We start from the raw sequence: 144,179 nt of genomic DNA on the forward strand, positions 1-144,179 counted from the left end.
GCGCTTGGTTTTGTTCAATAATCCAAAGATTTTGTGGATTTTGGGCAACAGATCAGAAAGAGTCGGAGGTTTCAGGTGTCAGATCCGAAAAAGTTGGAGTTTTCGGTGATAAATCAGAATAATCTGTATGATTCGGATTTTTCCACGGTTTTATTGAGTTTTTTCCCCCACAAGAAATTTTCAGAAAATGTTATTGATAAATAGGGGGGGGGGAGTCTGTGTGGATTTGGTCGGAGTAGTTTTCAGAAACTAGTGAGAACTTTTTTGGATTTTGATAATTAACCCTCTAGATCTTAAATCTGCTAAAAATCATTTAAGCATTAATTAAATTCAACAGGATTGTTTTGCCTCAAATAAGGATGAATTATTTATTAGGAGCAGTCGCAGTTGTTCTGTATAGTCATGAGGACTGAGAGAATTAACAAATAGCTGCACCACATAGGGGCAGATGTATCAAGGGTCGAATATCGAGGGTTAATTAACCCTCGATATTCGACTGCCGAATTAAAATCCTTCGACTTCGAATATCGAAGTCGAAGGATTTTGCGCAATTCGTTCGATCGAACGATACAAAGGATTTTGATCCATCGATCGAAGGAATATCCTTCGATCAGAAAATTGTTAGCAAGCCTATGGGGACCTTCCCCATAGGCTAACATTGGCCTCGGTAGGTTTTAGGTGGCGAACTAGGGGGTCGAAGAAATTTTTAAAGAGACAGTGCTTCGATTATCGAATGGTCGAATATTCGAACGATTTTTAGTTCGAATCGTTCGATTTGAAGGTCGTAGCCGAAGGTCGAAGTAGCCAATTCGATGGTCAAAGTAGCCAAAAAAAACATTCGAAATTCAAACTATTTTTCCTCTATTCCTTCACTCGAACTTAGTGAATGGGCCCCATAGTGTACTATACAATAGAGCTATGATTTACTTAAAAACATGCAACCTGCACAGGTCCTTCAAGTTTTGGCCCAACTCACACATCTGTATTACTAAGGTCTGTAACAAGGTAACTGTTATATTGCTGGCTGTCATTTATCTGCTGCTGCTGGGAGATGTAACAATGATTAACACCTTTGAAATTTGCCAGCAACACTAAAATTAGTATTCAGTATTGTTTTCAAACTTTCCCTCACTCATCTTGAACCCATGCTTACTGAAAGCTGTACCCATAGACAGGCAATACTAATCATATTAGCAATACTTTATTAGCATATGGAATATCATGATTTCTTTGTTGTAAAGGGGTGTGCCAGATACCAAACAGATATGCTTTATCTATAGTTCACACCATCTGCCTTTTTCCAGACCAAATACATATGTTCATACAGTATATGGTACAGTTATGAGATCTGCTATCCAGAATGTACAAGTCTTACATTTAATATGTAAGGGAATCCCTAATTTCAAGTGACATGACAAAAAAAAAAAACACTATAACACATTTGACCATTAAAATAACCGAATACATAATTTTTAGTTAAAATCATTTCCAGGATATTGTATTACTATAAGAGAGGAACTGAAATAATGAAAAAAACTATTCAACTAGTAATATTAAAGGAATTCTATCATGATTTTTATGGTGTAGTTTTTATTTCTAAATTACACTGTTTACACTGCAAATAATTCACTCTACCATGTAAAATGTAATTCCTAACCCAACAAGTGTATTTTTTTTAGTTGTATTATTAGTGTGCAGGCAGCCAATCTCAGGTCATTTGCTTTCAGAAAGAGCCAGTGCTGCACTATGGAACTGCTTTTTGACAGGCTATTGTTTCTTCTACTCAATGTAACTGAAGAAGTCGCAGTGGGACATGTTTACTAGTGAGTGCTGCTCTTATATATACCAGACAGCTTTTATCTGGTTACCTTCCCATTGTTTTGCTGATGAGCAGCTGGGGGAAAGGAAGGGGGTGAAATCATTCCAACTTGCAGTGCAGCAGTAAAGAGTGACTAAAGTTTAGTTTTCGGAGCACAATTCACATGGCTGGGGCACCTGGGAAACTGACAAGATGTCTAGCCCCATATCCGATTAAATATTAAAATTAAATATTAAAAAATTAATTTTCTCTTTTGAAAAACAAATTTCAGTGCAGACGTCTGCTGGATCAGTACTATTAACTGATGCATTTTGGAAAAAAAACATGTTTTACCATCACAGTAATAAAGTGAATGCATTGCCTGTTTACAGAGCTTTCTGCATATATGATTTCCAGATTACAGATGCCAGCCTCTGTATTTAAAAATATCTGATCTGATCTGTCCTTGGAAAAAAAGATATACAGTCCAGCTGTTCACAGTCTAAAGTTGCTTACTTCCTGGGTGCACGGTCAATATAAATTATATGCATATTGGAAAGGACCAGCACTCCAGTATTCTTCAAATAAAGTGATTTATTTCAACATGCTGTATCCAACGTTTCTATCCTCATCCAAGGTTGGATGCAGCATGTTGAAATAAATCACTTTATTTGAAAAGTACTGGAGTGCTGGTCCTTTCCAATATATATATATACACACACACACACACACACACACATTATATACTTTTCTTTGCTTGTCTTGTTAGCGTTAATTAAAATGCATTTAACAGATCAGCAAAGGGAACATTGTTCTACACATAAGCAGGGCAGCCATCAGGGGGGAGAGTTGTAGGGGACCCAAAGGGTAAGGGGGGCCCGGCCAGGCCGCACTATCTTGATTAGCCAGGCCCCCCTGCTTTCTGAGAGCTGATGACATTGGGAAGGCAGGGCGAGAGCACAAGGGGAGGTATCTTCTGTCCATTACTTCCCCTTATTGGTCACTGAGTTTAAGTCCCAGTTGAGCTGCTCAGGGATTGGATAGCTGAGGTTTGAACTTCCTCTCCAGCTCATCCAATTACCATGCAGCTTTACCAGGACTTGAAATTCTGTGACCAATAAGGGAAGAAAATGCTGTCATTGGAAGAAGATGCCGCCACCTGTGCTCCCCTCCTCCATTCTGTAGTTGGCAGCTCACTGACAGGAGGTGGGCCACACTAATGAAGTAAGTACAGCATGGCAGGACCCCCTAAAGGTAATCCTTTGTGGTCCCTGTTGTGTGGTGGGGCCCTGGGCACCAGTTTTTTTTTTAAACTTCTGGGGGGGGCAGCAATATTTTTTAATGGGGGGCCCTGACCACAAATGTTTTTTTTAATGGGGGGGCCCTGGCCACAAATGTTTTTTTCAATGGGGGGGCCCTGACCACCAATATTTTTTTATTAACATGTGGGAACCATAGCCACCAATGTTTTTTTTTTTAGTGTGTGGTGGGGGGTGGACCTGTGGGGTGGGGAGGGCGGACCTGTAGGTGGGGCTTGTGGTGGGCGCAGCCCAGGGGCCCAGGAAATTTTTTCGTATGGGGCCCTGCAATTTCTGATGGTGGCCCTGCACATAAGCATAGAGATATATCATGGATGAAGGCTTAAAAACATTTATTAAAAAATCTACGGAACATTTCTGTTAGAAAACGTATGCTTGTTACAGAGGACAAATAACATTCAGTTACAAACTGACTCCAGTTCTTTCCCAGCAGGTACAATGGATGTTCTGGATTCTATTTTTTTCTTGTATCTTTGGATTCATCTTTGGAGCATGGAAGAGATCAGCTTAACCTTTGGAATTCTATTCAGAAAAACACTTTCTACAGTGGCAGATTTTAATTACTATCACAGAGCAATAGTGGAAGAGGTGAATGGAAGTACTTTCAGCACAAATCAGACATTTCGTAGAACTTTATTGCTGTTTTTTAACACAAAGGAACTGGAGGTCAGAATACTGAAGCAGATATATAATTAAATTTTGGGCCCCTCTTTGTCCATTTCAACAAATTGGGCAATATATGTAAGTTTTGGGCTAATATAAAATACCAAGCATTCATTCTTAATGCAGTGTACCCTTCCATGTGCAGCATTCATTGATGCAATTATCTATTTTTGCTCGTATAATGCCATCCACAGATCATAATAAACATAACTCTCAACTCTGTAATAATCTAAAGCTGTTATTAAAGTGGCATTAGATAGCAGATATGCCAAGAGGTTTTCTTTATTTATAGTTATAGATTTATAGAATGAGGACTTTCATTTCAAAGCTCATTCCAGAAATATATTTAAAAAAAAATAAGGTTCTCTTATTTGTAAATGATAAATAGTGAAGCATAGCTGCAGGCAGAGACTTTACCCTAAAACCTGCAGAAAGTGTGAATTTGCTGTAGTGTTGGACACAACCCTGAACATTGTAGAGTTGATAAGACAGGGTTCCAGTTACTAGTATTAGGAACTTCATTGACTTCTACACCAACAGTGACTTATCTGCAGGTATTATAACTTTAAGTTATATTTCCAAATACTTTCATAGCAATTTTGACAATTAATGTATACTGTTGATGGGAATGTCACATGAGACTATAATGGCAGATGCTGAGTTCACATGACATTAACCTAACTTAACTATGTAACTTAACTATGTAACTATCCAGTGTTTGCATTTATTCTTATATCACGTGTCCATCTAGGCTAGTGAGTGTATGGTAATTGTTCAAGGTTTTCAGCTATATAACATTTTAAGGAACATTTTTAAATTACATTATTTTACCTTAATATTAATCCATTATTCCCCCCAACCTTCATAAAGAGGTCTAATACAGGCAAATATTTTGTTCCAGAAATTCAAGGCCATGTTTAATCCTAGTGAAGGAAATCACAGGCGGTCATTGCTGTTTCAATGTCAGTTGCCAGTTCCTGATAACACATACTGCAATTATAAAAAAAAAAAAAGGTAGCGAATGAGAATGACAGACAAAATAGAAATGTCACACACATACAACACAATGTCATTATTGCTATTTTCCTGTAGGTGTTCATCAAAGCACTTTCACACACAAAGGTAATACTTGTGAGATGGCACAATTGCCTTAAAACAGCGTCTACGCTATAGGTATTAATTATTCAAACAATATGCTGGTTTAGTGATTCCTTTTAAGATTTTATGATTGATTTGACATTAAAAATGTTAATTGAAATCTCATGCTTCCACTTAGCTTTCATGTTGTTAACTCCAAGGGCAGTACATAATTGTGTCTAATTCTATCCATGGTTCCTCAACTCATTATCTGCAAGCAGACACACTCTACATGAAGAACTGGAAATACACACTCTAGTGGAAGACTGGAAATACACATCTTCCCACTTTTACTGCTCTTGTAACCAAAGTATTTTTACATTCCTGTTCCATTTGTTGTTGATCTTTTTTCTTGTCTTGCTTTTGTTAAAAGACATTTATGGAAGAAACATTTATAGGAATAGAATATGATTTGTCAAGGCCAGGAAGAGGTTTCTGCAGCTCATATCATATTGTTAGTTGTGGTATGTTGACATTTCATAAACAAAGTTTCTTTTAGGCTCATTCAATGGACACAAGGTGCAAAGAGCAACATAAAGGAACAGAACAGAACAACATGTCTTGCAAAAAATGCATTTTATGTCCTTGGATTTGTACTTTGTGCTTTGAACAACAATTATTTGGCCCTTAGAATGCAGAAAATACCTCAAGGTCAGAACCAGGTTCTTCAGGTGTGTATTGATGCATCATTATTTGTTTGTGGGAGTTGTAAGGTTTCTTTTCTTTGATTACTAGGATTCTGTCATGACTTTTATGGTGTAGTTTTTATATCTAAATTACAATGTTTGCACTGCAAATAATTCATGCTACCATGTTATAGAAATGAAAAGAAGTAAAACCCCTCTCTATTCAATTGACCACCAATTAAAGAAAATTCAAATATTAGTGCAGCAGTGTCAGAGTTTATTAACAGTTTCGTTAACGGTTACTAACCCAGTGTTGCTTCAATTATTGGGCAGCCATTGCTGGGTTACCCAATAAAGTGCTATGTGCTAGGTGCTATTCAATTGAATAGAGAGGGGTTTTACTTCTTTTCATTTCTATAACACATTATTTTGGTAATCACACCTCTTTCGTTCGGAAAACGTATTGCTTCTTTAGGAAGGTACACTGAACAATTCTTTCTTTATAAATTCATGCTACCATGTAAAATGTATTTCCTAACCCAAGTGTATTTTTTTTAGTTGTAGTAATTTTGGTGTGTAGGCAGCAGGTCATTTGCATGCCTGGTCATGCGCTTTCAGAAAGAGCCAGTGCAGAACTATGGAACTGCTTTCTCCTACTCCGTGTAACTGAAGGAGTCGCAATGCAGTCCCAGGACTAGTTACCCTAAGAATAACACTTCAACTCTGCAAACACTTGTCTGCCTGTAGTTTTAATTTAGGGAGAATTTGCTGCTTGGGACAGGGTGCCTGGGGACCTGAAAACGAAGACAGCAGAATGTTCTAGGTGCTGTGCAGCAATGAGAATGGGGTGGTGGCAGAGAGACAAATTGCAAAATAAGTGTGAGAGACATGGGACGAAAGAAGATATGAGGGTAGTTTTTTGTTTTGGGGCCAACAATAACAAGTTATTATCAGAAAGGAATAGTGTCAATACTGCATATAGAATAAATAATTGTCACGTACGGCTCCCTAAATTCAGAACAAGTGCTAAGCTCCCTGGTCATGGCTCATTCTTCTGACTATATGCAGCCGCCTTTGGCCTTTGGAGGAGCCCTCAGCTACTCATGCCCCCAGATCTTAACTTGAGAGCAGCAAAGCAGATGTTCTGAACGAGCAAAGGGACATGTGCGTTTCCATGGTTTTGGATGGAAGGCAATAGTTCAAGGAGTAGATGAAAAGAGTAGTCAGGCAGGCCGGGGGTCGGTAGAGGCAGCATTCAAAGAATAGTCAGGCAGGCAAGGGTCAGGATTGGCAGAGTTCAGAATAGTCAGGCAGGGAAGGATCAAAACTGGAATCAAACAAGACAGAAATCGCACCCAGAATACTAACAAGTTAGACCTAACAATGGCCAATGATCACAAGGCCAAAGCCCCTTTAAATAGTTTTTAATTTCGCTCCATCATCACGCCAGCAAGTAAATTGCGGAAATGCACTCCGCACACGCCTTAGGAACTCTGGCACCAGGATAGGAGGCAGCACCACACGGCAGGTGTCCCTGCCCATTAGACCACCAGGGTGAGACATTACAATACTGCACTCTCCGCAAAATACTGAATAAATATTAACTGGAATTGATAAGCAAAATGCATTTTCTTGCTAAATTAATAAAACTTATATTTAGAAATGTTTCTTCAACATATAACATATTTAAATACTTAATTATAATGCTAAACATGATATCATGTCAATAATGAATATCAATAATGGTAAAAAAAAATCAATGTTACTTTACCTTTAATCACATTCTGTCTGTGCAAAATGTAATCCATCTACTATCCCTTGTTTATATGGATTAAAGCTAGGATTGGCTAGGTATAGCAATGACTTGTTTTATTTTATCTATAAAGCATTAGTCCTGCTGATATGTAGCACCCTGCCTCCATCCATTCTGTGCAGCCCCATATTGTACTTATGAGCTCATTATGCTGGTAAAATGAATAATTAAATAAATAAAATTAATTTGTATGAGAAAGCAAAACCAATCGTGAGTCTCCATCCAACTCTTGCAGGCCTCATTAGGAGTGACTATTGACGTAGAAGCAGGGATGGCTTGAAACCAGACTGCATAACCTGTTGCTACTGGTGTATAATCATGGGGAGGCTTGATTATCAACTGGCTTGAATACTGAAGGTACACTTCCTACTGACTTCTGCATGTTGTAGGTAAGTAATTTTGATCCTTCAAGAAAAAATACATTTGAATTTTCAGTCATGCTTTTGAGATAAAACCCTATATTTATTGTTGAAAGATTTACCACTTATTCTTAGGAATTCTTTATTTCAAGGTACACCGTTAAAAAAGAGAATATTTGTGGTTTGAGTTGTACATACCATAGTTTTCAAGCTTGCTCAAAAAGTCTTTTTTAAAAGAACCCTTAGAAAAGGTGTCTGAACAGACTGGATTAGTAACGTAGGGTTTAGAAGAGATTCAAACCGTGTTTCACTGCAAAATATTACACATTGCTTAATAATCAGCAGCAAGCATTTATTTTTGCTACCCATTATCAAAACAGTAAATATTAAAACCTTATGCAACACTGCTAATTTTGTTTGTGTTCTATACAAATTTTTATGCCCACTGATGGACATAACATGCCTTGCATACTCAATATTTTATTGACAGAGAATCTTCCTTTATATAACCAGAAGGTACTTTCAGCACAGAAGTTAGCAGGACAGATGCAGGTAAGCCTGGGAGCCTTAAAGGATACTGATACTAAAAATATGACTATGAAGTTTTTCTTTCATCCAGGACATGGTACAGTATATCTAATATATGTAATTTAAAAAGTAACTGGACTTGCTGAGTAATTATTGAAGACGTTTCACTACTCATCCGAGCAGCTTCTTCAGTTCAAATGACTGGTGTGGGAAGTTCTCTGCATATAGACTCTTCCACTAATCCAATCACAATGGCACATTGTAACGCTTCAGAGAGGTGTTGATTCTGTGTTGTTACTGTGATAGTAACTCCTAGAAACAGGTGTTAATTCTGAGAGTTGCATGAATGGATGTGTGAAGTTTTCTGAAACTGCTGGGGTACAGATGTTAGAACAGCATTGTATGTAGCAGACAGGTGGCGTCGAAGGCCCCTGCTTCTGTTCAGGGAGGGATACTCCACCTTGACATGAATCGCCTCTTTCACGCCTTTCAAACCAGCGGCCTTCTTTATCAAAGATTTGGACATTGCTATCTTCAAAGGATTGTCCCTTGTCTTTAAGGTGTAGAAAGACAGCTGAGTTTTGCCCTGTAGAGTTCGCCCTGCTATGCTGAGCCATTCGCTTGGTGAGCAGTTGTCTCCCCAATGTATAGATCAGTGCACTCCTCGCTACACTGGACTGCGTATACCACATTGCTTTGTTTTTCTTTAGGCGTTGGATCCTTTGGGTGTACCCGTTTTTTTCTCAGTGTGTGACACTAAAAATTTTCTTTTCAAAATATTAATCTACATTAAAAATTTAGTTCATGTGTGCTTCAAAAGCGGAACAAGCTCTTTGCAGCCCCAGGTGCAAGCTGTACCCCCTGCCAAGGCAAACTTACATGAATCCAATGAAAACAGCAGCACTCCGGTATTATTGAAAAAAGTGAAGAACGTTACTTAAAATGCCTAAAGCATTCACTTTTTTCAATAATACCGGAGTGCTGCTGTTTTCATTGGAATTTTTAAGTAATTGCTACTTGAAGTTCCTAAACCTGACTGTTTTGCCAACCTGACTTATTCTTCTCAGCCTGTCAGTTAAAGTTTCTAATGGACTATTGCTGCACAAATATGGCGGCCCCCCTCCTAGAGGAACATGGTGGTAAGAAAGTTAATGTAAAAGCATCAGGCAAATATTTTATGGTAAACTTCGAACCTTCACTTTCGACCTTTGATAAATCTGCCACATTGTGTGAAAAACAAGAATCTGCCAGTATACTCTCAAACACAGAAGGAAAGTATTTAAGGTTGATATCTTGAAAATTTCTTCAAAAACCCTAAACGTCTCACCCCTCCTTTCCCAGGCTGTGCAGGGGAGCCGTCAGCACTCAAAACACTGGACAGGTCTAATAGGCAACTGAAGCCTTGTGTGATTGCAGGGCTGTGATTGCCTATCTTCTATTCTACTGTGCTTCTGACAGGGACCATTATGACATGCCCAGCCCCAATTTGAAACACGGAGCACCAATCAAGTCGCCATTTTGAAAGATAATATTAATTTGGGGCCAAAGGGAAACCAGCACTAAATACCATTCATTAGTGCCTAAAAGATTGGCGATTTTCTTATTTATGCCATTTGTCTCCTTTAACACATTGCACAAAAAAAGTATTAATAATAAATGAGCCCTTTAATCTTATTATTAGGTAATTCTTTAGTGCTAAAATCAGGAAACTATCTTGCATTTATCAACCTTTGTTATATCTAGCCCTTAAGGGCTTTTGTTCTCCAGAAAACTGTCTTTGAATGTAAACTGTTATATGCTTGCTTGGGTCCCACTAATGAGACAAGAAATTTTAGAAATAATAATTACAACAAAAATTCTCCCAATTAAATTGTTTTGCAGCTAGAGAACTTTTTACATTTTAGACAGGATTGTAATTAGAAAAACGGGTAAGTAATTCAAATAATACGTTGCTTTTAATAGCTTGCTAACCAAGCTTCATTTAAACATTGCTTTTACTTCCTTGGCTTTATCTACTGTCTACAGTCTCAAAAAAATACCACAGGATTATTCCAGGTCTTAAGGAAATCTACCTTTAGTTCCTTGCAAATTACACAGGTGCTGTAACCAGCCTTATAAGATGTATGGTACATAGGACACACCTCTGGGCCTGGTTAAAACGTTTATCACACTATGTGCAGCTGATGTTTTTATCCCTCTTTACTTTTTCCAAAGGTTGAGAGGTATGCATAGGGAGAACCTGTGGCTTTTCTGGAAGAAACAGCTGGGTCCTATCAATAACATTAGCATCAAAAATATTTTTTTGTGCTACTTTTGCTGTAGAGTTAATGATTGTTGCATGTGAAAGAATTTAATTGCCAGACTCTTTACAAGCTTTTTAATGATTATATTCAGATGGCCTGAAAAATTCAGAACACAGTTCAACTTGTGCCATGTCCATGTTTCTGGTGAAATTCTTGGGTCTTCACCTTGTAGGCAAGTTCACTTTTTAGGCAGAGTGACTGAAGGTTAAGTTGGCTCTTAACTGTTCCTCCTTGAACAGGATAGACTGCCAAAGTGCATGGAAAGTTTTGGAAGTACACAAGCTCTTTAAAGATGATCTTAAAGAAGATAGAAGAAGAACATGCCGTTTGCCTATTGTTTTAATCTTCATTAATCTGTTAATCTGACAGCATGGGATCCTTAAAGCAACTCTCAAAAGATCTGAAAACAAAGATTGTTCAGTATCATGGTTTAGGGGAAAGCTACAAAAAAACAATATCATAGGTTTAAACTGTCAGTTTCAACTGTAAGGAATGTAATCAGGAAATGGAAGGCCACAGGCACAGTTGCTGTAAACCCCAGGCCTGGCAGTCCAAGAAAAATACAAGAGCAGCACATGCGGAGGATTGTGAGAATGGTCGGATGAATTCAATATCAACAAATTCTTCAGGACAATGTTCAAGCATGAGTCACAAAGTTGAAGTTACACAGGGGTTGGATATTCCAACAAGACAATGACCCTAAATACACTTCAAAATCTGCAAAGGCATTAATGCAGAGGGAGAAGTACAATATTCTGGAATGGCCGTCACAATCCCCCGATTTAAATATAATTGAAAATCTATGGGATGATTTGAAGCAGGCTGTCCAGGCTCGGCAGCCATCAAATTTAACTGAACTGGAGAGATTTTGTATTGAATGGTCAAAAATACCACCATCCAGAATCCAGAAACTCATCAAAGGCTATAGAAGGCATCAAGAGTCTATTACCTTTGCAAAAGGAGGCTCATAGATATATAGATAGATATATATAGATATATAGATAGATAATGTATAGTATTAAAGTACATGTGTTGAGACACACCATAGGGGTGATTTATCAGTGGTCAAATTCAAATATTTTGCCACAATTCAAATAATTTTGTACAAAAACTCACAAATTCAAATTATATTTTCAAAAACTCAAATGTTTAGCAGGTATTAAGCTAGAAAAACTCAAATGTAAAATGTCTGCAACTAAATGCTTGCAAGTTCATGTACAGTAGAAGTCAATGGGAGTTGTCCTAGACAAAACGCTTTTTTTTCAAATTCGAGATTTTCACGTTTTATAAGCTTGTAAACTCAGAAATGTACGTTTTTTCACAATTTTATTCAATCGAGGTTTATATATTCAAATTTTTTTGTAAGCAAACTGTGAGTTTAATGGAAGTAGAAAAAAAACTTAAACCTCAAAAATTCGATTCTTTAAAAAAAAAAAAGATCACTCTGACAAGTTATTCCGTCAACAGGAAAACCATCAATGCTTTGTGTTAGCCACAAGTAATGTAAATGAATGGTAATATATAAACAATTAGCTACAGATCCAACTCACCTTCTTTGAACTGGTTCTAATGTTTTCAATTGCCAATTCTCATTCTCAGCCATGTATTACAATTATTTTCCTTCTGTGCTGCATTAGTCTGTCAATTATTATTGTTCATCAAAGAAATATTTGGCACTCTTGCAGTTAAATGACTTGAACTAAGTGGTGCATTTTGTTTAAATGGTTGATTTATATTCCCTCACTGAGAGAATTAACTTAAAGTGCCTCAAATGATAGATTATTTTTGGCATGGCATGCTAATGTATTCTTGTGCACTCAATCTTTGGTTTATTATAAATGAATCACTACACTATAGCCTTGCACTGTTTCTAGTTTAAATTAAGAGACCAGTGCTGTCCTTCAGGAAAGTATCATATACTGTATGAGAAGCATTTTTCAGCACTAAAGTATAATACATAACGATAAATGCATTTAATGGTCGTAAGTAAATATGTAGGTGGTCTGAATTCATTCTGCGAGTCATGTCAAATACACAATACTGAAGTATTAAACTCAGAAAGGATGTTATAATAATGATACAAGGGCAAATTTTATACTTGCCATCAGCAAGTTCAACAACAATTGGATAATTGATCAAGAAGAAGGTTAAATACTGTAGGTGTGATAAAGTAAAAAAAAAACTAGGAGTCAATATGCCTTGGGGTTAACATTAAAGGGAGCACATACAGGGATAAACAAAAGCCAACTAGCCTATTACATTTAGAGCCTGTAATGAGTTAATACATTTTCAACTAGAAATATAATAACAAAGGCATGAGAATGTATATACTTCATAATAATTTACTATATGTAGTTTTTAGACATTCTGTCAAATACGGGGGAGCGGATGTCATATATTTCTCTATTTCTAAATCAATAGCTGGTTACAGGTGGTTGGTAAAGGATCAAATGAAAACAACAGTTACAAATGCCACACAGGAGGCTCAGCAGAGTACCATCATTTGCCATCACTGCCAAAACAGAGCCATCAAAGGCTTCTTGATTTGAGTTTTGCTTTTCCAAAACCTTCCTCCGGACATGTTCAAAGTATGATCCTGGAAGATGTTGCTACATGCCTGCTAAAAAGCCTGGAAACATAAACTACTGCACAGAGAGGATATCCAGGAGAAGAATGTGAGCGTGCAATGGACTGAAGTTTAAATGCTTTAAGATATGACATTCTGCTAAAGTCCCTTTTTCAGACTGAGTAAATTACTCTTGAGAGAGAGAGAGAGAGAGATAAAGAGGCATTGGATGCAATATGGAATATAGCTAGCAAGAAATTAAAAACTATAGCAAAAGCAGCAATTTCCTGTATAAAGTTGTTTCAGCTGTATTTCAGTACAAGTGTGCCTCAGGGAATAAATGTTTTTGTTGCCCAATACCATCTTAACAGCTAAACTAGACTGAAAGGTCAGTGCAGTGGGAGGAAGATGCTTGCTTACAAAAGACAATGCAGCACTTGATCAACGATGGAGATAAACTCATTCTCTATGCTGCAGTCTGCTGAGAATCTTGGCTTTGTCAGATGTGTATCTGGATAACCATAAAAGCAAACTTGTTCTTTTATAATGGAAAAAAACAACAGCCATGTCTCAGTTTGTTGAAAACCTTACCATGTAATCATGGAGCCTTTCCTGAAAAGAGATAGCGTTCTGATTACAATGTTACCATGGTAATGCCAATGGCTGTCAAAATGTTACAAAACAGAATATTGTTCCCAATTGAGGTTTGCAGTACCACTTCCAAAGAAACTCATTTGTGTGATCCAAATCATGGTTCAGAAAAGTATTTTATGACTTGCCTAATAAGTTTTAATTTGCTGTGTCAAAAAAAAAACTCAATTACATGCTTCATGCTCCATTGAACACTCCTGATATTTTCAGTTTCTTCCATTCCACTGTTAATTGTAAATTGTGGGGGTTATTTATTAAAATACAAAAAATTCTCACTATTTTCTTAAACTCCCATCCACATCATGTCCACATTTATCAATAAATGTACTTGAAAAAATCTGGTGGGAGGAAAAGATTTGATAAAATTGTGTAAAAAAATCATAATTTTTGCGGATTTGACACCAAATATTATCACATGAAAAGCTAAATTAATCAGATTATTGTACGAAACCCCGCACACATCATGATATCTTCTAATTGCAATTGGAACATTTTTCATTGACTTCTACAGGACCTCGGCAGGTTTGAGAAGTAGTATTTTTTTACCAGAACTTTTAGCAGCATTGGGGTTTAATAAATAACAAAAAAAAAATTCCTCCGAAAAAATTGAGTTTTCCCCTTTAAAGCTCTGACCAGAAGAAAATCAGACTTTAATAATTAACCCCCTAGAGTCATTCAAATGTCTGATGTATACAAAGGGAAGTCTTTCACATTAGCATTTTAGCTGCCTTTTTGTAATACATTATTTACTGCATTTGCAACTATAAATTTCCTTTTGGTAATTACAAATTACCCTGGGCTTTGGTAGCATTTTTTCCTGCATAGAAAGCAATCTACATTACAGAGCTATAGATCAGTACTTTAGGAATAGGTTGGTTTATTGAAAAGATTTTGTGTGCAATTTTATCAAATATTTACACCGTGCCAATTGTAATTGATGTAAAGCATATTTTGTATATAATGAGTCTTCTGGGCAATAGGACAAGAGATGAAAAAAGTCAGAGAAAGATGATTTCACCACAACACAAAGGAAATGCTTTCATGTGGGAACAATATTTACACAGTTTAAGGCATCCTAGAGTAAATTAGGACAATTCAGAAAATCCTTATAAAAATTAGGATAGTTGCACAAATACAGCTGTGCTTGAAAGTTTGTGAATCCTTTAACATTTTCTATATTTTTATATGAATGTGACCTAAAACATAATTTGATTTTCAAACAAGTCCTAAAAGTAGATGAAGAAAACAGTTAAACAAATGAAACACAAATTATTATACTGTATTTGTCTTGTATTTATTGAAAAAATAATGATCCAATAACATATCTAGGTTTGGCAACATTTAATCAGTATTCACTTACTTTCACTCAGTATTTGGTGTGACCCCCCCCCCCCCCGTTGATCAATCCTGCACATTGACGATGAATTTAAGCACATTCCTTCATACAGATCATCTTAAGAGCGTGAAAGTGGGTGGGTTTCCTCACATGAAATGCCCACAAAACTTCAGTTGGATTAAGGTCAAGACTTGCCCATTCTAGAACATTCACTTTATTCTTCTTTACCAATTCTTTGGTAGAACAACTTGTGTGTTTAGGATCGTTGTCTTGCTGCATGACCCACAGTCTCTTGAGATTCAGTTCACAGACAGATGTCTTGACATTTTCCTTTAGATTTCTCTGGTATAGTTCAGAATTAATTGTTCCATTTATGATGGCAAGATGTCCAGGCTCAGATGCAGCAAAACAGGCCCGAACCAGGACACTCCCAACACCATGTTTCACATATGTCACCAATATTTTGGACGAGAGTAGTGGCTTTATCCTTGCTACCCTGACAAACTCAGCATTACTGTTCAGTGTTCCCCTGATGGTGCACTCAATATCAGGAGAACACCAACATTCAACAATGTGAGTCAGGCCTTCAGTTGCTTTGACGTTACCCTGGGTTCCTTTGTAACCTCTGGGACTATTAGATGACTTGCTGTTGGAGTTATCTTTGATGGTCAACAACTTCTGAATGGGGTAACAATGGAATTTCCTCCATTTGTACACAATCTGTCTGACTGTTGGTTTGTGGCATCAAACTTTTTAGAGATAATCTTGTAACCTTTTCCAGGTTTATGGGCATCAACAACTCTATTTCTGAGGTCCTCAGACACCACCTTTGTTGAGCCATGATACACATCCATAAAACGTGTTGTATATGTGATCAGGCTTTGCTGGATCCCCTTCTTGAAATAAAACAGGGTCTCTCACTTACACCTGCTTGTTATTCCATTAACAGAAAACACCTGATTCTGATTTCGTCTTTAAATTATATGATAATCCTATGGATTCACTTACTTTTGCCACATACAGATATGTTATTGGATAATTTTTTCTTCAATAAATACATGACCAAATACTGTATAATAATGTTTGTTGCATTTGTTTAACTAAATTTTTTATAAATACAGTATAGGCAAACCATGGAAAAATAAATAGCAATTTGATTGTCCGTAAATGGACCCCATAATCTCTCTGCTGCTAAGGTTAAATATATTTATGGTTAAGTACGCCTAAAAGGAAGAGCCTTAATACAATATTCTTGCCTCTCAGCTTGCACACAATGGCTGAAGCCAGAGTAAAAACAAAGAACATATTATACATCATATATTAAAGAAATAATATTAAAAAAATATTACAAAATGGGCATGTAAGAAAAACAATGTATGCCAACATGCCTAATTCATCTTACATAAACACTGATATTTGGTAAATGAAATCACAACAGGTTGATACTTCCCAAGCGTATAAGAAACTAGTGCTACATTTATTTTTATCTATGTATAAATATATATCATACTGATAAATGCACAGACTGGATGTGATAAACAAGTTGCTTTTAACACATTTAATTACACGTGTTTTCAGAAAATCAGTACAACACAGTAAATCATCACGGAGCTTTCAGCTACTGCTGGGTAACATCTGTTACCCGCCAATTAAATAATTAGACAGTTCATTGTACCATGGGATCCTAAAGCCCAACCAACTGGTTGTAAACTACATGCAATGAAAAAGTTGCAGCTGTAAATGTCCTGAGAGAATAGGAAAAGAAACAAATGCACATCTGGTGTGCTTAACTTTCTGCTATAAGCAAATGCCTTATCAGCTGCCCCATATGTTAGGAGAATACCTTTATTTACCAGGTAAGCTAAACAGGTTTGCATATTGTTTGTTTTGTGTTAATAAAATAGCTTTTTTTTCCTTCACTTATTGTTAAGTGTTTTGTGTGGGTACAGCTGCTTTAACTTTGTAAAGAGGTCTTTCATACATTATTGGCTTTGTTCCTTGTACACTGCAATTATAAGCTTATTTCAGCATACTGTTGCTGCTGACAGACCTGCCTTCTGTTAATATCCTTCCCTACCACAAGTGTTATTGCACCATTCACTTTGCCTAAGGGCAGTACAAGGTTTTCATGACTTCCTGAACCTCCTGCTTCAATGAAAGGTTATCCTCCTGCAGGTGCAGCAAGTGCCACTTGTGTTTGTCTATTGAAGCTGAAATCAGGGACATGATGAGAGAATTGTGTATTTGCTTCATATGTGTTCCAGGGAGACTCTGTAGTGTTCTTTGAGATCTGCTGGAAAGGCTCTCTTAATATATAAAGGACTTGTTAATAGATTATGTGGTCATTCATCCAACCATGTCTCTTTTTTCTTTCTTGTATTAAAGCAGCAAGCATGTTGATGTAAGGAGGTGTGGTGATATGGCGAAAGCACAGCTGAGGACTCCCCTTGCTAGAAAATAAATCCCTGTCTGTATGTTTTCTTCAAATATAACAGAATATATACTTTTTACTGTTGAATCTGTGATAGGATACAAGAAAATTAGATACTGTGTCACCTCAGCTGTCCTACCAAAATGGCCTTTTTATGTATCACAAAAAATCAATCATACCAATGTTTTAAACACTTAAAAGGGGTACTGTCATGGGAAATGCATCTGTTAATAGTGCTGCTCCAGCAGAATTCTGCACTGAAATCCGTTTCTCAAAAGAGCAAACAGATTTTTTTATATTCAATTTTGAAATCTGTCATGGGGCTAGACATATTGTCAGTTTCCCAGCTGCCCCCAGTCATGTGACTTATGCTCTCATAAACTTCAATCACTCTTTACTGCTGTACTGCAAGTTTGAGTGATATCACCCCCCCTCCCTTTCACCACCAGCAGCCAAACAACAGAACAATGCGAAGGTAACCAGATAACAGCTTCCTGATACAAGATAACAGTTGCCTGGTAGATCTAATAACAGTACTACTGCAACACATCCAATTACATTGAGTAGGAGAAACAACAGCTTGCCAGAAAGCAGTTCCATCCTAAAGTGCTGGCTCTTTCTGAAAGCACATGACCAGGCAAAATGACACACCAATATTACAACTAAAAAAAATACTCTTGTTGGTTCAGGAATTAAATTTTATATTGTAGAGTGAATTGTTTGCATTGAAAACAGTGTAATTTAGAAATAAAAACGACATAATAAAAATCACTACTTAATAATCCCAGCTTTGCCCATTTTAAACTTTTTAGGTACTTTACCCAAACAATAAAAAAGGGTCAAACCAAGGCCATTCTGTTGTGCACTCCATAAGCTGATGACACGTGTCTTGGATGTGCAAACTTCGATTTGAGCTATGTATTGCCTTTCCAAGGTGTTGGGATGCAATGTCATTAATCACCAGGGTCATTTCATTGCAGCTACTATTTTTATTGCCAAACACTTGTCAAATAAAAATTCTGCAATCATTTGGCATGTCAGGGAAGCATTAAAAGCAATAACACATTCAAAATTATGTTTATGCAAATCAACAGAAAGAATGTATGAAATAAAAGTGGTATTCACATGGCCCAAAGGCAAAATGAGCCATACATGCAAATTATATTCAATGTAAGTCTTACAAACAGATACATACATTTGCTAAACATTGCATTGCTTAAAAAAAGGACAAACATATATTTGACTTGTTTAAATGTTTACTGGTGGTTTCCTTGTCCTAGCCAATCTTCAGTACTTATATAAAAGCCATAACAAACACTTAAGAAATGTGAGGATTAATTCCCAGTAGAGTACAAACTTATTTCATTTTTAGGAATGTGAATAATGGGAAAAAACATAAGCAATGTGAGCAAAAGAACATACATAAAAGAAATTACAGTATCACGTCTACACCTTCATCGCATTTGTTTCAAATACATACCATACACAGCTGCAGCATTTGCATTCTCAATGGCACATTAAAACAAAGGCTTCAATATATATGTAATTTTGCACCATTTCTAAACTGGCATCTATGGAGAAAGAAAAGAGCAACTCTGCATGTCACTGCAACTCCGTAGCTCTGAATTACAGGAAGACCATGTCTTACAGATTACTCTTTAAACAAATAAGTCTTATTTTTCAAAATCATTATTTTTTTTATTAATTTTCTTTTGATCATGAAACTGTACCTTGTACTTGATTTTTAGCTGAAGAGTCACAAGTTACCCCTCCAAAGCTTTATGAACTGCACCCGTTATTAAGCTGGGTAATTATGAACACTTAGCAATAAAGATGTATTATTATACTGTAAGTGCAACATAAACATAAGATTGTTAATACATCAGTTGCACTCAGCTTGACATTTGGATGCACATTGGATGTCTTACAGTATCATTTAGACATTAAGAGGTCTTATCATACTTATTATCATTGCTGTGATCTTTGTTATCACACTGAGTGCACAGTCACGTACAATGTCAGCAAAACGTTGTAATGATTCTTACAACCAACTTCCAGGGTTCTGCCAAGTTAAATTTGTAAAGCCCCCATTGTCAAGTACCGTACTAGATCACAATGTGTTACCATGCAGTGGTTCGAATTGAAGTGTTTGCAACTTTTTTTTTAATCTCTGTGTTTACAGATATACAGAGGTGCAGAATATGCAATTCAAAAATGAAAGGAAAAAAAACACGAGTCTGTCATTTAAGTAAGATTAACACCCCAGAAGAATATTTATTTTAGAACTTTTTTCTGCAGAAAATATGCTTTTTGGGTACTCAAGCACAGAGAAGATACAGCTTATTTTATACACAAATAAAATAAAGTAATAGATAACAAAAACAAAAAAACAATAAAAGGCACAAAAATATTTACAGACACAAATGTTAAAATTTAACCTATAGAGTATATGCCTTATTTTAAGAGAAGAGTTGACACTGAGATAAAAGAGTAGTTGGGTAAAGCTAGGAATAACTTATTTAGAGCTAATAGTGGTAGTAACCCAATAATCTTGAGGCCATCATTATACACAATAAGGTTTTGCAGACTGTAAACTGTAACTCACTTACATGCCCAGCTTGCAAACATTTTCATTTGGTCTCTCTTCAGTAATATGACATGAAAAATGAATATTTTCTTAGATTTTATTGTAAAGATTCAAAAATACTGTGCGACTTACGCGCTGAACCTGCTCTACAAATGAACAGGACACAGAAACTTCAAATTTGAACCTCCAGTATCTGCACAAAGAAAAGTCTATTGCCCTTAGATACAGGGAGGACAATTTTGCATTATGAATGCAGTGCTTTTACAAGGATCCTAAGTACAGCACAGTCATCCGCACAGGTAGTCACTTTGGAATGTTATTTGTACTTCTTTGCACTTAAGTTCAGTGTATCTCCTTTACTTCTGGTGTGAAACTTTAGAAGAAGGTGTTCCCTGCAGTACTGCACTGATAAGGTACCACCCACCATATGCTGAGCGTGAGGCAGGTTACAATGGTACATGAAAGAGGCTGAACTGCATGTAATGAAACACATTCCTGAGGTCCTGGGCTGGCTGTGAATGTTATCAGGTGCTCTGTAAGTGTTGGGGAGGGGAAACACCAAGAAATGCAGAACACCAAGGGCAGTGTATAGATGCAAAGATATTTCTTTGATGAACGACTGATTTTAGTGCAATCCAACCAATCCGTCAATTGTCATGAGGTTAGTGGGAATCGAACGATCGTGCATCTAACAGTGAAATCTATTGTCCAATTGTTTGCAGGGCCAAGCAGGCAGCTACCCTCAATTTTCCTGGACAACATCGCTGGTCAAAATGGTCTTTTTAGTTGATGGTCAAATCGTACATGCTTGACAAAGGGGTTTACCCTGAAACGTTGCACCTTGCAAATAAACTCAACAAGGGTTTGTCCCTGCTGGATTTTTGACCTGAGTGCTGGTTGAATTTATTATACTTACGATTTGTGGAGGATCCCGAAGCCTTCTTTGCCGGCACCGACTTTCACGACATGGAGAGCCAGGCTGTGCAAGCTGGTAACATTATACTATTCTACAGCTTTAGGAAAAGCCAATATGAACAGCGAGCGAGATAAGGAAGGCAAAAGGAAGGTATGGGACAGAAAAGAAAATAAGTAATGAGAAGTAGAATGAAGGTAAAAAGTAAAGAGGAGCAAAGGGTTAAATTAAAGGGGTTGTTAACCTTCCAAATACTTTTTTTAGTTTAGTGGTTTTCAGATTGTTCTCCATAAACAAAGACTTGCTTTCCACCTTTTCTTTTTTACCATTTTCCCAAAATGTAAGTTTAAAGTTCTTGTCTCTTGTGTGCCAGTTTGGCAGCTCAGTGATCCAGAAGCAGATTCTGAACTGTTACAGTGTGTTACATTTAGAGGCTACATTAGTTGTTATATTTCTCAGCAGCATCTGTGGAATATTAGCAACTATTGTATCAATTGTAACAGCCGTCTATAATGAAACTCATTGATTCTGCTTAGTAGGGACAAAATTATTTTGCAAAATTAGCAAAATACGAATTGGCGAATTTGAATTGACGCCAGTGACAATTCTGACGCCAGCACCAATTCCGATGCACAATAAAGTCAGTGGGTGGCTAATAATTGTCACCAGCATAGGAACTGTCACTGGCGTCAAAAAATTTTGATGCCAGCGAATTTTCACGGCGATTTTGCGAATAAATTTGCCCATCACTAGTGCTGGTTTTCCAACCATGTAAAAGGGGCTGTCGATTTGTAAATCAGGACTGTTATTTTGGTACAGCGACAAAGTAGCCATGGACGAGAAAAAATTCAAGGCACTCTCACCCCTGGGGTGAGGTTTACTGGTGGGCCCCAGGTACCCCAGTCTGACACTGATTCCATCCTATCTATAATATTTCCATAGGTTCTAATCAGAAAGCTTTTTCAAATGCAAAGCCATGGCAGATGAATTGTAAGCAAGGCAGCAACAAAATATGCCATTAAGGATTCTGCCCATTAATGCAACATACCTGAACTCCAGAGAAACATTAACATGGCTCCTGATTTCTTAGCACTTGTATGTATCATATACAGTATTCAAATTCACAAATTCATCATTTAAGTACAAAATTGTAGTGTTTCGGAGATGAATGTATCACAGCAACAAATAATCTACTGTGCCCAATAATAATATATGAAAAATATTAAAATATTAAAAATACTGAATGTAAATCTCTTCTAACCAGCCCAACATGATGCATCCTAAGAGCCACATACAAAACACTATCCCGCTTGATCTCCTACATGATGTTGTTAAACACACTGACCACTGGAGACAAAACCTAGATAGCGATTGATGTTGAACTTTTGGGGATGAGAGAAAAATATAAAAGGTTTGCAATTTTTCTACTGTAGTATCCTTAATTCTAGCCCCCTCTCTAAAGGAATATGAATGAAATGGGATGGTGTTCATATTTATCCCCTTATACAAGTTCCAATTTTTCTTGAAAGTCCATTGTTAGCATGGCAGTTGTCAAACTTCATAATGCAGTCCATATGCTCTTCTTAGGTACTCAGTGCCATAGATTTGTGTGCCCACTGCGTTTTCCTTTGTGAAATAAAACAATAAAAAAATCATTAATCTTGAAAATGACAGAAATTGTCTCCAGTTTCTTAAAAAAAAGAAACCTCAACAAAATATTATTTTTAAAATAAGCAACTAAATACTTATGTGCTGACAGTTAAGATAACCAACAAAAGGGTTATATTAGGCTGCAAGTGAAATTAGCAAAGTGCAGTTTTGAGAGGTTTTTCCATGTTTTTCCCAGAATTTCCGCGTTGTTGAGGTCACCTGGAAGACATCAGGGGCATGATTTTCAGAATTTTTTGAGCCCTCTCTTCCTTCAGTGCAGCTGAGCTTGGCCGCTATGGGAATCCTGGAACTACCACTTGGTTCGGAGGTATGGCGGTGGTAGCTCCAGGGTGCCCCTGTGTCATTAGGTGCAACTGGTCTTAATACAGAACAGTAATGAGAAAGGACTGAGCAGCACAAAGTGACTACTGAAAAAATTAACCAACTGCAACTATGCAGTCATAAATTACCCCAATAGATTTTATTACCTGTACTACTTTTAATAAGTTGCAGAATAGCTTTGAACATGAAAACTCACACACTCTTTTTACTTTATTGGTACTAGTGCACCTCAGTAAAGTGCATGCATCTAAGACAGAATAATCACCATCTGTGTCCATACAGACAGTTGCGGTGCCCTGATAGTGCTAACCAGAAGATAATCAGAAAAACACTTTGATTTGGTTTGGTATCCCCATTATTTCAATAATCTTTCTGCCTAATCCATTTGCTTCCATTCTTTGGATCTGAATTTCCACCTCATTTTTCTTTTTCTCTTATTTGTCAGACTTTTACTCCCATCATTTTGCTTTTGCGCTACATCTTCTGCTTGTCAATATGGACAAATTACTACCCATTCTGCAGTAGGAATGAAGCTTTTGCTTGACACAAGCTCATTCCCTGACCCCCTCCCCCCACACCCCATAAATAGGGACTTTGCCCATGTGCTTATTATTAGCTTTGTATAAAGTAACCCCTCCTTTCTCCAAACTGTAGCCTTTGATAAGCTTTGATATACATAACAGCTCATAATACAGAGCCCTTATTTGTGTGCTGTTTGTAGCTTCTGCTTATACAGTGGAGCTCATTTATCAATAGTCCAGATGCATGTGGCCAATATTGAGAAATGAGCCCTAGCGATTCAATATATTGTTTGTTTGCTCATGGGCATTCTTAAAGGGGTTGTTCACCTTCCAAACACTTTTTTTAAATTCAGTTGTTTTTAGACAACTGAATTGACATTGTTTTTAGACATTGCATTATTTATTTGTTACTGTTTTTCCAAAATCTAAGTTTAAAGTTGAACGTCCCTGTCTTTGGTGTTTGAGTCTGACAGCTCAGTAATTCAGGTGCAGACTCTAAACTGTTACAATTTTGCAACATTTAGTTGTTACATTTCTCAGCAGCATCTCTGGAGTATTAGCAACTATTGTATCAATTCTAACAGCTGCCTGTAATGAAACCCAGAGATTCTGCTCAGCAGGGACAAAGATAAAAAATGTATCTAATGGAAACCCAAACACACCAGTGATTCCTTTCTATAATAATACACATTTTTATCCCTGGATTAACACAGAGGTCTGACCTAAATCAGTACTTGTTAATTTTCAAATTAGAAAGAAGGAGAAAAAGTACCCCGCTTAATCGCTCAAATATCCTGGCTAAGGGAACCTGGTGGTTTATAATTGGTTCCAGCTTGGGCATAAGCATCAATTTTTGCCTTTTAAAATCAAATCACTGAATGAAATATATTGCACTGCACTATTTTAATTTATCAAGAATCAACTTCAGTAACTGTTTATTAATTGGATTAAATGCAATTATAGCACTGCACTTTATAATTTAATCTTTATTTATAAGGTAATTGAATAAGGCTACAGGGTAGCCTAGTTTGTCACTGCTGTTATTTCAGCGATTAAGCGGGGTACTTTTTCTCCTTCTTTCTAAGAAATGGATCTACTAAATGGATCCATTAAGAACAGTTTACAGGGTCGGCGACCCCCCCTCCCAGAGCTGCTTCAGAAGGTGAAACATGACTATTTACACTTCAATATTAGAAAAACGGTGACACATAGAAAATAGAAAGTCGTTGGGAAAGGTTGTTATTTCTGGTGATCTATCTGAAAACAACCAGTTGTTTGAAGGTGAACCACCCCTTTAACTGGTGTCTGATCTTTATGCTAATATTGTACAGGTGATCATGTAATTTATCAAACTAAGTAGACAGCTGCCAAAAGGTTTAGTGAACATTGGGTACACAAATGGGTTCAGTTTCACATGTTTGGCTTCATTCATTACCCTAGCACTGTCAGCACGTACATTTATTACATTAGCATATATAAATATGGCACAAAGTCATATACTGTAATTGAAGTCGGCTGGAAGCATTATTAAGAATGCATATGCTCTTTATCAGAACATATCCATTCATTATCACACCATCAAAAAATGCTTTTTTTAAAAAATATGTGGGAGGAATTTACATTTTTAAGACACATCACCAAGATTAGAATCAACACTGTTAAGTGGGTTAAGATAGCTAGAACAAACATAAAAATACACACACAAGCATGCCAACCCGTTTAGCTGGTTAACCTTTTAGTTAAAAAATCTGTTAATAGCTAATGCAGATATAAGAGAACAGTTAGTTCCTTTTTTAAAAAAACAAAGGTTAGTTTGTTAAACAGGAATCGACAAAGCAGTAAAAAGATGATGATCCAAGCTAGGCTAGTTGTAGATAAGCAGCTTTACAGCAGAAGTTATACACTATATCAGCAGTTAGTAGTTCAATTACTAACAAGTAACAAAAAATGGCTACCATTTACGAGCCGGGCTGCATTTCTTCTTTTCAGATATTGTGTATTCTTCTCCTCTGATGGAAATATAGAGACAAGTCAAACTAGAAACAGACCACTGCTGCCAAATTAAACTTTCATTCGAATATTCCCCGCTTGGCTGATTTTACTGTTTGATCCTTTAGCTTCCACTATGAACATTCAAGTGTGCCACAAGATTCTCCAGGGTTCATGTTCCGAGTTAAAGACAACTAGGACAGCACTGCAATTATTGAATTACTAATTATTTGTATGGTGCATGCTGCTTCTCCTAGTTTTAAAATACAACTTATTTGCTTTGAAATTATACTTTTTAGAAGTGCATTTTACAGAACAGTATTATGAAACACAAAATAAAACACTGACGAAACGTACCAGTAGTAGTGCTTGGGATGTCACTGATATAGCCTTCAATCGGGTCACCCTGGTTGCTCTCGGTGGCACTGACTCGTTCACTGCCAAAGCTGGTCTGGCTGCCTGATAAGCCTCTAGGGTTTTTCATATGACTAACAACTGGTGTCATAGAAGGCTCAGTGCTCGAACCTAGAAGGGACATTAAAAACGTTCCAGCTGGATACAAAAGGTACTTGACAAAAGTAATAGTAGCCTTATTTAAATATGTCATTTCAGTCTGTTAAAGGGGACATATAGCTTCATTATTCCCGTAGCCTTATACATGCTAAAAAAAATTAAAGTAGTACAGTATATAGCATATCTTTTGGAAACAGTAGGTCCTTATCTAAAACCATTTTCATGCACCCCTGCACTTCTATTGCACTTAACGCTGCTCAGTCCTTCCTGTTGCTGCATTAAGGGAACCCTGGAGCTACTGTCATTTCCTGACCAGGCAGTAGGTTCAGGGTTCCCTTTTTTGGCCACACTTGTGCTTAAACAACTAGACCAAGACAACCTTCCAGGTACTGTCACACAGTGCTCTACCTCCTGTTCTTCCAAAACTGTACATAAATGATATGCTGCCCAAAGAATATGCCAAAGAAAAGATGCATATTTTTGGAATTAGGTTGTGATTTCTACTGAATATACCAATTTGTGCATATTTCATTTGTCACTGTTGATAGCTTTGGGCAAAAATCATCTCCAATGCAGCAATGGTGATCTCACACACAAAAACAGTTGTTCATCAATCTACACAATTCAATTTCATAGGAGAAAATGCTGCTGATGGAGCTGCTGTTAAAAAGAAAAGCTTGAAATACTGCAGCAAAAACACAATTTAGGCATATTCAGCAATGAATGTCTTATTATTTCATAACAAAAACACTCATATTATTATGCCAGCAAAAATTCTAAATATATCCACATGTTTTTATATCTGAGAAGGACAACTGTAGTGCTCCTCTACAAAAGCTCAAAGCATCACTGTCATTAGTGTAGAGGATATTTCTGTGCTTTGTCTCACACTGACATTGTATGGACATGTGGGTTGAAAATAATTATAATAGAAGACATGGGTCATCAGAGTTCAGTTTATGCCAGATGTCTTTGTGGTCAATCCACATAAAAGCAAATAAAACAGTTGACAAATAATGGACTTGGTTCCTAAAATGGCTATGGTTTTCTCCTTTGCGTTATATCTAAATGCCCTTTTTATAATAACATTGTGGATTACTCTGCTTTTACGAGATTCCAATGATACAATGATAGATGTAAGCGCTGTATTTCTACCTGGATCTGAACTAAGGGTTTCAATGGTTAACGTAAACAAGGCCAAAAACTTACTGGAGTGCTTTCTATTTGTGATTCCTTTAGGGCCCACCATTTTAGAGTCCAAACTGGAGGAGCTGTATTCCGAGTCACTTTCACTGTCACTGGAGACTACTAAAAGAAAAAAAATAATCAAACATTTAACACATAGCACATATTAATGTTCAACTTGTAAGCATTTTTCCGGTGCATCAGAAATGTGGATTATCTGCTTAGACACAGTGATGCAAACTCTCAAAAGGACAGGTTTAGAATGTTATTTAATAGACGTAGAAGTGTAGATGTTACGATCAATGTGCAGAAATTATCCAAATGGTTTTAATAGTATGCAGCTGTGCGTATATCGCAAAAGAAAATTTAACACAGTAATGGAAAGACGGTTGATTTTCCCTTTAAATCACATGTCTAGATTGAAACAATAGTAACTGATTGCCTCAGCTGTGAGGATAATACCCTGTTTTATCCATAAAGCGACTGACCATAGTCATATGTGAGGAAATTCCCACCAAAAAATGGAACCTGGGTCAACAAAGATTTATATTTTTTAATGTGGGAACAAGACATTACTGTAAGATAGTCTAAAGGTATAAACACCCAACCTCCCCCATCCCCCGCTGAGGAGTAAACAATGTACAATGGCATGCTAAATGATATCTTCAGGCTTTTATAGGACTGACTTCATGAGAAATGCTAAATATAAAGCCCGCATAAGACTAGGGTAATAATCAGATTATCTTGTAAATTCCTATACACAGATATAGTGATCATCAGATACCCTGGCCATATGTATTCATGATAAGTATGTTTACTCAGTATTGGATCTGTTGCATAATGGCTCATATTCCAACCTGCTGAAATCAACAGAATATAATAAATCCCCACTTTTTTTTATTCTCAAACACATAGAGGATAAAAATCTGGCGCGTCTAAAAAAAATATCGATGTGCGTCAAAATTGACACGCGTATAAAAATTGTCGCGTGTGTCAAAATTCTAAAATGTTTTGGCGAAGTGAAACGGCACAGATTCGCTCATCACTATGTATAACCTATATGCACAAAGTAGGATTGCTCTTAAATTATAGTAAATTAAATGGACAGCAGCCCAGAACCAGTCATCTGTTTGCCCTGAACCATTGGCTGATACTGATATGATCTCATTATAAAGCAACCAAAAAGAAACTGGAAGCAGATTAAACACTTACTTGTATGAATAGGCCATTTAGAGCTGTCTGCTGGGAAGTACAAACACTGAATATATTTTACAAAACTAATGGAGCCTCAAAACAGAGAAGTGCAAGCATTCTGAAGAACTAGTAGATCATGCATCTATGAAATTGACCTTATTTGAAAATGGAACAATTTATTTTCAATCTCTGTTTTATTAACAGGGCACAGGAAAGTCAATTTCCACATGTATGCAGAGCACTAAATGGCATTTCTCTGGCACTAATGCATAATATTTGGCCAGCAGGAACACTTGGCCTCCAGTTTTGTGATAGACAGCAAGCAAGTGTTAGAAAAGAGAAGTTAAATAAATTACTTAGGGTGTGATTTATCAAAGTCCAAATTTATCTCGATATGTTCTGCTACAAACTTCAATCAAATCCGCTCTAGTATTTTCCGCTTATTTACTACTACATTTTCCAGAAAATTTGCTTTGCGGGGAAAAAAACTGATTTTAACGATTTTTTTCTGATTTTTTCCATCCGATTTTCACGAATTTCCCAATTTTTTCGGAATTTTCACCAGAAAACTTCGGGCTATTGCACGAAACCCAGCACACATCAAAAAATCTTTGGGACTTCTCCCATTGACTTATATGCAACCTCGACAGGTCTGAGATGCTGGATTTTCAGATTCAAACTTTTTCATCCTCAGGGTTTAATAAATTCCGAAAAATGTCATATTTTAAAATTCTGATTTTATAAAAAAAAAAAATCACAAGTTTTTTGTGATTTTTGCATTTCGGAGTTTAGTAAATAACCCCCTTGATGTTGTGTATGTAGTGCATTGACCTGTACTCATTCATAGTTTAAATGTATCCACAAGAAATGCTAGTTTTGTTGTTAAAGGTTATATAATTAATTTGGGTTGACACTCAAGTTCTACTATCCACACAGTCAGAATACCAACGCTGTCCCATACTGCTTGACTCTCTCTTTTTCTCTGCCTCCCTCTGCCTGGCTCCTGTAAAAGAAAAATCCAAGAGGGCCATGTGTTCCAACAGTGAAAGGCACAGTCATCTTCCTTTTTTTTTTTTCCTGAGGAGCAGGGAGATAAAACAAAGTGGACTTGTTTTTTTATTATGTACAACATTTTGTTGGTATATTCAATGCATTGAGAAGAAACAAAGACAATAAGGGCAACACTGGCCATTTAAACATCAATCCGGGCCACTGGGCTGTGCACTGAAAATCTGGACTGTCCTGTGAAAAACAGGACAGTTGGGAGGTATGCAGATGTAGCACCACAAATAAAAAATATAAAAACGATATTGACACTGGGGCTTATATATAAATGGAGTGCAGTATGTAATACTGTACCACCACACAGCTGTCTCCCTTTGTTTGACTCAACGAGAAAGGTTATCCACAACATTAAGGGGCCCATTTACTTAGTTCAAGTGAAGGAATAGAAGGAAAAAAACTTCGAATTTCGAATGTTTTGTTTGGCTACTTCGACCATCCAATGGGCTACCTCGACCTTCGACTACGACATCGAACTAAAAATCGTTCGACTATTCGACCATTCGATAGTCGAAGTACTGTCTCTTTAAGAAAAACCTTCGACCCCCCTAGTTCGCCACCTAAAAGCTACCGAAGTCAATGTTAGCCTATGGGGAAGGTCCCCATAGGCTTCCTAAGTATTTTTTGGTCGAAGAAAAATCGTTTGATCGATGGATTAAAATCCTTTGAATCGAACGATTCGAAGGATTTAATCATTTGATCGAACGATTTTTCATTTGATCGTGCGATCGAACCAATATCGCTAAATCCTTCGACTTTGATATTCGAAGTCGAAGGATTTAACTTCGACAGTCAAATATCGAGGTTTAATTAACCCTCGATATTCGACCTTAAGTAAATTTGCCCCCACGTGTTTTCAAAAAATCTATAACTTCTGCATCATTAAAGTCTTACCTTATAGATCTTTTGTGGTTAACTTTTTTTCCCTATGAAGCTGAAATTACGGTACTGTCAGTACATTCAATGCATTGACTCACTAATACTAAACTGCATATTCCTTTCTTGTAAAAGTCAGAAATAATTCTCTCAATATTAAAACCGCTATTTGATGTTTGTAAATGCTACTTAATAGAGATGTCGCGAACTGTTCGCCGGCGAACTTGTTCGCGCGAACATCGGGTGTTCGCGCTCGCCGGAAGTTCGCGAACGTCGCGCGACGTTCGCCATTTTGGGTTCGCCATTGTTGGCGCTTTTTTTTGCCCTCTCACCCCAGACCAGCAGGTACATGGCAGCCAATCAGGAAGCTCTCCCCTGGACCACTCCCCTTCCCTATAAAAACCGAAGCCCTGCAGCGTTTTTTCACTCTGCCTGTGTGTGCTGAAGAGATAGTGTAGGGAGAGAGCTGCTGCCTGTTAGTGATTTCAGGGACAGTTGAAAGTTTGCTGGCTAGTAATCGTTTTGATACTGCTCTGTTATTGGAGGGACAGAAGTCTGCAGGGGTTTGAGGGACATTTAAGCTTAGGTAGCTTTGCTGGCTAGTAATCTACCTTCTACTGCAGTGCTCTGTATGTAGCTGCAGTGGGCAGCTGTCCTGCTTCTGATCTCATCTGCTGACTGCTGCAATAACAGTAGTCCTTGTAAGGACTGCTTTTATTTATTTTTTTGTTGTTTTACTACTACTACTACTACTACTACTACTATAAGAGCCCAGTGCTATTAGTCTAGCAGTGTTGGGGAGTGGGACTGGTGTGCTAATCTGCTGCTCCTAGTAGTTCAGCAGCACCAACTTTAATTTTTTTTTTTAATATTCATTTTTTTTTTATTTTACTTTTTTTAATTTTACTACCGCTGTAGTAGTGTATAAGTTGACCTTTTAGGCATTATTTGCCCTGTAGGCATTATTTGCACACTGTTTTCTTCAACCCGCCATCTAGCTGTGTGACCTTGTTCACATTCTGTCTAAATATCCATAATATTACCGTCTCCAGAAAAAACACCGGAGTGACTTTTTTCAAGCAGCCATAATATATTTTACGTAATCCGTATCCACCGCTGTAGTAGTGTATACGTTGACCTTGTAGGCATTATTTGCACAGTGTTTTCTTCAACCCGCCATCTAGCTGTGTGACCTTGTTCACATTTTGTCTAAATATTGATAATATTATCGTCTCTAGAAAAACCACTTGAGTTACTTTTTTTCAAGCAGCATTCATATATTTTACGTAATCCGTATCCACCGCTGTAGTAGTGTATACGTTGACCTTGTAGGCATTATTTGCACAGTGTTTTCTTCAACCCGCCATCTAGCTGTGTGACCTTGTTCACATTTTGTCTAAATATTGATAATATTATCGTCTCTAGAAAAACCACTTGAGTTACTTTTTTTCAAGCAGCATTCATATATTTTACGTAATCCGTATCCACTGCTGTAGTAGTGTATACGTTGACCTTGTAGGCATTATTTGCACAGTGTTTTCTTCAACCCGCCATCTAGCTGTGTGACCTTGTTCACATTTTGTCTAAATATTGATAATATTATCGTCTCTAGAAAAACCACTTGAGTTACTTTTTTTCAAGCAGCATTCATATATTTTACGTAATCCGTATCCACCGCTGTAGTAGTGTATACGTTGACCTTGTAGGCATTATTTGCACACTGTTTTCTTCAACCCGCCATCTAGCTGTGTGACCTTGTTCACATTCTGTCTAAATATCCATAATATTACCGTCTCCAGAAAAAACACCGGAGTGACTTTTTTCAAGCAGCCATAATATATTTTACGTAATCCGTATCCACCGCTGTAGTAGTGTATACGTTGACCTTGTAGGCATTGTTTGCCCAGTTTTTTTGGCCGCAGCCACTGAAGCACAGAGGCCAGAAAAAATATGCCATATAAATGCTGAAAATAGTCATTTTTTGCCATACGTTGACTCAACGTATATGGCAAAAAATTACTATTTTCAGCATTTATATGGCATATTTTTTCTGGCAACTGTGCTTCAGTGGCTGCGACCAAAAAAACTGGGCAAACAATGCCTACAAGGTCAACGTATGGCAAAAAATGACTATTTTCAGCATTTATATGGCATATTTTTTCTGGCAACTGTGCTTCAGTGGCTGCAACCAAAAAAACTGGGCAAACAATGTCTACAAGGTCAACGTATGGCGAAAAATTACTATTTTCAGCATTTATATGGCATATTTTTTATGGCAACTGTGCTTCAGTGGCTGCGTCCAAAAAAACTGGGCAAACAATGCCTACAAGGTCAACGTATGGCAGTTGTTTAAAGAGAACAGTAGATTACTAGCCAGCAAAGCTACTTAAGCTAAAATGTCCCTCAAATCCCTGCAGACTTCTGTCCCTCCAATACAGAGCAGTATCAAGCAGATTACTAGCCAGCAAACTTACTATCATCTGTCCCTGAAATCACTAACAGCTCTCCCCCTACACTATCTCTTCCAAGCACACACAGGCAGATTTTTCAGATACATTTTTGCCCTTGATCCCCCTCTGGCATGCCACTGTCCAGGTCGTTGCACCCTTTAAACAACTTTAAAATCATTTTTCTGGCCAGAAATGTCTTTTCTAGATGTTAAAGTTCGCCTTCCCATTGAAGTCTATGGGGTTCGCGAACCGTTCGCGAACCGCTCGCATTTTTGCGCAAGTTCGCGAATATGTTCGCGAACTTTTTTTCCGACGTTCGCTACATCCCTACTACTTAAACATGTGATTCATAATTCCCCATAACTGGATGGATATGTGTATATCAGAAAAGAAACCTACTCATATTTGCTAGGAAAATAAAAAAAAAAATTCCCTGTGTTGCAGCTCAAGGTAATAAAATATTAGGATCTTTGGCAGATCTTCTACTAAACACTCTTGGAGGTAACCTATATCAGGGATTTCCTTTTCTTTTCAGCTAAGAAATCTCGGATTGATGACCATGAAATAACAATAAAACAAACTGCTTTGAACAATTTATTAAATCTGTTTTGCCTTATGTTCGTGTAAAAAAGGACATTTTGCTTCCAAGTAATTACACAGGTGCACGTGAGTTGTGTGACACAACAATGAATTTAACTATGTGATACACACAAGCTTCTGCTTTATATTGTCTCATGTTGCTCCACTGTATAGCTTGTCACACACATAATATACAGCACAGCTTGTTTGGCTTCAGTGAGCCCCCACCATTAATATAAGCTGTCCCTTTCAGTAGAAGGCTATTGGACTTGACCTCATCAGCAGCAAGATACTAAACTCTAGTGACAGGCTTTATCATAATGACTCCGTAGAGCTGCATTTCAGGTTGTCACACAATTTTCACCCTCACATCAGCTTATTCTACCAGCATCATCCTTTATTGTATTTGTGATTCATTTGAGTCATCAAGACTACAGAATGCCATTTTAACATTTACCTGCTAGCCTCAAATTTCAATTTTCTAATCTTATCAAATCTGCCTAGGTGACAAGTGCAATCTATTTGCTACCTTGAACCAAAATTATATTACAAATGAGAATTATACATCATTGCCAGCAATGTTAATTCAAAAACCTTTAGAAGAGACTGACCGATAAGCAAAGCACTGTTGATTATTCCATCCAAACAGCCTTCTCTGCTCTGAATACAGTTAATAACTTCTGCCATTTTCATAATCATTTGTACCTTTACACTTTTTTTGTTACAAAATCATTTGCATTGTGTGCTTAGACTATTATATGACATAGGTAAACGTGATAATTAATTTGTATTGTCAAGCACTTTACAGCTTTAAAACGCTCTCTGTATAGTCTACTAACTTCCCTGGTTAAAGCAGCTAATTTGGCATATTTTGCCCAGCAACCTATTTTGGCCTCAACTCACACTATCTAAATTATCTGGTAGTGTTTTGCTTGCAACAAAGTGATAAAAGCATATTGGGTTTCATCTTGTATAATAACCTTTTGTATACTTGGACCAAAGGAGAGTAGCACTCATTCTGGTATATACAGTAAATGATGTTCAATTCCCTGCAAATATGTTATTTTAAAATCAGATGCAGAAACATTGGGGAATGTTTATCAAAGAGTGAAGTTAGAGATCGCCACAGTCCGCTCTCACCATTCATTTCTATGGGATTTTTTAAGGCATATATATCAAAGGATGAACTTTCACTTTCACCCATTGATAAGTACTCTTTTAAAAGTCCAATAGAAATTAATGGAGAGTGGCGGAATTTCCCTTAAGCGATGTGGCGATCTCTAACTTCACTTTGATAAATATACTCCCATTGTGTTATTGAAGATTGATTTAAAATATGATAAAATATATTATACATATTCAGCGACCTGCTTCAGAGCTGCTTTGGGGAGACCTATGGCACAATCCTATACAAGCAAAACAGGATCCTCTAAAGCTGGCCATAGATTTTTAAAAGATCCGGTCATCATCGTGAGACCATGATTATCTCGGTACGATCGTACGAATTGTCCATCAACTAAAAAGACCAATTTGCCAGGAAAACAAAGAGTATCTGCCTGCTTGGCCCTGCAAACATAGATAGATTGCACTAGGACTGATAACGATTTTTTTAACCTGGCCGATCAATTTCCTAACAGATGTTGGGGGGGGGGAAATTGTAAGATGTTCGATCGATCGAATCCCACTAACCGTACGATAATTTCAAAGGATTGGCCAGACTTCGTTCGTTTGGCAAGAGAAATCTTTGCGTCTATGGGGATCTTTAGCCACCACTCTGTACAACGCTATAGCATCCAATGAGTACTGCCACATGATGACAGGTGTGGTTCACCTTTACATTAACTTTTATTATGTTGTAGAATGGCCAGTTCTTAGCAAGTTTTCAACTTTATTTTCATGTTTATACTTTTTGAATTATTTGCTTTCTCTTCTGAGAGTGTGGCACTATCCATAGAATTGATTGCGCACCTTAAGATTTGTAAAGTATAGAATAATATGTATAGGATGACAAGAAAGTTTGAGTAACAGTTCATATGATTGTTGCAGTTACATTAAAACTGTAAGCAATGACACAGTGAAGACAAGGCAAATCAATCCGCAATAATCTTTGATGAGTCTGCTGCAGGTAGAATACTGAAAACAGAAAAACTACAGAATGCATGGGGTGTATTTTTTTTCTGGATATTTCTGTAACAAGATAACAGCTCCCTGACAACTCTGCTAATGGATTCAGCTGCCTGAACTGCTAGGAGCTCTATGTTTCTCTGGGCTAATAGCACGTGCTGGTAATGTTCTGAATTTTAGCGAGTGGATAAATATGCAAAGCTGCCTATAGATTGCCTAGCAATATAGAGTGGAAAAACTGCTCCATGGGCCATTACCATCTATTATGGGCTAATTGAGGCTAAAGTTGTTGTACCGTGTTAGCCAGGGCAAAAAAATAAGGTAATGCCTTTATTGGCTAGCTAAGATAAGCTTTCAGAACATGTTAGTTCCCTTTTCAAGCTGAATCAAGGAACTAAATGTTCTGAAACTGGCTATGATTATATTAGTTAGCCAATAGAGGTATCACCTTTATACCACTTTTTGTTATTTTTTTGCCCCATAATAGATTAAATATAGTGAGAGGCAGTGGGAGTATTAGCCTCAAATACATTATATACAATAAGAGCCAATGATTTCTGACACCCCACACCCCTTATTTTTGTAAAAAAAAAATATTTCTGGAAGGCTGGGGACGATTTCAGCATTGTATAAATCAAAATGAATTTGAAAACATTTTCATTGCTGAATATTCTCCCATACCTAGTGGCAGACAAGACAATAGCAACCAAAAAGAAGAAAGACACGTAGAGCATTACTACTTTGCCACTTGGTAAAGTACATTGAGTAGGAGAAACAACAGTCAACAATAAAGTGAAAGCATTTCTATTGTGTAGTTCTGGCTCCTTCTGAAAACTCAGGATCAGGCCCAATAAACTGAGTTGGCTGCCTACATAACACACCAACATTACAGCTAAAGAAAAATAATTTTCTTGGTAAAAGCAGGGCCGGCCTTAGGCCTATTAGACCAATTGGGCCCAATAGGGCCCCGCACCTCTGGGGGCCCCGCACCACAGGGCAGCACAGATAATATTTCCCTCAGCACATGATGCTGCCTGGCCTGCCCCCAACTTTGAGAGTCCAGCCCATCCCCAAATCCATAGGTCCAGCCCACCCCCAATTCTGATAAGCCAGCCTATCCCCCAACTCCATAGGTCTAGCCTGCCCCCAACTCTCATAGGCTCAGCTTTCCTTCAACCTTGATAGGCCCTGCCTGCCCCCAATCCAACCAAGCCTGCTCCCAAGCTGAATCGGCCCAGCCTGCCCCAAACTAATTGGCCCAGTCCACTCTCCTATTTCCTCCCTCTTTCTCTTACCCTGTGTGCCCCTATTATGTGCCCCTATTTCATCCCTCTCACTCTCTTACCTTGTCTGCCCCATTCCTTTCTATTTTGTGCCTGTATGCCCTTATTTTCCTAAATACTTGGTGTGTCAGTAGCCAGCAACACTTTGTCTAGGGGCCCCGCCAACATGGTCCCAATTGGGCCCCACATTTGATAGGATCAGCCCTGGGTAAAAGAATAACATTTTAAAGGGAAGAATGAATTATATGCAATGTAATTGCATTGTAATTTAGTAATAAAAACTACACCATAAAAACCATGACAAACCTTTAAGCTATGATAAAATCTGAAGTGAGACAAGGGTGTGAGATCAGCGGTTCTTTCAGTATTACCTTATTTTGTGTTTTTCACATGTTAGTGCCAAAATATCTTTAAGTCTCAGGTACATACAACATGTATTGATAAAATGCAGACTCAACAGTAGATGAATCACTTCACCATGAATTTGTTCCTTTAATTATTCCTGATGATCAAGACCTTAGCAGGCTAATGACATTTGTGTTAATGAATTCATTTAATCAATGGTAATCAGCATTGGCAATTAAAGTAAAAATGTCATAATGTCAGAATTTGATGTTTTAGGAAAACAACAACTGCCAATTAAAGTCCATTATTAGATATAAAATGTCAGCTCTGCTGTTGGAATATTGCAGGGCTGTATCTAAGTCCATTGCTTCTCTTCCTGAGCACTCATCCTGCTGTAAGTCACAGAACATCCAGATACCCGCTGTTGCTCTCAATACTTACAGATTTAGCCAGCAGCAGGATTTTTTGTGTGTTTTTTAATTTTATATATATATACTAAGTTCTCAGGTAGTAGTAAATTTGAACCCATGGAGGTGGGATCCCATTATGGTACTTGCACTGTTTTATGTATGCATTGATATGTTTTCTTTTCCAGATCAACCATTGTTCCCTGGTAGGCCTTGGGGGAGGCTACTGAAGCAGATTTTGAATCTGATGTATAATGAAAGATTTATATGCTTCTACTAATCTCGAGTGATGGATTCGAAGTAAAAAAACTTAGAATTTCGAAGTATTTTCTTTGGGTACTTCGACCATCGAATAGGCTACTACCTTCAACTATGACTTCGATTCGAACTAAAAATCGTTCGACTATTCGACCATTCTATAGTCGAAGTACTGTCTCATTAAAAAAAAACTTCGACTACATACTTCGGCAGTTTAAAACTGCCGAGGTACAATGTTAGCCTATGGGGACCTTCCCCATCAGTTTTCTAAGATTTTTTTCGAGTTTGAAATATTTATTTGGGTAAGGTTTTTTGATCGAAGAAAAAGTGTTTGATCGATCGATTAAAATCCTTTGAATCGTTCGATTTTTCCTTCGATCGATCGTAGGATTTGCAGTAAATCCTTCGAATTCGATATTTGAATTCGTAGGATTTTACTTCGAGGGTCGAATTCGAGGGTTGATTAACCCTCGATATTCGACCCTTAGTAAATGTGCCCCTAATTGTTCCTTGCTGGGACTGAAGGAATTCACCAGGGGGAGAATGTAGGGGGCTGATAAATGTATTCCCTATTTTATTGCATAGAATATATTCTATATTCTATTCTGTATCTGAATGTGTATGGATAAAGTTTTGTGAAGTGGCATGTGGGAAGTTTAGAGATGCAATTAAGAATGTGCATATTGATAAAGTTGTAAACTTCAATACAATAAAGAGTGGATATTTTGAAGACACATCTGAAGAAGTCATGTCAGTGAGTGCTGTACTTCATGGGACTATTACATTATTTGCAAGCACCCAGGCAGATGATATATCAGTGCTCCTCCTTTGGGACGGTTGATGGTTTTTGTTTTCTTTTATTCAATAATTAGTGGCTGTGCCACTTAATATTTTTTAAACTTTGAAATTCAAATAGCACAGAGAACAGCGTGTTGATGTAGCCAAACTAGTCAAGGGTCTTAATACATTTGCGAATGTTAGCCTACTAAGGTTGTAGTCTATAAACTATTAACCACATGCAGAGTTTTCAAGGCTGTTTCTGGATTGATGGATTAAAATGAGCTACTTTCATAAAGTGCGCTTTTATCAACACCTCTACAAAAATGATATGTAAAATACATCTGCTGTTATACTCTTCTTTGCAAAGGGTCATGCTGGCCAGGATATTTTTGAACACGTCATAAATTATCTGCTTTAATTTTAGTATCATTAGAAACCATTAATAGAGAAATATTTTGCAGCTTTGCCATTTTTGCAAGACAAAGAACACAATTTTATCTCCAACAATACTACAGAGTATACTTAATGTCTTTCTCAGCAGATACCCAGAATACTATCCTTAATCTAGATAATAGATCTCATTATTATATATATACCGACATAAGAATTTCACACAAGAATTAGGTACAGGTCAGTAAAAACATAAGTCATTTCTTAACTCTCAGTACTATAATAACTATGTGTCACATACACAGAACAGCCAAGGTTCTGGTCATGGCTCATGCTTCTGCCTTTAACAGCCACCTTTCAGCTTCTATAGGAGCCCTCCACTACTCAGATGCCACCAGGTCTTAAAGTGAGAGAACCAGGGCAAGAGTTCTGGGCAGGAAAGAGAACCATCACATGCAAGAGGAAGAAAGGGAGTAGGGCAAAGCATAGTCGTAGAACCAGTGCCGGGCCAAGTCAGGCAGGCGCCCTAGGCAACCCAGGCTGACTACGTTGCCCCCCACTGGTTGCGCATGCGCAGAAGCACCTAGATATCGTGAGCGTGCATGTGCAGAAGCACTGAGATATAGCAAGTGCACATGCGCGGAAGAGCGCACACTCGGTTACTGAAGAAACTGCTGCCAAAGCTCCTGGACACAACGGTCCAAACTAGGGGGAGGCGTCAGAAGAGGTACTGTACGTGCCTAGCGCCCCTCTACCGTTGCGCCCTAGGCACAAGGTCGATTCAGGCAGCAAGACAGGAGTAGTCAAGAACAAGCAGGGGTCAAGGAACAGAGAAACGAACAAGAAGTGCACATAGGAACTATCAGAAATAAGACCTACGTTGGGTAATGAGTAATTAGCTGTGGCCCCTTTAAATATTAGAATTTTGCACAAACTATGACATCACCTGCAGCACGCCAAATATAAAAGGAAGCATGCATGCATCAAACCTGGAAGAGGCAGAGGAGGCAACGGCTGCGGGGTCCCCGCAACCCAACAAGACCACTAGGTACCATTACACTATGTTTATGCTAATAAAAGCAATGATTTTAGAAGAACATTTACTTTATCTGGCATCATAAAGTAATACAATTAGGAATAGAAGAAATTTTTATCATGATATTTTATTAAATATACAATTATGTTTTCATCACCACTACTGTTCCTTTAAGCTCTCCAGCCTAATATGTTTTGACTGCAAGAATAAGGTTACTGGTGGGTAATGTAAGGTGTAAAGTCTCCTATGAGTCTAGAAGTCAATAAACAGGTAGCATTTACTGGTTCAGTTTTTCTCCCTAATATCTGTGTATAGAGAAAGAGTAAATGCAATAACACATTTAGGGGCCGATTCACTAAGCTCGAGTGAAGGATTCGAATGAAAAATACTTCGAATTTTGAAGTATTTTTTGGGTACTTCGACCATCGAATGGGCTACTTCGACCTTCGACTACGACCTTCGACTTCGATTCGAACGAAAAATCGTTCGACTATTCGACCATTCGATAGTCGAAGTACTTTCCCTTTAAAAAAAACTTCGACCCCCTACTTCGGCAGATAAAACCTACCGAAGTCAATGTTAGCCTATGGGGAAGGTCCCCATAGGCTTGCTAAACTTTTTTTGATCGAAGGATTTTCCTTCGATCGTTGGATTAAAATCCTTCGATCGATCGAACGAACGTTTAGCGCTAAATCCTTCGACTTCGATATTCAAAGTCGAAGGATTTCAATTCGAGGGTCGAATTTCGAAGTATTTTTTACTTCGAAATTAGACCCTTAGTGAATCTGCCCCTTACAGTACAGGTATGGGATCCGTTATCCGGAAACCCATTATCCAGAAAGCTCCTTATTATGGAAAAGCCGTCTCCCATAGACTCCATTTTATCCAATTTTTTTTAAATTATTGGCTTTTTCGCTGTAATAATAAAACAGTAGCTTGTACTTGATCCCAACTAAGATATAATTATTCCATATAGGAAGCAAAACCAGCCTATTGGGTTTTTTTAATGTTTAAATGATTTTCTAGTAGACTTAAGGTATGAAGATCCAAATAATGGAAAGATCCATTATCCGGAAAACCACAGGTCCTGAGCATTCTGGATAACAGGCCCCATACATGTATTAAGTAAATTACATGTATGAATCCATTATTTGGAAAGCTGTTATCCAGAAATACGTAATGGCCAATTATTTTAGACTCCATTTTATCCATATAATCCAAATGGTAAAAAAATTATTTACTTTTTCTCTGTAATAATAAAACAGTACTTTGTACTTGATCCCAACTAAGATATAATTAATCAGCCTATTGGGTTTAATTCATGTTTACATGATTTTCTAGCAGACTTAAGTTATGGAGATCCAAATTACAGAAAGATCCATTATCCGGAAAACCCTGGGTCCCGAGCATTGTGGATAACAGGTCACATAGCTGTATTTGTAAATATTTAAAGGGGTGGTTCACCTTTAAGTAAACTTTTAGTATGTTATTCAACAGCCTGTTTTAAGCAACTGTTCAATTGGTCTTCATTATTTATTTTGTATAGTTTTTAATTATTTGCCTTTTTCTTCTTTTTCCAGATTTCAAATGGGGATCTGACCCCATCTAAAAAAAATGCTCTGTAAGGCTACACATATTATTGCTGCTTTTTATTACTCATCTTTCTATTCTGGCCCTCTCCTATTCATATTCCAGTCTCTTATTCAAATCAATGCATGGTTGCTAGGGGAATTTGGACCCAACAACACGTTTGCTGAAATTACAAACTTGAGAGCTGCTGAATAAAAACCACAAACATCAAAAAATGAACATTTGTGATACTTTTTCAGTGTAAATACACTTGAATTCTGTATTTTTTTCCATTAAATAGATCTCACAATTTGGAATGCTTGAACGTAACCTCACATTATTGCATTAAACGTAAAATTTAAATCACATTAATATATTTTATCACTTTTTTAACTTGTGTATTATTATCCATTCTTGATCAATATACAAGCTAAACTGTAAAATGTTTTCGACAATGAGCATACATACATACACTGAATGACAGTTTTGTCCTTGAAAGGTCTGCATTTTCTAAGCAAGATGACAGGACCAGAAAGGATAAAGGACAATAATGAAAGCTCACAAATACATTTTCTGTGTGAACAATGCATTTAGGTTTTGGCCGCATTCAATTGCCTGTAGCAGTTTCCATAAAGAAATAACATTTCATGCCTTTTTACTGGCCTGCATTAAGAGTAGTAGCAGATATAAAAATACAAGATTTAACATTTACAGACATACAGCTAAAGTCCAACATAAAAAAATGTATAGAATACATATAACAACTACATATAACAACATAGTATAAAGGGACATATTTATCAAAAAGTAGGCAGAAAATCCACACTATGGGGCAGATTTATCAAGGGTCTATGGGCAAAACTGTCATATTCGACTAGGGAATTGTTAAAATTTGATTCAAGTTTTTTTTTTAAATTTAAATCTGATTTTCGAGATTTATCATACTCAAACTCGACTATTCACCACCTAAAACCTGCCGAATTGCTGTTTTAGTCAATAGGAGACATCCTGGGATCAATTTGGAGTTGTTTGAACCCTTCCTGACATTCAAGTTTTTTTCGGAGAAAAAACTCGAATAGGGTTTTAAAAAACTCAAATTGAATTTTCGGGTCCATCCTATTCACCCGAGTTTTAGAAATTAGATTTTATTTAATACATTTCTATTGATAGAATTTCGAGTTCATGGGAGTTTATGGGAGTTTTTAAAAACTCACATGAATTCGAAATTCGACCTTTGATAAATGTGCCTCTATATGTACTAAAAATGGACTGCTATGTCCTAAGTAACAAACAGACCTATAGTAAGCTTTGAATTAATTAATTAAAGGTTAACTCCACTGTATGTTCCTTTAGTTCGCACTACATTATTAATTTTGAACAAGTGGAAATAAGATCAACGAACATTTTCTAAATATGGTCTATTTGACCTTCAAGTAAGTATAAGTATATAAAGTTTTGGACAAGCACTTCCAAATTGTATTCTCTAAGCTCCAGATCGGTATCTTGATTGTGATGGATGAACTGTCTTACAAAGCACAGACAGTAACAAAAAAGTAAATACTTTCTGAGTACAAACAAATCGAGGTTTCATATATTACTTTAAAGAGAAAATGCAGATGCCCCACAAAGTTTAGGCAATCTATTAAAATCTCTTAAAAGAAGCAACTTTATAAAAGTTTTTCTTTTTTCCCCTACCATTATCTAGATAAAAGTTCCGGTTCCCTGAGCCTGCATCTCAAGCCTGCTCTTCGCTCCTGTTAAAATTAATGAAGTCAGAGGGTCATGCTCTGCAATGGGAGACAAACTACAACAAACAAACCTGTTTCACTCTTTTAAAGCGGACCTGTCGTTTACATATAAAAATTTGCATAATGAAAGTCCTTTGCAAATGAAACACAAATTCTTTTTCTCATTAAAACATCCATACCTGTTATAAAGGTGTTTAAATATCTGAGCTGTCAATCAAATATTATCTGACCGGCCTCAATGCCTGAGGCATAGAGGTGGGGCAGTCAATTACTTTCACTTTCCATTCAGCACATCCTACATGTCACTGTACTCCTCACATTGCTCCTTCCCTCCTCACACTCTTTAATTGTGTAGGGCACTGTGCATGGGCATTAGGTTCCCCATTCTGGTACATACACAAGATTTTGGAGTGACAGACAATTTATCTTAAAGGGATACTGTCATGGGAAAAAAAATTTTTTTCAAAATGAATCTGTTAATAGTGCTGCTCCAGCAGAATTCTACACTGAAATCCATTTCTCAAAAGAGCAAACAGGTTTTTTTATATTCAATTTTGAAATCTGACATGGGGCTAGACATATTGTCAATTTCCCAGCTGCCCCAAGTCATGTCACTTGTGCTCTGATAAACTTCAATCACTCTTTACTGCTGTACTGCAAGTTAGAGTGATATCACCCCCTCCCTTTTTCCCCCCAGCAGCCAAACAAAAGAACAATGGGAAGGTAACCATATAACAGCTCCCTAACACAAGATAACAGCTGCCTGGTAGATCTAAGAACAGCACTCAATAGTAAAAACCCATGTCCCACTGAGACACATTCAGTTACATTGAGAAGGGAAAACAGCAGCCTGCCAGAAAGCATTTCTCTCCTAAAGTGCAGGCACAAGACACATGACTGGGGGCAGCTGGGAAATTGACAAAATGTCTAGCCCCATGTCAGATTTCAAAATTGAATATAAAAAAATCTGTTTGATCTTTTGAGAAATGGATTTCAGTGCAGAATTCTGCTGGAGCAGCACTATAAACTGATTAATTTTGAAAAAAAATTTTTTTCCCATGACAGTATCCCTTTAATAAAAGTGTCCACAAAATGGCTCCTACATGCTTTGCTGTGTAATTCCAAGACTGAAGGAAACAAAATTGAAATAATAAATATAGTGTAGGTAAAGTTTATTTTGCTCAACTAACATGATAGAAAAGAATTTGGAATTATTTCTTAGGATGACAGGTCCCCTTTAAGAACTAAAGATTGGTCATAAGCTCCATCAGCTAGACATTGATCACAAACACAAAGCAAAGATAACATTTGGTAACTCAAGAACTAAGATGAATATTCTGCAATGGCTCAAAGCCTTTGTCTCAAGCCAATAGAAAATATGCGGCACTGTTTAACCTCTACCCCCTAGAACTTACAGTTCATTGTAAGTGGGTGTGATTAAAGGTGGCCATAGACCCACTGATAATACAGAACTTTGTACGATATTCAGTGCATGTATGGTCAACTCATTAATCGCGCTGGCTGGAAAAATTTTCTCTTTGTAGGCACCCAAACATCAGCCATTGTTAGCGCTGAATCAGATACAGAAAGAATTCTATTCTTTCTGCATGTATATCTGATGATTCAGCTGTATGTATGAAAACAAACAATCTTTTCAGTGACCAAAGATCGCAATTGTTACAACTATGGCAACCTTAAGTTACAAACACCAACAGGAGAATATTAAGTGCTGCTGCTACAGTCTACAGTAGTTGTCATCTATATATGCCATACAGAGTAAGATGCTTGGCAAGTTATCCAAGAGGTCTTTATTTATAACGACACTGAGGTAGGATTCTCTTCGGAGGAATTCAAGGATAGCATTCCAAATGTAAGCAGCAGCAAGACAAAGGTGGGGAACAGTGACAAGGTGGTATATCTGAAGGGAACAGAGGAGTCAACCAGAAATGTATGTATACACAAGAGAAGAAATATTGTGAGGTGCACAGGAATGAAGAGTGAGATTCTTTACCCCATGGGATGCCTTGATAACGAATTCAGTAGTGGGGCTGCTCTCTCTTAGATGAGAGCAGCACACATTTCTACAGACTGTAGTGCGGAAAGATGGGAAGTAGGGAGGACAGTTAATAGCAAGTTGCACTAGCCTAGGAAGGAAAGGTTGAGAGCATGCTTGAACATTTTAGCTGTGGGCCTGTGGCTTGTAAAGAATTGGGACAGATTTGCACAATATTGCATAGGAGAGACCTTTTCGTGTGGTGTTCAATTGATCAGGGAAGGAGTGGCAAGAATGAAAGACTACCCCAGACAACGTGATGAGCATGCCATTAGTAGAATTGGTAAATGGGGAGAACAACCCGGTTTATGTGTAAACATGATCAGTTCCATTTTTGTTAGGTTTACTTTGAAATGGCATTGATTCATCCACACGGAGGTTGCTAGGAGGCAGAGATTTGAGCCTCAGATTTATCTGTTAATAACAGGTTGATAAATATATTAGGATTTCACCAGCTTTCAGATGATATTTAAAACAGAGTATAAAGGGAGAGTAATAACGGGCCAAGTGATGTTCCTTTATAAATCTGCTATTCACAGAAAATTTAAGACAAAAAACTGAAGTCTTGGTTGAAGAGGAGCTGACTACTGTTGTATTATTCCAATAATACATATATTCTGAACCAGTAATGCAGAGGATAATAAATGATAATAAATGTCAGCCAGGTATTGCATATACTGTAGCAGCACATACATTTATAAGTACATTTACAGATTTTTAAGCTTAATGGAATTTAAAGGGGTGATTCACCTTTAAATTAACTTTTAGTATGTTATAGAATGGCTAATTCTAAGCAACTTGTCAATTGGTCTTCGCTATTTATTTTCTATAGTTTTATAATTATTTGCCTTTTTTCTTTTGACTCTTTCCAGCTTTCAAATGGCTGACCCCATCTAAAAAGCAAATGCTATCTAAGGCTACAAATGTATTGTTATGATTACTTTTTATATCTTATATTTCTAGTAAGGTCCTCTCCTATTTATATTCCAGTCTCTTATTCAAATCAATGAATGGTTGCTAGGGTAATTTGGTCCCTAGTTACCAGATTTCCTAAAATGCAAATTGAAGAGCTGCTTAATAAAAAGATAAATAACTCAAGAAACAAAAATAATAAAAAATGACAACTAATTGCAAATTGTCTCAGAATATCACTCTTTGTCTCCTGACAAAATGTTTTGAATCCTTTGTCATAATGGCTTTACTAGTAAGCTGTAAGCAGAGATGTTAAGTTTCTCCAGTTAATTACAGGCATTGTGTGTTGAAAATGGAGTACATATGCCTAGAAATAGTATAAAGAAGGCTTCAAGAAGCTTAGCCTTTCAAAAGAAGATTAAGCAATTGTAATCAATAAAGAAGAGCCCGTGAACAGCAGCTTATATTAGTGAGTCTACCCAAGAAAAGAACATTATTTCTCTGTTCAATTAATTGTAAAGTTCAGGAGTCAATTGTAGTCAGATTTGCTGAAGGCCAGCACAATAGCCTGTGCAAGTGCATGTGTATAGTTTTTTTTAACTAAACAAAGTTGGGTTATTTATTAAGCACAGGGCAGGGTACAAAGTGCAAAAAAAGCAAACTGACATGTTTTCAGCACTTTTTTCCCCAATGAATTTCAGATAACTTTGCATGTTGTAATCAAGAGAAAGAGTTATACTTGTTTGTAGATCCAGTACCTACCTAGCAGGTAACTTTTTGCAGTGAGAAAAGTATTCCCAGAGATTTTAAGGGCAGCTTGGTTACTAGTGTAAAAATACTTGTCAGTAGACAGAATGAATCAGGTTAGGTATACAGGGTGTTGATCTCGATCTAGAACCCATTAGACCAGTTTGGACAATGGCACATGGGGTGATTCTGGGAATTTTAATGTTAGACCACCGTATTCATATTTTTAAACTAAAGTAGATTTTATCATAATTAGTGAATATTTCAATTATTTATCCACTGCTGTGATAAAGTTGTACAAAAGAACTCCAACTGCTAACTACAGGGCCAGGCACATAAGTGTTTAGTATCTGTACCTTATTTACAAATAGACTAAAGTGTATATGCCATGTTTTTCTGACAACTTTGTATTTTCTCCAAACTTCCAGTGTCACTGCACTTGGCAAAGTCACCAACTATAATGTGTCAATAAATACAATCTATGCAACAATACACACATTGTTAATTCTACCTAAGATGTACTTCCTTGCATTTTGTACTTGCACCATGCTCCTTTGGCCACAGACACAACAAGATGCCAGGGCTGTCAAACAGGTGACCCACGGGCCAATCCCTCTTGTGTGGCCCCTCCACATGAAAGTCCGCCTGCTGTGATTCCTTCCCTTGTGTACTATAGCTAATGCCCCATAGTAAATAAAGTTTAAAAGAAACCAGTTACTGTAGTGGACAGTGTCCCAAACCCAGAGCTAACTCCAAGGTCCCGGTCTCAGCTCACTCTTCTGCCTATAGGAGTTGCCTTTGGCTTCAGGAGGAGTCCTCCGCTACTTAGATGCCGCCAGGGCAGGGAACATAATGTATAAGAAAGGGACGGGGATCAGACAGTGTAGACTTGGAACAAGCCGGGTCAAACCAACAGACAATGTGGTACCAAATCAGGGAGAAGGAGTGTAGTCAAGGTCACAGACCAGGGTCAAAACCAAGGGAAGATATACAGTACAAAATTGTGATCCGAGAGAATGGTCAGTAAACAGGCAATAGTCAGGAAGGGCAGCAGACCTGGAATGGTCAGGGAGAGACAAGGTCAATAACAGACTGAACATACTAGAATAGCACCCAGGAACATGAAGAATAGACACGGCTGGCGTCCTGCTCGCACCACCACTAGACCATGTATTCTCACAGTTACTTTAATTCAAATGTTTCTTGAAACTACTCGGCATTACTTTCCTTCCAAATCTCTCTGAAAAATGGCAATTGCAAAGACGAAAGAAAGTTTAGCCAGTGTACTGTAAAATCCAGCTTTTAGGTTTCTTCAGTGCAGCCAGGAAACTGAAATGCAAATCTCTGCTTGTGTACTCCCACTCTAATATGTGACAGAAATTTTAAAATGCTAGAGAGAAAACCCTACTTGTTATATGTTACTCACGTCCCGCTTAGTCCCAGGTCATAATGAACTGTGAGATGCCAATCACTGCCTTGTTATTAATCAGCTACAGGTTGCACTTTGTTTTTGGATACAAATTAGCAATGGCATTCTTACTAGATTCAGTGTGTAGTTTAGCAATAGCTGCCCTGGAAAACTGCAAAATGATTCTATTAAACAGCCTGTTAGCAGTATTAAAATTCAGTTCCATTGCCAATGCACAGAAAGAAACTGTTTATACATTTGTTGCATCAATAGTAAATTTTAATTATCAGTCCAGCAACGATCCAAGGAAACAAAATCCTTACTAAAGTCTCAGCAGCTTAAGGGCTCCCCCACGTTCAGTTTTAATGTGTTTCAATGCAGGGAGCGCAGGAAGGAACAGTCTATTTATTTAAAGGGGCCCGTACAAACACAGACACAGGTAAGTGCCAAATGCAGGTGGAATGTAACATGCTGCGTTCCCCTGCACTGGGCATTTACATGTGTCTATGTCAGTACAGTGAGCTTTGGTAGAGTAGAATGCATTTCTTCCTGAGCTCCCCTGTAGTGAAACACATTAAATTCGAACACAGGGGAGAACAGGGAAATGTATGTACGTGCACTAAAGAAAATCTCCCTAGACTAAAATCGTTGTTTTAAAAAACTATTACAACCCCTAACATACTGTTTATCCAAAAGGTGCTTTTTGATTGCTTGTTACCCCAAATCTTTCCAATGTGATAACTGTACCTCTCAAAAGCAGAAAAATCATTCCTAGTCTGCTGGAAACATGCAATCAATATTTAATTGAATAGTATAAACATTTGGCAGCAATACCAAACTGATTTACATGCATGATGTCAGAACATGCCAGTAATGTGCCTTTGACTGATTATAAACACAGAAATCATATTGGGTATGAGACACCACAGTGCAGAACCTAGCTTTATGATTGATTAAGTTAAGGTGGCCATACACGGGCAGATTAAAGATGCTGATATCATCTGTTAGACCAATTCGGCAGCTTATCTGACCATGTGTGGCCACCTTAACTTAACCCAGGGCTGAACGATCCGATTCACCCGATATCGCCCAGCCGTTAGTGGATACATCAGGTTAAGATCCGCTCGTTTGGCGACCTTGCCAAACCATCGGATCTTATAGTGTATGGCCACCTTTACAGAAATATATGAATAGATCTCCCAGTTCTGACAACCCAGTAACCAAAGCCTATATACTCCATACAGTCACAATGCACTCAGCAAATCAGAATAGATAAGAGAAAACCAGCTAGCAAAATGTGTCCCCCAAAATAATGCCTTTTTCTTCACTAAGTTCGAGTGAAGGAATAGAGGAAAAATAGTTAGATTTTCGAATGTTTTTTTTGGCTACTTCGACCTTCGACTACAACCTTTGACTTCGAATCGAACGATTCGAACTAAAAATCGTTCGACTAATCGACCATTCGATAGTCAAAGTACTGTTTCTTTAAGAAAAAACTTCGACCCCCTAGTTCGCCACCTAAAAGCTACCGAAGTCAATGTTAGCCTATAGGGAAGGTCCCCATAGGCTTTCCAAGTTTTTTCTGATCGAAGGATAATCCTTCGATCGATGGATTAAAATCCTTAAAATCGTTCGATTCAAAGGATTTAATCGTTTTTAGGATTTTAATTCGCCAGTCGAATATCGAGGGTTAATTAACCCTCGATATTCGACCCTTAATACATCTTCCCCTAAGTGTATTTGTTTTCTAGTAATTATTATATGTCTATTTCTTGCTGGCAGACTATTTACATTATAAGGAAAAGCTGTCACCATGCATGACCATTTAATTTCGCCCATAAAACAGTAGCTACATTACAGCCGTCAGTGGAAGAAATAATTAAATCTCAGCTAACCAAACTCAATAAATAAGAAGGAAGCAGGTTAATATTTATTTCGCTTAGCTACATAAACTAATTTTTTTTTTGGAATCCAACCAATATTGTAATTGATATACAGCAATAATCACCGCTGCTGTTGCATTCACATTTTCACAAGATAATTCAGAACGGCAAATAAAAACATAGTCATCTTTATAAGTTGAACAAAATTAAAATTATTAAACCTGGGTCAACATTTTCCCCCTAAAACAATACAGTTTGCACATTGTGCTGCCCACTTATTAATGTAGGTAACCTGAGGTTTAGGTATGTTTTACTCAGGCAGTTCCCTTGTATTTGGATACCTTAGTGGTCCTTTCATTCACCCAGGCAGCTTATGTTCCTTTTCCTTAGTCCATTGTAGTTTAACGGCTTGCCCAGTAGGTGGCAGGGTGTAAAAGTCTAAAAAGGGAAAGCACACGTGCTCTGGGCTCTTTTCCTGGATCCCACATTGCGGTGAGGTTGGTACAGGAGTGGGTCTGAAGGTTGTCAGGCTCAAAAGCAGAGACAGTTTATTCAGTGTCAGAAGAAATAGTTGCACTAGGAGCAAAGGATAGTGGAAGGGTAATTTAGTGAGCAGCTTTCTGGCTCCAACAAGGCGAGTAGTTAGGGTTAGAACCCTTGCCGTGATCAAGCCGCTAGACAGGCACATAGCAGGGAAAGTGCCAAGGAGCATGATACCCCACGGGATCCCTAGTGCTGGAGAAAATAACCAAGACAGGTTGCACTACCCATGAGAGGGATCTACAGTACTTGCAATATCCTAAAGTGTAAAGGTTTTCCACTGATTGCCTTGAATGTACTAGAAGATACTATTGCCTGAGTGCTGTGATCAAGATACCTGCTACTGTCCAGAAATTATTTGTTTGGACTGTTGTTACTTTCATCCTGATTGAACTGTGCATCAGAGGGCACACATGATTCACCTGAGGGTAAGGTGTTTGAAGGGGCCACTACACACTGCTGGGAGTTGCCCATAGCCTCAGGGTGAACAGGGTATACTGGCAGCAAATCACATATTTCCACATAGTAGATGATACTTCACAGCTTTATTTAAGAATGGTTGGCACAGAGACCATCAATCACTGTAGCTCAAATGATAAAAAGTAACTGTTGCACAGTCAACATACCGTAGCAGCATCTTAACCCCTGAACAAGCCTCATTAACTGCAAGAATCATTTATTTTGTGAGTGTAAAAAGAGTGTTTTCTCAAAGGCATAACCTTGAACATGTTGAATCATTTCAAGGTAAGGTAGTTTGCGTTTTATAGACGTGTGTGCGTCTTTATGTGTGTGTATATGTGTATAGTGAGAGAGTGATTGTATATGGAAAAAGCACGTTTTGGGGGGGGGGGATTCAGTATCTGGGGTTTACTAGATCAAGTGTAAAAAGAGAAGTTTAAGGAGGTTATTATCAAAATCCCCCTATTTATCAATACATTTTATTTTTCCAAAAATCTCTTGTGCAGGAAAAACTCAAAAATTAGTTTAAAACCCCAAACTTTATGAATGTTAGATTTGTTGTTGAAAACTGTGAATTTGACGCCTGAAAACAATGACATTTTTGGATTATTGAATGGACCCAGAGCAGATCAGAATATCAACAGGACATCTGCCATTGACTTCTACATGAACTCGGCAGGTCTGAGTACTTTTTTATTCGGACTTTAAAGTGATACTGACACGGTCTCATAAAAATAGGAACATGTCAGTAAATAGAAGCTGCACATGAAATATAATCAGCTAAAAGCTCCCCAAAGCCATCCCCAACTCGACTAACCTTAGTAACGGTGACCCTCCGACACCATTAAATCATCTTGCTGAGTTGTTTCAGTCACGCTGGGCTGGGGGCAAGGCGATCCCTTGATAGGCTGATTACATATAAAAACAGGACTCCAGCCTATGAAGGGATTGTGCTGCCCCCAGCCTAGCGTGAAACAAGTCAGCAAGATGATTTAATGGTGTTGGAGGGTCACCGTTACTAAGGTTAGTCGAGTTGGGGATGGCTTTGGGGAGCTTTTAGCTGCTTAAAGTTTGCGTGCAGCTTCTTTTCACTAATACCGACACGTTCCTATTTTTATAGGAACGTGTCAGTATCACTTTAAACACCATCAGACCATTCAAGTTTTTTTTTTCTATGAAAAAATTACGGTTTTCCACTTTAAAAGTTCTACCAGAAAAAAAAATCAAACTGATAAATAACCAAGCTCCAAGTCCAAGGGCCTAAAGTTTCAAATGCCTCTCATATTTAATGTATCAGGGTTATTAGTACATTTTTCTCTTGCTGTATACTGTATAGAGATATTATTCTTGGAATCAGATTTCTCCTTGGTAAAAAAAAATGCCCCAAATGGCCCAGTGCTCATCCAGCAGAATCCTGCATTGAAATTCATTTTTCAAAAGAGCAAATATGATGCAGGACTAGACGTGTTTTTAGTTTACCAGGTACCCTCAGCCATGATATGTGTGCTCTGATAAACCTCAAATATACAGCTGCGCTGCAAGTTGGAGTGATATCACCCCCTCCCTTTGCTCCCCAGCAGCCTATCAACAGAACAATTGGAAGATAACCAGATTACAGCTCCCTGACCCTTGCATTGCTAAAAAAAGTCCATCTGTCTTGTGCTAGATATTAGAATAACACTCAATTGTAAAAACCCAATTCTGTCTCAGATACCTTCAGTTAAACTGAGTAGGAGAAACAAAAGCTTATCTTAAAGGAGAACTAAAGCTTAACTAAAAAAGTAGGCTAGAAATGTTGTACATTGTGTTTTGGGTTCCTGTATAAGCCCAAAGCAACCACATACCTTTAGCAGGGAAGATCTGTGCCCCCAAAAATGCCCCAGTAGCTCCCCATATTCTTTTCTGCTGATTCACTGCACATGCTCTGTGCTGCTGTCACTTACTGAGCTTAGGGACCAACTCAAAATATACAGTACACATAGAATATAAATGTCACGCTATAAGGCTGATTAGTAATTAATACAGATAATTACTACATGGCAGCACAGAAACCAGTGCATCAGAATTTAATAATTAGCCCTGTAGCATCAGTTTATATTACAGGCCAACCTCGTTTTCTGCTTGATAATTTGCAACAACCCCTAAGCTTAGCTTCTCAAAAGCTGCTCAGAGCCCACTGAGCATGAGAGTGTCGCAGACACTATCCAGGATGGTGGCCCCCTGTGACAAGTTTGAAGTCCTGGATCATTACTGCTATTGAGATGCTGAAACTTAAGGCTGGTGCAATAAATTCAGAATATAAAATATGGCATTTTTAGCCATAATAATGTTTTGGGTTTAGTTCTCCATTAAAGCATTTGCACTGTGAAGTGCTGGCTTTTTCTGATCAGGCAAAATGACCTGAGATGGCTGCCTTCATACCAATATTACAACTAAAAAAATGTATTGGTTCAAGAAAAAACACTGTACACTTTAGAATAAAAACGATACCATAAAAATCATTACAGAATCCTTTTACAGTGAATGGGCAATTTTGTCCATTGAGTTCTCTACCAGAATGTGTCATTAGCATTAAGCAGAGCAGTGGTATCATCTTAAAAACACGTAATTTCTTTTAGTTTAGGCAGCTTACTCCTTTAGGAGAAGATATGTTATCTTGTTGTCTGCCCGCTGTTCTGTTGATAGGCTGACCAGATTCACCTTTTTTTACATTAAATCAGCTGTTGGGGGGTGGAATAGACATCAATTCAACTTGAACTGCAGCAGTTAAGAGAAAGTGAATCTTTCACAATTCTGAGGGGACTTGGGAATGTTTCAGTATAGAAATCTGACTGATGAGCACTATTAACTGATGCTTTTTGGAAAAAAAAAATGTTTCTCCATGACAGTATCTTTTAATTAACCACACCAACTTAGTTTAGCAGCCTAAGGGAGAAATAAAATGTATTCCAGTCCTTACTCAGCCATGCAAAATAAACAAATTAAATGCACAACAATGTGGTTAATTACAACATACATTAACATCCCCCATTAACATCCGCTTACATACCGTATATTAATGAATTGTTCCCTGCCAGAAAACAGCAATGGTGAGATTTAGCAAGTACACTTTTGTAATAGCTTCAAAATGGAATATGTTTAATTTATTTTACATGTTTACTAAGATCTACTCGCATTAAGAAGTGATAAGCAGTCCCATTCTATTAAAAAATAGTTTGGCACCCTGGGAGATACAGATTGCTTTCTTCATTATAAAAACAAATCACTGCTGTGATAGAGTTGTAGTTAAAAGAATTTCTAGCAAAAATATAATTAAGGGGTTGGGGCACACTCCATGTTCAATAATATGTGAAAAAACTAAGGCTGAAGGAAATACATGAATATAAGTGTAAACTTGTTAACGAATGTCAGCTTAAAGGTCATTGTAGCCTTGTCAATACTGTAACAAGTCTCCTCTTGTTCAGGCGACTAATCTCCCGAAATGCCTTCCCGCCGGCTAGAATGTGATTCGTCGGATCTCTTCGGCTTTTTGAAGTCATCTGAAGTTTCCTCATGAGGCAACTTCGGAAAACAAAGCAATCCGAGTGCCATCCCGCTGAAGAAGAGGAGATTTGTCTCTGGGCGGCTAATCCCCTGAATACCAGCGTGTGCCACCACCCTTAAAGCTCCTTAGTATACAATTACGTCAAAGGGACTCATTCAAAGGGTAATGATTAGGTATAGACAGACCCTAGCCAGGACAGAATACACACCAGCTGAAAAAACAAATTTCATAATATTTTAACTCAAAGATGTATGCCAACACGGAAAATGGTCAACGCCTAGATGAAACTGGATTTTATATGTAAATGACCAAAATTACAAGTTTCAAAATACAAGAAATACGTAAACATGGGCTATACATTGCTTTGATGGGCCAGCGCTGTGTAGACATTAGTAAGCTTTTATACCAGAAAAAGAGTGGTATCCAGTATGGTGAACGAAAACCAAGGTCTAGGTGTCAGATAGCACTTGTATCTAAATTATTAACACTGTTAAGAGCCATATTAAGCAAATGTGGTACAAGAGACTTCAAAGGCCTTATCCTTGTTTTATCTCAACATTCTAAAACCAGTTTGTAAGAAGTGATGATTTCCCAAGTGAGGAGAGTATACAGTAAATAGGGTGTGTGTTTAAGCAGAACAGTATATTGCCAGTGCACAAGATAAAATTGTCTGAATTTATGTTCTACTAAACTAATCTTTTGTAGTTGTTTGCTTTTTGCAGTTTTCACACATCAGAACATATTCCATATTCAGGCAGCGACCCCATGCCCATGAAAGCACAAAGGTATGATTCATGGGCTATTAAGGGGTTGAGATTTCTGGGCGGGGATATGACATAATAATAATAACATTCCTTCCCACAATTCCATTGTAAATGTGTCAATTGGCACACAGATTAGTAATGGTTAGTAAATTCAATAATGATTGACACAATGAAAGCTTGTGACAAAATGGTTGGATGTAGGCAGGACATGGTTGTACACTTACACACCCCTGAACTAAAAGCAATTACAGAAAAGGGGAGTATGACCCCTGAGTTCTTTGGTTTAGCCAATAGGTGTCAGTATGCAAGAGTATATATACTGAGCACACATGTGGTCAGGGTCTATTTTGTTAGTTGCCTTACTTAAGCAAGCAGGAACCTAGACAGACAGTGGAACCTAGACAGGGCAGGTCTAGAGCTAGAGCAAAGGCTCCTCCGATGTGTATGAGTGGGATTAGATTCCCAAATGAAGGGAACTAACTGTGTAGAACCAGGGAGTAGAGAGATATCCTTTGGGTTCCACTTAAGATAAACTAAGGATAAACTAGTATGTTTAATAAAACAGATTAACTATGAGTAAGTTAAGAACCACTGGCACCCATTTATTGCATACTACTATAAAACTGTAGTTCAGCAACACTATGCCTCCACATAATTGCGAGGGTTCACGCTTAAGTATAAAGAGTCTCAAGAGTGCTAATTTTGTTCAACATGAGGAATGTATTTAAACTAAATTCTAGAAGGTATCTGACCTTTTCCTTTAGCCCATGTGTATGTCCGGTTAGATGAATTCTTTATGTCTTGGACTGGATGCTCAGATTGCACAGGTCTCAGGTGCAGTTCACCAGTTTTGTTTAAGAATGTCATAGGTAAGATGTATTTAGGCAGACCTTTGTAAAACCAGGCACCAGATCTCTTCCAAACCTGGAAAAATACATTGTGTATGTCAGTAATGTTAATAAATAATATTTGATCAACAATATTTTATCAGATATGCAGTATTTAACCACATAATGTAATTTTGGGTCCCATACACAAAATTCTGATTACAATTTATATTTGAAATGACAATAAAAAGGTGAAAAACTCTGCTCAATAACAGCAATATGTTGTTCATCGGGACAAACCTGCCAATTGATTATACATACAGTAGGTGTGTGTAATTTACAGAGGCAGTGGGTTCCAGATGCTAGCTAAGTGTTTAGAGAGCCCTTTATCCAACAAAAATCTTTATATCCAATTACACATTGTGAAGAGCCTTTCAGCAGTGAAAAACATAACACGGTCTGTTTGGTTGGTGGTGATCAACAGCTGGGGTGGATAAAATAAAACTCTTTAACACTCAGACAGCCAAAGTAAAGCTATTTTTTTTTACCCAAACATCGCTATTTATTTTGTAAATCTTGTGGTGTTATCATTCTAATCTAGCCTGCTATGTAATATAGTGCACAATGAAAGCACAGGGCATTGTGAACGTGTAACCAATTGTGTCATTTGCTAAATTTCTTTATTGTGCTACAAAAGCAGCCGTGCAATTCAATTATAATATATATAAAGGAAAATTATATGTACATGAAATACAATCTTTGGGTTAAATATGCCTTTTCAGATTAATTCATAGTGTAAAAGAAACAGAAGTCAACAACTCTATGGAGATGTTAATTAATTATGGAAATGTTTGCCATAGTATATAGTACATATCCAACATTTGTACAGTTCAGAGTATGGTTCACTCAAAAATGGTAGGTAAATGCCCCGGTGCTAACTGCTGATTCATTTAACATCATTATAGTATATATAATTTATCTCTCGATGTTCTTCGTGAGACCATTCTCAGCAAGGTCTCACAAAGAGACCAATAATGTTGACAAAAAACGTTTCTCCAAATTCAGTTCCAGTTTTTTCCCATAGACTTCAATAGAATGGTCACGTGATGAACAGTGAAATCAGTTTTTCTGAATTATATTGTATCTCAAATTGAATCATCCATTAATTTTCATATAATTACACATGAATGACTCAACTGAATCTTGACTAATGTATGCTAATAATAGTATCTCTGCCTATTTGGTCCAATTGGGTCAAACTGCGCATCTCATAGATTTTGAAGCAATTCTTTTTTAAATGCCTCATAATGCTGCTACCTCCCACTTCAAAACTGGATTCTTATATTTTTGCTAAAGAAATAATTATCTTTTACTTGTGCATGAACTAAGAATTATTCCTGATAAATTCGCCAGCGTCCAAAAAAACGGATGCCGGCGTCAACAAATGGCTGCTGGCGTCAAAAATGGACGCCAGCATGGAAAATGAGACACCGGCGCCGTTTCAAATTTTTTTTCTCATTTCACGAAATTCCCCCTTTTTTTCTGCGAAGCAAAACTCCACCAATTCGCCCATCACTAATTAATTGTAATATAAGCACACCAGGACAGGTTTACTAAAACAGTTAATATCCCCACACCCAATAACCAAAATCATAACCATTAGCTGGGCACTGCCAGCTTTGGAAGCGTTCCTTGTGGTATATGACTCCACATGTCTAAAAGTCATAACTAAAATATTTTAGCAAAAAAAGAACACTTACATTCCTCTAACTAGGATTCAAATAACTTGGCTCAACATGAGAAATTTTGCACAAATAACAAAATGTGTATTTTCTACAGTTTTTGCCATACACAGTAGCCTCACATATTATTAATGTCACAGTTTTTCTATGGAAACCAATGTTAGATGTAGGTATAATACATTTTAGCTCAAGGATTTCAGGCTCTCAAGGACACCCAGCAATGTAAGCTTTCTGGATTTCCCAATATTATGAATCCTAATGACTCATCTGTTAATTAATCCACTAGCCCTTATGGGAGGATTTCTTGAAAACCTGCTCTGTTGGGTCCTTGAGAATGGGGCTTGGCAATCTTTATCAATCACTGGGCTGATGGAAACAGAGAATGAATCATTTCTGCACACAAAAATGTAATGGATTTCACAAAATCATTCAACATAAATTGATATACATTTATTGAGCTATTCACTGTAAGGGAATGAAAGTAACATTTAAATTTAACTTCATGCCACACAAAATCTCCTGAAACATAACATTCTATAACAGGAGCCCCCAACCTTTTTTTTACCCGTGAGCCACATTCAAATGTAAAAAGATTTGGGGAGCAATACAGGTGAAAAAGTCCCTGGGGTGCCATATAAGGGCCATGATTGGCTATTTGGTAGCCCTATGTTGACTAGCAGCCCACTTGGTAATAGCTAGTTTGTATGCTAGTTTGTAAAACCTAGTTTGTATGCAATTAAAAATTGCATCCAAGCCTGAAATTAAAAAATAAGCACCTATTTTGAGGCCACTGAGAGCAACAGCCAAGGAGTTGGTGAGCAACGTGTTGCTCCTGAGCCACTGGTTGGGGATCACTGTTCTATAAGACATGGAATAGAGAAGGCCAGTCCCTAGAACCTTCAGCCATAGATTTCAATTGCACCTTTGAGAAATAATACAATTCTGTGTTTAACACCCATAAATTCTTATGTCATAGGTTCCCAAGTTTATAAAAACTCTGGTTTCTTTGTTCAGGGTTCTGACTCTTTGTGAGTTCATAATCCACAGCGCTTGTGTCAAATAAATATTATCCTTTTTAACCTCAAGTGGTCTCCGGCATGTAAACTTCCATGACAGTTAAGGTGGAGATAAATGAATAAGAACAGATGTGACTGCTCAAAGTAATAAATAAATCCTTGCCTTTTTTCCTTCCTCCCTTGGATTATCTTGAGACCACTCAAGGTATTTGTGTTTTGTGTATTTGTTTGAACTAGAGGGAGAAGTGCGCAGGATCGGCAGATCGTTTAGGCAAGTGACTGGCCACTGCTTTTTCTGTACTAACCAAAGCCCCCAAGCTACCACATGCTAGCCCAAGATAGTCTAGGACTTGAAGGAACGGGGAATATTGAGTGTAAGATGGGTAATAAACTCACACAGGCCCTCGGGGAGTCAGACTCATTCAGAAGCATTACGCTCTGTAGGGAAGGAATCTGAGTATCGGAGGTCTGGGACCTTCAACTGCCCGCCTGTAGAGGTGATGGCAAAGATTTATGGTAAGGACATATGGTCCTACGTGCCACGGTGGTGCTAGCTTACATGGGGTAAGTCATGGAAGATTCCTTCCGAAGGTACAGTACCTGAGACGGGAAAGGTTTAAAAGCAACAGATAACATGTTAATGAACACAAATGATGTGCTGAGAGGAGAAAAAAAGACTACTTGAGACTTAAAAGTAACAGACAGGGTTAAATGTTCCAAAGCAGAAACTGATAAGCAAAACTTTTTTCTGTGTTTTATAGCCTGTAATTCCTTCTGACCCCTCCTCTAAATCGAACCTTTCTCAAATTCTTTCTGAAATTCCTCTTGAACATACTGTATGAATACTTTTGTTTTGAAAACTGTGTCAATTTTGCTTAAGTGGATCCAGAAAATAAGGAGAAATATTGTTTGCTGGTTTGCTGATAAAGAGAGCATTTGTATGTGATGTTGATTAGAGGACAAAGTAACAATTTGGTTAAGAAGGAATAAAGGTTTAGATGAAGTTGCTGTGTTTAACAAGTTCGCAGATGATATAACAGTAGTAGGTCTTATTGGGAAAAATGATGAGTCTGCATACAGAGAAGAAGTAAGACATTTGGCAACAACAACATCTCCCAAATCTACCAGAAACACATTATGCGCCGTGCAAATATCTGAACAAAAGACATTTCTTACCCATCTCATTCTCTGTTCTCTCTCTTGCCATCTGGAAGGAGGATCCGCAGCATTCAAACTAGAACTACTAGACACTGCAAAAGCTTCTTTCCACAAGCAATTAGAGTGCTTAACACAATAACATTATAAAACCTAACTGTTTCCTACACCTGTCACCTTATGTGTATCCACAAATGCTCCTTCTCTTTCTTTATGCAAATGCACCATGGGGGGGGGCCTGAGTGAAACGAAATTTCGATACGCTGTATAACTATATAGTCTGTATTGACAAATAAAGGAATCTTGAATCTTATAAGATGTTGCAAGTCATAAAGGTTAAGCCCATTAAACAAGAATGATGAAGAAGTAACATGAACATTTTTTGTTATATAAACGTTAAAAAAAAAAGATGGCACCTGTGCCATAAACTGCAACGAATTATTCAAACTGTGTGTAGATATCTATATCTATAACTGTGTGTACCATTTTACATGCTCTGCCCTTTGGGGAAGATAGGGGTGATGGCTAAGAGCTTGGAAGACAAAACGGTTCCTTTCCCCCATAACTAAAACTCTTGTTCATTTCCTAAAATGAGTCCAGTTCTTTCATAACCACCAGCAGGAATGGTTCTGCACATACTTACTGTATTTGTGTCTTATCAGGGCAACGGCTGCATTAGGATATGGCAGCAGTGTATAATCTGATGTTGTGATATAGTGAAACATTTCATAGATTGAAAGGAGAAGGAAAGCTACGGAGGCATTTTATTGCCAATAGATTAGCTGCAATAGTGCGAGCTAGAATGCTATATTTATCCACTAGTCTGTGACAAGTAGTTACACTGCACATCAGATTTTTTGTGATTAGCAGTGTATTATTACTAGAAGTAATGTGCTATTGTATAAAAAAATATCAAAGTAATTAACTGCTCTTGTAGTGTTGTGGGATTCCATTTAAATGTTAGCCTTAGCAATAACTTCTCAAAGTACAAAGGCAGCAACATCCAGGTTGGAATATTCCTGTTTTATTTACAAGTTTTCAAGAGAGAGAGAGAGAGGTTAATTGTAACAGTTCTTGTTCATTAACCAGAACTTAGGTTGTTAGTCCATCCAGAGTATTTCCAATCCCCCTACTTCATATGAAAAACCTCATAGCCTTACACTTCCTATTTCCTGAATCTCTTCAAAGATCTGCCCGCCCGCAGGTGGTAACATCCCCAGTGATGGGCGAATTTGACCTGTCTCGCTTCACTGAAAACTCACGAAATGACAAAAATTCTATGAAATGAATTGAAGTCTATGGGTGACAATTTATTTTTACGCACGACAAATTGTGCAACAAATTTTTGATGCGCAACAATTTTTCATGGTGAAACTTTGCAAAAAAATTCACTCATCACTAAATATCACCCATAGCTGCTGCACCAGTCATTATCTGTTGATTGCTCCCAGTCTCTATGATGCTCCTCATTTGCCGGGACTTAAAGAGCATTCTGAGAAATATGTTCCTTCGCTCTACAGTTTTCCCAGACACTGTGCCACAGTGTGTTATGTAGGGGAACTCATATACTCAGGAAAACTGTAGCTGTTTTATACAGAATAAAGAATAATGATGTGCCTTTTTTTAGTCCATTGCAAATGGTTATGTTTCTTCTATGGCTCAAAACCTCTAACGTATGCTGCACTTAACATTTGGCATTTCCCGTAATATTGATGACAGTAAGGGGCAGAGTTGAATTTTTGGTCAAAACTCACAAATTCATGTTGGGAATAATCCAAACTCAATTCAAACTTGAATTCGAGATTTATCATACCTTGACCCTGGGAAAAACTCAAATTTTACTAAACGCCACCTGATATTATTCGAGTTTTAGAAGTTTGAGTTTTTTCTTAAATAACCTCCCATTTCAGTTGAGTATATTCGAATTTATTAAAGTAAAATTCACATAAATTTGAAATTCAACCTTTCATAAATCTGCCCCTAATTGTGCAGTTGCTAAAAAACGAAGTAGTAATATCACAGTAAAATGAGCAAATCAATCCAAAACACTGGTATTGCTTTTACCAGGAAAGATATACCCTAGGTGTTTTGTTATACAGGCAAAAACATATGCACACAAATGCAACAGAATATGCATTGTGCAATGTGAAATAGTTCTGATGAAAGCCTATTTACTGGTGTGGAAGAGGAGAAAGATCAGATAGCGTGATAAATATATAACTGTACAACAAAGCAGGAGAGGAAAAAAGCAATAGGTACCTAGACAATAATGTGCTTTCTGCTTCTGAAAAAGATCAAATGAAATGTCACACAAAAAGTGTTGGGGAAATACAGAAAGAAAACAATTAGCAGTTGCAAAGATCTAATTTCGGATTGCATGACAACCAATTCCCACCCTTCAGTCTGCTTTTACTTTAACTAGCTTTTACCAATTCACAGTTTTTCCTATACTTGTCAAACCCTGCTTTTAGGAGAAAACACCTCAGACATGTTCTCAAAACAACAACTCCATCCTCTTACATTATTAAAATGGCTGAGCAAACAACGAGAGGGCTGATCCTTAACTGTTGGCAAGAGCTAATCAAAAATGTCAAGTCATATAACTATATAAAACATATTATTATGTAGTAGATTATGCAGATTTTTTCTATAAACTATTAGTTCAAATGAATGATTTATGAGGGGAAGTAGATACAATGTACTGTATTTCTATGCTGTGGCTCAGTTTAAAACGTCAGTTCAGTTACATTTGTTAAACACTACTTTTTTCTGTAACTTTTTGTCTCATTTTGTAACCCATGCATTGGGCTGCACAGATCAGTCCATATAGAATAGCATTTAAAATAAACGGTGTACTGTATATTGTTTTTGTTCATACAGCACCACAGGTGCTTTACAAGGTCTAAAGTCAAACAGGGGTACAATTATTATAAACCAGTAAATCACAAAACAGTAAAAATAAATACTTAAGTGATAGGGGTTTCAATACAGAGTTGAGAACAGAGTTAGTATCAGAACAGAGTTAGTATGGACGCTTTCCTGATGCAAGATGTCAGAGAATTACACAGTCATTGGGCATTCAGGGAGAATGGGTTTAGGCACAACTCTTGTGGTGAACTGTTTAGTCATTAGATTGTCCTGATCTGAGCACAGGGACTGAGAGAGTGAAATGATAGTAGCTATATAGAGGAGAGTATTAGCTCAAGAATAAATACAATTTTATTAAAGATACTGTAGCTCTAAGTAACAGGTACTGGTTTGATTGCCTTCTTGGAGGGGGTCAAGAAGGATTTTTCCCCCCACTGAGGCCACATTTTTTTTGCCTTTCTTTTAAGGGTGCACGGTTCTGATGTCTTAGAAGTAGAGGGACATAGGTAGATACTAATTTTGACAATATACCTGACAAAGAATTTAAAGTTATGAAAGTAACTGACGCAGGAAAGGATAAAGGTATCACCACCAAGTTTGAAATAGTCCAGTTAATTAAACAGATATCCAACAGGCTTAACATTTTGTATGGAATAATATAAATAATTATATAATATTAAATAATTTAAAAGGGAAAACTGCTTAATCCAGGTTTTCTATTTCTAAGACTATTTTTCATACGTCGAAATTACCAGCACCCAAAACCTGCTGAGAAGTATAATGAATTGCTTTGATGCATTGAAGAATCGTTCATAGAGTGGAGTCCTCTACAAACCCCTCAGAAGTAGGCATTATGAACATGCTAACTATATATGTGTTAGCAAATTTATACAAAGTTATACAGTGTGGAAATACAGTACAACTATGCCTTTTTGTGATTTGATTGGTGCTTTAAAATTGCATGTTTTTCTGTTTTCTTGAGATTTGTAGAATTATATGACCCAGGCAGTAAACAGGAATCCATTATTGCATTTGGATTTTGAGCACTGGACAGTTGCCAAAACATTAGGCATTAACCAGAGACCTGAAGCCAGTGTTATCAGGGAGAAAAAAATATCAAAGGAAGAGGACAACCTGGAAGGCTCTGCTGGAACTTGAACCTGAAACCTCATGGTTGACAGTTGCCCTTCTTGGCCAATGGGCCATGGGAGTGACTGACAAGCTCTTTCTTTATCAACGGCTTTTCCATTCTGACCCAGTAGCCTTATTGGTTGAATTGGGTCAGCCAATCAGGGCTGACTCTTCTATATATAAGCCCTGTTCCCCTTACTTGCTTGAGCATTGGCTTTGGTTAACTTGAGCACTGTGCACTGTCTCTGGCTCTTATTTCTTTGCTCTGGCTCCTGTCTGCTCCTAGCCTTGTTTCAAACCTATTCCTGCCCTGCTCTTTTTGCATGGTTCTAATTCCTGTGCTAGTCCTGTTTCTCCTGCTCTAGTTCCAGTCCTGTCTTATCCTGCTTCAATCCTTTTCTTATTCCTAGTCCTGTTCCTGCTCTGCCCTGTCCCGCTCCTTCCTGTCACTGGTTCTATGCCCACTCCATCCCACTCCTTCCTTTCACCAGTTCTACTCCTGCTCCTTTCTGTTACTGGATTTATACCAGCTCTTCCACCTCTATATCCTACATCTGACTAGCATTTTCTTGATTTTCTGTCACTTGCTTTTTGTATCTGTTGGCATATCGGTACTTGGCAGAAGAACTCATTTGCCATGGAAATTCCTTACACAACCCTACTAAGTGAATAATGGTATTTTAATATGAAAGCTTGTAACAGGGCCACTAGTGAGCATCTGCCACAAAGATGTTCATAGGATAGGCCATTGCTGCGTGGTTTAAATTGGAGGTATGGAGATCTCAAATTCAATCACATTGTATACGATGGCCCTGGTGCTACTATGAAAAGAATCATGAATAGCCAAAAATAAATGGAGCACATATGTAATCTCCCATAGATTCCATTTTATCCAAATATATATATGTATATATATTTGACCAGTGATAAATCACCCCTAAAACATGTACTTTAATACTATACATTATATAGTATATATATATTTATATATGTTATGTGATATGTTATACATAATATTACAAGTATAATTAAGTAGCTTACTTGTAATTCCTAAGCACCAGCTTCTGTCAGCCATCCAAGTCCAGTACTGAACAATGCTGAAGACTCGAAATATGAGATATGAAATAATAGACCTGAACAAAACTTTGTATATCTTCTTACTTTCTCCGCTTAGATTTTTCGAAATGAACTTAAAGCTGTATGGTTAACAGCCAAGCAGCACAAAAAAAAAAGAAAGAAAGAAAAATAGAGTGCACAACTTACGAGACTTCAGTTAGCAGTATCTTGTGGTGTTAAATGATGTACCGTACTAATCAATGGATATAAAAAGGGCACTGAAGAGCTACTGCAGTGACTGCTCAAGGCATTCACATGGGATAGAAAATGGCTCAGTAGCTTTATTCATTAACTCTGCAGGTATCAAAATTAACACTGACACTAGTTTCTGTTATTAAGAATCTCGCAGTACATTACCTTAGTAACATGTAAAAAGGTAAAAAAAAGCCAATGGAATGAAATCACCAAACTGCTAATGTGGTACAGGTATGAGTTCTATTATCTGGAAACTTGTTATCCAGAATCCCAATTACAGAAAGGTCATCATCATTTTATACAAATAATCCAAATTTTTTAAAAATTTAAAAAATTATTTCCTTCTCTGTAAGAATAAAACAGTAGCTTGTACATGATCTAAACTAAGATTTAATTATTCCTTATTGGAAGCAGAATAAGCCTACTGGGTTTATTTAATTTTTACAAGATCTGTTAAACGAGGTAAAACTAGGTCACTGCTAGGCATACTGTAAATTTTTTTCAAGTTTTCAGCTCTGAGAAAAACATTTATCCATAGCTAAATTAACTTGCCACTTATTTTATACTGAAATATATCCTTATCACGGTATGGATGGTATGAGTGATGCAAGATATTTTAACAGAGGGCTGTATCAAAAACTCCAAGGCAGTGACGAATTTTTGAGTGCACCAGTCTTTGGATTTATATATATATATATATATATAGTAATCCATAGAATCAGGAATGCACACTGGGAATTTAAAATATCTTCATCTTTATTAAATCATCTTTAAAAAGAAAACAGGTCAACGTTTCGGTCCCCTGCTTGGACCTTTATCAAGACCGTCTTGATAAAGGTCCAAGCAGGGGACCGAAGTTCCTGTGGGGCCGCACTCCGCCAAACTGTTTCAAAGTCGGGTGCAAGGTAAAAAAGCTTACATAGTACAAAAAAGACCAGCAACACCGATATATTTTGTGCAAAAAATTCAAGTGTATTGAAGATGCATGTACATGCATCTTCAATACACTTGAATTTTTGCACAAAATATATCGGTGTTGCTGGTCTTTTTTGTAATATATATATATATATATATATATATATATATATATATATATATATATATATATATATATATATATATATATATAAGAAATTATGAATTATCATTTTGAATCAAACACAACAATTTCCCTAGCCTGAAGAAATCCTATATCCAAGAGGTTACAGCCTTCTGCCTTTGTTTTTTCTGCTTTTGTAGTTGTGCAGATTGCCATCATCATTAACATTGTTTTATGCTAGTTACTGTCAGAAGATGAACATGGATTCAATTCAGTACATTAAACATTCAAATAGTTATTCTGGGCTGAAAAGAATGCAGAATTTAAAAGACTTCCATACACAGCATAATTCTCAAGCAAAACATTGTACCTGTATGGCCAATATGTACCATTTAAGTCAGTTATTAAAGAGTGGCAGTAGAAATCAGAAGTGGTAGGTTTACTTGTACATTATGGCAACAATATATACCACTACTGATCTCAGCAGTCCTTCAGTGGCTGTAGTTGTACTTCAAAACTAGAGAATTTTTCAAACATTGTTCAGCCACTAAACTAAAGTAAAGTTTGGGTAGAGCTGATCACTATAAAGCGTAATCTGCTGTACAAGCAAAAACATTTCCAACTCAAATATACCATCATAAATAACATTTACAGAAGGCACTTCATAGAGTTGCAGCCCTTGCAAAATAAAAAATAATATTTATTGTATTCTGGGGGGAAAAAACAGCAACAACTTTTATCTTCCGATTTACAGCACATTTGACAATAATGTATGTTATGTATTTTGTTATAAGAAAGGGTTATTTCTGCCTGTAATATATTTTAAGATGCTTTCTGTACTCTAACAATAACTTCACGGATAGTAATTCTATTTACTGTATATTTGTGCTCAGAATAAGTCCTGTAATTCTGCACTATTGACTGTACCCAAAGAACAACAATGTAAATGCTGATTCAGAATAAATACCCACAAACAAGGACAAACATAAATAAGCATAAATTACATTGTGTTTATTCCCACAAATATATAAACTCATACTGCTCTATTTGTTTTATTTTAAACACCAAAATTGCATTGTTTTCCCCAGCCTGCTCTCTTATTGTGTGCGCCATCTGAGTTAACTTACTCTCCCTCATGCCATCCACATATATTCCCCCTTTGAAAGACTCGTTATTTTAATTGAATACAATGCAACAAAATGCAGTCCCTAGTGATAAGCAAATCTGGTCTGAAAAATTTGCAAACACATTGAGGTAAAAAAGCACCTCTCCATCATTTTCCTCCATGCTTGGCTACGGACTCTCTACAAATCGTAACTGTATTTGTCTTTCCTATTCTAAAAAAATTGATCTCAACTGCAATCATTTCAAAGGTACGCCTCAAGGAATGATATTTTTATCTTACAATAGTTCTTCAGTATTACACCAGTGGCGTAACTACCGGGGGAGTGCAACTGGGCCAGGGCCCGCACCAGTGCAGAGCCCCCCCCGGCAGATCGCATGCGCTGCAGCCGGCTGGAGTCGGCTGCAGCCGCAAAGTAAATGCACACGGACGAGGGTGGGGGGGGGCGGCTGCATGGTCCGCACCAGGGACCGCCCCCACCTAGTTCCGTTACTGTTTTACACTGTGCCAATGATATCCAGAACTATCTTTTCTCATATCAATTATCCTATGTTACTGTCAGCTGCAGTTACTTCAAGATTAATACCTTTTAAAATGTACATGTAAAGGATCTTAAGCTGGGATCTTTAATGGGAGTTTCCCTTAAAATGGAGTCTATGAGAGAGAGGGGCGCCTGGAGCTTTCAGAATATCAGGTTTCCAGATAACTCATCCTATACCTATTATACAGTTCTAGTGTTGTATGACTCATTAAAACCTGTGTATTATATAGTGGATAATGTACGCCTACTGTAATTTATAAAGATATCATTAGTCACTGAGGAGACATGTGACTATATAAAAGCACGAGGCCGCAGTCCAGGTGCTTTTATACAGGTCACATAACTCTGACATAGCTACTATCTTTATAAATTACAGTAGGGGGTACATTATGCATTATAATCTGCAGTTTTATGTTCAGTGTCTTATTTTCTTTGCTCTATGTACAGTTTTACTGTATGTGCTGCAAAATGACACATTTAAAGTGATACTGACACTAAAAAAATACTTTTTAAAATATGAATGTACATTAAAAGTTATCTATAGGTCATGCTGAGGTTCTAGGTGACAGAAACCAGGACAGGGAAAGTGATGGTTGGAGGCAGAGCAATACCAGAGATTGTGGAGGAGAGAGGGAGACTGGAATGATGTCTTGGAGGAAGTAAAGGATTGGACACGGAAGAGCCTGAAGTGACCGGGTCAGTACCTAACACTGTGGCACCCTCTAGTGACAACTTTTTTGTCCTTTACCCAATTCCACTGTTTCACTTAAATCTTGCCACCTAAACTGACATATAGTGGCCATGACCAAAGCTTCTTTTATGGTCATAATTAGATATTTTACTATAAGCATAAAATGAATGCAAAGTGGAATGTGTATCAATGCTCCAAATTTTAAACCTTAGTCAAACAAATCAGTAGTTACATGTGTCCACCAATAACCTGTAAAACATTGCCTATAAACAGAACTTATTGTTTCATCAGATAACTTTTAATTGGTGCCTAGTGATGTTTTTAACATCATATAACTCATTAAAAAGTGCTGATAAAATAAATAAAGCACCTCTATTGAAATATTTGTCACTTTTTAGTTATATGACCTGCAACCTTACGCCTTGATACGGAAGTCCTTGGTTAATCTAACATCCTTATATTTTAAACACAAGAATACTTTACTCCCTGTATAAGGGTTAGGCCACACTGGGCATTTTGGGGAGATTTGGTCATCTGGCGACTAATCACCTCGTCGTTGCGGTGACCAATCTCTCCAAAAGCCTTCCCTGACTCACACGGCAATTCGTTTTCCGAAGTCGCCCGAAGTTTCTTCGTGAGGCAACTTCAGAAAACGAATTGCTGCATGTGATTAGCGCCGGCGTTTTTTCACTTTAGGGAAGGCGTTTGGGGAGATTGTCCGCCGCAAAGACGACGCGATTAGTCGCCAGGCGACCAAATCTCCCCAAAACGCCCAGTGTGGCCTTACCCTAAAGGACACTAGCTAAACATTGACTAACAGCTGTGTAAACCAAACACAAGAAATAGTAGAAAATGTATGAAAACATACCTCTCTTTGCTCACTGCAAATTTTACAAAGCCACATTGGTCTTTTCTGGGTGCCGACTGTCTCGATACCACATTTTGTGCAGACTTTCTAAGAATGAAGAAACAATAAAATCATGTTTTAGAGCGGTCTTGGCTTCCCCTTCTACACTGACTTTCTTTCTTGGAACTCTGCATTGTTATATTTTCAGTTTTTTTCACAGGAGCAGCAGGATAAAACATTCAATTTTGTCTGGAAAATTATTTTTAATTGGATATCTTTAATCCCTAAAAAGGCCATGACAACTGAACAAAGAACTGCAATATAGTTTATTTTAGATTATAGGAACCATTTCAAATGAAAATTTGACTTGGCTAAATTGAAATCTTGAAAGCAATACATGATGTGTGTCATGGACAAGGTAAATTTGATATGATACAATTGCTAATCAATTAGAATGTTTGAAATTGTGCTAAAACATTTTACTTCATTTTACTTAAGACTTTTTAAAGGAAAAATTTAACCAAAAATAAATATAAGCTTATTGGATGGAATTGAGGCAAAGTCCACCTGTGCTTCTGCCAGTTGCGAACAGCCCTATACCTTACTCCAGGCATGTCCAAAGTCAGGCTGGGGGGTCAATTGCGGCCTGTTTTCAAATTTACACCAGCTCTCAGCCTCCATCATGAAATTAAAGGGAACCAGTCACCCAAAAAAATTATTAAAAATCCTATTTTATCACATTAGTCAAGCCAAATGAACTTTAATTACACTATATAAATTATTTCAATCTTTTTTTATTACCATTATAAAAACACGTATGTCCAGATTAATTAAAACTGACATAGGCAGTGGCATCAAGGAAAAACCACTCTGTGGTATCAGGTTAGCAGCTCACAGTCAGCTTCAGTAAAGTACGGTACTACATGTACTCTGCCTAATAAATCTAAAACAGAAAGGAATAGATGTATTAGGCAGGGCTTTGGAACTTTGCACAAATGGGGCATCTATGGGTTGGGAGGGCACTTTGCTAGTAGTGGGGGACTGTGGTGGGACCCAATTGAATGGGCTAGACAGTTGGTCAGACTCCCAGTCGATACTTCCAGGTTTTGCCTGGGAATTCTACTGGTGTACGTAGCGATCAAGCACATGTAGCACCTACTTTACTTAATCAATGTGGACATACTTGTTTTTATAATGGTAATATAAGTTACGTTTTAATTCATCATATAGAGGATTAAGGTGCAGACATAATGGATTATTCTTTTTCTCTCCTCATTTCTGGTTAATTTAATTGACCCTGCACACCACCTTTTGTTTCTTGTTTGGGTGGCAAGTGCTTTTTCTTTCTGGGTAACAGCCGATAGCTACTGAGTGCTAGTGCATATCAGCTGAAAATGCTGCCCAATATTGATGGAAGGTTCAACCTTTCAAGACCTTTGATACACTCTTTAGCAGCCAATAGCAGGGTTGGATTGGGCCCCAGTGCTTGTGGGCCTTATCGACCCAGTCCTGCTCTGATCTACAACATAGGGCACTCCTCCCCTGCCCCCAATCACAGCAGCAAGTAAAGGCTCCAGATTCCATGACTGGGGTTTAGGGGCCCAGAGGTTACAGTCCCATTGGACTCCTCACATCCCAGTCCAACACTGACCTATAGTAATAAATCAACTGGACTCACAGTATTTTCTCTCTTGAAGACATTTTGCTAGCCAGCTAATTGGAATGGCCACTTATGCTCAATTGCACATATTGTTTAGGGTTTTTTTTTCTATAAGGAGTAGGGTTGTTTTTCTTATGTTACACACAATATCATTATACCTAAACAAGTAGATGTGCACGAGGGTGCAGCATTCACAGATTTTGGAAAGTGCAGTCTCTATACACTGTATGAATGCATTTCTTTTATTGTTAATGTACAGTAGGAAGCTGATAATTACATGTTATAAGCCTAGGTGTAATGCATGGATATACTGGTTACTCTATGCAAAATAGCTTGACTTCTCCTTAGCTCACATAAAAAGCAATGCAAGTATTTGTACAAACAGTGTCACTTTTCCCCCTTCAATAAGTATTTGGATTGCAATATTCCTTTTTCTCAGAACATCCATTGATCAGAAAGAACATCCATTGATCAGCAAGACAGAAATTAACAGGAAATAAAATACATAATAACCAAAAATACAAAAACTGAAAATCGTTTAGAAGAAAATGAACTTTATTGATGTGGAATAACATATATAATAACATAAATAACATATACTTATTTGTCCCTCCTTATAGCTTACAATATCCACAGGGTGTTCATTTTTTTTAGCAATTGAAAATGAACAGCCATCAGGTCTTTCATTCTAAAAAGAGGTAATGTAAACAATTACATTATTTGACCAGGGCCGTTTGTTTTTTTTAATTTCTGCTCATTTTACATGAAAATGATTGCAGACAGCAGGTCACAGTAAACCAAAATGATCATGGATACAAACACCATTAGAGGTCTGGATTCATGTATATAATGTAGACAAAGTGATACTTTTTTCAACGTGCTTCACTTTTTGTCACAGAGGTACAGTACCTTTTTTCCAGGTAAACAATTTTTCACTTCTGTGCTAAACTGTATTTTAAGTACAGAGACATTTTAATGTACCTTTTTCCTTAATTAACTAATATAATTGCAATAATCAGTCTGGAAATCAATAACCCATGCACTCCACATTGTAGGACAGAGATGGGGGCCTGCAGGTCTGTAGTGCCCCTCTAACAGACTTTTTATCAGGCTCTGGATGACATCACCATCATGTTATTACAATATTGCCTCAGCCCACTAAACAATAACAGTTGGACAGCACTCTCCTAATATACCAGAAACCCATTACATATATTTCCAAAAGCAGTGTAAAATTCAACTCCAGTTTCTGTAATGGAAGGACATGTTCCATTACACAATACAGTATTTTTACATATATTATGTAATTTAATAAATAATAATATTTAATTATTATACATTTAGACACCCTCAAAAGAAGGGACAGAAGATGCTTTTATTACAAATCAGCAGTTATGTAAAACAGCGCATTAACCCATTGGATATTGCTCCCAGTGGCCCTTAAAGCAGTTTCAGTGTAAAAATAAAAACGGGATAAATGGATAGGCTGTGCAAAAAAAAAAAAAGGTTTCTAATATAGTTAGGCAAAAATGTCATGTATAAAGGCTGGAGTGACTGAATGTCTAATATAATTGCCAGAATCCAACTTCCTGCTTTTCAGCTCTCTAACTCTGTTGAAAATGTTTTTATTGTTTTCCACATTAAACAAGCAGGAATTTCAACAAAAGATCAAAGCAGAACAATGAGGCACACCAACTTGTAGCAAAAATGCCTAATAGGAAAATGAAGAGTAAATATGATTGGTGAAGCCTTCTAAAATCTAATCTCTCTAACTCTGAGTTAGTCATCAACTTGAAGAGGGACCACATGGGACATACCTGTTCAGTGAATTTGCAATTGATCCTTAGTATTCAGATTCAAAAGCAAAAGTATTGCCCATGTGGTCCCCTCAAGCCACTGATTGGTTACTGCTTGGTCACCAGGGTAACCAGTCCAATGTAGGACTGGCCCACGGGATACCGGGAAAACTCCCGGTGGCCCCAGGTGTCAGTGGGCTCTCATGCTGCTAAACATTTGGCCTATTTCATGGCCATTCCCTATTTTTATGAACACAATGAGGCTAAATAGATGGAATAATAGATTATAGTATGTAAAGAAAATAGACCAAGAGAATAGAGGGTGAGTTAGGAGAGGAAGAATAAAAGTACTGAGAGTAGGACCCTGGTCTAAGGTTTTTGGGCGAGCCCCTGGTGTCCCAGTCCAACACTGCACCAGTCAGTGGAAACCAATAGAGCTGAAAAGCAGGAAGTAGTGTTCTGTTCTGTTATGTTAGACATCCAGACACTCCAGCCTTTATACATTACATTTTGCCTAACTATATTAGAAACATTTTTTATTTTGCACAACCTATCCATTTTCCCTGTTTTTATTTTTATACTGAATAATTCCGTAAAATAAAGTTTTCATTGCATAAAAACTAGATGGGCTGCCAAGCAGAACCTCTGAGGTCATTCACATAGTGGCTACAAAAAGGCAATCATAGCCGTAAAACTGACACCCTAAAGAACATTTTGCATACTTGTATTGCTCTCCAATTTTTTTTTACAGTTGAATGTGGCTCACGGTTAAAAAGGGTAGGGGATTCTTGCAATACAGCATGGGATAATGTAAAACAAGCTAGCACAAGAGAGATTTGGTAATTAATTCCATTATTGGAGAAAGTCTGCTAAAGTAAAAGATTGATTAATCGCTAAATCCACTATCATTAGGTGAAAGAGATTAACTCCAAGCAAGATAAGACCGTAAGAAAAAAATTATTAAAGTTTTCTGTATCAAGAAAATTGGCTACATGGACATAAGTCCCTAAAAAAACATTGTTAAAACAAAGCTAATGTAATTTACCATCTTATCTAAAAAAGACAGACACTGCAAGACATTTATTTTAAGCCCTTAAAATTGCAGGGGAAGATTAACAGTAGAAGTCAACTAATCTGACTCAGTTATGTCATTAACTAGAATACAGCATCCTTCCACTGTACAGAATATTAATAGGAATTTTAATAAACACCAGCAAAGTTTGCCCTTGGCACTGAACCCATAGCATCCCATCAGCAATTAGCCTGTGATTAGGATGGCTATTACAGAAATACAAACTCTTTAAAGGGATTCATGGAAAAACATGTTTTGTTTTGTTTTAAAAAGCATCAGTACATAGTGCTCCTCCAGCAAAATTCTGCACTCTGTTTTTCAAAAGAGCAAACAAATGTATTTTTATATTTCATTTTGAAATCTGACATGGGGCTAGACATGTTGATTTCCCAGGTACTCTCAGTCATATGACTTGTGCTCTGATAAACTTCAGTCACTCTTTACCACCTAATGGTAGATATGAGAAAAGCACTCAATACAATTAAAAAGAATACATTTATTGGTTCAAGAAAAACATTTTCAATGATAGAATAAATATATTGCAAAGCACACTGTGTATTCTAGTAACAAAAACTATACCATAAAAATCATCACAGCATCCCTTTAAAAGGATTTATCCTGAGGTCAGGCCCGGGTAAACACTTGTAAGCAAGTATGGGATATTCAGGCAGGGGAGCTAGAGATGACAAATAGCACCCTCTAAAAGAACTGGTGTCCTTTTATGTGGCAAACAAAAATGCAGAACACCTGGAGTCACAATGCACGTGCTTGAACACAAAGGTTGTGCCGTACAATGCCACTATGCATGTGTTTGTGGCTTTGCTGCACCAGAGAAGAAGTGTGCACATCGACCTAATATTCCTATTATCAGGCAGCCCAACACACTCACTAATGTATTGTAAAACCACAAGATAAAGGCAATGCCATGAAAGAGCCTATAAGCCTAGTGTGGACTAGTCTGCACTTTTTTGTAGGTGACATGAAATAACTTCTATTTTTAATAGCACTCATCTACAATGCACATTTCCACTCAAAAGGAACAAAATACCATTGCAGTATATGAAGCATGTGTCCCTGCAGACAAATGTGTAAATACTGGCACTCCATTCTTTTTTGGCAAGTTATCAAAGGATATACGAGAGAGAGAGAGAGAGAGAGAGAGAGAGAGAGAGAGAGAGAGAGAGAGAGAGTGAGAGAGCGAGAAGAGATTCATCGTGCTGCACAACAAACCACTGGAGAACCCATTAGCCTAACTAATCTAAAGCAAAAACCAAATCAATGTCAACAGTGCAAGTAACACATAGATTCTACATTCAGTTGCCTTCACTCTGGCACTTTGGCAGTTTAACCTCTTCCTGACTTACTAGCATGCATTTTATGGTAATATTAGCATTTCATTCCGCTGTCCCAGATATTTACTGAAATGTCCTGACTTTCTCTTTGATCTCCTGCACTGAACAGCCAGAAAAAGATACAAAGAAGCAATTGTAACAATTTAAGATAGGCAGGTCTCTTGGGGAAACTGTGACTTGCAGCTTAAATGGCAATTCACCTTCATTAGCAAAACTGTAATAACACATAAAATGTGAGGTATGCTTAAAGCAATTATATTGACTAGGTTAGGTTGAGAATATTTTGTATGTAGTATACACATCCATTCTAGTGTAACAGGACATTTTAAAAACTCTTTATAAACTGTTCTTCCCATTTGTTTAAAAATGAAAAAATGGGAAATTATCCAGTAAGTATGCAAGTGGAACGCTCTTTAGAATGAAAGGTCCCTTTCTACTAAATGATAGTAGCCCAGAAATTGCAGCAGATGCTAAGGAGCTAATATTGCAAATTCACTGAACCTTAGGGGGACATCATGGATACAAATAAAGATCTTTTATTACAGAAAGGAAAAAATATAAAGCATATAGTGTTGAGGGGGTTAAAGCCAAAATTGCACATGCAGAGAGGAATATGAGGAGTATGAGTATATATGGCATGGGCTTTAAAAGCAAAACACAGCCGTAACATACCTCCAATTTTTTTAATAGAATTGTCATATTTCCTGTAATATTAGAGGCTCTAATATATACCCCAATTTCTACCTCTCAATGTGCAAGGGCCCCTTAGCGAGTTAAAGGCACAGTGCACATAAATTCTGTATAATAAAAAAACTTTTTTGAGTCATTACTCACGACAACGATGCTTAACATTCTTCCTCAGATATGCAGGTCTTTCAACTGCCAGAAACCATCATAAGCTCTATGATCCTCCACCTCGCCCCGTCAGGCCTTTACTTCATGCCACCCCCCTACTTCAGTCAGTCCGACACCACAACAATGCCCACTGACCTTTCCGGGTAGGATTTTACCCGTCACCTTGGCCTGGGTTGTCCACACTGTCCTAACTTCACGCTGTTTCCTAACTGTGGCTGAGCCACAGCTGCTAAGCCACTCTCTCCTGGTTGGGGCGCTAGCTACCATTGCTAACTAGTCCTAACTAGCTAAGACACCTAGTGCCATGCTACACTTACAAAAGACCTGTCTCTTTAAACCTATCCGATCAGAAGAACCCCTCCCTGAGTGAAACCTGCCTTTTTTTACCTTTTTATACCTTTTTACCACTGCCCCTTCTATCTCCCTCTAGTGGCCAGGGAGAATATTACACTTTTACATAGCACTATTACATAACCATTACAGAACCTACTGCTCTCTTGTGGCCAATACACTTTTTTAGCATTACAATTTTCTACTTTCAAAACTCATATACACATATAACAGGCATTTTCACATTTACACCATAAATGCACAAGTTCAAAGTCTAAGGGGTGTATTTATTAACATTTGAGACAAAACAGTGATGTTGCCCATAGCAACCAATCAGCAATTAGATTTGAACAGTAGGGAAGCACCGAATCCAGGATTTGGTTCGGGATTCGGCCTTTTTCAGCAGGATTCGTATTCGGCCGAATCCTTCTGCCTGGCCGAACCTAATCCTAATTAGCATATGCAAATTAGGGGCGGGGAAGGAAATCACTTAACTTTTTGTCACAAAACAAGGAAGTAAAAAATGATTTCCCTTTCCCGAAATGATTCGGTTCGGCATTCGACCGAATCTTTCGCAAGGGATTCGGGGGTTCGGCCGAATCCAAAATAGTGGATTCGGTGCATCCCTATTGAACAGTCACCTACAATTTAGAAAACTACAGCAAAGATCTGATCGGCTGCTATGACATCATCAGTATCAAATTCAAATAAAGGAAAAAAGGTCTTTTGTAGACTTACATTCTACTCTATTACTTTGTGTTCAGTTACTGGGCAATGAATAAAACCTTTTTTCCTATAAATCATTTGAATAGCAATTTTATTTCCTAAATGTAGCATTCAGTCTCTAGTCGCAACAAGAAATATTTAAAATCTACTGATTACTGTTTTGTAGATTATATCAATAAATATACAGTATATATATATATATATACACACACACAAACTGGTATATATAATAATAAAATATTCCCAAACAACTCAAGTGATTTTAAAGTTAATTTAAGGAGCAACATTTGCTACAGTTCTTATCACTTATAGCACCCAATCATCAGATAGCATTTAGTGGTTACCTGTTTAAAACCAAACATCTCATTGGTTGCTATGGGTTACTGAACCTGGACAAATAGCACATTATATTACATAGTATAGCTCTTTAATTTGAAGAAGTTTCAAAGATTGCTTATCACAAAAATAAAGTACTTTAAAAAAATATCTATGTCTTCTTTATATGAACAATTCTAAACAGAAGGAATCCTTGACTCTTTCTCGCAGTAGTAAAGTGAAGGGTCTCCTGAGACATGAGGGGGCAAGTTGTGATAAAATCTGTACATGCCATATGAGCATTTTAAAATGATTACAGTGAAACCTCAGTGAAACAGTTTCAGGGCCATAGAGAATCCTGTCATTCCCTTCAAAGTTTTGACACTGACTGCAAAAGGAATACAGGATTTCAGTGATCAGGTTTTATTTGCTATGTGCAAAGAGCTCCAAAGCATACAGGGTACCCTAGTAAATATTGGCTTGCTTAAGAACAGCTATCTCTGTAATTTAGAAGCGAGTGAATCCACTAGAATGTCAATTCACTTGTACATGCTTTGACACATGCTTGCAGACACAATTCAGACACTGTTTTTGGTGTAAGACTAACATTTTAACCAAAGTGGATCGATTTGTACATCAAACGCATGTCACAATTCATTGGTATAAGCCACAATTTCCCAATTACTCAGCATCTAAAGCAAACCATTAGGCATATAATACAGTACTTTGGAAAATTAAAGCCATCAGAAAAAAATAAAACATGGAGTGTATGAATGCACATAAAAATGAAGCAAAATATAAAAATAACAGAACTATAACAGGCTATGATAAATAATGTTGGCATATTATTCTAGCATAACTGATGTTCTAAGAATGGCCCACTATTCTGGACATGTCCAGCATACAGCTATGGTCCCAAGAGGGCAAGCAGAGTAATTTGAAGATGATGTACAGTAAATATATAGAATAAATCATTGGCATACCGTTGAATGTCACCCTGTAGAAACTATCGTCTTTTTAAATAATGTGTATAAGTTCTATGGTCAACAAACACCAAGGTGATATTTAAGTATATTTAATGTGTAAAAATGTGTTACAGAAAATACATACAAATTATCAGATATCTAGCCAGTCAAATGCTCCATTGACAGCCTACCAAAATAATACAAAATATGTATCAATATGTTGTATGAAAGTTTTGTGTATGTCTGTATTGTGTAAGAGTCAGTGGGGCTCATTTATCAACACTGGGCAAATTTGCCCATGGGCAGTTACCTATAGCAACCAATCAGTGATTAGCTTTTTGAAGCCAGCTGCAAGTAGGACAATGAATGCAGCAATCTGATTGGTTGCCATTGGTTACTGCTCATGGGCAAATTTGCCCAGTGTTGATAAATGACCCCCAGTGTGTGTCTGTGTGTGTGTCCAGTGTGAGAGAGAGCAAACTGCTCTTTGTCCAGGGATATATTCAAAACCTGTGGGATACACCTCCCCCTGCCTACCCATAAGACATTCCTTATGTTTCCTGTAACCTAATCCCTCCAGACTTGAGGAACAAATGGAGTATGGGAACCAATGTGTGAAGGATGTGTGAATGACAAGTCATGAGTGCACAAATGAAACATATTCAAACTTAATCAATACTGGAATATAACAATTTTTCCAATACCCAATATTTAACACACCCAGACAGAGAAATGTTCCTGTCCCCCACATGAGGGGGAAAGGAAGCAGCTTTCACCTTCAGCTGCTCACACCACATGCCAACCCTTCAAGCCTGCAGATCAATTAGAAAAAAATCAGATTGAAAGGAAAATGCCTATATTTGGTAAAATTTTGGTACCAAATATAAGCATTTTCCTTTCAATCTGATTTTTTCCTAATTGATCTGCAGGCTTGAAGGGTTGGCTATATAATAGGAGTGCTGGGTTAATTTGTTTTGTTCAATATATGATATAAGCCTCACACCCATGCACCCAACTGGTTTTAATTGCAACATGGGGATGAGCTGCATTTTTTGATTTTGGAGATCAATTAGACTGAGAATTGGGGAGAATTACCTATTTGCCCAGCTTGAAGGTCATTTGGGGTAAGATTTGCGGAGGGGGGGGCACATATATGAGGGTTCTTTTTTATCTCTATATAAATATATATACATGGCAATTGACTTTAACGTCCCCTTGATAGGGAGGTGACCTGGACCAAACACTATAAAGGATGAAATCCAGATGGATTTTTAAACTGGACACTGTGGCCCCTCGGGGCCTAAATGAGACATACCCTTTGGGCGGCTTCATATGAGTGACTTTGTTCATTTTGTTTCAGGATTTATGACTGTGTATCTTGCCCCCTTTTTCCGTGGTTTGGTTAAAATATTGTATCTGTTCACTCCTGTTTAGTGTTTAGCAACACACAGATAATGCTACATTTTTAGTCATGCTCAACTTTTAATACAAGTGCCCCCTGAAATGTTTGGGCTGCGAGTAGCAGCAGCACCTACTACTCCAATCTTGCTTACTCACAAGTATCTCCTGGTGGCTAACTATATTGATTAATATGGCATATGTTGGTCGTTGGTCTTGGTATGTGGACCTAAAGTCAAAGTGTCACAGCTTCAACCATAAATGCCTTATGCACACAATCATCCTATTTTCAAAAGGTATGGGGCTAGTGACAATGTGCTGACACTATAGTGTAAGACTCATGTTGCATGTTGGTATACAGCTACCGGCATAGGCTGTTACAATTATGCACAGGGACTCGCATATGGCTTTCGGGTTGCCAGGCAACAGGAGCAGCATCTGTCTCACAGAGACTCTAGGTTACTTCCGGGTTTCCTGTTCACTACTGCGAGACAGAGGATGGGTCGTACCTCGCACCACTCGAGATTTGGCGGTAATGGAACAAGGACAGCCTACGCCGGAGCACTTGTAGTTTCCTTAAGGTAAGGGGGCACTGTATTTTCCTTGAGCGATTCACTGTCCCTGCACTTTGTACATTTTTTGCTTGCATTCACACAGGTTGCTAGGTTCCCTAGCAACAAGTTTTGGCACCACTTTTCTGTATTTAAGCTTTTTCTGCACTGGCATTTCTTTTCCTGATGAAGATTCCTGTACGGAATCGAAACGTTGGTCTCTAAATAAACCATTTCCTGATGAAATTTTTTTAAGACTGGCACCCAGGTTTCCTCACTTATTGTTGTGCGTTCCTAGTCACTGGGACTACTTCTAAATAAACAGACTTCTGGGTGCTGTGTTGTGGTTGAAACCTTCTAAAGGACATCCCTTTCCAGGGTTACTCACCACCTCCCTGCTTCAGCCGGGCTGACACCACGCCAGTGCACCACTGACCTTTCAGGGTAGGACTTTTCTTGTGACACCTTCCGTTCCTACCAGTCCGGCATACGACCTATGCCCCTCTGGCCTACTCCGGATAGGACTTTTCTTTTCCCCCTCCTTCAGGATGTCCTTTTTCCTATAACTTCCACTTGCACCCTCACTGGCTTAGCCTTGGCACATATGCCACTACCTCCTCGTTGGGGTCTTAACTACCCATGCTAAATAGTCCTGACTATCTGAAATACCTAGTATTTCACACTTGTGCCCTCTCTCTATCTAAATCCAAATGCATGTGAACAAACCTTTGGGTGTGTCTCCCCTTTAAATACCTTCTTCAATTAAACACTACCCTAACACTTACTGTTCATGTGCTATTCTCAATACTGTACATGTGCTTTCCCTCTGTTACCCAGCATGGAACCTTTATCATCCATTTACATGACAACACTGCCATCTTGTGGTACATTTTACACATTACAGTCTTCCAACACATTTAACACTTTCAATCACTTAAACATTACTTTAACATTTTTACAGCACTCACATTCACTTAACAGATTTAATACATTTTCTCATGCACACAATCCAATCACCTTCTTACATACACACACATATATATATATATATATATATATATATATATATATATATATATATATATATATATATATATATATATATGCACACACACAAAAATATACACTGTATATTAGCGGCAGAGCTAGAATACAAACATTCCATTTATTGAGATTGCTAAGCAATTGATTTTATTACATGAAATGCATTACAGCATGCGCTTACCTATATGTTATACAGCTACACCACCCAGTGGTCATCTAAGTTCATGAATTGCATTATTGGGCTTAAAGTTATTTTGCAGAATATAGTTTCTAGCAGAACTACTGATGTGATGCAGGTAAACATAAAAAAAAATCAAGTCCAGTAAGTGTTACCTGCTGGTTGGTTGCTGTGGTTTATTAGGACTTTAGGACTCAAACGTTAGGGCAGCATGGTGGTAATATGTAGCCAGCCCTAATGCATTGGTTTTATTCCACTATCAGCAATGAGTTTGTATGAATTTGTATGTTCTCCTTGTTTTTGTGTGGGTTTCCACTAGGTACTTTCCTTCCACACAGCCTGTGACTATCAATTTATGAATTCTTCAATGCCTGCGTAAGACAGCATAGACAGTCAATATTTATTGGACCTGTGGGGGGTTGTTTGTGCCTCTTTGTACTTGAAATGCCTTGAAAGGACAGCTTTGCTGGAGAAACATAGAAAGGAGGAAATATGTGGGGATGATCAAATTAGAGTCCTGCGCGGGTCCATTTTTTGGGACCCGAACCCGACCCGTACCCGCAACCTGCAATCCGCAACCCGCACCCGCAACCCGCATTCTTACCCGCTTGGACCCGCAACCCGACCCGACCCGCAAGTACCTTCTCTGCAACCCGGACCCGCGACCCGCTGACCATCAAGAATCAGGAAGTGCTGTCATTATAAACCGGAAGTGACATCATCGGAAGTAGATATGATCAGAAAAAAGGGAGTAAAACCGGAAGTGCAGTCATTGTGTACCGGAAATGACATCATCGGAAGTGGGCGTGACCAGAAAAAAGGAGAAAATATTTATATTGAGAAGACCCGCAGCCCGACCCGCAACCCGCAAACCCGCAGAACCGCCGACCCGCGGGTATACCCGCACCTTGAACTTCAACGAAAAACCCGCATGGTACTGCAGGTTTTTGCGGGTAACCCGCGGGTACCCGACCTGCTGCAGGACTCTAGATCAAATTACGTCACAGGAGCTGGTGTGAATGATATATAATCTCTGTAAAGAGCTGCAGAATATGTCTCTGCCATGTGAAATAAAGAATAATACTAATATTGCATTATCCAATAGTTCTATATTTTTTAGTTCAACTAAAACATACAGCTCTGCTGTTGCTGAATTGTCACTAGTGAGCAGATCCATAGCCCTCCCTCTAGTATCCATAACTGCTGAACTATGCCCATAACAAGAAAGGGTTACTGCTAACTAGGCATCCAAAACTCATTGAATTTCGAAATATTTTTTTGGGTACTTTGACCATCGAATAGGCTACTATGACCTTCGACTACGGCTTTGATTCAAACTAAAAATCGTTCGACTATTCGACCATTCGATAGTCGAAGTCCTGTCTCTTTAAAAAAATCTTTTGATTACCTACTTTGGTAGTTTAAACCAACCGAGGTACAATGTTAGCCTATGGGGGACCTTTCCCATCACGTTTCTAAGGTTTTTTTGATTGAAGGAAAATCCTTCGATTGATCGATTAAAATCCTTCGAATCGTAGGATTTGCGGTAAATCCTTCGAATTCGATATTCGAATTCATAGGATTTTACTTCGAGGGTTGAATTCAAGGGTTTATTAACCCTCGATATTCAACCCTTAGTAAATGTGCCCCCTAGAGTTAAACTCCCTTTAACTTTTTGGTTTGTTAAGCTGAGTAATAAATGGGAAAAACTGGCCTCTGCCCAAAACCATCATCAGCAAAGACTTAATGCAAAAAAATAAAATAGCAGAACCTTCATTTTCATCAGTTGAAATAGCTCTGTAACTTTCACTTTACATAAATATGAATTTACTAATCCTTTGACAGCAATGTTGTTTAAGCCAATTGATTTGGGGCACAGATACCACAAGGCACTACCTATGAACACGTAATTCCAACACAATCCCATCCATGATATAGAACAGATTATATTTCCCAACCTTCCTTTTGCTGACGCTTTGTCCTCTCAACCTGATGATCATGACAAAAGGTTAAAAATATTTTTTTAAAAAGTATAGCACGTTACAAGTCCAGGTTGTAGCAGTTACCAATTTAAAAATTCAGACATTTTAGGCCTTGCCCTCAATCCACACAGGCATGATCCAGTTATACTTAACCGTGCCCTTAACCCCAGCAACTTTCTGTTAAGCAGCACACCTTTTAAGTCTTTAAAACAGGACTCCACCTAAAGAGTCCACGGGGACCTACACAATATTTTTTAAAGGGCGCTTCTGCTTTTTTAAAGAAAAGTAGTAATGGCCCAGGGGAGAAATTAAGCAAATTAAGATCTGCCTACATAACTAGGCACTACCTAGTAATTTGAGTGTCACTGCCCTTTTCAAAACCATAAAACATATGTACCAGTATGTATGGGGTTGCCAAATCAGGACACAGACAAAAGGGGCACACTTTGGTAACTCTACCATGATGAAAAGGCTGAGATATCTCAACAACAGACACATTCATATATTTTTTTAGCCTTTGCACGTCAGTCAATAGGTAATAGCAACAATTAAGGTGATTATCTGTTTTGTAGATAGCCAAAACACATCTGAAGGTTAGTTTATCATTTAAACTTAAATAGCAGTAATCACCAATAAAGCAGTCTGGACAAAACATGTGTAGCAAATTACCTTTTTACAGTCTTGACAAAATACAGAAGTAGTGCTTAAGAATCCAAGAAGCTCCCCACACAGCAAACACTGAGACATTCCGTTCCCCATCACATTTTTCCTCATATTCTCTAATCTCTCCATAAGTCGTCTAGAAGTCATATAAGGACACTTATATTAGTATACATATAAATTGCTTCAAGTTTTCAGGCACACAAATCCTAGTATTACTAGATGAGATTTTCATGGGAAATTATAGCAGATCTTTCATTTAAGGCCACAGGTCAAGTGAAAAGTTGCATTTCATAATATTGTGCAAAAGTAACCTATTTTCCCTTATTCGTTCTGCTGAAAGATACCAAAATGATCCAATTATTAAGCCAAATCTATTTTTCCAACCAAGTCATCTGTAGTCATTAATTCTTGATGGCAAAGTAAAAATCTGATTTATTTTGACCTGCATAAATATTAGGAGTGTGTGGTGTGCAATCCTAATAGTTTTTTTGTTGTTCATTTTATATAGGTGTGTATATATATATATATATCTATATATATATATATATATATATATATATATATATATATATATATATATATCTATATGTGATTTATTTTGACCTGCATAAATATTAGGAGTGTGTGGTGTGCAATCCTAATAGTTTTTTTGTTGTTCATTTTATATAGGTGTGTGTGTGTATATATATATATATATATATATATATATATATATATATATATATATATATATACATACAATCCAAAATGCAATAAGGTGCTCTGATAAACTTAAATCACTGCTGTACTGCAAGTTGGAGTGATATCACCCCCTCCTTTTTTCCCCCAGCAGCCAAACAAGAACAATGGGAAGGTAACCAGATAACAGCTCCTTAACACAAGATAACAGCTGCCTGGTAGATCTAAGAACAACACTCAATAGTAAAAACCCATGTCCCACTGAGACACATTCAGTTACATTGAGAAGGAAAAACAGCAGCCTGCCAGAAAGCATTTCTCTCCTAAAGTGCAGGCACAAGTCACATGACATGGGGCAGCTGGGAAATTGACAAAATGTCTAGCCCCATGTCAGATTTCAAAATTGAATATAAAAAAATCTGTTTGCTCTTTTAAGACATGGATTTCAGTGCAGAATTCTGCTGGAGTAGCACTATTAACTGATGCGTTTTTGAAAAAACATGTTTTCTGATGACAGTATCCCTTTAAAAGGAAAATATGTTTTATTATAGAAGTTACAGACTTATAGTAACTTCTATAATAAAACATATTTTCTTTTTAAAAAGTCCTGAGTGCGGACCTTATTGCATTTAGGATTGGATAAATACTTGGGTTATTGCACCCAGGCATGTAAACCTTTTTGTCGAGAGTGCAATATGGAGGTTATATATATATAATATATATATACATATATATATATATATATAAATATATATTACAACACTTTCCAAGAAAGCGAATATAAATATTTATGCTGTACGCTTATCATGGTTCTGCCAATTACACACTCACCATTGTTTACTGAATGTCAGAAATGATAAAATAGATAAAAACAAATTCACACCATTGACCAACACTAGTTAACCAAGCGATTAACCCGAGATTAAAACAGGCCATTGCTAAAATGCAGGCAAGACTAATCCTGTCCCATTAAACTATGCTTTATGTTCTTGTAATACACATATTACATCAAGAATGTAAAGAAAGATATTATTGTAAAACACTCAAAAAGCATGAGATTAACTGACACCTAAAAGGCTAGAAACAAAACATGTTCCTCTGCTTTCTGTCATGCATGAAAGGATGAAGTTTAACAGTTTGATTTGTTGGATAAACTGCACAATGAATTTTCATTGATCCTTAGGGGATCTAAAAAAATAACAAAAAATATTTATAGTATGTAGTTCTTAGCAACTTTCCCAAATACCTTGATTACATTTTTAAATGGCCTCAAAGGTATTTTTAATGTATTTTCTATTTCTATTTCCTCGTGATCATCATGCAGTTAATCTTTTTTTTTTACTATGTATATTATCTAGGTTACAATTCATTTCTAACCAGTAATTGTGTTGCATATAATTAGTTTTACTACATAGGAATATGGGACAACATACACTGCAATAAAACACTTTTTTTTCTGAAAATTTGCAGTTTTCCAAATTTGAATCTTGAGGATTAATTAACTGAAAAAAGCTAGAATGAGAAATTGGGCAGCTAATTGGGCAGCTTCTAAATAAGTCAGTTGGAGGTGTATTGTAAACATTCGTTTTATTTCATATTTTTAGTTATTTTAAACAGTCCAATTTGGAACAATTTTATTTTCAATGCAATCGAGGTTTTAAGCAAAAACGAATATGATCAAGATTTTCCAATTCTAGAATTTTAACACATTTATTTCCCTGTTATTGCCTTTCTATAGTTCATTAGACAATAATTACATGCTAAATTTCATTATACATAACTTTTTTTTTTAAGTTTTTGTTGTTTTTTTTGCTGCAGAAATGTATTTTTTTTTGCCAGCAAGGCTTTTTTTACATTTATTTGAAAAGAAAATGTAGACTTTACATTTCAGGAAGTTATGAGGATAATTCATACATTACGCAATGGCACAAACTATAAAATTCAATATAATAGAATACATATATATGGGGCCAATTATCCAGAATGTTCAGTACTTGGGGTTTTCCAGATGAGGGATCTTTCCATAATTTGAATCTACTTAAAAATAATTTAAATATTAAATAAACCAAACAGGACTGTATTGCCATGACCATGACTTGTATCTTAGTTGGGTACAAGTACAAGGTACTATTTTATTATAGGCAAAAAGGAAATAGTTTTTAAAGAATGTGATTTTTACAATTATGAAGTCTGTGGATAACAGGTTTCCATACCTGTAGTACAATTTTACCCTGAAAAATCCTGCTAGTTTGCAGTTATCATAAGTAATTTTTTTCAATAATATTTTACATATGTAGACTTAGCAGGCAGAAGGGGTGGCAAGCCTTGCATTGCTGAAATTATTTATCTGTCAAAGGGGAACTGTCACTATTATAACAATTCACTAAACTATAGTTTGATCTTCAGTAAATCTATTTCACGATTAGGCATTAATATTTTGCACTTAACATTATTTTACTTTTATTAGTTTTTCTTTCACAACCATACCTAACACAATGATGCCTTTAGTCAATGGCAGATTTCACCTGCTTTAAAGTCAAGACACATAGAGCTGCTTGTTGTGTCCACAAAATGCCAAAAGAACACCCTGCCATAGACAATATTGGACATTGCCTTTGTTAAAACACAGTTAGGTGTTTTTTTATCAAAATCCGAAAAGTCAATAAATTTTTTGAAAACTACTTTGACTAAATCCGCACAGACTTTACAAATATTTCTTGTTCTGGAAAAAAACAATAAAATCTTGTATAAATCTGAATCATACAAATTTTTCGGATGTCACCGAAACCTAGCTAGCTAATTCCAACACAAGACAGCAATTTACCATATACTACTGAGCATGATAGAGTTGTTTGAAGCAGAAAAATCTTAGGTTGAATATCTAATAAACTATTTATTTATAAAAACTATAAGAAGAAATAATGAAGCATATTTGTGAGAAAAAAAATCTTATATATCTAATACAGTTGGATGCATTTTTATATCAAAGGTATACAGTATATATATCTACCTTTATATAAAATGGGCTCCAGTATTGTATGTCTGTGTGTCTGTATAAATCCTGCCTTATAAAGTATAACAAGAAATGTAACATTGATTTTAATGTTCTGTTTTCCCATATGAACTTTCCAATCAAAAATGTCACTTTATATTATTAGGCTTTATGAATCATTTATCCTCTTCTGAAGCAAAGTTAAGTTCTTGAAAGCTGCAAGTGATTATTGGGATCAGCTGAGAACTACAGCAAATTGCCATCTCTTGACACATTTGAAAATGAACATTCAATCTCCAAAACATTTCAGTGCAAGTTAAAATGAAAAATAAGCATTAGTGTAATTTGCCACATGAGTAATTGAATGCAAATTTGACCATGAAAAAGCTTGTGTACAACATGCGATGGAAAAAGATCACTGTGTTGTAAAGGGTATTCTTTCCTATACAGTAAATGTGTCAAATGTATTAACAACCAGTCAAAAACATCCAAATATCTGCAGCTGCATATAACTACAAGTATGAAATAAGAGGGTTGGAAACATCATCACTGAAGATAAGTAACAACTGAGCATGGCACAGGCTTTGAAGGATGTATGTAGGGTGTGTATATTTTTCTTCCTTCTAATATCACTGACGCTGTAATTACAGGAAGAAGAGAAAACAGCAATATGTAATATTTTATTTTTATGTGTTGAAAGATTTCTATAGTTGGCCATGCATTGGAACAAAATCATCCAATTGACACATTTGCCCATTAGTCTGTTTGTGCAGAAGTTTATCCATCAGCCTGAGTGGGAGTAGAAATATTTGGTGCACAAAATGAAAAACTAGGTTGATTGATGAACCGGGGAAGGTCTAGGCAATTCTGCTGTCAAAAGCCTAATTCACCCTGATAAAGCCAATGTACTGCTTGAGATGCTCTTTGCAAAATCTCTATAAAATCTCTCCCAATATGGAGATCTGGAGATACGTATGTGAGGTAATGGGTAGTGCAGAATAGATAAGAGTTGCACTATTGTGGTGCAACTCTTATCTATGATATAATGATATAAAATTCCACCCTTGTGTGTGTCTGTTGGATTTCAAGAGGTGGACCCCTTCAGGGTTCAGATTCATAGTCTGATCAACTAATCATCTGCAAAACCGTTAATCTGTCCAATACCTATCTATTTACAAATCAGACAGAAAGATTAAATATACCCGATTCTCTGCTGTTCCAGTGTATCCACTTTTTCAGCTCTTCTGATGACCTGCAGAATAACATCAATCTCATTCTGGTTCAGACTCTGGTTCTTTCTCTGTTTCTCTGTTTGAAATGTGTGCACAGACCAACCAGAATGCAACCTAGAAGGTGTATGTTTAAACAGATGGTAAATATGTAGTATATACAAGTAAAATGTGTGTATTCAAGAACACAAAAAAAGCAATATAAATTAAAATATAAACTGAACATTATAAACTAGTAATAAATGACCAGCAATCAAAAACTGTGTAGGGCAGCAATTTTATTATTACTAAACTAAATTTCAATATTTATTCTAAAAAATTCTTAATTTCATTATGAATTTAGAAAACAAATGGACTTTAGCATTGATTACCTCCTCATGTTAGAGATTATTGGTACATAACCATATCACATCTGGTTCCCAAGTGATAATATTTCTTGATAAAGCAGTCTAATGTATTGCAATTTTTCTCTTTGTGTACAAATATTGTCTTTTTATCGTTTATAGCAGCTGGTCAACTCTAGGTTGTGGGTTAGGCACTGTTTTCTCACTAGAGCTGGGGGACTTGATTTTAAATACATATTTATAATGCTAACGTATAGTGTAGAAATCGCATACAATGAAGGGCCTTGACATGGCACTAAGCTTACATATTCAGGAGTAATAAGGGCCCTGACACGCACAGCCACCCCTAATCTAATCTCTTGCTATCCACCCAACTGCCCAGTTGCATCCGACGCTTTCCGTCAGTTCTCAGGTAGGAAAGCAACTGGAAAGGAGGGATTCTATACAACTTTACAGTAGTAGACAAATTCTAGCTCCAAAATGCTTAGCAATTATTAAGTCTTTCCCCTGTTTCTCTGTCTGTGACATCATCCAGCCCAGTTACAGGCTGGATAACAATCAATTTGCATGGGAGCCTTGCTTTGGGGCCAAATACACTGGCTGCTGCAGCAGGGGCTCCCTCTCTAACTCTGAGTCTAAGGAGATCTAAGGAGAAGTAAAAGTGCAGTGTGTGAGTAAAAGAGGTGCAGTAACAGAGAGACTGTATGTGTGTACTCAGCTGGATAGTTTTGAGTTTACAATCTAAAGGGAGAGGTTACCCTGTGTCCAGTTGGCTGTTGGATGCCTGTTAAAATCCTTGTGTGTCCCCGGTGTGAGGACAGGTCTTGCTCGTGTACCTACCACGTGGTATGGGCTACCAAATCCAAAGGGAAAGGTACCTTGGGGCAGGTAGTGCTACCAGGGGACATAAAAGCTCTTTGGGAAGGGAATTGAACCAAACCGTGTTAATCTGCATTTATTCACCCAGCGTGGAGTGCGGGACTGTGGCACTGAAAGACTGTGCCTGGGGTTTGATGGTCCACACAGGTTTGTATTTACAGTTATTGCATCCAATTTTATATAAAGTTAAAATGGTTTACTGCAAACTGTGTTTTATTTTCATAGTGGAAATCCCCTGAGGTGTGCTGCTCAGTGCCCACTAGGTGGAGGCACTGTGCTGTCAATCCCAGTTCCTTTCATATGCAAAGATAGAGAGATCTGGTTCAAAAGAAGTGTGGTAAGGAAAGGGTTACAAGTATTTAGGTTCGATGCTGCCCTAGGCACCGAACCTGTGAGCATCCATCTGTGCATGTGACATCATAAAGTAAAGTACGTAACATAGCAATTTTTTTTTTTTACCATAAAGAAATCGGAAGACCTGTAAGGTGTAGGTAAAGACTTTCTTTACATTCTCACTATATCAGGTTCATCAAACAGAGTTAGTGAAAACTGGTACCTGAGGATCCAAAATGTGTAGTGCAACTAAATAAAAAATCACTTGTTTGGCTATGGTTCTCCAGAGTGATTTGTCCTAATTTATAAATATGAAGACCTCCCCACTAACGCTGCCATCCAAGGCACAAGCCCTCGAGTACCTATCTTGGTAAATACACCTTTACCCACACATTAATTGCAGTAAATATATGGTATAAGCTCGTTCTTGATGGTAAGAAATTTTTGAACATCAAATAGATAAAGATAAAGAGAACTGCCCATGGGCATTTGGGTGTCAGTTTGTCAGAGCATCCTGTTGCATAATTGCATAATTATTCTATTATAATACAGTTGCGGGGGCAATCCTGCAAAATTTACCTTAAATAAGATACACCGTGATTTACCTCCCACATACTGTGTGTTAATAGGGACATTATACTGTAAGCTCCACTGGGACAGGAACTGATGTGAATAATGTATAATCTTTGTAAAACATTGCGTAGTATGACAGCACTATTTCAATTAAGGACTGTTAAAATGAATTTTATGCTTGCCTACCTAATGGAGCTTTTGCCAATTTGACTAATGAGAGCATACACAATTCAGTAAATGGTGATGTCCCTGAGGGAAAATACATAAGGCTATATTCAGTTTTCTCCACTGCTCTAATTCTTTTATAACATGTATTAAGGTTACTGTATAAATTGATTCCAATGCTTAAAAGGGGGGAAGATGCATTAAATGGATATTTAAGACTCCATTGTGTGTGTTTGTTGGCACATGCTGTTAATCGTTAGAAAGTATAAGTATTAGTTTTGTGGTGAATAGTGATGGACGAACAAATTTCCAATTTTCCCAGCATCTCAAAACTGAGTCGACAATCAGCCGCAACACGAAAAAATTGTCGTGTGTCAAAATTATTCGGACGCCCATTGACTTTAATGCATTTGGACAAAATAGTCGCGCGTATAAAAATTGACACTCGCATCAAAAATTGACGCGCGTCAAAATTATTTTGATTTTACCTGATACTCATGCCCATGCACTGGCTACACAATTAGATGGTGAATAGGGAGGGGAAATGTAGGGAGGGTAAGTGTGAGGAGGGCAGTACAGCTAGGAAGTGCAGAATGGAAAATGAAAGTAATTGCCTGCCCCACCTCTATGGAGGGGGGACATGCAATAAATGATTGACAGCTGAGACTTTTAAACAAGTTCGTAACAGGTATGGATATTTAATTGAAAAAAAAGAATGTGGGTTTCATATTTTTCATATTTAATTTGAAAAAAGGTCTTTTATTATACATCGTTTTATGTCTGAGTGGCAGGTCCCCTTTAAGAATAGCATTATCTGTAAAATAAAAGTTATCCTTTTACATTAAAAAAATGAAATGTCACACAATTTGAATAGATATGAATCACACTTACTTTGCTCTAAGGGCAAGCTGTCTGTCATTGGGACACACCCACTGATCTGAGCCATTATTAAAAATTGTATCTGCCATGATGATTATCTGTTTACAAAATAAAGGCAAAGAAAATCAGTAGACATTTTCATTATGCTGATTTTTTGGCAAAATATGAGATTCAAGAATTCTAATGTGATCTTTACATCCTAGTAAATGGTTAGAGAGCACTGTAATTTTGATAATAGGCATAAATCTGCCATAATCCAATTTTCCGTTTAACTCCCTTTTTATGCCAAAATAAATTTGCCACATTACAGAAATGCCATGCGTTCAACTTCAAAGGTTAGACAGAAGTCTAGCACCTCAGTTTTAAAAGGTTATCAGTTTGTAAAAATATACCTATGCCCTGATTTTTCAAGTTGTCTGATAATTCCACTTAGTGAACATTGCACATTTCTTTTCATAGCAGCATTGCAATGACAGTTCACTGGGAAATATTATAAGTAAACAAGGCTTCCCATGGGAAAAGACAATGGCACTCCCACAATTGGGTAGTTCAGAATAGATAACGGAACATGGCAAATTCAAGCTAACTCATTGTTCCTGATCAGTTTGATCACTGCTACACTAGTATTTCTACTACACTGATAAAGAATATGAGATAATTTACACATATGGATAAACAAAATTATCTCAAGTAAGAAGGAACTATATGATAGGTTCCCTATACTTGAATGTTACTTTTTAGATAAGAAGTTTGTTTTGGCAGGGCCCTCTTTACATCGTATATCGGTAATAGGCTGCTTTTGTATGGTAATCTGACTTCAGCTGATCTTTGAGGAGAACCAAATTCCACCACATGCTGACTAAAGTAGTGCAGAAAGGATAGAAGTAGACCTCATATAAGGGTATTGAAAGTGGCTATGGAATTTAAGAAGGTGCTTATTGTGGCAAATTAACAAAAAAGAAAGCAGAAGCTATCAGACACAGAGCGTACACAAAATAAGCAGGATGCTCAATAGTAATTTCTAAGCACAAATTTGTATAGGTGAATAAAAAACAATATTGAAAGCCAAAATATGGTGGAAGATAAATGGTGAATGCCTCAACAGGCTAATCAAATTATGAGTCCCCGTACATTTGATTGGCCATGCCTCTAAACAACACAAAAAACACACAGGTCTGCCCAAAGCCTGTAGCTTTTACACAAAGCCCTCAGGACTCTTCTTCGGGCGTCTAATCTCCCCACAATGCCCTCATCAGGAAACTTCGTGTGACTTCGGAAAACCGAAGAGCTACGTATGCCATCCCACCAGCGATTAGTGGCCTGAAGAAGAGGATATTTGTCACTGGGTGTCTAAACTCCCCCGAATCTTATCGTGTGCCACTAGCCTGCTCACATTTCCAATCTCCCCAGCTCATACAGTGATTGCATTTAATCCACAGGGATCCTCTTTGGTATGCTTTCAAAAGATTACCATCTGACAAAACACAAGCTAGGACTGAAAATGAGCTTCTGAATACTGGGGAAGCAAAAAAAAGTCACAGTTACTGTTTATACTAAGATGGTAAAAGTGATTAGGAACATTATCTCCTTAAAGTTGAAGCTTTCCCTTGGGATTCAACACATTCACGTGTAAATAATTGCAGGGAACAAGTCCACTGTGTAAGCATGGCATTATTTATAATCACTATCAAAAAAATCACATGTGAAAGGGGGGCAAAAAACACTACCCACTCAATTTAATGTGTAATCACCACATGCTGTATTCCCACGAGTTGTACACCATTAGCAAAATGTATTCCCTTGGGTTACATTAGTCAGTTACTTGTTTTAAAGCTTCATGTTCATATAACATGCAACATTTGTTCAGGGTTTGAAAGGGCATCACAAAAAGGAAACCTTCAACTTAAAATGAACTTTTAATAATTGTTAGAATTGTCTCAATTTAATAGAAATCAACAAATTAAAATGTAGCACTCAGCTGGATTAAATAGCACTTTCAAGCTCATGGGACTATAGTTACAACGTAGATAGAATAATAGATTATGGTATGTAAACAAAAGAGACTAGGAGTCTGGAGGTTGAGTGAGGAGAGGAAGAATATAGTACAGAGAGTGGGCCCCTGGTCTAACGTATTTGGGTGGGCCCCTGGTGTTCCAGTCCGACACTGAGTAATATCCACCATTGTGTAACCGGAGGAGTCAGGGGCTGACTTGGGTGTTTTACTTTTGAGTGCTATTATCATGGCATCATTAAGTGACGCAGGTGTCAGAGAACTGTTGCCTTGTGAAATCACAAGTTTATAGGAGCACAAGTCACATGGCTGAGGGCACCTGGGAAACTTACATGTCTAGCCCCACATCAAAATTTTAAAAAAATATCTTTGTAAAAATAGATTTTTAAGCAGGATTTCGCAGGAGGTATGTTTTGTAAAAACATGCTTTCCCATCACAGAACATTTTTGTTCAGGAGCTCTCCAGTTTACAAGTTCAGCAGCCATCTGGTTGTTAGGGTCAAACAAAGAAAGCAAATAAAAATTAAAACATTAACTTTAAAAAGTTAACGTGAATGTCAACTACTTTTTGATATAAAACCCACACCCTTTTTCACAATTTGAATGATAATTTAAGCAAAGATATGCAGCTTAGTAGTGGGAGATAGAATCCATTCTGAATCTGTCAGCAAAATGTAAGGTTTTCACGGTCAGTTGCTAGGGGCTTTTTTTGGTCTACAAATTTACAGTGACCAACTGAAAAGATGACATATAAATACAGTATTATATTATGAAGGCCACAACAAATCTAGGCACTTTGGAACATGTCAGAAATTCCTAAATAAAGCATAATAAAAAGACAGGCTTACTGCTATTGTGTAAACTCCTTTCTGCTTTTGCTTCCACAGACAATAGAATTCCAGATATCTTGTCCAATGTGTTCTGTTTCAAAACAAGTTTGGTAGCTTAGCTTTGTCATATAACATGATCAGCCTACTCAGGAAATGTAGTTTATCATCATGACAAAAAAACACAATACTAAAATGTTTATCACTAGAAAAAGCAGGTCTAAGAGATAGCAGACTAAAGGTGGCCATACACGGGCAGATAAAGCTGCCGATATCGTTTAGACCAATTTGACATCTTATCTTCCCGTGTATGGTGGCTTCCGACGGGTCTTCCCGATCGATATCTGGCCACGATATCGATCGGGATGGTTTGATTTTTACCTGACCGACCCGTCGGAGCCCATTGGTGTATGGTAATCCGATTGTTTGACCATACGGCCGAACGTTCAGATTACCCCCTGATATAGCCATGCCGTTAGTGGCATATCGGGGAAAGATCTGCTTGTTTGGCGATGTCGCCAAACGAGCGGATCTTTGAGTCTATGGTCAGCTTTAGAGCTGGATGCTTCATTTACTTGGAGTCTGTAAAATACTTCTGCACTGTGTAAGTCCCTATTTTAAATGTACGTTTTATCAACAGTGGTAAACAAGTGTTACAAACAACCCTGTAACTGGTCTAGAAGTTGTAACAGCTTTATGAAATTTTAGTAATTTTTTCCTATTCCTAGGAGAACTTAAAGCGCCACCTGGTTTCCAAGGTCAGTAACATGACATATATAAAATGTATAGTAAAACCGTTTATGGGTCATATTTATTATACTGTGTAAAAAACAGGATAATACACCACACATCACAGGCTTCGCTGTGTAAAAATGGCATTAAAAAACAGTGTAAAATTTATTTGTATGTGTTTTCTTAGAGTGACTTGCACCGGAAGCAATGTAAAATAACGGTACCAAATCTGGCATTTCCATGGTGTAAAATCACACACACCTTGATAAACTCGCAGTTTATTTTTTTTCTGTGAATTCCGTTTTACACAACATAATAAATATGCCCCTATGTGCATACCATACATTTCTCAAGCAGAACAATACTCAATGCTAGAATGGCAATTCCATTTACAGGTGACTATTTGTGGCAAGGTATATAAAATTCAATACATGGCATTCTTAATATCTCCATGAAAGAAGGCGAACTGAAACACAAACCACTGCACTTTCTCTCTCACAGCTTGAAAAACATTTAAGGTTTTTTTGTAGAAATAAATAAACCCAAGTGCTCAGCACCATTGTATTGTAACACACTGACTGCAGAGGATTTATACAAAGGCTTTACAGCGAAGAATAGGGTTTACAAACAAGGTCTCTTACCTTGAAGTTCTTGCAGTGTGGATGGATTAGTAATTAGCTTCTCTGTTCTGACACTGTATTTAGCTGGAAAGAAAGAGTCCATGAATAAAGCATTCATATCCTTGTGCTTTTATATGAAGAACTTTGACAACAGGGGTGGAGCTTTTACACAGAGAACTCACGCCTAAAAAAAGAGTGAAACCCAGCCTCAGTTCTGAAGTGGCTGGAAGCTGAAAATCACATGGCCCTTTTGTTCTACAACTAACATCCTGCTTCAGTAAACCTACAGTAACAGACACTAGTTAAAGGGACACAACAGGCTGAATTCAAGTCACTGGTAAATAAAGCAGGCAATAAAAAGCTGGCAAACTCACAACCTTGTGTAAAAGAACTGCAGCTTGCCACTGCAGCAGTTCTACGCCCTTAGCTTAAAAGTAAAAGAACTTTCTAAAATACATGTAATCACTGGTTATACAGCAGCCCTTTGGATTTATTGGGGGGTGGGAAAGGGAAGAAAAATGATTCCACGCTATTTCTCTAAAACAACTGAAGTAACAGAAAAAATATTTTCTAATCATAGATGATATATATTCTGGGAAAGAAGTAAATTGCTGCTTAAAAATGTACCATTTAAATGCCTACCCACTGGGAAACTACAGAAGGTTTCTGGTGACTAGCACTGTAGAAAAAGTTGCTCCTTTTATGATATAACGTAATTAATAAGAAGAGGGCAATCACCTATAGCTACAAATCAGCAGGTTCCATTTACTAGTCATCTGTTTAAAGCAATTAACTGTATCTAGGTACTTGAGCACATACTTGAGCATATATTAATGGCAGTGTGATGCATTACTTCCCCAGATATACAGTTACTGGCTAGTGATGGCCGAATAAATTTGACTGGTGTGAATTCGCGGCAAATTTCTGTGTATCGCCGCTGGCCACTGAATTCCCGAAACAATTGCGTAAATTTGCTGGCCAGCATCAAAAAATTTTGGACGTACATAAAAAAGTCACTTGCATAAAAACCTTGCGCATCAACACAATTCGGACACCCATTGACTTTAAGGCCAGCGTTAAAAGTGACGCCAGCATAAATTTTTGCATTTTACAAATTTTTCGACATTTTTGTCGAAAACAAACAAACGGGAGAAATTCGCCCCTCATTATTACTGACCTGAATGCCACCTGCCTTTCACTGTAGAAAAGGCTTACGTGCTATTCAGGTCATATACTGCATACCCAAAGTAGAAATGGCCCCGAATTTTGTCAGCCAACAGAAAAAAATACCACGTGTTAGGCTTAGGACACACAGAGCAGTGGCTCCACTGCTTTCAGCCTGCGTCTTTTTTGCCCCAGCATAGTTGAAAATGCAGCTTCGGGTTTTCTGAAGGCACACAGAGAGATGGTCAGTCCGAAAAATATAGCTGCATGCATCATCTAATTACATAATGATAAAACATAATGCACCTGCATGTTTGCCTAGACATCTGGTAGACGTGTTAGTTTCTCTTTGCTTTTCATAAATCTTCCTGGATTACCTGATAACTAAATGAACACCTTCACTACTTTATCAAATTAAATAGTAGTTCAGACTATTGTGTATCAAGTGACAGGATTAACTGTACTCTATTGTATGCACCTGAATCATGGCCTAAGCTAAAGATATTTACTTTCACATTTTTTTGCTAAAATGAAAAAGTGTTAATGATCTGGAATTTGTTTTCAGTCTTAATAACCAACTCTTTTGGTAACTGAAACTTTATAAATATCAATTAGGTTTGCACTTGTCTTCTCAAAATACAATGCACCACTGAAAAAATCATCTGTGCTCCGTTTAGGGAAAAAAAAGACTTGCCCTATGAAAACAGCGCTGCCTGCATGTGGCACAGCTGAATTAGGGCCCATACACAAAGGTTTTTGTTCCTTTATCCCCTGCTGTTTATTCTTCAGGTGTTCCACTGTTAGGAATCATATGCATCCCTTGCTTCCTGATTGGGCTGTACTCATTGAGGCACATGTAAGTGCCAAAGGCAGGTTGAACCCAAATTGCAAGGGGACACAGGAACAAATGTCTGTGTGTAAGGGCCATCAATAAGGGGTGAGGAAAAGCAGAGGACACAGGCCAATGTATAAGGTGCACAGAGCAGGCATTCTCCCAGGCAGGAGTGCTCCGTGCAAAGGAACACACTCTTATGCACCTTCGTGCTCATGTACTTCTGCCCAGAGGAATAGTAAATTACACCTCTGATTTGTTTATTGCTGCACTGTTTCTTAAAGCCTCATGTAACAGAAGCCAGCTACCTAGCAGAAATAGAAGACATTTAAGTTTTGCTACTGTTTCAGGAGTCAGAACCAGAGAACAGAAAGGCATAAACACATACTGCTTTCTTTTTTACAGATAACTTTAAAAGAAATAAAACATGTAATAAATGTATATATATGAAAGTTGCTTAAAATCAAATTTTATTTCATAAACCAAAAAATAAATATTTTTGGGTGGGCATCCCCTTTTATCTTAAAGCAAATATATCCCACAGAGAAAGCAAGTCACCGCAAGCACTTGTGCAATTAATACCATAGTCTTTGTTACTGTGATATTATATTGTGATATGCTGACCAGATTAGACACACAGCCTATAGTTACCGAGAATAAGCATGGCTGCTCCTTGAACTGTTATAAAGGCAACAGAGAGCCGTCTATTATTTAATGTGATGTTTTCAGAAAGAGGCTTACATAATGGGGACTCTTATCAGAAAGCTATTTTCCAGGAAATGCAAGGATTCCTGGGAGCATTCATTAGTGAAAAGGGTAAAACCTTGGAAACATGAATAGATTCAAACTGGAGGATGCAACGAACAATGAATAACACCTGAACAGAGTAGGCGGAATTCAAATTAAGAGCTTAATGGAACCTGTCTGTCTGATATTTGACCATGTTGGCTGCAGTTTGCAAAATATAATAACAAGTCATAACTGTTGCTTTTAAGCACAGAGAAAATGCAAGTTTTCTGTTTCATGTACTGTAAATGTGCTTCATTGTTTTCTCATTCTTCTGTAATCAAGTATTTAACAAAAACTTAAATTATGTCCCACACTTACAGCAACAGAATCCAAACGCTATTAATAAAGATGGGCGAATTTCTCCCATTTCACTTCGGTGAAACGGCGAAAAATTTGCGAAACTGTAATTTTGACGGGCGCGTAAATTTTGATGCCCGCGTCAATTTAGACGTGTCAAATTATCATGGGAGTTTTGCAAATTTATTCCCCTGCACCATAACGCAGAAATTCGTTGCAAATTTGTGCCTGGAGAATTTATTCGCCCATCACTAGTTATTAATAAAACACACGCCACATATGCTGCATGCAACCTTATCTCTTCTGCAATGAGATGTTTCAGAACTAAGTTACACCTTAATCCGAGGACATGATTGACAGTAGACAAACACTTATGTCATAGCCTACTCAAGAAAAAGAGCAGAACGTTTAAGATAGGGCAGATTTATCATAACTTCAAATTAGCTTTTACACAAAAAAAAATCACCCACTTTTTATTCATTCCTATGGGATTTTTAAAACACTTATTTATCAATGGGTGAATATTAGAGTTCACTATTTGATATAATATAATACAAAAAATCACATAGGAATAAATAGAGTGTGGGTGAGTTTTTTTTGTTGTAACCTCTAATATCACAGTTTGATAAATCTGCCCCTAAAAGTATGGGAGAATTCAGTCCGTCTGCTTCTGTAACTACAGAGAGCTGAAAGGATCCAGCAGAAAAAAAACCAAATCATGTTGTCTGGATCAAATCCAGACAGGAGGCAACACTATGCACACTGTGCTAACCCCTAACTCATTGCGATTGTTAAAATAATGGGTAAACCAATAACAGTAAAATATTCAAAAAGCCTGGAATTGTTGGCAAACAAAAAATTCTCATGTTATTCAACAGTGTAATCAAAGGTCAGAAGACACCATGGCCTTTATTCCACAGTTTTGTAAGTCAGCTAGAACTTTACAAATAGTCACAGAAAAGCTGTGGATATGGCTGAATAAAGCTGGCCATAGATGCACAGATATAGTCATATGTAACAAACTTTCGAACGATTTTCTGTCGACAAGAATAATTGTTCTGACAATTTTCGCACTGTGGCAATCGGTCAGACTGGTTAGAAAATTTCTGTCTGGTAATGATAATATGTATGCATGTATTGCCTAGCTGATATCATCCTTGGGTGACTGTCACTACTATTTCAGGGACATAACCATAACTTTTGTACTTTTGCTTTCTGCCATTTAAAGGTCAGAACATTGTCTGATTTATTTTTCCAAATTTAATCCTACAGTTTAAATCTGAATGGCTAGTTTTAGATTTCTATCTGCACGTTCTTATACAAAGAATAATATTGTTGCGTCAGCTTTAATCCTATTATAGTCCTATTCCTATTATGGTCATTTCATAGTGGGTAAGATAAGACACTGGTTGCTTCCATACTTAACAGAAGAATGGCTGATAGGAAGTTCAGAGTTCCTTACTATTTTACCAGCCTGCATCAATGAAGTGTATTTGTATACAAATATTATTGCATATAGTTCCCTTAACAACATTATGCCAACTGAGAAAATTGCCAAACATGCAAAGCACACACAGATTATATTATATACAAAAGGCAAATTGCAGTTAAACAAAAGTTCAATGATAACACACAAATCCAAACACCCTTGTCTATTAACTAAGTTCTTGTCTTTTTTGAATCATTACCCAAGCCACACAAAATAAATGCAAACATCTGAATTAATGATAGTAGAACAAATACAGTACTACCACTGTTTACTGACTGATCAGAAAGCAGCTTAGTGACTTCATAATTGCATGTGGCCCTGTAGGTAATTGTAACTATATTGTTATTGATAACTGGTGTTCATTGGAATCCAGAACATTGGTTTTCTCTGTATGCGGGGTTGAATAAGAGTTTGGTTTGTATTCAACCACTGTAAGCCACTTGAAACATACAAAGAGCTAGATCGCTAGTCAGTGTAATAATTCAGAAAAATTTCAGACGAGAGAAAATTCAGAAAAGAGATCAGCAAACCGCATACATCAGCTGCCACTGACACTTGGGTTCACTGAGAGAGTCCCCAGTTGCTGAAAAATTCTGGAAGCAGTGTAGTGTGTCAATAGTAGAGTAGGAAAAATCAGATACCCTATTGTTTTCTTCGGTTGAAAAAAACTAATTAAACTTATATTTATATACTTTATTTATAATGTGTGATTCAACAGCCAAGTCTGTGAACTTCACCCAGCTCCATGCATGGAAGAATTTATGTCAACTTTTTAAAGCACAAATATTTAAAGTATATCCTTGTCCACTCGTTATGGTCCACCTTTACAAATATTAGTTTTTTGACATATGATCCGGAACAGTAAAGATCAAACAGCTAAGAAATAACTCAGTTGTTAAGCGGAAAGCAAGAGTTGACTCCCACTGCAAGCTGTATCATGAGAGGATCCTTGCTTGTTACTTGTTAGAATGATATAGGCCAGACATCCAGAGAATATAAAACTAGGGATGAAGCAAACCCTCTAATTCAGTATTTGGCCTAATCTCCGAATCCTACTTAATGGATCCAGCTAAAATCCAAACTGAATCCAAACCTTTGGGCTCTCCAGAATATGGCAGCGTGTGGATGTAAATTGCCGATGCAGTGCGAAGCATGTGCACAAATTGGTGTACGTGAAGCAAATTTTTTGCTTCTGCTGAACGGAATCAGGGCTTTGGGGCATCCCTACATAAAATTATTGATCAAGTTTACACATCAAAAAGTGCAGCTGTGGCTAGATGTGAGTTACTGTTATTGTTTCACCCCGCTACAGAGGTAAAGGGATCCTGTTGTTAACCAACAGTGCTATTTTGCAGGACAATCCCAATTTTGACCACTCAACCTGCAGTCTCGAATTTTTATTAAAAAGTCCACCATTTCTCTTTGATCTCCTGCACTGACTCCAGAAAAAAAATTCTAGAACTTAATTAAATAAAAGCAGGCCTGGATTTGTGGCAAGGCCACATAGGCCTGGGCCTAGGGCGGCAAAAATTTAGGGGCGGCGTGCCGCCCAGCCACAACCCTCCTGAGGAGCACTGGGGACTCAAAGCCCCCACAGTACTCCCGTGATGTAAATCGCGCTCTATGGCATGTCCCGCAGCCGGCGCTAGGACCATGGGGGGGGGGGGCGTGCGCAAAAGAAGAAGCCTGCATTGGGACAAGGCAGAAAATCCGCTGCCTTTCTGCTCCCTTTTGTTTCTTCAGGCAGGGTGGATTTCAGCACAAATTGAAACATGTTGCGTTTCAGTGCCAAAATCCACTGCATCTGCCTGAACAGAAGTGGAAACTATACTTCTGGGTGCAGGCAGACTAGGAGCAGGGGAGCAGCAAGGGAGCAGATTCTCTGCCTACATTTCTCCGCAAGCCAAAATCTGCAACCATCTGGCCCTAGCCAAAAGGACAATTTCACCTTCATTAGCAAAATTGTTTTAACACATAAAATATGGTCCTAAAACTCCCCGAAATGTGTTAAAACTTTCATTACCTGCCAATTTTTTTTAAAATGACATGGTAATTAGTGGATGTGACCATAAAATGGGCATGGGCCAAAAAAATGTCTCCACCCTATGCACAGCACATCTTTTTGTCCTTTTTTCTATTTTTTAAACGTTGGGAGGTATGCAGTGCACTTATCACTCTCCAGGATTGTGTTTTTTAAAATGTGTTTTGCAGCAGGTACAGTCATTTATTAGAGCTAATATTAAGCGTTGTTAGTTCATACTTGATTATTTTGGCACATACTATTTGGAAATTCATAGCATTTCCATATTTCTATATATAGCAAAAGGGCAGATAACAGAGCTGGCTTTACAAACATTGGGCTTATTGGTGGAACTGCTATTGGCATCAAGTTAGTTACATTTGGTACATTCACCACCTTTGCTAGAAAGTAATGTTTCAGAATACACCACAATGTCTCAGGAAACATACCTACAAACCAGCAGATTTCTAGACCTTGGCTTGTTCACAGTTTTGTTTGGTCACTATAATTTTCCTCAGAGTTATCTATGGCTTTCAATAGCATGTGCAGTTCTGATTTACATGTTGTATCTTTATCATTAACCAAAAATCCAAGCCCTTTAACATCAGTTTGAAGCAATAAGTATTATGTACCCTAGTTGAAGACCAGTAGTAAATAGCCTTAAAAATAAAGACTGAAATTGATTTTACTACATAAAGCTTAGTAACATCAAATAATTAGATATGATATAGTATAGCTCTGGCTTAATTCTTCATTTTTAACCTGAAAGTGATTCTGAGACACAGGTTAACTAACTTAATAAAAAGCATGCAGAGACAAACTTTTACACGTCATGTAGGAATATTATTTCCTACTATATTTATGCCAGGATTATCCATACAATCAATATGATGCTTCTTTCTAAAACTTCCTTGAGATATAGGTTTTCTCATCTACGTGTTTACCAAGTGAAACATTTCCTTTTCATCTACCACTATAGCATGCCTGACAGATGGTCAATAACATGCTCCTTTTGCTTCAGTTTCGAATTGGCATTACAGATGCCTTGTAAAAAGGATACCCAAAGGGAGACATTGAAAAATGAGTAGTGTAAGCTCTTGTGAGACCCTGTTTTATCTCCTTAATGGTCTTCTCCACTTTTCAGGTTCATGTGAGCTCCTCCCCTTTGTATCGAAAGGCCTTTTTGTATCTCTCAGGATCTGTTGTCTTGGCAAAAATTCAACATTCCCCGTTTTTACACAATTTAGAGGGTAACTGCACACTAGGGAGGACTCATTTACCAACCCAAGTGTTAGCTATGTCTCCATAGCAACTAATCCGTACAGATAAGGGATCCTGTATTCAGAAACCCATTTTCCATAAAGCTCCAAATTATGGGAAGACCATCTCCCATAAAGTTAATTTTAAGCAAATAATTTTAATGTTTAAAAATGATTTGATGGTAAGTAAGCTGCAAGACTAATTGGTTTATTTAATGTTTCAATGATTTTTATTACACTTAAAGGAGAAGGAAAGGCCTATTTACTTGGGGGTGCCAAAAGTTAGGCACCCCCAAGTAATTATATATACTTACTTACACCCCGAAGCTGGTGCTCCTTTCAGGAGAAAACTGCACCGGTCCGGTTCTGCCAGCGAGCACCACAGAGTGATCGGCTTCCTCCTTCTTCTTTCTTCAAATTTCCTGGGGCAGACACATGCACAGTAGAATGAAATAGCCAACTTCATAGTTAAACTTCGGCTTTTCGCATTACTGCATGTGCGTAACAGTGCAAAGAAAGAAAAAGGAAGGAGTGCTCGCAGGAAGAACCCGGGGCCGATGCACTTTTCTCCTGTTAGCAGCACTGGCCCAGGGTGTGAGTTAAGTTTATACAATTACATGGGGGTACATAACTTTTGGCACCTCCAAGTAAATAGAGCCTTACCTTCTCCTTAAGGGTTGTGACACACGGCAGATTCGGGGAGATTTAGTCACCTGGCGACTAATCGCCTCTTTTTCTGGGCGACAATCTCCCCGAACTGCCTTCGCGCATCTTCCCGTCCACCGAAAAGTCGCCTGTGCTAAAGCACACACGGCACTTCATTTTCCGATGTCGCCCGAAGTTTTCTTGTGAGTTTCCTCCCCGAATCTGCCCATGCCTCACAACCCTTAAGGTATGGTGATCCAAATTATGTAAAGATCTCTTATATGGAAGCCTTCTGGATAATTGATTGTATATTTGTAATTAGTTTTGATATCTCTGCAACTAAACTGCACTAGTATAATTTAGTACCTATCTCTGCAAATATGTTTTGATCATATAATAAATAATGAGGGTTCATTTAGGTGTCTTAAAGCAATAATGGTGACCCAGGACAGTGTTTAACCTTAATGGAAATGGAAAGGCTTCTGCAGTAGGTAAAAGGCCTTTGGAGCCAAAGCCAAACACCTGGCACCTCTGATATACATGCACTGTGGGGTTATATATATATACAAAGCATGATCAGAGCTTACAGTAATAAAACCCATAGGCACAAGAGTATATTCAGTAATGATTTTGATATATACTATAAATGTTTACAGTTCAGAAGACCAGCTATGAAAATATAAGAGAAGAATACAGATATCATTTCCCTTTCAGAATGCCATCCCCTACCAGGGCCTCCTAGTGGCCTCACCCACAGTTTGGAAGCCTCTATTAAAATGAATTGGTTAATAGATAAGTACCGTAGATAACAGAATCTTTTGTATATGAAACAGTTAAGCTTTGCTAATAACAATATTCTCATAAAATATTTTGCTGCACAAAAACTCTCAGTTCTTGCAGCGACCTCGCCCACAGTACAGACAGAGGCAGCAGCACGAGTGGTTTTCATACTCTGGGAGCCGGTCCCTGTCATATTAGAATAAAAGTGCAATACTTACCAAAGAAGCACCCAGCCTCAGGTTAAAGAACCATTTCCAGCCTGAGCAGAGGCAGTTAGAAAGAGATGAGGCACTGTCATCTGCAAGGGATAAAGAACGACAACCTGTGGCAGCCAGAGCCTGAATCAATATGTTTGAATAAGCAGTGAAGTGCACAGCTGCACCAAAGCACAGAGCTGGACTCGCAGCCGCCACACGGATTCAGATGCAGCTGTAGGAGTGAGTCATAGGTGCTCAGACTCCTCCATATGGCTCCCCAAGCTGACCTGACTGAAAGCACCGGGAATGTGTCTCTTAATGGTCTAGCGCTCAATCTAATTCAGTTTTGAAATGAATTCTACTTTTTATATCAAAACTTATTTTAGTCATTATATTCAGATATTTAAAGGAAAAAGAAATGTGTCTGTTGCTAGAAAATTCACAACCTTCAGTGCAGAACTGCAGGGGTGCACTAACCCAGTAACAGCCATCTGATCAGGGCACTTTTGTTTTTACTATTATTAAAGGGGACCAATAGCATATATTTTGACAATACAGCAAACAATGTGAAATAATGTAAAATACAAGCAATCATTTTTATTGTTATACCTTTTGGGTCAAAAACATCTTTATTAGCTTGAAAACAGTGCTCAGCCCACCCCTTTTACAAGCTTCCTATCCCGGAGTCTCTAGTATCTGGTTCCAGAGCTATAAGTTAGAGAGCAGCAGCCACTGAGGGAGGAGTTGGCATGCAGAGTTCCTTCCCTGCAGACAGATCACGCTTACTGCTTGTTTTCCTTCCCTTCCCTGAACTGCTGCTTTGTGTCCCTCTCTGACCAGTTCCTTTTCAATTCCCCCTCCCTGCACTGTTAATTTTTCTCCCAATCTGTCTTGTTCATTTAACTCCCTCCCTGCACTGTTCGGTTCTTTCACTCTCTGCTCTGTTCATTTGATCCCCTCCCTGAACTGTTTGTTTCTCTCCCTCTCTGCTCTGTTAATTTAACCCCCTCCCTGCACTGTTCGTTCATTTCTCTCCTTCTCTCTGCCCTGTTCATTTAACCCCCTCCTTTCACTGTTCCTTTCTCTCCCTCTCTGCCCCCTCCCTGAACTGTTTGTTTCTCTCCCTCTCTGCCCTGTTCATTTTCTATCCTCCTACCCCCCTACCTTCACTGCTTGTTCCTCTCCCTTGCCCTGCTATGATAGGGGGGGGAAAAAGAAAAGCCATTAAAAGTATTTTATTCTTTTCTGGGGGCAGTGTGTATCAGGAGTTTACCATAGTCATTTTCATAATGTTGTATACAAAAAGCAATCAATATCTTTTGGGTTTTCCTTTGTGCTTTCAAAAGTTTTTTTTCTGCATCATTACATATTTTGAGGAAGGATGAATATGAATGTTATGTAAAATGTCTCATTTAACAGCAATAAATGGTTGCACTTGGTTTTTGCTGCAGAAGGAGTGCTGGAGCCCATGTGGTTCAACATTTTTAATATTACAATGAACATTTCCATGAAATCAACACCAAAATGTTTTTTGATTATTGTAAAATTTTGAATAGACATGGGATCATGGTTCCTATGTATTTTTTCTATTTTCATATCTTAATACAGGGCTGCTGGAGGTCTGCAGTCTTTATGTGGCCTTCCAAAGGATTTATGTTTCCTCATGTTTGCTTAAGGGTTTCAAAACGTCTTTTTCTAAAATCATCACTTATTTTATGGCCCTTGAACATTTAGAATGGCAAGTACTGGGGCTGGGGCAAGTTAGGTACTCACATGGTTATGCACAAAACAAATTTCCTGCAGGTAGGATTTTCAGGTTCATGTATAGATGTGGAAGGGCAGTCAGGTTGCAGGTCCTGTCTACAGCAAGTTTTACTCTGTTACACTTTTTTTACGCTTTTGTTGGCCACCCACTTCTGATATGTCACTTCCAGTGTACAGACAGGGCTCTGTAGAGCAAAAATTGCTCTGCCCTAGACCCCACTCACTCCCACACCACAATAAAAAAGCCACACGGGTGCTTAAAACCCATTGGTGCCAGGGCCCACCCTACAAGTAAATAATTGGTTCTCACCTTGCCTCATGGCAGGAGTGGCCCTGTGGTCACATATAATTAGCTATTATTAAATTGTAATAGATTGGTAATTATATAAAAAAAATGCATGATTATGCATAGCTCATGCATAGAAACAACAATATATTATAAAGGGTGTATTCATATTTTTAATTGTCAAGGACTTCTCCCTGTAATATTTTGCTTTGCTGATTGCAGTTGTAGTCACTGGATTTATCTATTTACAGTTTCTATCTTTGTATTATCATTTATTAAATTGTTTACAAAAAGGTTTTGCTCATTCATTCTCTTTGGCAGATGCCATGGATTACGTGTTTTTTAATAAAATAAAAGCTAAACTGTGGAGCAAAGGTCAATGTAAGTAGACTTAGCAGATCCTATGTTTGCAGAGTGAAATCCTCCACCTGTGAATGTATAATCCTCTTGGTTCTACACTGTGCACTTTCAACAAGGCGAGTTAAGTATACAGCACACATATGACATCATTGCACAAGGTACAGTTTCCAAACCCCTGAGATACAATTTAAAGAACATACACCCAAAATAAATAAAACAATGACCATTGAAATCTCTAAACTGCTATGGAATATATAATTGAATTAGTTTAAGGCAAACTATTCTGTTGATAACTACAGTTTATGCAGTTTTATTTTGACATAATTTATTGCTCAGTTTACATCTGATTTATTCCAACTCCCCAAAACTTATAGGGGCCATTTACTATATACCATGCAGTATGTAAAGCACAAAAATAGCTAGCAATCAGCCATTTTTTTGTACTTTACATACTATGTGGTGCCTTGTCTGTATGGCCACATGCCTTTCAAGCTGATTACAATAAAGGCTGCCATTTCTGAGGGATGCTTTACTCAATGGGCCCTGTGCTAATCCTCCTTTGCCCATTTATTAAAGTGGCCATGTCTGCAGCACCTATTTTCTTTGAATCCCCAAAGGGTAATTAAGTTTTCATAATTTATATTTTATATTTTATATTTGATTCAGAAATGACTGATATTACAGCACAGGGTTGAAGTGGACAGATTTAGGTTGAAAAATATGCTACAAATAGGTTATTTTATATGGCTTATTAATAAGAAACAATGATACTTATAACAACCTCACTTCCTGTTCAGTGTATTGTGTGTTGCAACCCAATCTCAGCTGATTGACAGCAGTTTAGAGAAAACAGTTCATGTACTGTGCTTCAGCAGAAGAAAAAACGATGGGGAGCTCCTGGGAACATATCATGTGGTATATTTAAAGGAGACATATAGCAAAACTAAAAAAAACCCTCCAATTTTGTAAGCAATAATGAATAACATATGGCACTGGTTTTACTTTTGGCCAAACATTAATGATGATTAAGGGAACTTCTTCCCAAAACACGTAAGGCAATCTGGATCCATCTCATGTTGGAATAAATTCCTTATTTATCTTATCCGGAGTGCCGCCTGTTTGTTCCTCTATTTTACCAAGGCACAACTGAGGCGCTGGTGGCTGGGCACCCGGTTTTGGAGTGGCATCAAGTGGGGGAGGAACACGTGCAAGGGGTGAGTTTAGAGCGGCTCTATCTTTTTAAACATTAATGTAGTCTTTTAAAATGGCTGATTTATTGGAGCTCCCTATAGATCTGCTATGGTCCCTGTCCCTGTTTCAAATGAAGGGGTTACAATATAAATACACATACTTAAGAAAGGGGGAAACCCCTAAACAAGCCTGCTACACTTTCAGATAAGGAGCAGCTCATTATAGAGAGGTTTCTTCATAGACTGCTGCTTTATTTGGACTGTGTTCTGGAGAAGAATGAGGCTTTACTCTCTGTTTTAGATTATTGTGCAAGAAATAACAAATCAATCTGTATTTATTATTTAAATCAACAGATAAAAATATGTTCTCCACAAGCCCTTTCTGATCTGATTAACCCTGCTGCTTGTAAACCCAATCTCATAGTCACAAGCTTTATATTTATAATGACTTGCCATTCCACTGACACTGACCAAGTAGGAGTAGAAAATGTAGCAATGATCAGGAAATGAGGTCAAGCAAGAAAGAAATGAGGAGACAGAGAGAGCATGGAAATCAGAGAGCTGAGTGAAGATGGGGAGGGTGTATTGTATTGCAATTCCAACAAAAAGCAATGTGTGACATGTGGATGGAGAAACTATTTCCTAATTATTACAGGAATGGGACTGGTTATCCAGAATGCTCAGGACCTGGGGGTTTCAGGATAACATTTCTGTAATTTGGATCCTTAAGTCTGCTAAAAAATCATGTAAACATTAAATACATCCAATAAGCTGAGTTTGCTTCCAAAAGGTATTAAAGGGGACCCGTCACTAAAAAAAAATATTTAAAATCCTATTTTATCACATTAGTCAAGCAAAATTAACTTTAATTACACTATATAAATTATTTGAATCTTGTTTCCTTCAGTCTGGGAATTCAAAATGATAGCAAGCAGGCAGCAGCCATTTTGTGGACACTGTTATTAAGGCAAGCCTTGCATCATCTCAGAATCTTGTTTGTGCACCAGAATGGGGGACCTGATGTCCATCCCCATGCCCTGGCTACACAATTAAATGATGAAGAGAATTTTGGACTGTGTGGAGAGCAGTGACATCTAGGAAGTGCTGAATGGAAAGTGAAAGTAATTGTCTGCCCCGCCTCTATGCCCATGGCATAGAGGAGGGGCAGACAATACTTGATTGACAGCTGAAATTCTTAAATGAGCTTACAACAGCTATGAATGCTTTAATAAAAAAATGAAATTGGATTTCATGTTTAATTTGAAATGGACTTTTATTATACAGATTTTTGTGTCTGGGTGACAGGTCCAATTTAAAGGAACAGTTCAGTGTAAAAATAGAAACTATGTAAATAGATTGTATGTGCAAAATAAAAAATGTTTCTAATATAGTTAGCCAGACCCCACCTTTGTGTTTTGTAGCTCTCTAATTCTAAGTTAGTCAACAACTACAAGTCACATGGGACATAACTGTTCAACGAGTTTGCTTTTGATCATGCATGCAGCTCAGATTCAAATTTATGACCCATATGCCCCCCCCCTCAAGTCACTGATTGGTTAATGACTGGTAACCAATCAGTGGACACCAAGAGAGCTGCAAAGCAGGAAGTGGTTTTCTGGCGATTATGTTAAAAATCCTGTCCTCCAGCCATTATTGATTACATTTTTGACTAAATAACTATATTGAAAACATTTTTTATTTTGCAAAGCCTATCTATTTACCCTGTTTTTATTTTTATACTGAACAATTCATTTCTATATATCTTAGTTTGAATCAAGTGCACGGTATTGTTTTTTAGTACAGAGAAAAAGGACATAATTTTAAAAAATTTGGATTATTTTATTATAATGGAGTCTGTGGGAGACAGCCTTTCCGTAATTCAAAACTGTCGGGATAATGGGTTTCCAGATTATGGATCCCAACAGTATTAATATACTTGTAATTTGACACAGAGCATAGGGTTGGTTTATTAAGTGCAGGGCAACAGCACCCTAAAGTGGGTAATTATTAGCTCCATGGCAATAAGCAGCACTCTGTTCATGAGGGGTGTTTGGGGGAATAATATATCAATATAACATATCATGCCTTGATTTGCGGCTCATTCAGTAAGTTAGGAAGTGGGCAGGCACAAGGTGCTAGAACCCTGAGAGGGATGGCTGCCTGGCATGAGGTGCAGAGCACAAGGATGCTCTGGATGCAATGGATAAGCCCTAAGGGGTTTCATATTCAAAACCTTATGGCTCTTGCACTTGAATTAATGACCCCTTTTTTACTGCTACTTGGCTTCAATGACTGTTCACCAAACTAAGAAATATCCAGTTTACTTCATTTATAGCTAAATGAAATGGCTGCAGTTCAGATGCTTTGCACTTTGAGAATCAATGTCCTGATGGAAAAGTTAGAAATTTGTCTAGATAGACCAAATGGCAATTTCAAAGGTCACACATCAGTGACATTTTTCCCCTTTTGGGATGATCAAACTAGACCAATTCATCAGATGGGACTACACAGGGCCTGTGCCTTTGAAATCCTCCTGCCTCAGTTCACATATTAATGTTAAATGGTACCTAGTACGTTCAGTACTTTCCTTTTAGGTAAGACTTGAAAAGTGTATTGTGGTATGCTCAAACCAAAAGGAAAGGCAGGAAAAACCTTATTTAAAGGAGAACTAAACCCTAAAGATGAATATGGATAAAAATGCCATATTTTATATAATGACCTTATTGCATCACCCTGAAGTTTCAGTTTCTCAATAGCAGCAATGATCCAGGACATCAAACTTGTCACAGAGGTCACAATCTTGGAAAGTGTCTGAGACATTCACATACTCAGTGGGCTCTGAGCAGCTGTTAAGAAGCTAAGCTTAGGGGTCATCACAAATTATCAAGCAGAAAATGAGGTTGGCCTGATGCTACAGGGCTGATTATTAAATTCTGATGCTAGTTGCAATAGTTTCTGTGTTACTGTGTAGTAATTATATGTTTTAATTACTAATCAGCCTTATATTGTGACATTTATAGTCTATGCGTACTGTATATTGTGAGACGGTTTCTAAGCTCAGTAAGTGACAGCAGCACAGAGCATATGCAGTTAATCAGCAGAAAAGAAGACAGGGAGCTACTGCGGCATCTTTGGAGACACAGATCTTTGCTGCTAAAGGGCTGTGGTTGCATTGGGCTAGTGCAGAAGCTCCACACATAATGCACAAAATGTCTAGCCTACTTCTTTAGTTAAGCTTTAGTTTTCCTTTAAATTTTCATAAGCAAAAATCTATGAAATCTTTTGAGAACGTTTCCCATGAGATTACATTTCATAGCAATTTACATTTGCTAAACAATGGCTTGTTTGGACAGTAATTAAGCATTAGCATAAAACTGAGGGATGGTGCATCCTTAGTGCATATTATAAGCATGGAGAACACCTCCATTAAGATAAACACCAGAGAGTGAGTTGAATATAAAATGTATGTAAATGATTCTGCAGATATCAAGAACGATAATTAGAATAGTCCATGCAAGTCTGCTGCTATTATCTGTAACAAGAGGAACAAATGACTACAGTAGATACAGCATTTCCTCCAAAATAAAGCACAAGGCTGGTAAGAACCGGTTGTATTTACTGTATACACAGGGTGAAACAAAAACATTCATACTCTGAAACGCTTATGATTTGGTTTGAATGACAATAGTATTAGTATAGTTGTCTCTGACTGACACTGATGGCATGACACGTTTGATATACAGTACATGTATAAAAATTCCCCCAAAGTAGTGGTGACACTGTAATAAAATCTGTTCATTTCATCCACAGGATGAAAGGCAAACTTACAAGCCAGCAGAAAATAGGTTTCTAATATTCCTTTTCAGCACAGCAATTAGAAGACTGCATCTGGAATATGAAAGTAAAGTGCTTTATGTATCCTATTAAATCCAGAATACAAAATAATTGAATCTTTTATCTTTCTCATTATTGCATTAAGAGATGGATGCTATCATCCCAAAATGTCCTCTTTTCTTATTTTTTTATTTAAAAAAAAAATACATAGGCTCCTTTAAAACTGCTACCTTAGGCACCAGCTCATGAGTGTCTGTAGAAGATATGCAATGAGTCTGCTAGAAAAACATATAAACCTTAAATAAACCCAATAAGGGGTTTTGTTTCCAATAATACATTAATTATATCTTAATTTGAATCAAGTACAAGGTACTGTTTTATTATCACAGAGAAAAATGAAATCATTTTTTAAAATTTGAATTATTTGATTATAATCGAGTCTATGGGAGGTGAGCTTTCTGTAATTCAGAACTTTCTGGATAAAGGGTTTCTGGATAATGGATCTCATACCTGTACAATAAAAGGGTGTTTGCAATGAACGTACAAATATAGACCGATATAGAAGGCAAAGATGAACCTGCTCAATACAGTTTACAATCTAAGGTTTTTTTTTATCAAGGTCCAAATTTATCTCAATAGCGGCTGCTACAAACTCCGATCTAAGCCGCTCGGGTTTTTAATGCTTATTTATTATTACATTTTCCTGAAAATCACCTTTGAGGGAAAAGCTCAAATTTTCAGGGTTTTTTGTGAATTTTTCTCCGAAAACATAGTGAAATTGCCCGAAACCCCTGACACAACCAAAAATCAATGGGACTGTTCCCATTAACTTTTATGCAACCTCGACAGGTTTGAGATGCTGTGTTTTTATATTCTGGCTTTTTTGCCCTCTGGGTTTAATAAATTCCGAAAAATTCGTATCAGAACTTTGTGGTAGAAAAATATAGGGAATGTAATTGGACTGTGAAAGACAAGGGAAGATCATCAGCATCATTATATATTACATAGTGCCGACAAGTTAAGTTTTCATCTCTATATATCCGATAGGGCAAGGGATTAAGAGAATTATGCTTTTGATTAGCACAAATTAGCCACATAAAAATCTGGATAAAAACAAGTGAGCACTCTTCATCTCTACCTGCTCAGGACAATTTCGGCAAATGCTTGGTAATCATCAGCCATATACTAAATTCTAGCCCTACCTGCGCTCCTGAATAAAATGACACCCCAAAGGCTAGTGTGGGGAAACCCACTCATTATGAATTTAATGACTTGGCAACTGATCACTAGTGATGAGGAAATCACAAAAAATTTGCTAAACCCAAAACAAATTCGCTAAACGGCATAATTCACGAAACACATTGAAGTCAATGGGCGTCAAAATAATTTTGACGTTCAAAATTTTGACACGAGCAGAGATTTTTATACATGGAATATTTTTGTCCAAATGCATTAAAGTCAATGGGCATCAGAATCATTTTGACATGCAACAATTTTTTATTTGTCGCAGCAAATTTTCGCCGCAGTTTCGCAAAAATATTTGTGGACGGCAACATGCGTAAATTTGCAGTGAATCCATGCCTGCCAAATAAATTCACCCATCACTACTGATCACTGTATAATATTGGGGTAAAAGTACTAAGTGACAAATAATAATAATGTTAAATTGTTCCATATGCAACAATAGCAGATAGGAGATATATGTTTTGCCATTTGGTCACCTAATTATTAACCAGAGATTTTTGGGATATAAATACTTATGCCACAATTACAATGTATACTTGGGGTTAGTGGAGATGATATGCATAACAAATACCTACCTACCTAATTTGACAGGGACTCCTTGCTATTGACAGTGTCAGTGACCACCATTTGACAGCTGCAGAGAGAAAGAAGAAAAAGGCAAATAATTATAAAACTAAAGCAAATAAAACAATGGAGACCAACTGAAAAAATTGCTAAGAAAATTATTTTCTATAACATGTCAAAAGTGAAGTTAAAGGTGAAATGCCCTCTTTAAAAAAACTGACAATCTGCAATTTATGTATATCAATTTTGTAATCAATTTTCATTTTGCAAAGAAAAAAATGATTTTATTGGTGGACACACTAAGTTGTAGGAAAGCTAATGCTATGTTCATGTCCCACTAATACCCTTGATGGTTACACACTATATAAATATTTTCTACAACCTTGTACAATAAAAGGAACTAACATATTTCAGCAACAGCTACATTTTTTAAATTATAATAACAATCTAAAAGACAAAAAGATATTTTAAGCCTTGGTTAAAAAACAAAAATATGGTCCACAGAATTTGAAGGCAATTATCTGCACCTCCATGACTTGAAGCTATGCTCCTGGAAAAATAGCACAGCCACATACCCAGTCTAGCATATACTGTATATATGAATCTATTCTAAACAGAATACAAGTCATGTGGTGATCCAGTATTATATTAATAAGCACTTTTTGTTTGTTGTCTTCTTGGGAGTTTTCAGTTTTTCAACCACCATCGGTATAGTAAACATTATTTTTACTTAGATATTTCTAAGTTTTTATATTGAAGTTCAAACCCTGAACCTTATTTCTCAATCTTTTTTTTCATTTAAATACCCATTAGGATGGTTGTTATTTAAGTAAATGTCAGTAACTAAAAAGGTCGCTTGGAGGTGTCAGAGTTAAATTAATTTCCCCCTAGTGCTTATTATTATGGTGACAATAGCTGGCTATAGTGCGTGAAGACTCACTGCTTCTTGTCATTTTAAACATGACTTTCTTCAGCACAAACTAGAACACATACATCTTACACCATTTGACAGGTCTAATTTGTTTTCACTGTCCTAAAGGTTTATGTGTCTGTTTCTACTTGGTGACAGTTTTGATAATAATATACATATAATATGTTGCCTTTACCTTGCTAGAACCTCTATATAATTATGTACAGTTTAGCTGAAGGTTGAAAAACAATTTGGAAAGAACTAAAGAACCCCAATTACTACAACTAATAGACAATAAGAAAAGGGTTTAGTAATATTTAGGGGCACATTTACTAAGGGTCGAAGTAAAATCCTTCGACTTCGAATATCGAAGTCGAAGGATTTACCGCATTTAGTTCGATCGAACGATTGAAGGAAAAATCGTTCGATCAAACGATTAAATCCTTCAAATCGACGATTCTAAGGATTTTAACCCATAGATCGAACGATTTTCCTTCAATCAGAAATGACTTAGAAAGCCTGTGTGGAAGGTCCCCATAGGCTAACATTGGTGCTCGGTAGGTTTTAGCTGGCGAATTAGCTAGTCTAAGTTTTTTTATCGAATGGTCGAATAGTCAATCGATTTTTAGTTCGAATCGTTCCAGTCGAAGTCAAAGGTCGAAGTAGCCAATTCGATGGTCGAAGTAGCCAAAAAAAAACTTTGAAATTCAAAGTATTTTTCATTCTAATCCTTCACTCGAGCTAAATAAATGTGCCCCTTACTGTTCTGATCAATGCATTAGTTCAGCAGGATATTATAAACTGCTTTAAACAGACAAACTACATTCTGAGCTCTAACACCCCACTGAATTAACGGTTAATGATATGTAGTAAAGCAGAAAATGATTTGCTTGTTAAAGGCAAGACTTTTTTGCTTTTAATATAGAACAATTTCTGGCTGGATCTACTGTATATGCTGCAGACAGACATTAGTTGCTGAATATAACAATGACAACACACAGGATTGTTTGACCATTTTTAGTCCAATATACAGTTATTTCCAGGCAGTGTTTAGAACCATTGAACATTGGCACTAATGCATCAGTGAGCAGACAAATGGAAAATCCAGTGTCACCAGCACAACTGGAATGGTGTAGGGCAGGGATCCCCAACCTTTTAAACCCATGAGCAACATTCAAAAGTAAAAAGAGATGAGGAGCAACACTAGCATGAAAAATGTTCTTTGGGTGCCAAATAAGGGCTGTGATTGGCCATTTGGTAGTCGTATGTGGATTGTCAACCTACATTGAGGCTCTGTTTGGCAGTACACCTGGTTTTAATGCAACCAAAACTTGCCTCCAAGCCCGGAATTCAAAAATAAGCACCTGCTTTGAGGCCACTGGGAGCAACATCCAAGGGGCTTGAGAGCAACATGTGGCTCATGAGCTACTGGTTGGGGATCACTGGTGTAGGGTCTACCTGGTGACCAAATTAATTGCTCAATTATCTCAACTGTCATGTGCAGTTTAGTTAACTCTCTTGCTAAGATAATATGCCCTGCATGCCTTCTGTTGTTCTGCAAGATTCTTTGACATATGCCAGGCTTATAACATTAGATAATAACATGGCAGCAGAAGAGACTCTTGCAGCAAAGGCAAATTTTTAGCATGGCAAATAGGGTTTGATTTAGGAATTCTGTCTGCCTATGGTTAAATTACATAGACAACATTCAGAGCACACATAACAGTCTCGGACATCGATGCACAGAATAATTGTAGAAGAACCGAATAAGGTCAGGAAGCCATTATTTTGGCTGCCATTGTCACTCAATAAAATGCAGCAGGTAAAATACGGTATGTAATTAAGGCTTTAGTGTGACAAAAGGTGACCAAATAATAAATAATCAAAAGGTCTCCTGGGGAAAGCAGCTGTTTATAAGGGTACATAAAGGTTATCAATGTCATGTAGCAAAAAGGAAAATAGAGAAAACAGTCATTTCTGCAGGCATGTTGCTTGTATAACCTTTTGGGTCTGTCATTATGCAACTTGAAATATGTCACATACTTCTCCCCATTGATCATTTTAAAACTTCTCTTGTTATGAGTAAATAGTAATGCCTGTCATTGTAACATTCTATGTACCTGGCTGATCATGGCATAATGATGAATTTACTTTTGCTGCCCTTAACAGAAGTATAATATCACTGCTTCATTTATTCAGATATATTCTTAATTGAACAAAACCTTACAGCCACTCCGATTCGCTCGCGTCATCCGCATTGCAACGTCTAAATTACCCTTTGATGTTTGTTTAGAATCCAAAAAAAATAATAATTGTAGATGTTTGTTGTTTGAAAATAGTTTAGGAATACCTAACTAATTTTAAAAACAGTAACCCAATGTGTGTTTCGTAAATAAATAATATATATTGTTTAAAGTTTTCCTGTTGGAAAATGTACAGTAAATACATAACCATAACCCTTGAGTTGCAGTGATGCTTCAGGCATGCACCTACCTAGGTGGTCCCCTTGGGAAGTCTAGGTGGAAACTTTTTGGAGAACAATGGTAGCCAGCACTGGTGGGCTACAGGGAAAGAATTTATACAGAAAGTGGAACTGGAATATCATCTTATATGGATACTGACCCAGAAGGCAAGGGGGAAGATTTTCATAGAATGCAGTATTGTGGTGCTGCCTGTGCTCTCCAGTGAGACAATTCCTGAGAGAGTAAAGACAATCGAGACTAAGGCAACCAGACCCGTACAGGACCCACAACCTAACCAAGTTCAACCAACCTGCATTTTTAGCTTCACAGACCTTCCAGCAAACCGTAGGCATTTTTGTTAAAACCTTAACTGCCATGGAGCCCAGAAGTGACTATATATATCACTATAACCTAGAAGTGACATGATTTGGGGGGTGGATGATTATTCTTTTTTAACATTCTGATGTGACCCAAGTATATCCCATAGTGTATCACTCCAAAACCATTAGGTGGAGGCTTTGCACATACTGTACCGTATGTGTATCATGTTTCCAAGGTTATCTGACTACAAAGCACAGAGGGTCCCCAGTTCTAAGGTAAGCCCAGTTTACTTGATGTTTAAAGGATAGTGACAATTTATATAGACTGTGCATATATAAACCCTAGCTCTTCTATTCTTTTGTAATGGATGTGCCCCCCCTCCCTGTCTGCCAGTAGAAAAGAATAGGAGTACGAGGGTTTCTATAGTCATAGTTACATGTTCATGTTAAAACTTGAAATTGTCCCTATGCCTTTAACTCATTTGACTGTCTGATGATACATTATATATATAAACCTCTAATATTAAAATGCTTTTCCATATGTTTATGAAAAGTTAACTTCAACAGAAATGTATATTTTCCAATTCAGCATTATGGGGCTTTTGTTTTATATTGTCAGTGGTTTTTTTTCACTGTGCAGGTTTTATTCAAGTGTACAAAGAACTTCCAGCATTTCCGTGAGGGCTCATTATTTATTTTATGAGATGAAAAGACTAAAATATCACTTTACATTCAGGCCTCTTCTTCTATCTGCGATCTCAATCCCTGGTATGATGATGGAGGACTTGTTGTCACGGCAACTCTCATTCATAGCTGAAGAATGAATCAAGATGGCTTTAATTGGTATTGCTGAATATATCTATTTTGGGATCAAAATAATCATGAAAGCAGACACAAATATTATTCTACACACGCACACACGTATATATATATATATATATACAGTATATGTTTTGTTTATTTTGTAGGCTATTATAACCTAATAATAATTCACATTTATCATGTTTTCCTGGAGCTTTAAAAATGTAACCCCAAATGAATGTCGGGTTATAGAACCCAACATTATGCTGCTAGAAATAAAGGGACAGGATACTGTATATTGCAAAAAAAATATTTCTTTGTGTCCTTTTTGCATCCATTGATTTCTGTTTACTATCATAACATGATGCACAGGTAACAGAAATACAATCTTTATACAGTAATTAAAAGGACCATTAAAGGGTAAATATTTAGCCATGTTCAGTATGGGCTAAATTAAAGAGTTCATAATCATATGCATTCTGCCTTTTGTTGTGCTAATAGGCCAATTGTTTGTTTAATGCTCTACTACTTCCTGTAAGCAAGGGAGATAACTTTAATTTTTTTTTAAAAAAAAACGTGTTATAAACAAACACCCCTTACCCACAATTGTTGCCTGTACCTCAAGTTACGAGATGTGGGGATGTGTTTACTAACATTGGAGATAAATGTCACTGGTGAATGGTGATTAACTGGAAAGTGTCATTCCATTAATTGTCTTCATCCCTCCTATAATTAATCTAAAGAACCAAAAAAACAAGCCCTATTTCTTGGGTTCATGTTAAAGAAAGGCTATATTAGCAGTTCATCTTTACAAAACTAAATGTTTTCAAACAGTATAACGCAAATAATTGGTTTTTTTTTCCATGTTTTAAATTTGTTTTTCTAAAATTTAAAAAAATTATCCCTCCCTCATTTTTCAGTCATAGCTGAGAAACCAGATAGATTGTAGTCCCTTAAAATGTGATGTTACATTGCTCAGGAGTGCTTTTAAATAAATGATGACGATGATGATGAGGGGCAACAGATAAATGCAGACTAAGATTTTGAATTGCAATAGTTAATAGCTTCAAGATGAGGAGCATGTCTTTTGGGCCTGAAAGTAAAATGCAAACACATTTTTAAAACTTTTATTTTTCATAAAACAGTACAAAATTCAGAGCTATCCTAGTTTAGGATGGGGACTATTAAAAAAATGAAAACTTTGCGCTATTCTTTGAGTGATGCAAGTCTGTGCCTTGCGAGCATCTCAGCACAGGTAAGGGATCCAATATCCAGAAAGCAATGAATTACGGGAAGGCCATCTCCCATGGGGGCAAATTTACTAAAGGGCGAAGTGACTAACGCTGGTGAAATTTCGCCAGTAGACATCATTTTGGAACTTCACTGATTTAGTAACGGTTGCCCAAAAGTCCCAAAAAAAGCTAGCATCTTTTCCTATTTTCAGGGTGATAGGCTGCAAAAGAGTTTTTTTTGGGGTAACCGGCTTCCCCCCTACATTTCCTAACATATGGCACATAAACTATACACTGGGCTCATGTGTAAGGCATTATAACAACTTTATTTTCTTTTATTAAGGTTTCCCCGGGCTTGTGTAGTGTAATGTACTGGCTGCAACATATACGTTCATTTCACTTTAACTTCCTGCAATTTCTGATTTTAGTGAATTAGCATTGTCCTGGCGAATCTACGCCTGGAGAAGTGACGCGCTGTGAGCGAAGCCGTCTCTGGTGGATTATCAGAGGTTAGTGAATTTGCCCCATAGACTCCAGTTTAATAAAATAAATCATTTTTTATTTTATATTTTAAATGATTTCCTTTTTCAATAATAAAACAGAACCTTGTTTTTGATCCCAAGGTGTAAATAATTCTTTAATAGACTAAAGTATGGAAATCCAAATTACGGCTAGATCCCTTATCCAGAAAACCCCAGGTCCTGAGCATTCTGGATAACAGGTCCCATACATGTATTACTTCACAAAATCTTTGTTAAATGTTGTAATTTTAGGATTGTTATATATGTGTGTGCGTATTTTCATTCCTTGTTTACTGTATTTATATACCCCATTGCTTAGAAAGGAAGTTTGTGAAAAAAGAACCAGAGGAAATGGGGTATAAACACATTGTAAAAAATATACTTGCATTTCTTTTAAATCCTGTTCTACAGTTGGAAGGGTAAAACACCAAGGCAGCACACATTGATTTATTACCAGCATCATCTACCTGCTCAACTACAAGGGCAGGAATGTCAGGAAGAATGTGACAAAACCTCTTATCATTGTTTTTTATTGGTGCTGGCAATCCAGTACAATAAGAAGTTTGAGCTTTAAGTTCCACCCTCAGAAATTCTTCTACAATAACCAAAACTGGATTTTTTTTTTATTGCTAAACATATTAAATCCTCCCCGTCTACAGGTAATAACATTATTGCTTTTTTTGCCTTCAATACTTTAACATATACACCCTGAGAAAGTTTACTGGTTTGTTAAATATATTTTGGGTGGTTAGCTCTTATCTTCTTGGCCTTTATGATAATTTTACATTCCCACTGCTTGGCTCGCTTATATTCCACACAATGAAAAAAATATCAGTCGCTTGCGTCGAACCGCATCACGTCAACATTATTTGGACGCCCATTGACTTTAACACCGGCGTCAAAATTGACGCAAGCATCAAAATTTGCGTTTCTCTAATTTTTCAGGACAAATTCACCCATCACTAGTGTTAGGCGGTTATTTACTAAACTCCGAATGCAAAAATCAAGAAAAAATTTGTGATTTCTTTGTTATAAAATCAGACTTTTAAAAAATCACTAATTTTTCAGAATTTATTAAACCCCGAGGACGTAAAAGTCTGAATCTGAAAATCCGGCATCTCAGACCTGTCAAAGTTGCATATAAGTTCCAATGATTTTTTGATGTGCGCTGGGTTTCGTGCAATACCCCGAAGTTTTTGGGTGAAAAGTCCGAAAAAATTGTGAAATTTGTGAAAACCGGTTGAAAAAAATCCGGAAAAAACATGCAAATCGAATTTTTACCCGCAAAGCATATTTTCGGGAAAATACCCTAGCGGATTTGATCGAAGTTTGTAGCAGGAAATATTGAGATAAATTCGGACTTTGATAAATAACTCCCTAAATGAATCAACTTATCATAGAAAGCAAAACTCTCCCTAAATTACAGGTATAACAGTGTCTTATATAAAATATTCAGTTAGCGAAATTCAATAAAGCCACAATATTTTATCTGATCACAGCATTTAATTGCTTGTTCCTACTGCTAGCTCTGAAGGGCAGCTGTATGGATGTGACCACATTGCTCAAGACTGATTTAAATGATTATTACTCCACGTACAAACAGGGAAATGGTATAGATCACTAATTCTTTGTCACTAATTCTTTGTAACTGATTAGCATTTGAATGCAGAGCTGTCACCATGGAGATGCATCCTGGCAGTTGAAAACCCACGTGTGTCTGCAGTGGCACAATTCCTAACACAGTCTTACATGGAACTGCAGCAGGCAGTCAGTCTGTAGTGCTGCATTGTTCTTATTATCATCCTTCAAATTTAAAGTGTTTGACTAAAGTGTTATGGACACTTCAGGAGCTGATCATCAGGATAGGGAGAAGCTGAAATCAAAGCATGGCAAGCAGCCGTTCCGAACTTTAGTCACATTGAGTGGTAAAGGCAAGAAGAAAACCAAGAAGAAAGAGAGAACTAACAATATTAAAAAGAAGGGCCGCACATCTAGCACCCCATCTAGCTCAGATAAGGCAGGTGAGCTCATTACTAGGGATCCCCTGTATTCTGATCAGCAGTTCCTGCAGAAATATACAAGCATTTGCTTTATTCACCGCATGCCAATGATAAAAAGAGTTTTAGGGGGCTGCGGATTACTATCTGTTTAAAGGCATGTGACATCAGGATGTTGCTCTTTCACAATTTTAGTTTTAAACTACTTTCCTTTAGACACATTTACATGTTTTTTATTGCACAATTGAATTACCTTGACAGGGCACCTGAGGACTTTTAAAATCACAATTTATATCATATAAGGAGTTTTGCTATTTGCTTAGGCATTAGAATGTGAATGCCCAATTTGTTACTGTTTATAATGAGATAAGAAACAGACTTGTATCCATAGAACATGATTATGTAGTGGTGCCAGGGCTACTCCCTAATTTTGTGAAATGCTGGGAATATGTTTTGCATAGCAACAGAATGCACCAACACCTGCTGGATTAGAAAACCAGGCCTCTTCCCTTACAGCAAATTTCTGAATCTATCTAGATTCCCTGAATCTATCAGGGATAGCGCTTGTCTTTGGAGACTTTTATACTACATGTTCTACTAGCTGAATTGAATAATGCTGTGCTATGATCTGGGTTCAAGACTTCTGCTGCACTTCAATTGCATTCATGAAGAGGTGCAATTCTTTGCTTTATGCAGGGGAGATTCTGAACACAGTGCCCCAAGCGCTTAACTTTCCTTCACCGAGGTGGGGGGCATCGCTCTCTGCACTAGGAGAGACAAATTCTGGTTTAATGGGGTTTGCTCACCTTCCAACCTTTTGTTTTCAGAATCTGTACATGGATGACTGAGCTATTCAAATACAGGCTTGCACACAGAAGAAAGAACCTACAAGATGGCATTTTTTTAAAATTTAAAAAAAAATTGTATTGATACAATAGTGCAGCAATAGTATAAAATTAGAAAATCAACTATTCAATTTGTGTCATGAAAGTAAATTCAATAAGCTTAGCATTGTAATACAAGCACATGCCACCTTGGTGCAATCACAGGCTAAAGGAAGCGGATATACTGACCAAAGAATGAGAATTACCCCGACGTTTCACAATAAGCCTTTATCAAGGAGAATACCTGGATTACTGAGCTACCAGACTGAAACACTAGAGACACATGAACAGTAAACTTTAAACTTGAGTAACTTTAAAACTGTAGAAAAACGAAAAGCAAGTGAAAAAAGTCTTTGTTTCTGAAAACAACTCTACTGAAAGACAACCCCTTAAAAAAACAATTCCAATTTTACAGTTACCAGGAGTGGCCTTTTACCCTCCTAGTAACTTGTTTGGCTCCATTACCTGAGGCAAGTTACTAACTCACCTCATGGCAGCAGCACCCCTTGTTTTAGGTGAACTGAAAAATATAGCTGATCATTTGTAATTTTGGAATATTTTTATGAATGCAGTCTGGCATTTCACAAAATGTTTTTGTACTGTTCACATGGGAACGTTAAGGTTAAAGTGAGGGAGGAAACATTCCTGAAATATTTCCAAATGCAAAATATAAAACTTAATTTGTTATGCCCCATGCATTGCATTAAACCATAATTAGCATTTATTCAAAAGATTCCCACCTCCCAGGCAAAATCCCGCTGGGTCCACTACCTGCCCATGCTGTCCCCAACCTCCGGCCTTGGTTGTGGCAAAAAAAACTACGACCTTCACCGGGGGGGGGGGCAGTTGTGTTGTTGTGAAAGGGGTTGTGGCTGGGAGGGAAGCCCCTGTACAGCAGGCCAGGTAGGCCCCAGGCCCCCCAGTCTGACCGTGCCTCCTGCCCCAATGCTCTGTACTTTGCCCAAGATATAGAGTGGCAGGAGTCACAGCCCACATGGGGTCTTGTCCTTAGACAGAAGTTTTCATCTGGTGCTCATTGCAGAGAGCAAAGCAAAAGGGTGCAAGAGCTTTGCAAATAAGCAGTAAAGGAAACTCTTGCGCCACTTCCAGCACCCAGGGTGATACACCCCTATGGTCTTCTATGCAAAATATAATTCCTCTTTGTTAAAGTACAGTAGGGAATACATAAGGCACATTCATATTTTCTTTCTTTTTTTATTAGAGCCGACATATTGCTAGCCTAGAAAAAATCTAAATGCATTTAGTTTCCACAGCATTGTCAGAACCGGTAGTATATACAAAGAACAGCAAAGGCTAGACAGATACTAATTGTAATTATGATTGATTTCCACTGAGGGAAGAAGGTAGAGTGGCAGCAGACCCATTCAGTTTCTTGAGTTTGAACAGCACTGCTCTAGATCTGCTTTTTTATGTATTTGTGACTGCACCACAGACAGCGGTATATATGCTGCCTGCTAATGTAGCAGAGAACTCTGCCCACCTCTTCCCTATAAACTGGGGAGATGACATATATGTGACATAGCAAATACCTATAATACAATTTGCTAGTGAAAGAGACTGTCGATAGCATAGTTTCGAGCGCTATAGGAAAGGCAAATTTTCGCTTAGGCAAATGATTGCTAATCTGCAAAGTGCGAATTTCGCAGAACGTTACCTCTTTCAACAGAGTTTCCTCGCCACCTTAAACCTGGCAAACTGATAAGCTACAACCTCCTCAATCTTATGTTAGTGACATCATATCCTGTATGCCGAAAAGTCATAAGTCTGGCTATTAAATATTTTTGTTACAAAAACAAGGTGATCCCTTAAAACTTAAATTAGTCCCACGGCAGAAGCAGAGGTCTGACCTAAGTCAGTAAATTTCAATTAATTCTATGAAGAGAAAAAGAACCCCAATTGCTTCTCACTCGTTCAGCAGTTCCTCAATTATTAGACTACCTATTAAATGTTTTGTGATTGTCAAATGGCAATCACTGACCAATTAAAAAATAAAGTGCTAAGTTTTAACCTAATAAAGTTACATTAAAGTGCAAGTGCAATATAATTCATTCTATTGATTGTAATATAACTTAAGGGTTAATAAATACTTAATGGAGTTAATTTATACTTCGCACAAATTAATAGCCTTACGATACAGTGTATTGTCTGGTACCTTATGTTTGCACTCGCAATCAATCCGATCAAAGAATTAATTACAATAAAAATAATAAAGTGCTTCAAGTGCTGATTTAATTACTATTAGATGGCAATTACCATAAATTCATACTTGCTTCAACATTAATTAATTATAAAGTGCTTAACAGCAGGCCCGGACTGGCAATCTGTGAGTTCTGGCAAATGCCAGAGGGGCTGCTGTAAGATGCCATAGAAAGTGACTACTAAGTGGGCCGGTGTAGGCTGTTTGGGCCTCTGTGTAGTAGGAATGGCAGGGCCTATTTTGAATCCCAGTCCAGTCCTGCTTAACAGTGCTGAGTAATTAATAATAAACAGGTAATAAATAAGGTAGTTGATATAAGGAGGACCACAATTGATGGGATAAATTATTTTAAAAAATACACACGATGCACAGGTTTAAAAGTTTTAGCGAGAAATAGAAAATTGGAGGAGGTGGAGTTGTCCCAAAACTGCTACCTAAATTGTTTTCTATCCCTGGAACACCACAAAGACAAAGGAGGCAGAGTATCCAGGACTGTGGTCTCGTTTTTTAATCTAAATCCTATTCTGAAAAGAGCTGTGTAATCCTAAAAAACCACAAATCCGCGGGCTCTTGTGAGCTTTAGTAGCAGAGAAAAGAGAGATAACCGAGCACTGGTAGAAGTAGATATCTTCCCCACCCCTTCAATTCCGTTAGCCCAATAGCAATAATAGCTTTGACTACGCCTTGACAAAGCTATTATTGCGAAACGCGCGTCGGCGTTTGGATTCCTCTTTTAACTTCAAATTTTAGAATAATTTGAGTCTATTGGGCTAACGGAATAGAAGGGGTGGGGAAGATATCTACTTCTACCAGTGCTCGGTTATCTCTCTTTTCTCTGCTACTAAAGCTCACAAGAGCCCGTGGATTTGTGGTTTTTTAGGATTACACAGCTCTTTTCAGAATAGGATTTAGATTAAAAAACGAGACCACAGTCCCGGATACTCTGCCTCCTTTGTCTTTGTGGTGTCCCAGGGATAGAAAACACTTTAGGTAGCAGTTTTGGGACAACTCCACCTCCTCCAATTTTCTATTTCTCGCTAAAACTTTTAAACCTGAGCATCGTGTGTATTTTTTAAAATAATTTATCCCATCAATTGTGGTCCTCCTTATATCAACTACCTTATTTATTACCTATTTATTATTAATTACTCAGCACTGTTAAGCACTTTATAATTAATTAATGTTGAAGCAAGTATGAATTTATGGTAATTGCCATCTAATAGTAATTAAATCAGCACTTGAAGCACTTTATTATTTTTATTGTAATTAATTCTTTGATCGGATTGATTGTGGGTGCAAACATAAGGTACCAGACAATACACTGTATCATAAGGCTATTAATTTGTGCGAAGTATAAATTAACACCATTAAGTATTTATTAACCCTTAAGTTATATTACAATCAATAGAATGAATTATAATGCACTTGCACTTTAATGTAACTTTATTAGGTTAAAACTAAGCACTTTATTTTTTAATTGGTCAGTGATTGCCATTTGACAATCACAAAACATTTATTAGGTAGTCTAATAATTGAGGAACTGCTGAACGAGTGAGAAGCAATTGGGGTTCTTTTTCTCTTCATTAAATATTTTTGTGTTAACAATTTTTTTTTTACCAGTTTGAGGGGCATGCCACATTTGTGTTAGAGTGGGCTCATGTCTAGGGCATTAGAGGATCTCTTGTCTTTATTATGCTTCCTTGAACATTTGTAATAATAAGTGGCCACTTTAAGCATTTCCACCAATATCTCTAATAAAGACTTTATGTGACTTGTATGTACCTGCCCTATTCAAATTGACCTAAGCGTAAGTGTACTAATAAGTTTCGCTAGACAGACACGAACGTTAGCAAAAGTTCGCTATGAAATGCTCGCTCTAACAAATTTATTTATGCCACTGTCCTTATGATAGCTTTCTTTTTAATATCAATCTCCTACTTGGCTGACAAACTGCATATTACTTGTTGCTAATGCCGTAGAGCAAGTAGTAACAAGTTGGACTGTATTGTTCATTGTGCCAGGGTGGAAGTAACCATTTAATGCAGAAATCTATGGCTTGTGGAGTGAAAGTTAATGGTCACTTTTAAGAGGATGTTAAATGTAATGAATGATATTCTATACTGCACCCTCTGTGTTATTATGTGTAATAACAGTATGGCTACAGATTGTGTTCTAAATAAGCATCCACTACAAATGTCCCATGATTAAAAATAAACTGAATTGGCAAGGACTTGCACTGTTTTTGTGTATTATATTGGGATGTAAAATTAATATTATGATGCGATAAAACCTTCAACCACAAGGTGGCACTGGGTTTTAAGTTAAAGAAAAAGAAAAGACTGCAAATTGTACAGTTGCTTGGGTTTCTTCTACTTGACATTAATAGAGTAAAGTAATAAATGTTGCAAATGTGACACCCACAAGACTGTAGATAAAAGTTACATTTTGACAGTATATTGCAGTATATATTAAACTGGCCAACAATGTTGAAATCATCCATTATGTTTCAGAACTAAAACCATCTGATAAATGTGGGCATGTGTATTACAATACTAATCCAACAATCTATGGTTTGTATAGGAGAGAGAAAGTTTTTCATTATATACAGTAGAAGCCCGATATTACATTGCCAGATCTTACATTTCCTCGGAATTTACGTCATTTAGTTGCAGTCCCATTCTGGCAAGCTGCATTTTTTTTCTTTCCGGGATTTAATGTTTTCCTGGAATTTCCTCAGTTTTGCAGTGGTCCCCTGGTAACTTAAAAATGGTGTTCTATTGTAATCAAATCCTAATCTAATTCTCACTTTCAAATGGACAGAATGGAGTTCTACTGCTCAATTCAAATTCACGTTGCTTTCCTTTTATAAATGTGTTTATTTGTTAAATATTTACCAGACTGGCCATTAATATGGAACTTCTGAAAATTCTTCTGGATCCTCCAGTTCAATTGATTGTGAATCCAGTGTATTATTTGTTCATTATTTTTCATGTATTTCAATGAGCCATAGAGTCTAAGCCAAGATACGGAGTAAAATAATGATATAAAAAGTCAAGCAATAATATATGTATGTTCAAAATATTACTTTGAGCCCCTGTGAAATTCTACATCTTGCCAGAAATAAAAACTCAATTAATTGGGGTAAATTTACTTACCTCCAAAAATCCATCAGCGATGACTTCAAGCACATCACAACACTTCTCCAGGCGTAAATTTGCCTGGATAACACTAAATCACGAAGATCCGAAGGTGCGCACTGGGTACCGAATGCTTGCGAAGTTGTGCTAGCGATAATACGATCAGCAGTTCGAAGTTATGCTAGCGTTGGCTCATTTGCATACGGCGTCCAGTTAAAGTACAATGGCGTTAGAGTGTGAAGTTGCGCCAGAATCTATCTCCTTCACTAGCGAAATTTTTTTTGCTCTTTAGTCTCATCTATAGCACATGTATGTGCAAACATTTTGGCTTTCTCTACCATCAACTTAAACCAATGAACAAACACACACAGATATATTACATTTGCTTTTGTTTGCTGGTGATTTAATGGAAGATATATGCTTTAATTCTAAATAGTGTTTTCTTATATTCCCCACATATTCAATCCAATAATGATAATTAAGCAGGGGAAACCTTACTATGGGCTGTGGAGCATTATGCATGCTGTGTGGTACCCAATAAATGGACCCTGTTGTGTTTAATAATTGCCCTGTGTTTAGTCTTTCACATACTCTGTTGCTGTAATGATTGAAAGGTGGAGCACAGAACACCAGGAACACAATAACTGTATTTGAAGCTTCTCTCCCACAAAGCTTTATTTGTTAGTCAATGGGGAATGTCTCTGCTGGAGTAAAGAATAAATTATTTTCCATTCTCAAATACACTGAGCCTGATCAGTAGACACAGCACATGCTGACTGCAGAATATTTGGAAGAAGACTTTTATCTAATAGGGATCAATTATAGGTATGAGATCTGTTATCCGGAAACCTGTTATACAAAAAAACTCCAAGTTACGATAAGGCCATTTAGCATAGACTTGGGGGGTTATTTATTTATAAGTCTGAATGCTAAAAACTCAAAATATTTTTTACTAAAAAATCTGAACTTTTAGTGAAAAAAAACTTGAATTTTTTTTCGACACTGCAAAAATCCAAAAATCCGCCATCCCAGACCTGCCAAGGTTGTATGTAAGCCAATAAGAGAGGCCCCTATCGTATTTGGAATTTTCTGTAGTGTTCACTGGAATTAGCCTGGAAATTTGACTATTTCAGGCTTTTCGGGCAAAAAGCCAAAAAATTCGGACTTCTCAGGAAAAAGGCCAAAAAAAACAAGCGATTCAGAAACAAATCAGAAAAAAATAGTACAATTTGGGTTTTCACTCGATTTTATCGAGTTGTTACCTGATCTGATTAAATTGAGCTTTTTTAATAATAAATAAGGTCAAATCGTGGATTCTAGTTTGGTAGGACTTTTTTTATAAATTAAATAACCAGAAGAATTCAGATTTTGCTAAATAACCACCTTATACTCCATTATAATGAAATAACTCAAGTTTAAAAAATGATTTCATTTATCTCTGTAATAATAAAACAGCACCTTGTACCTGATCCAAACTAAGATATAACTAATCCTTATTGGGGCAAAACCAGCTTATTGTGTTTATTTAATTATTATAATTATTATTATTTAATTGATCTGACAGACTTATGAAGTATGAAGATTCAAATTATGGAAAGATCCCTTATCTGGATAGCATTCTGGATAACAGGTCCCATACCTGTACCTTTATGCTTAACATGTGCTTTTATTGATGCTGCATTCATCTTAGGCTGTGAAATAAACACATGTCAATGACATTAATGGCATGGCTAAGAAGCTGCAAACGTGTTCTTGTTAGGTTTAATTTATTTAACTTGTTTGACTTTTATAGTATAGATAAGCACAATGCCAAAATCAAGCAGAGCCAGGAGCATACTCCTCTTCCTCTCAGCCCACAGTTTCCATGACCAAGCATAAGTTGGAAAAACATTATACTGAGTGTACTGAGAAGACGTCTTCTCCCAGTGGCCGTTCATCCAGGATAGCACTGAATGGAAGCCTAAGGTGGAAGGGAGCTCTTGATGACCCATTTGCCGAAGAGGAAAGAATACGTCAGTGTAAGATCAACAGAAGAAAACGATATTTATTAGCTGCTCAGCAGTCCACATGTAACAAAAGTAATTCACAAGATGGTTTTCATGATGACATGAAGTTGTACAACAGTGGTTCAGTAGCAAAGAGAGACTACTCAGATTCCAGTTTCATTGGGCAGAGTGGACAACCCAAGCAACTGTCAGCCCTTCCATTTCCAGCCCATGTAAACATGTTTAAGAATCATTTATGATAGGTCCTTTACAAAGATATTTCTGTGGTGTGGAATGGGATTGGAAGGCTCTGAAAAGCCTATGTTTGGTTGTAAGTTAAGGACATACTAAAAGACGACATACACTAATGGTTCCAATTGCTTGTTTGCATTTCTTAACACTTTCCGAATGCCTCCTCTTCCAAACAAGGGAGATGAGATAAAAGGCACTGTTTTATATTATTATTGTTAAGGACTTTTTTCCTGCTGTACATTTTGTTTGTCACTGTAGCAATGTGTGATTAACCCTGTGTTTAAATGCTATATCAAAAGTGTCATTTCAAGGGGTGGTTCACCTTTAAGGTAACTTTTATTATGTTATAGAATGGCCAATTCTAAGCAGTTTTTCAACTGGTTTTCATTGTTTATTTTTTTTGTAGTTTTATAGTTATTTGCCTTTTCATTCTGACTCCCTTCATCGCTGATTCCTTTCTAAAAAACAAATGCCCTGTAAGGCTACAAATGTATTGTTATTGTTACTTTTTATTACTGATCCTTCTATGCAGGCCTCTCCTATTCATATTCCAGTCTCTTATTTAAATCAATGCATGGTTACTAGGGTAATTTGGACCCTAGTTACCAGATTGCTTAAGATGGAAACTGGAGAGCTGCCAGGGGAGATCCTGGCCATTTTGCTGCCTGAAGCAGCCTTCCTTCTGCCCCCCTTCAGTACTCACCTTTTCAGCGCCGGCGGGTCCACTTCACTGGCACAGAGAGCGTAATTGCGCTCACTGCACTAGAAAAGCCAAGTTTCCAGGTTGAAAAACATAAATTTGGCTCTTAGTTACCAGGAGAGGCATTTTTGTTGCCGTCTAAGGTGAGTTTCTCACATTGAAAAAATCTACGGAGTTGGCCTGGTGCAAACATTATTCATTTGAAGCTCATGCCACATTTGCTTTAGGGTGGGCTCATGTCTAGGACAACAGAGGATCTTAATTTGCTTCTTTGGACATTTTATTAATAAGTGACCACTTCCAGCAATTTCACCAACATCACTTATAAATACATACATGGGACCTCTATGTAGTCGCCATATTTGAACTGACATAAGTGTAACACCTATTTGGGCTGCATAGCACACAAATAGTTAAACTGTCCAGCTAGCAGTAGAAGCATGGGTTACACGCGACTTCACACAACAGGGTCAGGGCCTTCGCCATGTGGAAGTGTTCCCTCTATGGTGTAGTGCAACTACATCCCCCCAGGCTACTGTGCATACAACAAAAGATGGGCGCCAGGAGGTTCTTGCAGTAAAACAGAAAACGGTTTATTTAACTATGCACGAGGCAAGTGACCACAGGTTTAGTACTCACGCAGGAGCTGAGGCAATAGCACATTTCTCACACAGAGCTGCAGGCATTAGGCATTTCTCACAGAGGAAAGGTCTCCATTAGGCATTTGCAGTATTCACACACATTCCCTCCTGGAAGTTGTCAGGAAAGCAGCTTCTACCCTACAGTCCCTCTTCACTGAGGTCCCTGACTGGAGGCAACACATAAAGCCTCTGGGAAGCTACTCCCTTACTGCAAATCCTTGTTGGAGCTTCAGGTGCTCTTTCTCTCTCACCTCTCTGCCTTTCTCTCCTAGAGAGACTATAACAAGTCTGCCCTAGTGCAACTATTCCTCATTCACGGGGTTACCTGGTCCCCGACTTCTTCTCCAAAGCACATGGGCCTTTCTGGGCCTAGCTGTGCCCAGGCTCCCCTGAGCACACCCAGCTGGATCACCATCCACAGGCCAAAGAGGAAGTGGCCACTCCCTACACTCACTATATAGCAGTGTAGCAGGGGAGTATCATTCTCTCCTGGCAGATCACTCTAAGAAAAAAGGTGGGGGCCTTAAAGCTGCAGGGCAGATTACCCAGTAGGGGTCCCTACATACACCCGGGGGAAAAACCCATTTCGTCCCGACAATGGTTTAAACATCCCCAACATATATCAACTTACAGTACCATCACATCCACTTCTGGTATCCTCTCCTAAGGCATACCTGGTAACAATGGTCACTGTAAAGGAAACACAGCATGCACAATACTGTATCAAACATTTTCAATTGCATAATAAACATTGCAGTTGGTCAACTTTATTACACATCAGCAAAAATACTTCTCCCCCTCCCAAGGGTCCCCACAGGCCAGTCCTTGGGTGCAGAAACACTACTCAGCGAGTAGGTGAAGGCAGAAGAAATGGTGGTAGGGATCAATAGTCCTGAATTAGAACCCACTTAGTCCAGCAGTCCTTCCAGCCACAAAAAACAAGCAAGCAGCACTCTAGGCATCTCACTCTGCAGGAGTCCATAGAAGAGCTGTAGCAAACAGCACATGTATGTACAAGTATGGCGAAGTTTTCCGAAGTGAAAATTCGGACCTAAAATAAATGTGCCCCTCAGGGTATGATATATACCTGTCAGTTCATTGGAAAACATAAAATTGTAATGTGGCTATGCACCCTAAGGGCAGCCAGCTTCATAAGCAGTGGGTGATTTTTGTATTTTAAAAAGACTAAGTAATCACATTTTCCTTCAGAGTATCCCAGGGCAAATTCCATGTATAGTACTTCAGAACAGGTCAAGATAAATACAGTGCCTATTTCATGTAAAATACCTCCCAGAACATGACAAGATAAATTCAGTGACAATTTGATTTATAATGCATCTTACAATATAAGGCAGGGTAAATACAGCACCAATTCCACATATACTACCTTTAAAATGCTTAGCAAGTTAAATCAGGTACAGGATCTGTTATTTGGAAACCCATTATCTAGAAAGCTCTGAATTATGGAAAGGCCATCTCCCATAGACTACATTTTATTCAAATTATCCAAATTTTAGAAAATCATTTCCTTTTTCTCTGTAATAATAAAACAGTACCTTGTACTTGATCCAAATCCTTATTGGAAGCAGGTCCAATCTATTGGGTTTATTTAATGTTTACATGATTTTCTAGTAGACTTAAGGGGGCAGATTTACTAAAGGGCAAATTGTCACCGGTGACCGTTTCGCACACATCGCACCACTTCGCCAGGCGCAAATTCGCTACCCCTACGCTAATTCACTAATATGCGATGTTGAACCCTGGCCACCAAACGCTGGCGACTTTTCGCTAGTGGTACTTCGGTAGTGCGAGCATTTCATAGCGAAGATGCTTTAGCTAAATTCGCTAGTGATCTTGCTCATAGGTCAATTCGCATAAAGCGGTAATTTAAAGTTCTTTATTTAAGTAAATGTTGGTGCAAATGCTTGAAGTTACCACGTTTTCTTACAAATGTCCAGGGAACCTTAATAAAGACAAGAGAGTTAATATAATGACCTACACATGAGCCCATTGTAAAATGAATGTTCCATATGTTATGAAAGGTCTGGAGAAAACCAGTTTAAGTTTAAGTTAGGACTTTTGCAGGCAATTCCACTTCAAAAAAGGAAACGTCGCCAGCATTTTTGGAACTTATTAATGTATTTTCAGGACACAGATTATGTAAGTGACAGAAGATTGAGGAAGATCTAGCTTCTTTTTAGCACTTCACCTGGTCTGAGGTGGCGAAGTCAACTCTGGCAGAGGAGATAACGTTCAGTAAAATCCGCACTTTACTGAATTTGCGGAGTAACATTCTTTCGCCAGAGCGAAAAGTCATCTGCCAATAGATCCCGAATGAACGATAGCGACAGTCTCTTTTGATAGCCTTTTAGTGAATTGCCGATGTTTCTGCGGATGGTAATGCTGGCGAAAAGTCACTAGTGTTAGCCACTTTGGCCTTTAGCGAATCTGCCCCAAGGTATGAAGATCCAAATTATGGAAAGATCCATTATCCGGAATACCCTAGGTCCCGATCATTCTGGATAACAGTACAGTGTCAATTTAGATGTATAAGAACCCCAGAACACATTATACCATATTTATTTTTTACTACATTTCAGAACACATAGTAGGATAAATAAAGCACTGATTTAATTTATAATACCTTAAAAGGGTGGTTCACCTTTAAATTAACTTTTAGTATGTAATAGAATTGCCAATTCTAAGCAACTTTGTAATTGGTCTTCCATATTTATTTTTTAAAGTTTTTGAATTATTTGCCTTCTTCTTCTGACTCTTTCCAGCTTTCAAATGGGGGTCATTGATCCCATATAAATAAAAGAAGTGCATGATTCCTATGGAAATTTGGACCCTAGCAACTAGATTGCTAAAATAGCAAACTAGAGAGCTGCTAAATAACTCAAAAACCACAGATAAAAAATGCAAGCCAATTGCCAACTGTCTCAGAATATCACTCTCTACAACATAGAGGTACAGGGGTACACAGTGGGGTACTGTTGTTTAGGGCTCCATGGGTTTTTGTGGCTTAGGGGGCCCAGCCAAGCCGCACTTACTTGTTCAGATGAGCCCCCTGCAATCAGTAGGCTACCGACTTCGGAAAGCATCATCTTCATGCTAGCTGCTTTTCTTTACTGCCAATTGGTCACTGAAATCTAAGTTCTGGGAAAGCTGCAAGGAGATTGGATAGGTTGAAGGGGGAAGTTCACTTCTTGACCCATCCAATCCCTGTGCATCTGTACTGGAACTTAGACTTCAGTGACCAATCGGCAGTACAGAAAGAGACACCTAAGCTCTCGCCCTCCCTTCTAAAGTCTGCATTTCCCTAACACCTAGGGTTGCCACCTGTCCGGATTGCACCTGGGCAGCCTGGTATTTGGAAGAACTGTCCAAGTGAAACCTTGATAATTTGGAAACCCAGTCAGGACATTGAAAATAATGACATGGCCATCAGCCAATCGATGATCGCCACGTCACTGACCCCTACATAACCGCCCTGGCCCACCTCCGACATCATCTGCCCTGCCCCCCTGCCCCCCGACCCCAGAAAAGGTGTTAACCCTACTGACACCACAGGGGGGCTATTAATGAAGTAAGTAAAGTATGGGGGAACCCTGGCCACCAATGATTTTTTTCCTTGTGGGGGGGGGCTGGCCACCATTGATTTTTGTTTAATCTGTAGGGCGGGCCCTGGCCACCAATTAATTTTTTTAACTTGTCGGGGGGGAGGTTGGCCACAAATGATTCTTTTTAACTTGTGGTTAACTTGTGTTTTAACAATGTTTTTGTTTAACTTGTACGAGAAATTTGCCTACGTTAGAAATGCAGGCAAATTCTAAAACAAAGTGCAATTTAGGTTTGAGTAGGTACCTGCTTAAAAAGTTTACCTTGATGTGGTGGCAGACTTTATAATCCTTTTGGCAAAATTGTTTTTACTGTTTTAGCGCTCGTGTCTGTGTAGCCTTTTCACTGTGGGGTAAGAGGGGTCTGGGTTGGAACATACAAATGTTGTTGTATGGGCCCTGCAATTTCTGATGGCAACCCTGCCTGGAAAGAGCAATGCGGTGCCAGTGTAATGTAGTATAAAAACACCCCATAACACATTGTAGGATGTCTACTTCTTCAATGTCTATTTTGTGTACAGTATCTCCCAGAATGCATAGCAGGATAAACCAAAAATGGTTTGGAGAGGCGTAGCCTCTTCAAGTCTTCATTAAAATACTATTTTGCTTCTTCACTCACATAACCCTTTGCCACAACCAGTGCACTTGCACCCCAACTACTCAGGAGCAAGTGCTCAATAAAATCCATATACACAATACACTACAGGTATTATGAAAACAGCACATATACAGGCAGGCACATTTTCAAAAAATAAAAGAGGGTGAGGGTCAGCTGCTGTCTGTCTTTTAGCCCACATGGCTACAATCAGCTGGTCCAGATAGTAGTGCTTACCTACAGCTCCTCCTGCCTCAAGCAAAGAGTTCTTGGCATACTGAGAGGCTTCTCAGTGTAATCATGTTGCATCAGTCAGCTCATTGTGCCTGCAAGTTTAACAGTTATGTATGGGGTGGTGGAACTAAGCACAAAAACTCCTGAACTTATTACAACTGGACCAGAACCAACATTGGCCACCTTTTAAATAACCTTAATAAAAACATTTGTCACATGCACTATACATAGTTATGTGCAACTTTCCTTTGCCCCAGCACACAGAAATAGCTGTGCTCATTCCTGTTTCAATAAATACATACTGTATCTCTGTATCTCTTATTGATTGGTTTCAATTATTCACTTGTTTGAAGTAGCCTCCAAGATGATTCAACAGAACATTTCTATGAATATTAGTATGATCTGTGAACATTCAGACAATCAAATAATCCACTACATGTGACAAGGAAAGGCAGACAAGACAATGACATGAAAGGAAAAAGCCAGGGTCAGTGTTTGCCAAGGTTTTTATCTGACATACTCCCTTTCTTTACAATGTCACTTAGATAATAGTGAAGGTTGTCACAGTCATTCTTTTAGTCAACACAGATAATAATAGCAATTCTCATATGAGAAGTATACACATCATGAAGAACAAACACACCTGGCCATTGTAAAACATACCATGTTGGATCCAGATCAATGGACACAGAATTTATGTTCCTAGAATTTTACAGCTCCTATGTAAAGTTTAATGATGTCTAAGGACAAAGTAATTCAACATGTGAGCAGATGGGCCAGTCTGTGAGCCCAAGCCTCATTAGATCGTTTTTCTGCAATAGACTTGTAAGGCATGTTTTTAGAAGCCACCTCATGATTACCCAAGGTCTATCTCCTGTTTTGTTTGAACTATTAGAGCTTTAACAGTGTTAAGTATTTGCATTTGTAGGAATGTGCCACGGGTACTGAGAATTAATGATACTAAATTCAAACTAATGAAAATAAATATGGAGAGAAAATCCAGCAGGTAATCTCTGTATATAGAGACAGCTTTATGCGGCGTGCACAATTTCCATGGCACGGATTACACTCCGAGGTGTGAAAAGTTGTCATTTTTTTTCAGTCACATATAGAAGGAACATTTTCCAGAAAAAAAAGGTATTACTGCCCTGTTTCAACAGTGTATGCTTTTTCTTCACCATAACGTGCCATGAAAATGGTTACAATAACAATACTGCCATATCTTGAGAGGGCAGGCGTAAAAGATTGCGACACCTTCAAGCACTTCTTACAAGTGGGCAATGCGCAATTAAATTCACAATGCGCAATTAAAATTTGCAATGTAATAACGGTCTAAGGAAGAGTATTACATTGCGAGATGAGACATTTTATTCTTATTTGTGCTAACAGTTTTGCTCCTCGCAACATTTATTACATTCCCCCATACATGCCGTATCAGATGGAGAGAAAAAAGCTCTTAAGGGAATTTACTTGATACATGGCCATTTCACCCTAAAAATGGTGTCTGCAACATGTCTCTTACCCCATAAAGGCAGAAACTATGACAAATTATTAAAGCAATAAATCCAGCAGCACTCCGATATGTGATTCAATTATTTATTCGTGCCATTAGCAAAGCGACGTTTCGGGCTATTCCAGCCCTTTATCAAGCTTTTTTTGCAGCAAAAATGCGTTTTTATTTTATGCCAGCGACGTTATTGACGCCGCGACAATTATAAACGACAGGCGCAGTGTCAAAATCACGGGATCACAAATTCGCCCCTATATATAAATTATTATTGCAGAAGAAATTAAGCTGAATTGTCTTTATGAAGTCTGTTTAGCTCTGAGCATTCAGTGATCATCTCATACAATAACAGATATGCTTAGATCTATGCACATCCATAAGGGAAATTGTATAAAATATGAAGTGGGGAAATGTATACCTAAAAGTGCAGTCATAAGCATTTCTATTAGGCTATTTTGATAAAATATAATTGCTGTAATTTATAAACAGATATCTGATATAGTTACATAGTTAGCCTTACATAGCATTTGTTTTTAGATGGGGTCAGTGCCCCCCCCCCCTGGAAACAAAGGCAAATAAGTTAAAAACTTTAAAAAAAAATGTTAAATGAAGGCCAGTTGAAAAGTCACTTAGAATTAGCCATTCTACAACATACTAAAATTTAACCACCCCTTTAAAAAATACCCATGCCTATGGTTTCTTTTTTCATAGTCGCATACAGGCATATGATCTATTATCCAGAATGCTTGGTACCTGGGTTTTTGGATCACTGTATCTAAGTCTGCTAATAATCATTTAAACATGAGCTCAAAGAACCAAATAGGATTGTTTTGCCACCAATAAAGATTCATGCATCTTAATTAGGATCAAGTGCAAGGTACCATTTTATTATAACAGAGAAAAGAAAAAAAAAATATTTTTTTACATTAGAATATTTGTTTAAAATGGTCTGTATGGGAGATGGCATTCTCATAATTCAGAGCTTTCTGGATAACAAGTTTCCAGATAAGGGATCCGATACCAGTAGTTATATACTTCACTTGTGGATTTTATTTATTATTATGATTTCATACTGTCACGCATACCAATTTAAAATTAATCATATATGTACTCCCATGTAACTCCATTGACGCACTAATGGATCCACGCCTGCCCTCTCAAGATATGGCAGTATTGTTATTGTAGCCATTTTCATGGCACGTTATGGTGAAGAAAAAGCATACACTGTTGAAATAATTTTTTTTTTGTAATACTTTTTTTTTCTGGAAAATGTTCCTTCTATATGTGACTGAAAAAAAATGACAACTTTTCACACCTCAGAGTGTAATCCGTGCCATGGAAATTGTGCACGCCGCATAAAGCTGTCTCTATATACAGAGATTACCTGCTGGATTTTCTCTCCATATTTATTTTCATTAGTTTGAACTTAGTATCATTAATTCTCAGTACCTGTGGCACATTCCTGCAAATGCAAATACTTTAGTTAACACTGTTAAAGCTCTAATAGTTAAAACAAAACAGGAGATAGACCTTTGGTAATCATGAGGTGGCTTCCAAAAACATGCCTTACAAGTCTATTGCAGAAAAATGATCTAATGAGGTTTGGGCTCACAGACTGGCCCATCTTGCTCACATGTTGAATTACTTTGCCCTTAGACATCATTAAACTTTACATAGGAGCTGTAAAATTCTAGGAACGTAAATTCTAGGGAAAATAAAAGCAAGTCTGAAAAGTTGTAAAGCTAGTTTGGGAGAGGTAAAGCAAACCTTTTTTTTATACTGCCCAGCCTAAATAATTCAGTTAATTACATCTGGAAAACTAGATTTTTCTCTTGCTTCCAAATTCCACTACTATGAAAAACAGTGTATAAAGAGAGTCTATATAATTTCTATTTGCTTCTAAAATCATTGTTATACTGTACCATATATAAGCATAAAGAGAGCAGGACTGATGCTAATATTATGGATAATAGTGAAGTTTGGGGAATCTTTAAGGAATTAAGTCATGATTTTTATGGTGTTGTTTTATTTCTAAATTACACTGTTTACACTTCATATAATAATTTACTCTACCATGTAAAATGTCATTCCTAACCCAACAATAATATATTTTTATAGTTGTAATATTGGTATGTAGGCAGCCACTGCAGGTCATTTTGCCTGGTCATGTGCTTTCGGAAAGCGCCAGTGTTGCACTATGGAACTGCTTTCTGGCAGGCTATTGTTTCTCCTACTCAATGTAACTGAAGGAGTTGCAGTGGGACATGGCCTTTTACTATTGAGTGATGTTCTTATATTTACCAGGGAGCTGTTATCTGGTTACCTTCCTATTATTCTGCTGATGGGCTGCTGGGGGGAGGGAAGGGGTGTTATCACTCTTGCAGTACAGCAGTAAAGAGTGACTGAAGTTTATCAAGTCACATGACTGGAGCACCTGAGAAACTGACAATATCTTTAACCCCATTTTAGATTTCCAAATTAAATGTAAAAAAAATCAGTTTGCTCTTTTGAAAAACGGATTCAGTGCAGAAGTCTGCTGTAGCAGCACTATTAACTGATGCATTTGTAAAAAAACATGTTTTCCCATGACAATATCCCTTTAACATCTCTCAAATGAATGTCTTGTAAACATATCCTTATTAACAATATCATTGTGTATTACATGTATAGGACCTGTTATCTGGAATGTTTGGAACATGAGGTTTTCTTGATAAGGTCTTTCCGTTTGGATCACCATACCTGCTAAAAAAAAGAATGTTAGATAAAGGTGTTACCACCAAAATGGATTCATTGGTTTTGGTTAGTAACTCTTTGGTGACTTCTAATATCCTTATATTTGACAGCAGGAGTTCTTTTATTAGTGGTGCTTGCGAAGCAAAGCATCACTACTGTTATCTTGCAAACTTATTTTTATTTAGTGGTGCTTGCGAAGCAAAGCATCACTACTGTTATCTTGTTTAGTGGTGCTTGCGAAGCAAAGCATCACTACTGTTATCTTGCAAACTTATTTTTATTCTTCTTCCGTATGAAAGTTTGGCGCGTAACTAGTCCCGCACCGTTTGTCCTAGACCCATGAATGAGGTGTCAAATCGTGCGGCTTAATCGGGAATGGGGTGGTATGACTTTTCTAAGGGGTGGGTGGTTAATTGCCCCTTGCGGGGGCAATTAACCACCCCGAAAAGTCCCATAGATTAACATTGAGGCCAACTTTTGACGGATTGTAGCGCAGAGAGGGAATCTTGTAGAAACGTTAAATTTACCACATTTGAAGAGGTTTGCGACCTGTGTCAGATGATACCCCACACGAGGGTATAAGTTTTACCCCCGGGGCAGGAGAGGTCCCCAAATTTGCCCCATTGACTTATAATGGGGAATTTATCGAATAATTAGTTTGTCGCAGACCCATGAATGAGGTGTCAAACCGTTCAGCTTATTCGGGAATGGGGTGTTGTGACTTTTCTGTCCTATTTTGGGGACCCAAAAAAGTGAGCGGAGTCGCAAACAACCAATCAGATTTTCCCTATTGACTTCAATGAGAAAATGTAAACAGCTGTAATTCTCACAGTAATAAAGCCAGAGCTCCCAAACTTGGCACCGTGGGTCACTGGGTGACTGCAGCCAAAATTTACAAAAAGTGGGCGGAGTCTACAACAGCCAATCAAATTTCAGCCATTCAATTAAATAGGAAAATGTTAAACTGCTGCCGCTCTTAGACGGTTAATGGCAGGGTCCTCAAAGTTGGCACAGTTGGTCACTGGGGGACTGGGATTAAAATTAAGAAAAGTGGGTGGAGCCAAAACCAACCAATCAGATTTCTTTGATTGGTTTTAATGGGAAAAATTAAGAAGGCTGCCATTCTCTCAGTATTGATGTCAGGGACCTTGAATATCACAAATGTGGTCGCTGGGGGTTTCCACTTCAAGTTTAGAAAAAGTGGGCGGAGCCACCAACAACCAATCAAATTTCATTCATTGATTTTCAATAGAAAAAAATAGAAATGCTGCCATTTTTACACATTAAATGACAGCATTCCCAAACTTTGGTATGTTAGTCACTGAGTGACTGTGGTTCACAATTAGGAAAAAAAGGGGCGGGGCAACAACAGCCAATCAGATTTGGGCCTGAGTTTTGCCAAGCAAGCACCACTCACATTTTCTTCAGGAAATGTACCTCTCTAGTTCCCTATATAATTCAAATTTGGTTAATATTTGTCTATTTATTGGTATCCCTCCCCCAAAATAATTTCACAGTGTTCCCCTGGGTATGCTCCAGAAGATTAGCCACCAATTCATGTCCAATCCATGTCATGGATTGCATTCATTACAAGGTTGTTATACAGTGAAATGCATAGGGTGGCTTATATACAG

The 144,179-nt window shown here is 37.5% G+C and overlaps 1 protein-coding gene and 1 pseudogene across 5 annotated transcripts; one reads left to right on the forward strand and one right to left on the reverse strand.

Moving 5' to 3' along the window:
- Nucleotides 1-18,259: 18,259 nt before the first annotated feature.
- rph3al.S (rabphilin 3A like (without C2 domains) S homeolog) lies at nt 18,260-106,700 on the reverse strand. Of its 5 annotated transcripts, none has more exons than XM_041584111.1 (12): nt 106,575-106,700; nt 97,103-97,165; nt 95,751-95,823; nt 92,904-92,989; nt 89,692-89,835; nt 84,826-84,955; nt 69,954-70,040; nt 56,394-56,565; nt 27,255-27,353; nt 25,890-26,057; nt 25,499-25,552; nt 18,260-22,656 (listed from the first exon to the last, which is right to left on the reverse strand). In XM_041584111.1, exons 4-12 carry the CDS (start codon nt 92,978-92,980, stop codon nt 22,622-22,624), a joined length of 966 nt encoding a protein of 321 aa, XP_041440045.1. In that variant the 5' UTR covers nt 92,981-92,989; nt 95,751-95,823; nt 97,103-97,165; nt 106,575-106,700; the 3' UTR covers nt 18,260-22,621. The 5 variants fall into 5 exon arrangements, with proteins under 5 accessions (XP_041440045.1, XP_041440044.1, XP_018105147.1 ...); XM_041584110.1 differs by having other exon boundaries at nt 95,751-95,874; XM_018249658.2 differs by lacking the exon at nt 106,575-106,700 and having other exon boundaries at nt 97,103-97,334.
- Nucleotides 106,701-123,876: 17,176 nt separating this feature from the next.
- Nucleotides 123,877-132,523, forward strand: LOC108709634 (annotated as a pseudogene).
- Nucleotides 132,524-144,179: the final 11,656 nt, after the last annotated feature.

The sequence above is a fragment of the Xenopus laevis genome, chromosome 2S (genome assembly GCF_017654675.1).
Source record: "Xenopus laevis strain J_2021 chromosome 2S, Xenopus_laevis_v10.1, whole genome shotgun sequence".
Classification (NCBI taxonomy): domain Eukaryota; kingdom Metazoa; phylum Chordata; class Amphibia; order Anura; family Pipidae; genus Xenopus; species Xenopus laevis.

Excerpts from the sequence above, each read along its gene's own strand:
- rph3al.S (XM_041584111.1), bottom strand. The coding sequence starts at position 92,980 with ATGGCAGATACAATTTTTAATAATGGCTCAGATCAGTGGGTGTGTCCC. Across the intron at positions 56,566-69,953 it reads TTTGCAGTGAGCAAAGAGAG|GTTTGGAAGAGATCTGGTGC; the intron begins GTATGTTTTCAT and ends GTATTTTTCCAG. Across the intron at positions 25,553-25,889 it reads CATCCCAAGCACTACTACTG|AGGAGAAGAATACACAATAT; the intron begins GTACGTTTCGTC and ends TATTTCCATCAG.